Here is a 116,881-nt window from a genome sequence, read left to right on the forward strand (position 1 = left end):
TTCTTCGCTGGGGACGCCCTTGTGGGTCTCTGCCACTGGACCAGGGATGGCACCACCAGACTGAAGATGTACTGGTCCGAGGCAAAGCAGGAAAACAAGGCCTCTTCTCGGGAAGGACCGTCCTTGAATCTGAGCTCCTATCACTCTTGTCTCTTTGTGGTTAAATGTCCATTAGTTTATGAAATGGTGGTGGTGAAAATTGGGCTTTAAAAACATTTTCATTTGCCAATAAAAGATGGCGGCATTGTGTTAGTCCCCAAATAAAATTTGTCTGAAAATGGACGGGCCCGTTACAGTGAAGGTTTGGAGACAACAGGCCTACCTCCTGCCTAAAGCGTGGCACCCGGCAGAGTCTCTCCGTTCTTGGACCCTCTTCCCAGTGACCTTTCTTTATTCCCCACGGCCATGCCCTGGGCCTTAGAAACTTCCAGAACCTCAGCCTGTTGCTGCCAGACCCCAGTACTGGCATAGAGCCTTCACCTTCTCCTGTCCTTAGCTCCACACAGATGTGAGAGACACAGACCTCACCTCACTGGCACCCCTGTGCCCCCCCCCCCCGCCCCCCAAGTTCATTGGCTACCCCACCCCGGCTTCACTTCTTTCCTTTCATCACACCCATGACCTTCACCTTCCAGACCCCTGAAACCACCGGACAGTTTTCTCCACCCTCCCCTGGGCCTGGGCCCCTCTGATTTGTGGCTCAATCTCAGCCACACTGGCTGCTTGTTAGACCTTCAGTGCATCTTTTCCAGGGCCCCTCCCCCATCCCTTACAGGCTTAAATCAACTGAATGTGCAGATTAGGCTTTTGCACAGGTGGAGATGGCCAGCAGGTAGCAAAAGACGGGGGGAAGCAGGGGCCGGGTAGAGAATCAGGGTCAAAGGTGGAAAGCCATGGGTGTAGATGGAGTCCATCAGGAGGTGGGAGAGCAGGGGGCTGATGTAGAGCCCAGAAAAGCACCCATTGTCCCCAGTGCCCCCCTTCCTCCTGAGTTCCCTGTCTCAGGCAGTGGCTCCTTTAGTTGGTGGCCCATTGACTCAAAGCAGAGCCGGACATTCTGGGCTCCCCCACCTCCTTTGCCTTATTCCCCCAGCATCCAGTAGATCCTGGCTTCAGTTCCTGTCCCCCCTGAAATCTTCCCCACTGCCACTGGCCCTGCCACATTCCTGCAGGGCAGGGCCGTGCTTTACTCAAATGTGTGCCCCTGGTTGGGGATGCGAGCCAGGCATGTGCGGGTGCACCTTGAGGTTTGTTTTGTGCAGCTCGCCTGTGAGTGAGCTGGAGGGCTTGCTGAAGCACAGATTACTAGGACCTGCTCTGCAGCCTAAGATGTTGCAGTTCTGACCAGTCCTCAGGTGATGCTGATGTGGGTTCAGGAACCACACTTTGAGAACCAGTGGTTCAGTGCATCAATGTCTGGAGTGTTCAAGGTATGTCCTGATCCATCCGGAGGGAACCGGGTCCTTCGTCCTTCAGGGCCCCAAGAAGCAACTAGGATGAACCTAGATGCTTTGCTTTCAGTGGTGTCTCATTCCACTGGATTCCTACTACCTTTCCAGTCCGTTCTAACACTGCAGTTATCCTTACAGATGCCTGGTGAAAATCCCGCCATCCAGGACTGGTGCAGTTGATTTTTAGACTCAAGGACAAGTCTGATTTGCGCTGCATTTAATCATGTTTAGCTTCACCAGCTGCTCAGTCTTTTTAGATTGTTGTGCATCCCGGTGGTGTCTTTGGTTTGTGTTCATCCCTCTTTATATGTCTTTTCCCAGCCACGGGTAGAGGTGTTGAAGGAGACGAGGATGAGGGACTATCTTATGGTGCAGGATGCCCTCTGGGTAGACACTGACCAATCATCAGCCCCTTTGGATCCCAAGACTTCTCCTAAAATAACTAAGTCTCAGCCTTTTAATTTAGCAAGACGACCACCAATGCAACTTGGATTGAACACAAATAATGGCATGAACCAAATTGGCTGTGGCCCCGGTTCTCGCATGCTCTGGCTGGAGGTGGCCTACTGAAGAGTCTCCCGTATTTCTTCCACAGCAGGGGCTTCACGTTGGGGAATTGCGGGCGCACTCCTAACCACAAGCATTTAGAGGTGCCCAGAATAGTTCTTTGTGCAGAAACTTCCCAAGGACAATGACAGGTTCCATTATCTTGATAAGAGTTTCTTTTGGATACCATCCAGTTTCCTTGTTCCCATTCTTTGCTCACCAAACAAACTCTTGGTATATAATTTGGTCTTTCAAGCAGACTGGTTCTGGAGCCAAAGTATACTCCTATTGTAAATGAATGAATTGGCCCCTGGCTTACCAATTAGTGTCTGGTGAGTATAATTAGTGTAACTGGATTTATTAGAATCTGATCGCCCTGGGGCGAATTGAACTTGAAAAGGCTAACACTCCGTGATGCTGCCATCCTGTGTGTGGGTGCTCCCACTGCCCCCCAGGCTCCTTCCCCCTGCTTCCTTCACTTTGTCCTTGGACTTTTGCCCTCAGGGGTTCCCTGTTCAGGTATAAAACCCCCCCTGGAGAGGCAGTGCATTGGGCTTCACTAACCTGTGCCTCAGTGGGAAAGAGTTGGAAATAACTCTGGGGAAGATGGTGATCGTTGGTGAAGGAGAGATGGCTCCTGGGTGTCTAAGGGGAGGGAGAGGAAGGGAAAGACAGGTAGCAGAGAGGAACTGGGAAGCCACAGGTTTGATTTCCTTTTATTTTCCCATTTTGTTGTGAGCCGACTCTGGACAGCAGCTGCCTATGAGGCTTCCAGTTGTGTTGGTCTAGATCTCATGTTGTCCTTAAAAATATTCTCCCTTCACTCTTTTGGGGACAGGCCACTTAGTGTCTTTCATAGGACCTGTGTCAAAAAATTCTGCACCTGTCCCGAGGACCTCAGAGCTTGTTTTCTTTCTCTACCCATTCCTTTGAATGTTTCCGAATATCAAGATGTCCTTTGGTGGATAGCACTCAAACCCAAGACCCACCATTTGGTTGGAAATACAATCTCTTAGGGGTAGGTGGGGAGGGCTTTGGGGTTTAGTGGAAAAATACCGGGCCCTGGAGTCCCACTTTTGACTCAAGCTCTGGTCCTGCCATTTTCTGGCGGTGTGATTTGAGTAAGTTACCTAACCTCTCTGAGACTCAGATTCCTCTGAAGCAGTTACCGAGCTAGTATGATATTTTGGGCACCTCATTCAAAGTAGTTCTTCCTACCACTGATACTCTATGCTATCACCTTTTTCATTTCCTTCATAATTCTTATCACAATCTGAAATGCTTCTTTCTACTTATTCATTTCTTGTCTATTGTCTGTGTTGCTCTAGTTTATAAAGCCCATGAGGGCAGGGATTACGTCTCCCTGGCTTTGGACTTTAGCCCCATTACCTAGAGCAGTGCCTGGCACATCGTAAGTACTCAGGACATATTTGCTAAGTAAGCAGATGAATAAACAGTATTATCTTTTACATGTACTCAGTACCCAGTTAACGTAGAAGTCACTCTGTGTGAACAGTCCTGGTCTCCTTCTTTCGGATCTGCTCATGTCCATTCAGTCAATTCCATCTGCAAATATTTCTTGATATTTCTTGATACCTACTGTGTGCTAAGCATTGTTCTAGATTCTGGGGATATAGCAGACACGAATCCTTGCCTGGTAGAGCTTGTATTGTAGTGGGAGCAGATAGGCAAAACAGTAAAGACATAAAATATAAGGAGGCCAGATGGTGAGAAGCACTGTGGAGAATGGTGAGCCAGGAAGGGGTTAAGGAGGCCTAAATAGGGATGGTTAGGAAAGGCTGCAAGGGGGAAATATGTATCAGAAAAAATCTGAAGGATGGAAGGGAGTGAACTCACAGATTTGTGGGGGGAAATCTTCCAGGCAGAGAAAACAGCAAGTGCAAAGGCCCTGAGGCTGGACTATCACTGGAGTGTGCTGAGAGGAGAGGCTATGGGGGCTGGCTCTGTGGGGTTTATAAACCATCCCAGGGCTTGCAGCATTATTTTGAGAAAGATGAGAGTAAGATGATCAGACTTCTATTTTTCAAGAGTCATTAGAGTGTTTCTTTCTGGAAGATTCTGCAGTTGGATTGTGTCCTGATGGACAGCAAGCTGTATCAATCCTCCTACTCTCCATTCTTCTGATGGGAGGCAGTTTCTGTTGGAGCTGTCCTGGACACCGGCCTGGCTCTGTGTGTCACTTCCTCTCTCTGGATCACAGAGTCCCCAGCTCGAGGCCGCATGTTGGTGACCCTGGAAAACAGGAGCGAGGACTGCTTTTGATAACCCACCTTCAACAGCCAATGCCTGCTGAGCACCTGCTCTGCTTGAGGCACCGTGATTACAGAGGAGCAGCAGGAAACGCTGAGACAGCTTGCTCTTCAGATCATGGTGGGGCTGGATGGGGCGGGGGTCCCTTGTAGCCTGGTTGGGAAGACGGGCTTTCTGAGATCAAAGCTGACTGTATGCATCATACACATTGTGCACGAAGGGTTATTAGAATGGTAACAATGGCTAGCAGTTCTGCTGTGTTACTTAGCAAGGGCAAAATCAGATTTTGGAGGTCAGCCTGACACCCAAAGGTGAGCCGTGGTCACACACACTTCTGGGACCCAGTGGCCGGAAACAAACAGCAATATCTGAAGACGCCCACCCCTTCCCACCCAGGCTCCCCAGCCTTCTGCTTGCACCCTTAGCTCAGCGACCCTGGTCCGTCCCAGTCACAGGGCCCCTGGGCTCAGAGATCAGACACCCTGCAGAGGCGATGGGAACCTGTGTTGCCTCCAGCCCCCCAGAGGGGCAGGCAGGGCACTTGCCTGTGGGTGGAGCCAATCTTTGAAAGAAAGCGGGGCTTAGGCCACGTAAGCTGAGGGCAGTTGCCTGCCCTGGGGAATCTGCCTGGAACCCCAGCTCAGCATCGGGGCACTGCCTCTGGCAATGCCCGGAGCCTCACTGGGCCTCTAGTTCTCCGTTCTGTAAAAGGAAGGGTAGAGCTCCCTCAAGGGATTCCCAGCTCTGCCCCAGGCTGCCTGCAGGAGGAAAGGGTGGTGGTGGGGGTGGTAAGCTGGAGGACGGTGAGCACAGGAAGGAGGAGGAGCTGTCTGAACTGGCACGGACCCCTCCTCCTCCGTTTTACATTTGGGGGCTTCCCACGAATTTCAATTTAGGAAAGGTTTCTAGTGCTGAAAAAAAGTAAAAGCCATGAGCACGCCTCCAGGGTTCCAGTGAGGGCCATCCCTCTGGGACGGAGGTGGGGAGCTTGGTTCCACCTCCGGAGTCTGCAGGCAGGTGGCCATCAGTACGGTTTGCCTGGGGAAGGCCCTTCCCACGTGGGGCCTGCGTGCCGAGCCTCGGAGCTTTCATGAGCGGCTCTGTCCTGTTCTTCTTTTTTCAATTATTTATTTATTTAGAGAGCGAGCGAGGAAGGGACAGAGAGAGGGGGAGAGAGGATCCCAGGCAGGCTCCGCACTGATGTCACAGAGCCCGATGCATGAACTGGGCTCTACCCGTGAACTGTGAGATGATGAGCCAAAATCAAGAGTTGGCTTAACCCCCCGAGCCTGCCAGGCGCCCCTGTTCTGTTGTTCTTAATGGCAGCTCCGTAGCTCCAGCCTTCCATCCAGATGTGCTGTTCACGCAGGTGCTTCTAAGCCAGTGGGCAGGGGAAAGGGAGAGGGAGCAGTTCCCCCAGAACCCTCCTCTACACACAGGAAGGCCTCTCTGAACAGGGTCTTATAACCAACAAAGGGCCTTGGGACAAGGCGGGTTTCTGGTGATGAAGGACCTACCTGGTGGTGCCCTCAACCCCATTGTGTCCATCCTGCACGTTAGGGACGTCCACCTTCTTCCTGCTCCGCTGACATTAGCCATTTTCCCACCTGGGACACATCCCCAAGTGGCTTTGAAATGACAGGTAGGTCCCCTCCACTTCCCTCTCCCTGGAGTCTTCTAAAAAAAAAAAAAAAAAAAAGCACACATGCCCTTGTTTTTGTTTTTGTTTTTTTTTTGGCTCTTTACTACTGATCAAAGAGGAAGGAGAACAGAGTCACCAAAATAACGAAAATGGGGATACTGTGCCATTGGGAAAATCACACTAAGCTCTCAAGAAGGATGCTCCCGGTCTGGGCAGAGCTATCGACGAAGCTTGCTTCCCAGGCTCGTGGCAGGATACCCTCCTGCTTCCCTTCTCACACAGTCCAGAAAGTCATGCCTTGTTCTTCGCTGGGTCTTCCCACTGGTGGTCACTGGATGACCCTTGTTTATACTTCGGCACTACGTTTAGGTGTCCCCTTTTCCGAGAAACTGCCTCTGCCATCTGGTTTAGATGCATTTTCTGTACGTTCCCATCACAACTTGTATTAATACTTACTGCCCCCTGTTGTAATTGTCAGCATGTGCATCTGTCTCTACGACCAGGCAGTGTGCTTTGTGCGGTGAGGGAAGGATACATTTACCCTCTTTCTCCCTCACAGATAATTCTTACTCCGACCACCACTATTCTCTGCTGTGCTCAAGGCACACATCACTAAGCTGTAAGAGCTCCCCTGTTTTGATGATCCCAGACCTGGCTTCATGACCATCCTCGGCCCAGCCCACCAGGATCCAAACTAGCATAACCCCTGGCAGAGGAATCCGATGTGCTGTCTGGTCTTAGGCATCCCTAGGAGTTGTGTATCCTTGCCCTCTAGTCCCCTGAGACCTACCAATTCTTGGACCGACAGCAGGAGAATGAAAATCGATGAGGCTATCCTGCAGAAACGTGCCTACTTTCATCAAGGGGAGAAGTAGAACTTGGGAAGAGGTGTAGGATTAAAAACAAAATCCCCGTATCTTCTATCTGAATGAAGCGAAGTGTAGACGCCCAGCCTTGAATCCTGACTGGCGTGAGTTCATGGTATCCTTCCAGAATGACACAGCAGGAGACCACAGGTTATCGGCCCATGGCAAGGAAACCAAGGTGTCATCTGATAGCCTCGGTGTCTCAGCTGAGAAGCAGGGCACTGCTCCTCCAGGTCAGCATGACAGGCAAGTCCTGCAAATGCTTCTTACCAAGGGTTACCAACCACCAAGAGCACTTTGATCAAAATACAAGACAGGCAACCTTGGGGAGAGTGGGGGCGTTTACCAAAGTCTGGTGATAAAGACTGGGGGTCCCAAAGGGAAAAGCGATACCTACATGACAAAGCCAAGGAGAGGGACCGTTTGTAAGGTAGGAGGAGGTCAGGGGCAGGCTTTGTGGGCTTGCCAAGCTCCCAGAGTTACACAAAGTGAACATCCAGGGCCAAGAAATCAGAGCCTGTGAGATGGTCGGAGGGGGTTTGGTCTGAGGTTTGGTTTCTCAGCTCCCGTGCTATGGGATTAGTGTGAGAGCCAGAAGGTGGTGGAAGCTAGGTCGAGCCTATGAACTCTACGGACTCTATGAACTCACCCCTCGTACCTTCTACTTTCCAATCATGTTGTTCTCCAAAGCAAGGGGCCAACAAGGGCATGCACTGCCAGAACAAATCATCCCAAAGAGATGATTTCCCCTTGGCACCACGTTCTATGTTTGCCCAGCAGCCCACATCCTGCTATGCCCCACTCTTGGGGCTGACTTCCCCAAAGTTTATTCAAATTCTCCAAGATTAAACTTAAGCCTGTATTCAGAGAGCACCTGAGAGTCTTACAGGTTCACCTAAAAGGAAGTTGGGAATTGTATCACTGTCAGTGTGTCTGCAGTTGGAGAATGGCCAGATCGTTCACAGAGCAATCAATCTAACACACCTAAGTTGTTCCCACAGATTAACCATCAACTGTTAGCAAAAGTCCTCACTTCCTTTACACTGATTTATGGCAGCAATAGAAATATACCACCCTAGTGGGCACGCCTCCTTTCAGCTGGGAACCTATAAATGTCAAGGTATTTTTCTTCCAGTTGAGAAGAACCCAGCAAAATGGGGATCTCCACGGTCATCTTCCAAATATGTCTTTTACTGGGTCCAGTTCTACCTACAGGTATTATATCTAATTATTATATTCATTAATTTCGCTCCTGCAAATCCAAATCATAGCAAATTGTATCTACTTATTCCCTGGTGTTAGAATTTCCATCTCGAGGGGAGTTTTGAATCAAGGAGGAGGCAAGTCTTTGCTGATAATTGTCATTGCGCGTACTTATAAGGAATGGCTCTTTTTTTCCCCTCTTTTGTCTCTGGCTGAGAAATACAATAGTTGTACTTAGAAAAAGTCGATCATTATGTCAGTGTTTTCAGCGAGTAGCTCAACTAAGGAAATGATTGATTGGCCTTAGAAAAATCCTTGGTGTTACGGAAAAGTGTGTGTGTATTATTAAGAGGCCCTAAAATTTTGATCGTTGGTTGAGGACATGGTTTGTGTACTATAAAAACGGGCAGTAAGACTGCCCCTGAAAATGCTCATTACGTGACTTATTTCTGCAGGTATATCTGGCTTGGTAATATTTACAGGCCAAAGAGCTGAGCACAGACAAGATCATTAAGACTCGAAATTTTTGTCTGTCACTCACCGCTTTAGAAGCTCAACAACTCATGGATATCTTTGTGTTCTTAAGAGTGTCAGGTGGTCAAACGGACACAAAAGAGCCACAGGCAAATCAGTGTGACTGTGGAATCTCGGTGTCCATGTATGAGATAGTACGTGAACAGGCCGGTTAGCCAGTCTGCCTGTTAGCTATCTCTCCATCTCTCTCCCTTTTCCCATTGTCTCTGTCTCTCCCTCAGTTCCTCCCTTCCGTTTTCCCTTGCTTCCCTTTCCTCCTTCCTTCTCTCCCTCCCTCCCTTCGTCTCTTCCTTCCTTTTTCTCTTCTATCTCCCTCCCCCTTTCTTTGGTGTCACCTTTTTGCTCCACTCGTGAATTTCAGAAGACGGGGCCAAAGAACCCTAATTCCCAGAGAACTTCTAGAACTCTCACGCCTACCCCCAGGCTTTGTAGGGGAAGCTCCCAAGCTAGAGGTTCATTTGGGAAACGGCCTTCGTGAAAGCAGCACCCCCGTGATGAGGCCCTCGCCGCGCTGGTGATGGGGGGCGGGCCAGTTCTACGTCCACGGGGTACTGACTACATGGTGACCGAGGGCGCCCACCTTCTTTTCTTGTCAGGAGGACGTCAGTGGATACTGGCTCCGGGCAGTGGGTACTGGCTCTGGGCAGTCTGGGGGCTGGAAACTTCGTCTCCATCAAAATACTTGCAAATGAGGGGGGGGGTGTTGTTAGCTCTGGCTTTTAGCTAGAGGACATTAATCCCTGGACTTGGACTGGCTGAGCAGGGACACGAGATCCACGTCAGCCCCTGAGGGACAGGGTGCGAGTTCCCCCCACTGTTACCTGCAGAGGGGCTTACGGCCGCAGGGATCGCGGATTGCCGCAACTCGTGGTTTTACTAGCGGGTGTTATAGGCATGCGCATGCGCAAACGCGTGTGCGCGCACGCACGCGCGCCGGTGCTTGCTGTTTAGACGTGGGGGATGACCCTCTGCAACGTGCTCCCTCTGTACCAGGTGCTCGGGTGGAGAGTGTGCCTGTGTTTTCCGATCTAAACCTGCCAACAGCCCCACAGTTAAGCATCACCACTGCCGCACTGCAGACGAGGAAACTGAGGTTCAGAAAGGTTACGCGGTTTGGGCCGGGTCAGAAGTGGGTGAGCGGCTGGGCCGGGGTTTGAACCCTGGAGGCGGTCCGCTGGCATTCAGGGAGCCGTCTTGGCCCGACGACTCTTGCTGCTTCTCGAAAAGAGCCCAGGAGACAAACCTCGGCATTTGGCTCGGGGCTGGAGCCCCCGTGGGGGAGCTGGGTGCCCGCCGGCCATGGCAGCGGGCACCGTCCTCAGCTTTGGTCCTCGCACAAACTCCTGAGAAAAATTCAGTGCCCCCAGGTTTGTGCGGGGCTGGAGGGGCCGTGGAACCCCTGCCTCTCCTAGCCACGTCTTTGGCGCTGCCGTTTGCCAGCTCTGGGGCCTCTGCAAGCCTCCCTTTACTCGTTTGTGATATGCGACCGTGTTCCAACCTCCTAGGGTCACATCGACGGGAAGTCACCGCCCAGTGTCCGGCCCATAGAGGGCGCCTTGGAACTGCTCACTTTTAAGCCTCTAGGCGCTGTCCTAACGTTTTATCCAAACCTAACTACCTAAGGGCCAGTGGTGTCTTGGATTGGATCCTGGGAGAGAAAAAGCAAAAGCAAGTGACATCCAAATAAACCCTGGAGTTTAGTGAGTGAGAACGTACCAGCACTGATTTGGTAGTCAGGACGAATGCACCCCAGTAGTTTTGGGTAGCATCAGAGGAGTTGGGTCAGGGAGTGTGGGATCTCCGTATTAGCCCTGCAACTTTTTCTAGAACCCTACAGTTATTGCAAGAAAATTTTTTTTTAATTTTTTAAAATGTTTTTATTTATTTTTGAGACAGAGAGAGACAGAGCATGAGCGGGGGAGGGGCAGAGAGAGAGGGAGACCCAGAATCTGAAGCAGGCTCCAGGCTCCGAGCTGTCAGCACAGAGCCTGACGCGGGGCTCGAACTCACAGACGGTGAGATCATGACCTGAGCTGAAGTCGGATGCTTAACCGACTGAGCCACCCAGGCGCCCCTGCAAGAAAATTTTTAATGTAACTTCCTTTGGTCCCATTTCTTGAAGGCCAACGTTTTGCAAAACGAGGAAGTAATAACTGCTTACAAATGAATTCCAGCAGGTTGCTGAGCCTTGTGTGTACCCTTTCCACAGCTTTGCAAGGGTTTTAGCAATGACCGATGCCTGAAATGAGGAGAAAACGAATGAAGGGGTTTTCAGACATTGTGAGAAGGTGTTTAATGTGGGTGACATCTGGACAGGGGGCGGGGCGGGGGGGGGGGATGTGGGACATGGGGAGGCACTCCTGAATCACCATCCTGAACAGTTCTCCTTTCTTCAGAGCACGATTGTTGCACAAACTCACCAGTGAAAGTTATGTGACTCAGTCTGGTTGAGGTGCAGAATGTTCTGGAACAAGGAGAAAGTCCGTGGCCACACTCCAGTAATGCTGTTTCTCTGCCATGTTGACAACACTCATGCTGTTCCCTTTATCTGGTTACAGTCTTCTTCCCCCTCTCCTTGCCTTCACCTGGCTAAATCTAGCTGCTATTCTTATTTTACTTAAAAAAAATTTTTTTTTAATTTTTTAATGTTTATTTTTGAAAGAGAGAGACACACAGTGAGAGTAGGGGAGGGCCAGAGAGAGAGGGAGACACAGAATCAGAAGCAGGCTCCAGGCTCCGAGCTGTCAGCACAGAGCCTGACGCAGGGTTCGAACTCATGAACTGCAAGATCATGGCCTGAGCCGAAGTCAGACGCTCAACCGATTGAGCCACCCAGGTGCCCTGTGTTGAAAGTTTTTAATTCAAAATTCAGTTTACTCAGTAGATACAGGACTGTTCACATTTTCTCTTTCTTACGTCAGTTTTGGTAAATTACTTTTTCAAGTAATTTGTCCATTTCATCTCAATTTTATTTTATTTATTTATTTTTTAATGTTTATTCATTTTTGAGAGAGAGAGAGACAGAGCATGAGCAGGGAAGGGGAGAAAGAGAGGGAGACACAGAACTCAAAGCAAGCTCCAGGCTCTGAGCTGTCAGCACAGAGCCCAATGTGGGGCTCGAACTTGCAAACCTGAGATTGTGACCTGGGCTGAAGTCAGATGCTTAACCGACTGAGCACCCAGGCACCCCTAGCTGCTATTTTTAAATACCACAGACATACCTGTCCTGTCCAGGAATCTTTCCCTGACATATACTCTTAACACACACACACACACACACACACACACACACACACACACTCACAAACAGGCACATATACAGATACACAGAGTGTATCATCCCTATGGTTATCACTCTTATTTTTCCATGGCATCTTGCATCAAATTATCTGTGGATTTTTCTAGGGATCCTGCTATGCTGGGAGGCGCTGGAGGGCAGCGTCTTGCTCATTTAGGACCTGGCTCCACATCTTGCATTTCCAAGAGCCTGACCGAGTGCCTGGCTCATGCTGAACATAGTGATGCAGCCTGAATGCTCCAGTGCGGGGCCAGCTGGGCCAGAGCCATTGTGCCTGTGAGCCGTCCCCAAAGGCACGACTTCATGCCCGGTCCTGAGCAGGATTTCTGTTTCCTTGTATATAGTTTCTGGGACGCTAAATTAAAAATGGATGAAAAGACCTAAATGCGAGACGGGAAGCCATCAAAATCATAGAGGAGAACACAGGCAGCCACCTTTTTGATATCGGTCTTGGCATTTTCTTACGAGACACGTCCCCGGGCCAGAAGTGTGATAAGGAAACAACAGTATACGTTTGTTAAGATTTATGGGGTTTATTTCTTTTTATGTCTTATACATTCTTTCCTATGCAAAGGGTAAAAAGCAGGATGGATACAGAAATGTGGATGCCATCAGCCCGACTGATGTTTGAAGGTGTGAGAATGTGTGAACCAGTGAAAGTGTCGGCTGAAATTTAAATCTCACAAATAAGCAGAAAATATAATTTCTGGCAGACTATATATATATATATATATATATATATATATATATATATGGTGTTCTTTGAACAGTAGTGTTCAAGAATAAAATACTTTGCGGGGCGCCTGCGTGGTTCAGTCCGTTGAGCGTCTGACTCTTGATTTCAGCTCAGGCTGTGATCTTCGCGGTTCGTGAGTTGAAGCCCCACATCAGGCTCTGTGCTGAGAGCGCCGAGCCTTCTTGGGATTCTCTGTCTCCCTCTCTCAGCCCTTTTTACACCCCCCTCAAAAATACACAAATAAACATTCAAAGGAAAGAATAAAATACTTTGCAATTTCTGTAAGTTGAAATCGATGGTATAAGGCAAGGAAGGGGAGCTATTAGCTGTGACTTTGGTAAATGACTTAACATCTCTGAACCTCGGTTTCCTAATCTATAAAATGAGGACGTGTGTTTTGGAAATGGGAGCTTAGAGAAAAGTCATTTTTTTCTTGTCCAACCCCAGGGTTTCTCCACCTCGGCAGTACTTACATTTCAGATCAGGTTGAAGTGTTGTTGTGGGGCTCTGGCCTGTGTATTTTAAGACGTTTAATAGCGTTTAAGATGTTTAACAGCGTATCTGGTCTCTAACGAGTTTCTTATTTTTGTGTGTTTAAATATCTAGTTCTTTCATTCTGAAAATTATGTTGCTTTCTGGTGCGAAGTCAGTATTTTATTTTAGAATAAGGGTTTTTTTCCCCCCTATATATTTAATTCGTATAGCTATATTTTGAATATAGCTAATATAGCTAGTATTTTGAATATTTCAAAGCTAATTTTTTGAATGCCAGCTACATGACAGACACTGTTTTAAACACTTGGTGTATTTTTTTTTCTGGTTTTGTCTTCACAGTAGCCTAATGAAGTAGTTCGTGTAATTATCCTCATACAGATAAGGAGACGGAGAGTGAGGTTAATGATTGCTCACATTTAGAGGGCAAAGGAGCAGCAGCACTAGAATTTAAACCTACGTTCCTGTGTCCCCCAAGCTCCTGGGTGTACAGGTCCCACTCCCAGCACCCCCACTTTGCCCCATCAGGATCTTTCCTTTTCAAGAACTTAGTTTTAGGCTGTTAATGTTTCCTAATGAACTTCAGAACCCTTTTTTAAAAGAACCTCTCAAAGAAGAATCTTTGGATGGGAATGATAGTAAACCCAAATTGGTTTACAGTGAATGACACTTCTGTATTCAGTCCTTCCAGCCAGAAACCTAATTCGTCTATCTCTCCCTCTGCAGGAGACGGCCAAGAAGCTTTGCATAGAGTTTGTATTTTGTGTGTGTGTGTGTTTTTAAATGTTCACTTATTCTATTTTTGAGAGAGAGAGAGAGAGAGAGAGTATGTGTGTGTCAGTGGGGGAGGGGCAGAAAGAGAGGGAGACAGAATCCCAAGCAGGCTCCACAGCTGTCAGCCCAGAGCCCAACGTGGGACTCGAACCCATGAACCGTGAGATCGCGACCTGGGCCGAAACCAAGAGTTGGATGCTTAACCAACTGAGCCACCGAGGTGCCCCTAGAGTTTGTATTTTATTCTTATAAATACTGTTTTTTATTCTTATAAGACTGTTTCGAAGGAGCCCTTTAGTTAGTGTAGAAGTAGTGTCCCTACCTCCTCAGAGCCCATTTTGCCCCACGTCTTCCCCTCTGCCTGGCTCACATCTGTTTGTACTTCCTGGAATTGTGCCGGGGAATCACATATGATCTCCGCTAGACTCCTGGACATCCCTCAACTGGAGCCCTTAGTTTCCTGTTCACCAGTTGCTTACCTGGACGCCTCACCTGCTAGAGCAAATTTACAAAGGACAGTGGAGGCATCACGCAATGTCAATACATCCCCTGCCTGAGGGGTCCAGCGTCCCATAGGGGCTGCGTAAGTGGTTGTCTAAGGAAGTGTATCTCACCATACTGTTGAACTCGCTGTTACGTTTCCTTTACATATGCTGTTGCACAGTGGTTTTCCAATGTGTCGGAGTCACCTGGAGTGCTTAGTAAACACACATATTTGGGCACCACTTCCAGAGCTCCTGATGCGTAAGTCTGGGGGAGCCCTAAGAATTTGCATTTTTAACACATTCCGGGTGCTGGCTGCTGCTGCTGACTCGTGGCCCCTGCTTGAAGAACCGTTGCTCCAAAAGAACTTGTTCTTATGGAGCTGGAACAGGGAGTTTGTTGGTTACTCAAAAATGTTGTTTAAAATGGGGAACCGTAAGCTAGGATACATATTTTAAGTGTTTCGCTTTAACTTAAGACACATAAATACACTTTGACTCACCAATTTGCTGCCTTAGGACTTTCTCCCAGTAGGGATCTTCGGTGGTTCTCCAATGTCTTTCTTGCATAAACCAAACCAATTTTGCATATCTGAAATTTCTAGCCTTCGTTTCTCTAAAGGGAAGTGTGAAATGAAAGACACTTGCAAAGCGGTATGAACACAGACATTCTCATGTGGTTGTACGTCTTTCCTGTGGTTGTACGTCTTATATTCTTCAGTGTCTCTCTCGCCTGATTTCTTTTTAGTACCTTGATTTTATTTCCAAAGCCTTCAGCCTCATTTTTATAGAAAGCCATCGTTTTCTTTTTACCCACATTTCATCGATGTACTTAATATTTAATTGAATTTAATCCAAGGACGACTGGCATAATCAAGGTTGAGGTTCATACCTGCCTCTAGCTGATCATACAACTCAGCTGGTTAGGACGGAAGTTGCCAGGATGCTAGGAAACAGTGCACCAGCCCTAGTGATTGGTAGGTTTACAGGGAGGATGGAGGGCATCAGTTCACCTGGAGAGGGGGTTAAATAAAGGTCAGTGAAGGGGCGCCTGGGTGGGTCAGTCGGTTGAGCGGCCAATTTCAGCTCAGGTCATGATCTCGCGGTTTGTGAGTTCGAGCCCCGTGTCGGGCTCTGTGCTGACGGCTCGGAGCCTGGAGCCTGCTTCGGATTCTGTGTCTCCTTCTCTTTCTGCCCATCCCCTGCTTGTGCTTGGTCTCTCTCTGTCTCGCAAAAATAAATAAATGTAAAAAATAAAAAAAATTAAAAAAAAAAAGGTCAGTGAAGAGAATGTGTTTACTGCCACCTACAGGATGCCTTTCCACCAGAGTATTCAGATATTGCAAATAAAAATACAATGCACCTAGTTAAATTTGAACTTCAGATTTATAAAAAAATATTTTTGGTTTGTGTGTGTGTGTGTGTGTGTGCGTGTAAGTGTGTCCCATGCAAATTTATTTGGGACATACTTACACTAAAGAAGTACCCTTTGTTTATCTGAAATTCAAATAAAACTTTTTTTAAGACAATTTTTTAGTATAGTATGTCCCATACAGTATTTGGGATATACTTACATTACGAAATATGCTTGTTTATTTGAAATCCCAACTTAACTGGGACTCCTGTAATTTTTGTCTGGCAATCCTACTTCTGCTCCATATTTTCTTGACATTTGTTGCCTTTTTTCAAGTCTAGATGAAATATCTGCTCCTCTCTGGAATTTTCCTGCCCTCCTTCTAAGCCCATAAATCGTTCACTTTGAGATTCCCACCCTGTGCTCTGTTTTCCTCTCAAGGGTAAGACTGGATTACTGGCTACCGAGACTGGATGCTGAGTCGTCTCTAAGCTCCAGAGAATGGAGTCTTGTCCTCCGTGATGGAGTCCTCCCTTCTCCCCAACTTTCAGTGCAGTGCCTCATGGGCAGTGAGAGATCAGTCCGTGTTTGCTGAGTGAATTATTTAATGAGTGAGGCCCAGCTAACCCTCCAAAGTAAAGTGTGATGCCACCCCCTCCTCTACGTGAATTAGCAGGGAGGTGAGATTTAACGCTGGTTTTCAGAAGAGTTCTCATTTGGCCCTTTTTCTTTCTATTTTTCAGCAAGATCAGTGACAGAATCAACCATAGAAGCCACTTCTGAAGAGGCACAGACAGCAGGTGGTAACTGAACTCTGGGATTGGGTGGTTGTGGGGCCCAAAGCCACCCCAAGGACTCAGGAGGGCCTGCTATGGAGATTCTTGCTGGGTTTTAGATGTAGGGCAAGGAAGGGCCTCTTCTGATGGGGTCTACCAGGGCCCGGGCCTCTTCCTCGTAAGGTTCCACACTGACCAGAAGATAGGTCCTGAGTCTTCATGCTGGCCTCTGCCCAGTGACACCCCTTTCCTAAGATCTCTCCCCCTCAGGGTGTTCCCTGGGGGTTGCAGCCACTCAGAGAGGCAGCAGAGGCAGGTGTGGACAGGAGGATCTAACTAAGACTCTGGATATAATCAGTTATGATTTCTCTTCTTTTCTAGAATTTTTATCAAGTGTTGGGAAAACAGTGAATACCTCTGCCTTGGTTGATGCTTTAAATAGTAACTTCTTCTGCTGTTTCTTTATCTTCTTCTAGCCCTGTGTGTGCACAGGTGTGCCTGCCTGTGCAAAAGTGCAGACCTTATGATTTGGGTCACATAGTTCAATGTTAAATGTATAGACGCCAAGAGGCAAAACTGTGCCATGGGTAAGAGCAACTGGCCTGAGTACAAGTCCTGCCCCTTATTGCCTACCAGCCAGTTGGTCTTGGGTCACCTTCCAGAGCCTCTGTTTTTCCATGGGTTGTTTTGAGGACTAACCAGGATGATACATGGAAAGCTCTTGAATAGCATCTGAGCAACTGCGTGGTTTGGTCAGGGCTCAGCACAGGTTGTCCTGGACGATGTGTGCTGCTCAGGAAACAGATCCTACCTGTGGCACTGCCCCCACAACGCACATGACTGTGGCCATGGGGAAGACATGGGCCATCTGCTCAGGGGGGCCTCCAAGAGATAATGCATATTACATAGCTCAAGGCAGAATCATGATAGCAATGACCTCTCTTCCTCTCCAAACTGATTTGTCCATCAGGAAAGTGCAAACAATGGAGTGCTTTGACCAACTTATTTTACCGCTAAGTCAACTTCAGTTTACTTCTCTCTAAGAGGAGGGGATCCTACCATTATGGGTTGCCATGAGGGCCAAATGAGACAATGTGGGTGACGTACTTAAAGACAGTGAGTGTTGGAAATTGTAGAATTATCATCATTGTAATTCTTATTGTAATGGTGGCTGACATCCGTTGTGTGCCAACAACACGCCAGCCAGTCTGATACACATTCGATCTACGTCTCTTGTTTAATTCTCCCGATTAAATGAGAATTTAATCGAGCGTCAGTAAGTCTCAGTAAGTGACCACCTCTGTCATTTTATGAGAAAGGAAAGACATTTTCACCTCCCCACTGTCTTTGTCAACACAAAGCCACTTGACTGTTCTTTGGACCCAACAGTTGCCAATCTATGCTTTTAGTGATTTCAGCCGGTCAAGAACCGAGAAGCCAGAGCTCACCTTCTCAGCTCCTCATGCCCATTCGTACGAACCGGCCAGGCTACGTTCCCTCAAAGAAATAAGAAAAGGAATGGGTCCCACATTTGTACGAAATTAGGTACAAGCCTAATTTGCTTTTCTTCAGGGATGAAACGTTCATTTCTATTTTAATGAAATACAGAAATATCTGCAGCAGGAAGTATGCAGAAACAAGTGCCCACATTATTAAAGAGTGTTACAGTGAATTTATTCTGCAGATGTAAAAAGCCATTTTTTTTTAAGTCACCATGTTTCTTGGGACTAGCTTAGCATTTTGTTCTCCACGCACCAGAGACGCAAGAAGTCTTTATCAATTTGAATGAAGTTTCAAAGACAGATTACAGATCTGTTGCCGTTGATCCACATGCAGTGGCTATAACTCTACTTCGGAGTCAACCAGAAGAAAACCAATGGTTCATATGTGGATTTCTTGGTCAGGATCCCTGTAGATGAAACACACTCATGTCTGATTTTTCTTTTATTCCTTTGTAGTTTCCCAATCAGATCTTCTCACAACACCTGGTGAGTACTTTCAAAACAATGTCTGAATTTGGTTTAGAATTTAATTATTATCCTATACAGTTATTTACATCCTAAGCACAAACACTGCCTTTAGTGAATGGTATGAGGTCTACACAAAAGCATGATTTGTGTCCTTTGTAGAAATACAAAGACAATAGAAGCTTCTTTCAGTTATAGAATAAATGGACCAAGTAGTTATACTGTTATGTTCTTCTTCAATTTTATTTTGCCTTTGCCTCAAACTTTTATGTACATCAGAATCAATGAGGATATTTTTTGAATGCCAGTTCTTGGGATCTACCTTCCTTCCCTTCAGAGACCCTGATTTGGAGGGTCCGGTTTGAGGCTCAGGAATCTGAACTCTGATTCCTTCAGTTTCAGTTTGAAACTTCAGTTTCAAAGTAACTGAAAATGAAGATGGTCCGTAGACCGCACTTTGAGCAACATGCTGCATGGCCCAGTATTGAATTAAGTTTTTATGTTTGGAGTGTAATTCCAGAAGCATGACATTGCTAAGAATTTCCAAAGACAGTGGCAGAGATACGTATATATGTATTTTAAGTTCTATCTGTTTTTACTTATTTTTTTCTTAATGTCTGTATTTTGCTCAATGTCAAGTACATTTAAGTTGGTAACATTTTCCCAAGTGGTTCATGGCTGCATCATAAGTCTGACTGATTGATATCAAGGCTTTTCAACAAGTGCATTGCTAACATTGAGCGTTTACACCCCTTTCCAAATGACCTCAATATCTTTGCTACCTCATTTGGTGAGAACCAGTCCTGCCATGGACCCTTCTATGCAGGAGAGACTACAGTGTGGGCTCTCTGTGTGGTGTTTCAGGAGAATGTGTCTCCCGATCTCAGGGACTTATGGTCTAATGGCAAGATAGACAGTAATCATACAGTTACAAGTACAGCTGTGGGAAATTCTGGAGCAAGAGGTACATGGCGAGAGAGATGTGATCAGGCTATGAGAAAGAGACCAGCTCCAAGATAGTCACAGGTGAACTCAGGTCTGGAGCTAGTGCAGGAATTCACCAGACAGAGCACGAAGGAAGAGTGGTTTTCTGTTCTTCACTGCATTTGCTGTCAGGAATGTGAAGGAACAGGTACAGACTCAGATGGACGATAGCCACCCTGTTTCTGCCATTAGATACTCCCCTCCTCCATGCTTAGCCATCTAGCCAGGGTACTGCCCTGATGGGAGGTTATCTCTAGGTTCCATTTTCCAAACTGCCCTTGACACATTTTCCAAAGCTCTAACTAAAAAAAGAGAGAGAGAGAGAGAGAGAGAGAGAGAGAGAGAGAGAGAGAGAGACTTATAGTTAATAGAGTTTTTGAAGTGTTGCCTGCCATTGGTGGTAGAATACCATTTGTCTTTTGGAGCAAATGGGTTAAGAGCCACAGCTGGACTTGATTCTTGTTTGCCTTCTAAATTCTTGTCTAAATATGGATGGAGTTGGTGGAAGGCAAAGCCAGAGATGCGTTCATGAGCAAATCCCTGGGAAGCTCATCCTTCGATCATATCTTGAACTGACATATTAAAGATGAGCAATGTAGCACGATCTCTGCTTTGTGTCATCCTATCCCCCCTGTACCAACCCCTTAAGTTGGCCATTTTCTTGGAGATAGTGAGACTTAATGAAGAGGGCTTATACACAGCTTCCATCCACAACGTGCTTAACTCCACTGAGATAGACGCAGACTATACGGCAGAGTAGATGGTACCTGAGAGGATGAACTAATCTGGGGGCTTGTGACAGATGTAAGATGAAAGCCTTCTTAAAGATGAAAACCACAATAATTGAAAGCACTCTTATCCTGGAGTGGTGCTACACAAAAACAATATGGAAATTTAGTCAAGGCTGCTGGGTGACTTCATATTGAAAACCTCATTTTGTTGAGTTTATGGAAAGTAGGTTGGCGTGGACCACTTTCCTTGCAAGAACCACAAGGAGTGGGTTGGTAGCAGGCAGTGGCTGTGACAAAAGTCAGTGCAAGATGATAGCTGAAAGCCTTGACAATAGAGGTGGAGTCTGTATGTCCTTGGACTCATTTGTTCAATGTTTGTGACTCCGTGTCCTTGTCTATAAGTGGGGATACTGGGTTGGGGTAAAGATGAACTGAGATAGTACATATAAATAGTAAAACATGGTGTTGTTCTCAACTATGAAGATGTAATACTTCTTCAGTAAATGTGTTTAAGGTCCAGAGCACTTTCCAGAGGGCTATTGGAGTCACCACACAGTCCCCTTAGGCTTCCCTTCTAGAATAACTGGAGTGGTCTAGCCAGTAGATGTGGGCTGGTTTGATGACACCGGTTTGTTTTTATACTCAAGCTCTTCTTCAGGCCCTCTTCACCCCCACTAGAACAATAATGTATGCCGTGTTCAAATGTACACAATAATTACTCCAGAAGATTTGGGGCAATGGTTGAGTCTAGATGGAAAGGGACCAGCTCCCTTGGAAAGTGACTAGGTCTTTGGGGGGAATGTCTTTTGAGATCTCTTTGTAGCTTTTCCCGGTTGGTTCATTCTGATGGTTCAACTGTCTTGGACATGGTACCCAGCAGTAGAGACCAGACTATTTCTGTTCCTGGAAAACAAAGAAGTGGGAGCTGTTCTTTCCAAGTGATTTACCATCATTCCCAAAATGGCAGCTGACATCATCTACAGCTCTGTGGTTGCTTGCTGGAAGAAAGCAAGTGGGTCTCAGTACATTTGTGGAAAAGTGTCTGTTCAGACTGTGCACAAATAGCCCAGAGACAACCTTAGTGTTCTGTTTGGTGCTATGGCTGGATGTTGTCAGGACTCTGGATCTCAGAGCTTCTGAGTTGGATGTTTCTTGACTGCCGTGTGACTAAGCAAAGATACCTGGAACAAGAAAATAGGAATTGTGTGGTGTCATCTGTACTGTGTTTAAATGTCAGAGTTTTCAACAGAGGACTCTCTCAGGCATGTCTGTCATCATGTCCTTGAGTGTGGGAGCAGGGATGGCATGTCAGAAATGAGGTGGGGATGTTCTGGTGCAGACATTTCCTAGGTGTGTGGCCTCTGTTGAAAGAATGCTCTAGCTTCTTGTTTCCATTTTGGATTGCTTCTCCATCCTCAGGGGCGTGCAGCTACATGGCCTCACTGGCCCTGTTACTGGGTCATCAACAATATGAAACAGGGCAGCTGGAGAAGTCCAGTGTGGAACCCACATTCAAAGTGTTGAGACAAATGGGGTGGTTCTCTGGCATCCAGTCCCCTCCCTGTCCTGTTGGTTTTGCTAGAAAGAGATAAATCTCTGAACCCCTGAGTTCTGCTCCCAGCAGGACTCACATTTACAAAGAATCTGGAGAAGTTTGTCAAATGCCTTAACTTTCCCTGTACCAGGAATTTAAGAAAAAAGGGATCGTGAAAGAAAATTTATTAAAATTTATAATAAGAATTTAAACAGCAGATCTCCTGTATGAAGTAGATTTTGGCACATTAGCATTAGAAAAAGTAAAAGTGTTACCATCACATGTCCTTTTAGCAAAATGAGATGGTCCAAGTTCTCGCTGAGAAATATCACTGATGAAATCCTTTCCACTGAAGTGAGTGAGCGCACTATATTTTGTTTTTGTACTTAGAATTATATTACTGACTCTTTGATTCTCGCATTTGAGGAAGTTCCTCTAGGTTATCATAATTTGAAGGCTCAGAGTCTGAGATTTCAATTGTACAAGCAATTTCACCATTACTGTTAGCATCTACAGGACTGCTCTCTATCTCTTTATGTTCCTCTTCTGACTCATCTAGTTATTGTGAAACATCTTCCTTTGTCAATTTTCTTCTCTTTATCATTGATAACAAGTAATGAAACATTCTGAATTCTTAATTTAATTCAATGAAAGCCAAAAGCATCCTACAAAGACAGTGTCTCCAGTCTTTAAAAAAATACCCTCTTGAAAGCTACGGTGATATTTGGGTCACTGAGAAATGGTGACCCATTCCATTTGTCTTCTAGATAAAGCCTACCATTCCATTTTTTTCTTCTAGATAATGCCACCATTCTCTCTTTGTCTTTATTATAGAACTCTTTTTTAATGATAGTTAATAATTAATGAGTAATGATGAACCAATTTCTCACATGATGAAATAGCAAAATGTCTCAAGATATAGGAAAAAGGGGATCACTGAGAGCCCATAATGTATCTTGGACTTCTAAAAGGATCCAGTGAACCCATATAGTGACTATAAGAATGAGTTTTATTCTGTTTTCTTTTCTTTTATTAAAGTTTTTTTATAAGTTTATTTTTGAGAGAGAGAGAGAAAGAGCATGAGTGGGGAGGGGCAAAGACAGAGGGAGACACAGAACCGAAGCAGAATCCAAGCTGTCAGCACAGAGCCTGATGCGGGGCTCAAACTCACGAACTGTGAGATCATGACCTGAGCTGAAGTCGGATGCTTAACCGACTGAGCCACCAGGCGCCCCTATCCTATTTTCTTCTAATGAATAAATATTCTTTTTGTCCTTTGGAAGACCTCTAAAAACATAGAAAGGTCATGACCTATCAATCCTCACAAATAGAATGCGATTTGCTCAAAAAAAGAAACTCAAAAACTAAAATTAAGTCTGATGGCCCCTGAAGGTGTCCTTAGGGTTAATCTGAAGTCGAAGGGCATGGAGAGCTTTAGAGTGGCCTCACTGATGATAAAGATCCAGGGTTCTCTAGATGTCGGTTTTCTTCAAGATAGACTAGAAATTTCACAGGGTATGGATCAGAAGGAAGAGGTCATCTGCTGCCAGAATAAATACTTTTTTAGGGGGCCTCTGAGTGGCTATTCTGAGTGCTGACTCCACTCAAAGTTCAGACTGGAAGGAGGATTCAACTGGCATCCAGAATCCTAGAAACCCGTCTACGCTGCCTTTTCTTGTCTAGCCTTTCTTTCTGCGAACAGATTACGCTATAAACTGTAGCGTAAGTGGGCAGCGTAAAGAGGCATGTACTTCATTACATCTAAAATTATCAAACACTCCATATCCAGCCCACTTGTAATCTATTCTTGCAAAACCCCAAACACTGCAAGAACACTGTCGGCACAGAGACCCAAGAGTGAGCCACAGCGCCCCCTGGCATGGTTGTAAGGTAACGCTCAAGCCAATTTCTGTGACTGTACATCATTTATAAACAGCAGAACCTCTGTTTCAAGGTGAATTTTGTTTCTGTCTAGGTCTGTGGAACCCCTTGACTACAGACTATGGTAAGACATTTTTTCTTTACTTGTCTTCCTGGGGTTTTGCTCACTGGCTGAGCCAGCCAGTTCTGCTGCTGTTGCTGCTGCTGTTGGCTAGTTGAGGCTGAGTGCAGTCTTGGCCACAGGGCTAGCACCTGTCCTTTAGAACGCAGGGATGGAGAGGGAAGGATCAGTGGATGCTGAGACCCTAGGCGTGTCCCAGATCCGCACTCAGCCAGTCTCACCTGTCGTTCTCCTTCCTTCTCTGTGCTTCTCGCTCATTCGTTGCGTGAGATTAGCTTCAGCTTGGTGTCAGGAGAGATAGGTGAAAAAAAGCCAGTGCCTCTTCTTAGTGATAGTTATCTTGATGATAACTTACATCTCCGAAGCACTTTGTATGTACCTTGCACAAAATCAGTTTCATACACCAACTGAGTTAATGTATAAAAAAATCATTTAAAATATTGCTTGGCACGTAGTATGTGCTCAGCTAATGCACACAGTAAGTGCTATTATCATGAAATCTTTCCAACACTTTGAGGTAAGTAGTATTATTACCCCCAAGTTGCAGATGAGGAAACTGGGGCACAGATTGGTCACTTGTCAATAGTTATATGTCTAAGGCCACAGGGTGGGGAAGTGTCTGGGCAGAAATTTGAACCCAGAACAGGTGCCTGTTCTCTGTTCACTATTCTTACTAAGTCTATCCATCTTTCCTCAACCTCTGAGCATCTGTGCACACTTGCCACTGAATTTGATATGTCAGAGTCCTTGATGTGACCATTAGGACAGTGGATCCTACCATGGGGTTCTTGGCTCTGTTGAGACCAATCTCTGTCCTTTCAGAAGCTGCCCTGAGGGTCCAAATGTGGCCTTGGAGGGGCTGGAGGGGAGTTTTTTGGTGATTGACCACCAGTAAAGGGCATCTGAGGGTAGGGAGACTGAGAGATCTTCTGCAGGGACATTCACAGCAGTGAAGGGGCAGCAGGAAAGACTGAGGAGGCCTGGAATGCACCTCTAGAATACTCTAGAAACAGCCCGATTGGCATTTCCTCTCTCTTTCTCTGATTCCTTCCTTTATAAAGACCATAGCAACCACCTGCCCCCTTATCTTCCATCCCATCCCACCCTCTCTGGTCCCCCCCCCCCATAAATTTCTCATAACCACAAACCAACCATTGAAAAGCATACCTTAGACCCAGCTCCTGCTGTCACAGTGTTGGGCTGGATTCCTCAGACCCTGCTGCCTGTTTTCCTCCCATAGCACAGGTGGTTCAGCAGGATCATGTCAGGCAGAAGCAAGGTGCCCATGACGGTGGCACCCCGGCTCTGTCAGGAGGCTTGAAAGGTGACCTGAGGCCCACTCTTGGATGAATGCCATCCAAGACTTGACCCTGATCAAGTGGAGAATACAGTGAGGTGCTTTGAGCAGGAAAATGAGTTGAACATATTCACAATTTATGAAAATAAAACTTGGGACATTCCAGGGGGAAAGAGATCAATCCCATCAGCGGAGGAGGGGGCATAGAGTAAGCTCTCCATAAATGCTTATGGAATCCATCAATGGGATGGATTCAAGAGAGAGGGGCAGAGGGCAGGAAAGTCCACTGACAGGGCCCTGGAGTAGGCCAGGTTCAGGAGAAGGAAGATCTAGCAAAATGGCAGTGAGAACAAAAGGAAAGACAACCCTGTTGATACGTTGGATACAAGAGGTACAGAAGAGGAGGAATCCAATATAGCAACCAGATTTCCAACACCGCTCGTGTGGAGCATGGTGACTCCATGATTGAGGTAGACAAAAGAGACTGTGTTGGGTACCAGACAGCAGGGCCCGGCTATCCAGAAGGTCACTGGGAATATTGGTCTAGAGCTTGGCTGGGCTTGTAGGGGTTGATCAGCACTGGAGAGGTGGCTTTGGGGGTCCCTCCTCCTGGAAAGCTCTCAGAGCACATGAGCTCATTCAGGGGGAAGATAGCATGAGAAGAGGGCTAAGACAGTGTGTGGCAGAGCAGCAATATGTAAGGTGCTGGGAGAGGAGAAATGGGGGTGAAGGAGGTGGGGAAGTGGTCAGGAGGAGGAGGGGAACAGGGGGTACTGGTGAGTGAAAGCCAAGGGGGCAGAGAGAGGACGAGAGCTTTCCACTCTTTCAATGCAGGTTTGCCTCTGAGGCTGGTGAGCGGAGGTGACCGGTGTCAGGGCCGCGTGGAGGTCCTGTACCAAGGCTACTGGGGCACCGTGTGTGACGATGACTGGGACACCCAGGATGCAGATGTTGTCTGTCGGCAGCTCGGCTGTGGCCTTGCGGTGTTGGCCCCGGGCGGGGCCTACTTTGGTCAGGGCTCGGGGAACATTCTCTTGGGCTCCGTGTACTGCTCAGGATGGGAGCCCTACCTGTCGAGCTGCTCCCACAGCGGGTGGTACAACCATGAATGTGGCCACAGGGAAGACGCTGGAGTTGTGTGCTCAGGTAGAGCTGACCTCGCCTCGTGTGGTCGCCTGTGCCCCTTGGATGGCAGAGGCTCCTGCTGACCTCTACATCACGGTGCATGCCCACAGCACTTTGCAGTTTACCTGCTTTACTCGAAGCCATGTCTTATTCGATGTTAGAGGGCAGGTTCCTTTTCACTCAGAAAGGGTGAGATCCCAGGCTCAGAGAAGGCAAGTGACTTGCCTGGAGTCCTAAAGCTGGGAAGCGGTGCAGGTGGGTTTCAGTCACAGGCTCCTCCAGAGTTTGTCAATGCAACACCCAGTGGTATCGTTCTGATGATCCCTGGCCTGGGATGACCAAATGCCTTCCTATGTGGCCCTATCTCCTCCTTTTAAAGTCAGGAGAGAAGGACTAGGGACTTCTGGTCCTTAAAACTTAAATCTATACCAAAATCAAACACGGAAGTAACCAGTATATTCTCTTTACTGGGGATTAAATGACCAGCAAAAGATATTTACACTCACAGTGGAAGAGAGAACTTCTCCTTGGCTCAACCTAGCACACGCCAATGCTGAGTTTCTCCTTGTTCACACAATGCTGGTGGGTGTTCAAGCACCAAGTGGTCTTTTAATCCACAAAGAAACCCTGAGGATAACACTCAATGTGTCCCCCAAAGGGGGATTCCTAGATAAATTATCCATCTTTAGAGTGACCTCTGGCATTTGCTATGTGGACTGGTGTGTGCACATGCCCCCGTGCATGGGATGTGACCCAGATAATCCATCACTTGAGAATGCTTCCCCCAGAAAGTGTGGGCCTCCAAGCAGTCACTTTGGAGTGGTTTATTTCAGCATTTGGGGATGCATCTTTGAAAAAACTGCCTTTATTCTTAGTTGGGGCCACCTCCTCAGGAATATCTCAGTGATGGTAGATACGTGTCATTTAAGGGTGTGGGTAAGCTATAGAAATAGGCAGTTTGTATTGGAAATGCGACCTTGTAAATCAGGTGGGGCTGTTAGTCAACTGGGTTATTTTTTGGATGGAGACAGTGGAGGCGGAGGTGGGGGTTGGTGGTAGGGACAAAGAAGATCTCTGGTGGCATTCCAGCATTGAATAAGGGCTGATGAAATGACAGAGAGAGGAATTCTGTTTTGTAAGGAAGAAATGGAGCCTGTCAGCAGTGGGTGGGGTTTCCGGATCACTGCATACAGCCCTTATTTCAGAGCTAAGGAAACAGAAGTCCACCCCTTCTCAAATGAGAGCCAATACTGATTACCTCTTCCTTTCTCCACTCTAGCTTCTTTGTCTCCCACGGAGGCATCCCTGGCAACAGCTGCGGTAGAAGGTAACATTTGTTATATGGGATCACTATGGGCTCATTACCTCACTGTACTCACAGGGCCATCTCTGATCCAGAAGAGGTGCAAAAGGTGTAAGACATAGGGGTGCTCAGCAACAAAGAGGGAACCTCTGAACAAGGCCTCAGGCCTCAACGGGACCATGTCCCTGAGATTGGGGAGGGATTGACCTGCACAGGCACTTCCAAGGAGTTCCAAGGTGGAGCTTGGCGTCCTGTCTCCAGGAAGGCCCTGTTGCTCATGCTCAGGGCCTACCCCTGTGGTCCTCACCGCTGCACTGTGGTGCCTGGCCAGGCTGGGGTGCTGGGTCTCTGGCTACAGGGCCTGGAGAGGCAAGTGCAAACCTGTTGGGGTAGCATCCTTGCGTGCTTGTGCATTTTCCTGAGCCCATATCAGACCAACTTGGTTCCTTCTCAGTATAAAGTAACCATGGTCCTTCAGCTTATGGGCATCAGAGGTCCCATGCACCCCCCTGGGGGCACCTCCAATGAAACAGCTGGGAGGTAGTCAATACAGCTCGAGTTTCTGGCAACCTGGGCTTTGGGAAGGAAAGTCACTGCCATATCACATGGGAAATGTTGACCCTAGGAGAAAAGAAGGAGAGCCTTCACATGAAGGTCCCTGACTAGGAGTCAGCATGGATCAGCTGGGAATCTTAATGGTACACATGTCCGGCATTTCTGTTCCTCAGGCATTATGCTTTCCTGTCCCTAAAGGCCATGGGGTGAAGTCTGACTTTACCTCTTTCTTTTCCCTGTGATTAAGGACACAGATGTCACCAGAGCTGAGGAGGACACTGGCTTTGTTAAATTTAGCCATGTCTTCCCAAGATTCTTACTTGTAGCAGGTGTAAGAGGAGAACCTGCTTCTCTCTAGAGTGGTTTCCTCTGACTATGTATTAGGAGTAACAGCTGGGCCTGACAAGTTCTTTGGTACAACTGGTCCACCCAGGGGTGCAGGTGAGGAACTCAGGGGCTTAAATATCTGACTATGACACAAGACTGCATATAGGACTTACATAGACCTACTCTTGTCAGGACCTCCAGTGTGGGGTAGATGTGGGAGTCAACTTTCTCTAGATCCAAAAAGACCTCAGATAGAAGTCCAATAGGGAATTCAGAAACAAAATGAGTGCTTTAGTGAGAGTGGGTTAAGAGGAGTAATCAGGTCATCTCTTCTTCAGGTCCCAGCACCAGGTAGGATCTTGCTGGGGCCTTGGATGAACACCACAGTTCTTTGAAACAGTGTGAAAATGATAGGTTTAAAGCCATAATCTTACTTAATGGGTAAACATCAGAAGCATTTTCACTAGAGTAGAAAACAAGGCAAGATGGCCTTTGGGACCCCTGTCATTTAACACTGTGCAAGAGATACTAGCCAATGCAATTAGACAAGAGAAATCAGTTAGAAGCATAAGGATTAGAAAAGTTATTTTTACATCTGTCCCCTGGAGCCCTGCATAGGTCACATGTGGGATGGTCAGAATCAAGGTCAGTAGGTTAATGAAGAGAGATTTCTTCCAAAATAGTCTTTTAGAATGAGAGAGCTTGAGGCTAGACAGGTTTGTTCCCTTTTCTAAAGTCACATAGCAAGATGAGATCCAGGTCAGAAATGATGTTTCCTTAGCAGGTTCTATTTTACTTCCAGTTATTGATTCTCCTCAGAAGGGACCTAATTTTACATTTTATGTGTTTCCCCCCTCCTTCTATAATCTATCTATGCAGATAGCACTACAGAGGATACTGGGACTACTGGTGCAATAGGTAATGATTAATTTTATTTGGCTCCTTTTTGGTGGGTAATGATGCCAAATATATACATGGGTGTCACTCTTATTCAGGAAGAATTCTAGAACTGGGGTGAGAAAGAGTATTGTATGCATATAACACAAAGGAAGGTCCCTTGTGACCCAGGGCCCAGCTTGAGTTGGAGCTTCCTTCATTGTCCATCCCTTAATGGTACACATGTCCGGTGAGTAGAGGTGACTGGTGTCAGGGCCACGTGGAGGTCCTGTACTGAGGCTCTTGGGGCACTGTGTGTGATGATGACTGGGACACCAATGATGCCAATATGGTCTGTAGGCAGCTGGGCTGTGGCTGGGCCATGTCAGCCCCAGGAAATGCCCAGTCTGGTCAAGGCTCAAGGCCAATTGTCTTGGACAATGTGCACTGCTCGAGGCATGAGTCCTACCCGTGGAGCTGCCCCCACAATGGCTGAACTCACACAACTGTGGCCATGGGGAGGATGCCAGTGGGTGGGGAGGAATCAGTTGAAATATGGGATCTCTAGGAGCCTGGGTGCCTTGGGTCAGAGACCAGTGGAATCAGTCTCTAGACTACAGAGTTACCTGTTTCATCCCACAAATATGCACTGGTCCCAGCCATTCTAGCCCCAAAGACTTGACTATGGAGCCAGAAGGAGCATGTGAAAAATGTTTTCTAAGCCAACCTCAGAGCCCAAGATATGTATGAGAACTCACAAGACATCCTGGTGTCATCAGACGAGAATTCTCTTCAGCATGGGACAGTCATGGGTCGAGCTGTGTCCCTGTTTTGCTCAGACAAAAAACTTGTGGATAGTCTTTAAGCCCTCTCAAGGCTACAAACTAAGGTGCATTTACTTCCCCTTGAAGTTCTAGTGGCTTAGATTGGGGAGAGAAGTCACTGTCCTTTTAACCTTGAAGAATTCTAACTCATGATACTTTAAGAGACCAGCCTAGTTAAAACTCTCAGTGACCTTCACCTACTGTGAAGCACTATGAATATGATAGAGTCCTAAGACTTTGTCATTTGTGGCAACGTGTAAGAGAAATGTTATGCCTTCATTTAGGGACTGAATTTGGTTTGGTCCTGAGGCTGGTGAGTAGAGGTGACTGGTGTCAGGGCCACGTGGAGGTCCTGTACTGAGGCTCTTGGGGCACTGTGTGTGATGATGACTGGGACACCAATGATGCCAATATGGTCTGTAGGCAGCTGGGCTGTGGCTGGGCCATGTCAGCCCCAGGAAATGCCCAGTCTGGTCAAGGCTCAAGGCCAATTGTCTTGGACAATGTGCACTGCTCGAGGCATGAGTCCTACCCGTGGAGCTGCCCCCACAATGGCTGAACTCACACAACTGTGGCCATGGGGAGGATGCCAGTGTCATCTGTTCAGGTGGGAAACAAATATTCCTGGCTCTCTCTTGAAGTGGCCTTTGATGGGAACAAACACGCTGCATACTACAAGGCCCACATCCAACCCTCTCTGAGATATCCTGTGCCTCCTAAGGTTTCCTGGAGACAGCAGGCAACTGATGTACAATAAGAAAGAAAGGGTAGAGTATGTTCTCCTCCCCTATTAGGCCAACAGAGAAGGACCAATATGACTTTGCAACAACAATGGCATAGTGGGTGAAAGGAACCATCCACTATTCAGTGGACAGAAAAATTGAGCCATTATTCCTTCTCAGTGGAATTATTACTCAGTACACCACCAATTTCCCAGGACGATCTTTCTCAAGGCACACATCTTGTGTGTGGTTGGAAAATGAACCACCTTCACCCCTTTGTGGTCAAATTATGTTGGGTCATCAGTGAGGCAAACTCAGAGAACAGGATTGCGGTCCAAACTGTGCATTTGGGCAGGCAGTGAATAGCAGTTGGAAGTGGGGAAGGTGCAGGGAATGGCCGCTCAGTAGTACATAGAATGCTGAAGAACCACATATGACTAAGGGACCTGAGCTTCACCCCTGCAGAAAGCCGAAGAGACCTTGTAAAGATTGAGAGCATTGCACCTGGGCTGGTGGAATTGGAGTCTTCCTAGAATAACTGCCCAGACTCATTCTTGCTGTTCCCATGCTGAATGAACACAATGATTTGGCAGCCTGTTGCAGGCAGGGTGGTGGCATTCTGCTTGCTGGAAGGTCAGCCCTCAGACCTAGCGAGGCAGGCAATGGCAATGGGACATAGGGTGGGGCTCCCAGAGGATGGAGAGATTCATGGAGGGCCCTGGCTCTGTCTAACTGAGGGCACGTGAAGTCATCAGCTCTGTATGCATAGTCTCATAATCTTCCAGCTTGATCCAGTTGGGGCACCGGTCGCTTTGTGTCTAACCTCAAGTTTCTTTCTCACAGCTACTCACACCCAGTCCACAAGCCAGCCAGGTGAGTCCTTATGACCGTACTTGGAATGTTCCTTTTCTTCATCCCCCGCCCCGCCCCATGCCTCTTCTACCCATTCTGGGAGAACCACTGTTCTTCAGAGAACCTATGTACACGCTTTGTCCCCCACCCCCATCATAGAGTCCCCAACAGGTGGTTCTTAACCAGACCTGGGGTTCTAAAGTCCCATCTGTCTATCAATCCATGATGTTTCATCCAGTCCTTTCAGGCTGTCCCAGGAGACAGCTGCCTGAAGGTTCAGGGAACTGGCCCTGTGTTACATGAATTTCAGCTGTAAGGCAATCTTGGCTGATATGATGAGTGGGAGAGTGGACACGGATGACGATTAACCTCCTCTGAAGGGACAGCAGGCTGGATTCTCTTCATCACTCACTGCTTTCAGCAACCTCAGATTCATCAGGGTCACATGTCTATCCAAAGTGGCAGGGACAGTGCCCAGGGGATAGGAGTGTAATAACTGATGGCAAGTTTCGGGTACCAAGATACCTGACTGGTTTCAAGTCAACCCACCACGCTCCTGACGCTTTTTGCCCAAGCTTCAGAGTGTGGGAAACTGCTCAGACTACATGCCTCAGAGCAGGGAGGTGGCAAAGGCTTTGTAAGGGAGAAAAGAACATGCTAGGCTTAGAGACTGATGTGGACGGACCAGGCTGTGCTCTTGCATGGCCTTGATCCCAAGAGAGCTGGCTGAGCAGGAGGCTTGTGTATCACAAATAGAAGCAAGGTGGCAGGCTGCAATGTGCATTGTCAGCTGCCTGCCAAAAACTCTTTTAAAAGACTGCTTTCCATGAGGTCTAACTCTGGCCTTTCCCTTTGTCATCACTTCCAGGCACCTGGCTCCTCACCTCCATACCTGTAACACCAAATATAGGTAAATGACCCCCTTGACTCATTCTTCTTCTAGATAAAGTTTGGGTTTGGAAGTGACAGGAGGAGTCGCAGGGTGTGCCCTTCATTATTTTTGTCCCTGTGTGTGTGTGTTTGGTGGTAGAAAGAGGTGTCTCTCACACCCTAGGTCTGATCTTAGGGGGCTGGCCACCTGAATCAGGGGAATCATGGGATGAAGTTCAGTGAAGAGTCTCCAACAGGGGTTAATGTAATACTTAGAGCCCACACAAGTCCTGCTGTGACCTTGCTCATGGCTCCCACGCTATGGAGTGCGGCCTCAGGAAGAGGGGGGCAACACGACGGTACTGCTCCTTTCATGCCAAGTTGCCATCAAGTCCTGGGGCTTTTTCCAGAAAACGTCAGGGCTCCTCAGAAGCCAAAAAGCTGCCCAACAGAGCAGTGGTCTTGGCTTGCAACCAGTAGTTATGGGGCTCGATCCTGAGCAGGCCCAGTGGGGTTTGGGGTTATCTTCCTACTCACCTCGATTGAATCATAAGGTGCTTCCCTGCATCAGAATATCCTAAGGCCTAGGATGTGTAGGATGTTTCCACTGTTTCCCTGTGAGGAAGATTAAACTCTAGGCATGTTCAAAGGTGAATGATGCCCAGGGCACTTTGGCCATGAGCAAGCCCCTGAGTCTGGAATATGCCTTAAACCTACGACCAGAAGATAGACATGGACAGCGGGTTTTGTTCTTTGTCTTGCTAGGGAGCGAGGCAGGTTTGGCCCTGAGGCTGGTGAATGGAGGTGACCGGTGTCAGGGCCGCGTGGAGGTCCTGTCCCAAGGCTCCTGGGGCACCGTGTGTGACGACGACTGGGACACCAATGACGCCAACGTGGTGTGCAGGCAACTGGGCTGTGGCTGGGCCGTGTCGGCCCCGGGAAGTGCCCGCTTTGGTCAGGGCTCAGGGCCCATTGTCCTGGACAACGTGCGCTGCTCCGGGCATGAGTCCGACCTGTGGCGCTGCCCCCACAACGGCTGGAACTCGCACAACTGTGGCCATAGTGAGGACGCCAGTGTCATCTGTTCAGGTGAGCCTCTTGTCGTTGGGAGTTTCTCTTGCTGTTGGCTAGGGAAGAGAGACGTCATGTTCTGATCAGATCGTTGGAAGCTACCTATATACCATCCCCGTCTTCCTCACGTCTCCTCAACTCTCCTCCAGTGTCAGTGTCAGTGTCAGTGTCAGTGTCAGTGTCCGTTTTTGTCAGGCTGCCAGGTGTGGAGATGGTAAAGTAGGACACGTGCCAAACTGCCAGTCCCCGCGAAGCCGTTACTGGCCCTCCTGCAACATTGCAGGTGGCGGCGAGTGATCAGCCTGCTGAATGGGGGTCTCTCGCGGGGATCCCAGGGCTAGGATTGCAGACCAACCTGTATGTGTGTGGCTACGGCCGCGGCGGGTTTGGGGTCCTGAGCCCCTGACTGCATGTCCCCCGCTGGAGGGGTGATGCCCGGTCCGTGCGGCGGGTCTGTGGTGCGAGGGGCCAGCTGCTTCTGCGATGACTGCCAGACAAACCTTGTCATGAGCCCTGCTTAGGCCTGAAAGATCAGCCGTGGCATGTTGGCGGGAGCTGGACTCCTCGGTGTTGCTGCCATGGTGAGCAGCTGAAAGCTCAAGGCACACGTTTGGTTTGTGTGCCTTGGAGCCAATCACCTTGACATGGGAAATCATGTTCTTGGTGTGCCTGGCCCTTTGAAGAGGGTCGTCCTTCCAGGGTGTGGATGTCACGGGCCCTACCCTCCGTGGCTGGGGACCAGCGTCGATGGCATCTGACCCGCTCAGATCCTTCCCCCTTGCGTCCGGTTGGGGCAGCTCTGTGCGGTGTCTCACGTGCTCTTGTCTCTTCACAGCTGCCCAGTCCCAGCCCACGACCACACCAGGTGAGTTCTGCTGCCTCTTGCCTCCTGAGCATCTATCTCCTCTTGTAAGCCAGCCCTGGCCCCAAACTTTACATCCAAGGGGGACTCTGGAGCTTTTCTCTCTCCTGGGCCTTCCTTGGTCCCTCTCAGTTATGTAGACACTTCCAGTTGAGCCCACAACACACGGACTGTCCTTACTGGCTCAGTGAAATAAGAGTCCTCTGGGTACACCGTCCTCACTAAGACTTTAGATGACAGAGAAGGCTGTCTCGGGAACATTTCTGCTGGATTGCATTGCCTGGACCAAATGCTCCACGTGTTGGGAGAATAGAGACGTTTTCACGTCCTACTCCCCATGTGGAGCCTACGTGATGCGTTTCCCAACGACAGGGTCATGACGGCACGGCAGTTACCCTTGCACATGGCACCACCTTGTTGCCGTTGTGCTGGACATTCGACGGTGGGATTTTGGCTCTTGGCAGCCTCTCGGCAGAGACCCCTTTCTCCTCTATCCGGCAGAACTCCTCAGATATCACCACCATTGGTCCCACCTAATAGTCACTTGAGCCAACCTTGAGTGACTCCACCTCCTTTCTAATTCTACTTTTTGTTTCTGTCTCTCTCTCTCTGTCTCTCCAGATTGGTGGTATACAAGTCCTTCCTACGGTAAGCATCCTTGATTTCCTGCCGAAAGATTACCATCAACACCATAACCAAGTGGCGTGGGTGAAATTCCTAAATGTGGGTTCGGCTTCCGCCCTAACCAGCGTATTCAGTGTGGGGCGTTCTGTTTCCCCACAAGAATTATGATTTCCTGCCCCCTACCGGTTGTGGGATCTACTAGTCAGGATGCTTTTGTTCGCAATTGACCGGAACCCAGCTCCACCTGTCTTACGCCAGGAGAGCATATGACATATGCTAATGTCCATAATGAGGACATTAGTGGTGGGTGGGTCTAGCTTCAGGAACAACGGGATGTACAAGTCCCAGGACCGCCTGCTCACAGGGTTTGTCTTAGCACGATTTTCTCTTATGTGCTCGGGCTCACTATGGCTGTGCTTTGTGCACATGAGGGGCCGATGCCAGCGCCAGGTCCCCATGCCACCAGGAGAAGGACTCTGTTTGTCACCCATTCTGTGGCTGACATGTCCTGGGAGGCGTCTGATACCTGCTTGGGAAGAGATGAGTCACCGGAACCATGTGCATGGGCTCTGATTCCCGGGTCAGGGTCCCCATGGCCACCGTCTTATTCCTCCGGAGACAGGGACAAGATGTGATACTAGGGCCTCCTTGACCCTCATGGACAGGGGTCTCGGCCACTTGACTTCATAGGAGCGATGGTGTCTGTACCTACAACTCAGGGCAAGCGGTTTCTGACCCAAAGAAGCTCTTCCCTGTCAGAGCTTTGTTCTGTCCCAAGTGCTCTCTGCTGAATGCTGCCCACATTTGCCCGGTCCAGGCACAGAAGCTTGCCTCTCCCAGGGGTGTCAGGCCATGTCGCGCTCTACTCTGGAGCTGGCCTCCGGTTTCAGGTCCGGTTCTGTGCTGACAGTGCAGTGTCCGTGGGGCAACTGAGAGGGCCTGGATTGCCCCTGCAGCCTGGTAGCTCGTCTTCCGTAGGGACCGTAGGGGTGTCTGCTCCTGCTTCTTTCAGTCCTACAGTAGGACGGGGATGATGGTCTGTGTGACTCAGGACTGTAGCAAATGGCCAAACAGTGCTTGCTTTTCTGCTCTTTGGGTCTCTGGGCATAACCGCTACCCCACAATTCCCCAGCCTGAGGTCTAGAGTCTGGAGTTTTGAGGATAGTCAGAGCAGTGCCACCAGCACAGTATCTACTTCCAGAATTGTTCATGCCCCTGATGAAGATTCCATGCCGTTACCATTCACACCCAATCCCCTTTCTCTCCGGTCATCACCTGTCTGCCTTCTATCAATATGGATTTATTTACTCTGGCATTGTCGTATGAATGGATTCGGTGCATATGTGGCCCTTTGTGGCTGGCTCCTTTCAATGGCAGCCTCTCTCAAGGTTCACCATGATGGCACACGTACACAGTGGCCCCGTGAATCCCTAGCCTTTTTTTTTTGTTTAAACCATTCATCGGTTGAAGGCCATGTTGATTAATTGAATCTTTGACTCATTTGCATAGGCTTTCCGTGACTGCTGTGTACAATTTTGATATTGGAACAGCTGTTTACAGATCTCCTGGGTATATACCTGGGGTGGAATGTGTGGGTCCAGTGATGACGTTATGTTTCTCTCTTGTGGAAGCACTGAACTGTTTGCCACAGTAGCCACACCAACGTAGGGTGCCATTAGCTGTGTCTGGAAGTTGTGCTTTCTCTACATCCTCAACGACACGACTTCTTCTGTCCCTTTCGTTGTAGTCATCTGTCTGTGGATAGGATTTGCCTTTTCCTAACGGCTGCGGAAGCGGTCGTCTTCTCATGGGTTTGTCGCATGTGTCCATCTTGTTTGGAGACCAGAGCTCTCATTGAACGCATGCCTGGAAGAATGAGAACCAGCAATGGTCATGCCCCAGCCCAGCTCACAGGGTGCAAAGGGCTGGGTCCAGGTGAGCCCGGTCACTCATGAGCTGTGCTGTCGTGCTGAACCTGGCAAATGACCTTCCTGCCGGCAGACCTAATGCTGCCATGTTGTGTTTCTTTTCTGCCACCCACAGGTCCGGGCTGCTGTACGTGTGCACAGCTCAGAGTCAGTGATCGTTAGTCCTGCCCACTGGTATGATATTCAGAGGGCTCACGGACTGTTTCAGATTGAGTACAAGCTCGGGGCTTAAGAGCGACACGAGTCAGTGGTCAGCATAAAGGAACCTTCACAAGAACCCTCAGGCCCAGTAGTAGGGTGCGCGACATAGGACGGTCAGGGGAAGGTGGAGTCTGTAAGCACTAGGTCTAGGACAGTTTCTTGATGGTGGCTGGGTAGGAACTCTGGGCTTGATGTAGGTGCTTGGGTTGGTCATCGAGGTAGGGAGGCAGGCGGCTGGCTTTCACCCTTCGCCCCTGCTTCCCATGACCAGTCAGCAATCCCAATGCTGACATCGTGGGCCACCAAACTGTGCACATGCGTAAACCTCGTGACCCTCCGGGGTATCTGAATAGCCCCTCGATGATGAATAATGGTGAGCAAGCTTCAGAGAGTCCTGTGCTGGGCAACCTTAACCTGCATGCAGAAGTCATGGTCCCTGAAGTAAGTCTTGTCCACTGAGACCCTGGGGCTTTTCCTCCAGGGAGGAAGAGAAAGATAATTTTCGTGTCTCCTGCTAGGGAACGAAACAGGTTTGTCCCTGAGGCTGGTGAATGGAAGTGACCATTGTCAGGGCCGCGTGGAGGTCCTGTACCGAGGCTCCTGGGGCACCGTGTGTGACGACAGCTGGGACACCAATGACGCCGACGTGGTGTGCAGGCAGCTGAGCTGTGGCCGGGCCATGTCGGCCCCGGGAAGTGCCCGCTTTGGTGAGGGCTCAGGGCCCATTGTCCTGGACGACGTGCGCTGCTCCGGGCAAGAGTCCTACCTGTGGCGCTGCCCCCACAACGGCTGGAACTCGCACAACTGTCGCCATGGGGAGGACGCCAGTGTCATCTGCTCAGGTGAACTTCAAAACTCTCATGGCGATTACTGAGAACCGACACACTCCTTTCTCCAGGGTCCCCACCCGACCTCTCCTGGATATCTGTGTCTCTAGGTCTCCTGGGCGCAGCTGTCCCCTGAAGTGCCACAGAGGTGGACCGCAGGGGCGGCTGCCCTCTTTCTGTGGACAGAAATTGCTTGGGATTATCAGTGACACTGTGGGTGACAAGGTGCATTCACCTTTCAGTGGGCAGGCAAAATGACCCCCTGCTTGTCAGCTGGATCATCTGCTCAGTCCACACCTGATTTCCTAGGGGCCGTTTCTCAAGGCGCACCTTTTGGGAATGTGGTTGAAAGACGAGCCACCTTCACTCCTTTGTGGCCCTATGCTTCTGGGTCCTCCATGAAGCCAACCTAGGGAGCAGGATTGCAGTCTAGATTGCGCATCTGGGGCGACAGTGATAGTAGTGGAAAAGGGGATCGATGTGGGGAATGGCTGGTGAGTGGTACATGGAACACTGACGAGCCACCTAGGACCCCGGGGCCTGAGCTTGGCCCCCTGCAGAAAGCCTGTGAAACCTTGTCAAGGCTGAGCGCATAGCACCTGGGATGGGAGGCTTGGGATCTTCCTAGCATAACTGTTCAACCCATTCTAGCTGTTTCCACGTGGCGTGGATGCAGTGGTTCTGAGGGGGTTCGTGGGCCTGCTGGTGGCATTCCGACTGCCGGAAAGCCAGTCCTCAGGCCCAGCAAGGCAAGCAATGGCAGTGGGGCATAGGGTGGGGCTCCCAGAGGACTGAGAGATTCATGGAGGGCCCTTGCTGTGTCTGCCCAAGGACACGTGGAGTCATCTGCTTGTGAGATTAGGCTGATTTCTTCAACCTTTGATCCAGTTGGAGCACCTGTGTGCTTTTGTGTCTGCCTTGAGGGTTTTTCTATTACAGCTGTTCACCCCAATGTACGGTTCGCCCGGGTGAGTGTCAGGTGACCCCACTGGGAATGTCTCTTTTCATGGTTCCCGTCCTTCTTCTCAGCGCTCGGGGGAAGCACCGCTCCTGGTCGAAATTATGGGTATCCCGTGTTTCTGCTTGTCAGTTAGTCACGACAGTGGCTCTTAAAGAGACCTGGAGCTCTAAGAGGCCCGTCTGGCCATCGGCCCAGGAGGTTTCATGTAGTTGTTTCAGGCTGTCCCAGGAGACAGCTGCGTGCAGGTTCAGGGAACTGGCCTCTGTGTTTGGATTTCAGCTGTAATGCAACCTGGGCCGACACGTTGGGTGGAACAATGGACACGGATGACCACTGCCCTTCTCCTGAAGGGACCTCAGAGCATGCTGGATTCTCTCCATCGCTCGCTGTTTGGAACGCCCTCAGATTCATCCGTGTCCCGTGCATATGTCCAAAGCAGATGAACAGTGCCCTGGGGGTGAAAGTGTAACAAGTGATGGTGTGTTACAGGCACTAGGATATCTGACTCATTTCAGGTTGACCCAGCACCACTCAGACGTGCATACCTCAGGGTGGGTAGGATGCAAAGGCCCTGTGAGGGAGACAGTGACATGCCAGGTTTCGAGATGGATGTGGACGGACCAGGTGGTCCTCCCGCAGAGCCTTCATCCCAACAGGGCTGGCCGAGCAGCAGGCCTGTGCAGCAAGGTGACAATTGCAGGTGTCAGTGGTCAAGAGGCCCGCCACACACTCTTTTCGAAGACTCCTTCCCGAGATGTCTACCTCTCGCTCTTCCCTCTGTCACGATTTCTGGACACCCGGGCCCCCGGTCTACCCACCTATAAGACCAACAGGGAATAAATATTCCTATCCAAGTCCCTGGCTCACTCTCCTTCTACGTAAAGTTTGGTTATGGAAGTCACAGGAGGAGACTCGGGGTGTGTCTTTGCTCTCTTTGCCCCTCTGTGTGTGTTTGGTAGCAGGAAGAGGTGACTCTCAGATCCCAGGTCTGAAGGTGTGCGGATAGCCCCCTGACTCCAGTGGGATCGATGTTCAGTGCTGACCGTTCTGCAGGAGGTTAATGTAATGCTTGGAGATCTGTCCAATCTCCTGAGACCTCCCTCATGGCTCGCAGGCCGTGGAGCATATAGCCTTGGGAGGAAGGGGGCCCGTGTGCTAGTATTACACCTTTCTTGCCACGTTGCAAGCAGGTCCTGGGGCTCTGCCTGAACCCAGGCAGGACCCTACAGAAGCCAACAAGCTGCCCCACAGGGCAGCGGTCTCGGCCTGACAGCGATGGCTGGAAGATGCCCTCGTGAGCATGCCCAGCGTGGATGGGGGTTGTCTTCCTACTCACATGCATTGCGTCGTAGCGTCCTTTCCTGCATCGTGGCGTCCTTTGGACAGGTCTGTCTAGGTGTCTCAGCTCTTAGGGTGCGTGGGCTGAAGATTCCGCTCTTGGCATGTTCGAAGGGGAACGGTGCCCGGGGAAGACTGGCCGTGAGCAAGCTTTTGAGTCTGGACCAAGCCTTAAGCCTTTGGCCAGAAGATGGACATGGACAGTGGGTTTTGTTCTTTGTCTTTCTAGGGAACGAGGCAGGTTTGGCCCTGAGGCTGGTGAATGGAGGTGACCGGTGTCAGGGCCGCGTGGAGGTCCTGTTCCGAGGCTCCTGGGGCACCGTGTGTGACGACGACTGGGACATCAATGACGCCAACGTGGTGTGCAGGCAACTGGGCTGTGGCTGGGCCGTGTCGGCCCCGGGAAGTGCCCGCTTTGGTCAGGGCTCAGGGCCCATTGTCCTGGACAACGTGCGCTGCTCCGGGCAAGAGTCCTACCTGTGGCGCTGCCCCCACAACGGCTGGAACTCGCACAACTGTGGCCATAGTGAGGACGCCAGTGTCATCTGTTCAGGTGAGCCTCTTGTCGTTGGGAGTTTCTCTTGCTGTTGGCTAGGGAAGAGAGACGTCATGTTCTGATCAGATCGTTGGAAGCTACCTATATACCATCCCCGTCTTCCTCACGTCTCCTCAACTCTCCTCCAGTGTCAGTGTCAGTGTCAGTGTCAGTGTCAGTGTCAGTGTCAGTGTCCGTTTTTGTCAGGCTGCCAGGTGTGGAGATGGTAAAGTAGGACACGTGCCAAACTGCCAGTCCCCGCGAAGCCGTTACTGGCCCTCCTGCAACATTGCAGGTGGCGGCGAGTGATCAGCCTGCTGAATGGGGGTCTCTCGCGGGGATCCCAGGGCTAGGATTGCAGACCAACCTGTATGTGTGTGGCTACGGCCGCGGCGGGTTTGGGGTCCTGAGCCCCTGACTGCATGTCCCCCGCTGGAGGGGTGATGCCCGGTCCGTGCGGCGGGTCTGTGGTGCGAGGGGCCAGCTGCTTCTGCGATGACTGCCAGACAAACCTTGTCATGAGCCCTGCTTAGGCCTGAAAGATCAGCCGTGGCATGTTGGCGGGAGCTGGACTCCTCGGTGTTGCTGCCATGGTGAGCAGCTGAAAGCTCAAGGCACACGTTTGGTTTGTGTGCCTTGGAGCCAATCACCTTGACATGGGAAATCATGTTCTTGGTGTGCCTGGCCCTTTGAAGAGGGTCGTCCTTCCAGGGTGTGGATGTCACGGGCCCTACCCTCCGTGGCTGGGGACCAGCGTCGATGGCATCTGACCCGCTCAGATCCTTCCCCCTTGCGTCCGGTTGGGGCAGCTCTGTGCGGTGTCTCACGTGCTCTTGTCTCTTCACAGCTGCCCAGTCCCAGCCCACGACCACACCAGGTGAGTTCTGCTGCCTCTTGCCTCCTGAGCATCTATCTCCTCTTGTAAGCCAGCCCTGGCCCCAAACTTTACATCCAAGGGGGACTCTGGAGCTTTTCTCTCTCCTGGGCCTTCCTTGGTCCCTCTCAGTTATGTAGACACTTCCAGTTGAGCCCACAACACACGGACTGTCCTTACTGGCTCAGTGAAATAAGAGTCCTCTGGGTACACCGTCCTCACTAAGACTTTAGATGACAGAGAAGGCTGTCTCGGGAACATTTCTGCTGGATTGCATTGCCTGGACCAAATGCTCCACGTGTTGGGAGAATAGAGACGTTTTCACGTCCTACTCCCCATGTGGAGCCTACGTGATGCGTTTCCCAACGACAGGGTCATGACGGCACGGCAGTTACCCTTGCACATGGCACCACCTTGTTGCCGTTGTGCTGGACATTCGACGGTGGGATTTTGGCTCTTGGCAGCCTCTCGGCAGAGACCCCTTTCTCCTCTATCCGGCAGAACTCCTCAGATATCACCACCATTGGTCCCACCTAATAGTCACTTGAGCCAACCTTGAGTGACTCCACCTCCTTTCTAATTCTACTTTTTGTTTCTGTCTCTCTCTCTCTGTCTCTCCAGATTGGTGGTATACAAGTCCTTCCTACGGTAAGCATCCTTGATTTCCTGCCGAAAGATTACCATCAACACCATAACCAAGTGGCGTGGGTGAAATTCCTAAATGTGGGTTCGGCTTCCGCCCTAACCAGCGTATTCAGTGTGGGGCGTTCTGTTTCCCCACAAGAATTATGATTTCCTGCCCCCTACCGGTTGTGGGATCTACTAGTCAGGATGCTTTTGTTCGCAATTGACCGGAACCCAGCTCCACCTGTCTTACGCCAGGAGAGCATATGACATATGCTAATGTCCATAATGAGGACATTAGTGGTGGGTGGGTCTAGCTTCAGGAACAACGGGATGTACAAGTCCCAGGACCGCCTGCTCACAGGGTTTGTCTTAGCACGATTTTCTCTTATGTGCTCGGGCTCACTATGGCTGTGCTTTGTGCACATGAGGGGCCGATGCCAGCGCCAGGTCCCCATGCCACCAGGAGAAGGACTCTGTTTGTCACCCATTCTGTGGCTGACATGTCCTGGGAGGCGTCTGATACCTGCTTGGGAAGAGATGAGTCACCGGAACCATGTGCATGGGCTCTGATTCCCGGGTCAGGGTCCCCATGGCCACCGTCTTATTCCTCCGGAGACAGGGACAAGATGTGATACTAGGGCCTCCTTGACCCTCATGGACAGGGGTCTCGGCCACTTGACTTCATAGGAGCGATGGTGTCTGTACCTACAACTCAGGGCAAGCGGTTTCTGACCCAAAGAAGCTCTTCCCTGTCAGAGCTTTGTTCTGTCCCAAGTGCTCTCTGCTGAATGCTGCCCACATTTGCCCGGTCCAGGCACAGAAGCTTGCCTCTCCCAGGGGTGTCAGGCCATGTCGCGCTCTACTCTGGAGCTGGCCTCCGGTTTCAGGTCCGGTTCTGTGCTGACAGTGCAGTGTCCGTGGGGCAACTGAGAGGGCCTGGATTGCCCCTGCAGCCTGGTAGCTCGTCTTCCGTAGGGACCGTAGGGGTGTCTGCTCCTGCTTCTTTCAGTCCTACAGTAGGACGGGGATGATGGTCTGTGTGACTCAGGACTGTAGCAAATGGCCAAACAGTGCTTGCTTTTCTGCTCTTTGGGTCTCTGGGCATAACCGCTACCCCACAATTCCCCAGCCTGAGGTCTAGAGTCTGGAGTTTTGAGGATAGTCAGAGCAGTGCCACCAGCACAGTATCTACTTCCAGAATTGTTCATGCCCCTGATGAAGATTCCATGCCGTTACCATTCACACCCAATCCCCTTTCTCTCCGGTCATCACCTGTCTGCCTTCTATCAATATGGATTTATTTACTCTGGCATTGTCGTATGAATGGATTCGGTGCATATGTGGCCCTTTGTGGCTGGCTCCTTTCAATGGCAGCCTCTCTCAAGGTTCACCATGATGGCACACGTACACAGTGGCCCCGTGAATCCCTAGCCTTTTTTTTTTGTTTAAACCATTCATCGGTTGAAGGCCATGTTGATTAATTGAATCTTTGACTCATTTGCATAGGCTTTCCGTGACTGCTGTGTACAATTTTGATATTGGAACAGCTGTTTACAGATCTCCTGGGTATATACCTGGGGTGGAATGTGTGGGTCCAGTGATGACGTTATGTTTCTCTCTTGTGGAAGCACTGAACTGTTTGCCACAGTAGCCACACCAACGTAGGGTGCCATTAGCTGTGTCTGGAAGTTGTGCTTTCTCTACATCCTCAACGACACGACTTCTTCTGTCCCTTTCGTTGTAGTCATCTGTCTGTGGATAGGATTTGCCTTTTCCTAACGGCTGCGGAAGCGGTCGTCTTCTCATGGGTTTGTCGCATGTGTCCATCTTGTTTGGAGACCAGAGCTCTCATTGAACGCATGCCTGGAAGAATGAGAACCAGCAATGGTCATGCCCCAGCCCAGCTCACAGGGTGCAAAGGGCTGGGTCCAGGTGAGCCCGGTCACTCATGAGCTGTGCTGTCGTGCTGAACCTGGCAAATGACCTTCCTGCCGGCAGACCTAATGCTGCCATGTTGTGTTTCTTTTCTGCCACCCACAGGTCCGGGCTGCTGTACGTGTGCACAGCTCAGAGTCAGTGATCGTTAGTCCTGCCCACTGGTATGATATTCAGAGGGCTCACGGACTGTTTCAGATTGAGTACAAGCTCGGGGCTTAAGAGCGACACGAGTCAGTGGTCAGCATAAAGGAACCTTCACAAGAACCCTCAGGCCCAGTAGTAGGGTGCGCGACATAGGACGGTCAGGGGAAGGTGGAGTCTGTAAGCACTAGGTCTAGGACAGTTTCTTGATGGTGGCTGGGTAGGAACTCTGGGCTTGATGTAGGTGCTTGGGTTGGTCATCGAGGTAGGGAGGCAGGCGGCTGGCTTTCACCCTTCGCCCCTGCTTCCCATGACCAGTCAGCAATCCCAATGCTGACATCGTGGGCCACCAAACTGTGCACATGCGTAAACCTCGTGACCCTCCGGGGTATCTGAATAGCCCCTCGATGATGAATAATGGTGAGCAAGCTTCAGAGAGTCCTGTGCTGGGCAACCTTAACCTGCATGCAGAAGTCATGGTCCCTGAAGTAAGTCTTGTCCACTGAGACCCTGGGGCTTTTCCTCCAGGGAGGAAGAGAAAGATAATTTTCGTGTCTCCTGCTAGGGAACGAAACAGGTTTGTCCCTGAGGCTGGTGAATGGAAGTGACCATTGTCAGGGCCGCGTGGAGGTCCTGTACCGAGGCTCCTGGGGCACCGTGTGTGACGACAGCTGGGACACCAATGACGCCGACGTGGTGTGCAGGCAGCTGAGCTGTGGCCGGGCCATGTCGGCCCCGGGAAGTGCCCGCTTTGGTGAGGGCTCAGGGCCCATTGTCCTGGACGACGTGCGCTGCTCCGGGCAAGAGTCCTACCTGTGGCGCTGCCCCCACAACGGCTGGAACTCGCACAACTGTCGCCATGGGGAGGACGCCAGTGTCATCTGCTCAGGTGAACTTCAAAACTCTCATGGCGATTACTGAGAACCGACACACTCCTTTCTCCAGGGTCCCCACCCGACCTCTCCTGGATATCTGTGTCTCTAGGTCTCCTGGGCGCAGCTGTCCCCTGAAGTGCCACAGAGGTGGACCGCAGGGGCGGCTGCCCTCTTTCTGTGGACAGAAATTGCTTGGGATTATCAGTGACACTGTGGGTGACAAGGTGCATTCACCTTTCAGTGGGCAGGCAAAATGACCCCCTGCTTGTCAGCTGGATCATCTGCTCAGTCCACACCTGATTTCCTAGGGGCCGTTTCTCAAGGCGCACCTTTTGGGAATGTGGTTGAAAGACGAGCCACCTTCACTCCTTTGTGGCCCTATGCTTCTGGGTCCTCCATGAAGCCAACCTAGGGAGCAGGATTGCAGTCTAGATTGCGCATCTGGGGCGACAGTGATAGTAGTGGAAAAGGGGATCGATGTGGGGAATGGCTGGTGAGTGGTACATGGAACACTGACGAGCCACCTAGGACCCCGGGGCCTGAGCTTGGCCCCCTGCAGAAAGCCTGTGAAACCTTGTCAAGGCTGAGCGCATAGCACCTGGGATGGGAGGCTTGGGATCTTCCTAGCATAACTGTTCAACCCATTCTAGCTGTTTCCACGTGGCGTGGATGCAGTGGTTCTGAGGGGGTTCGTGGGCCTGCTGGTGGCATTCCGACTGCCGGAAAGCCAGTCCTCAGGCCCAGCAAGGCAAGCAATGGCAGTGGGGCATAGGGTGGGGCTCCCAGAGGACTGAGAGATTCATGGAGGGCCCTTGCTGTGTCTGCCCAAGGACACGTGGAGTCATCTGCTTGTGAGATTAGGCTGATTTCTTCAACCTTTGATCCAGTTGGAGCACCTGTGTGCTTTTGTGTCTGCCTTGAGGGTTTTTCTATTACAGCTGTTCACCCCAATGTACGGTTCGCCCGGGTGAGTGTCAGGTGACCCCACTGGGAATGTCTCTTTTCATGGTTCCCGTCCTTCTTCTCAGCGCTCGGGGGAAGCACCGCTCCTGGTCGAAATTATGGGTATCCCGTGTTTCTGCTTGTCAGTTAGTCACGACAGTGGCTCTTAAAGAGACCTGGAGCTCTAAGAGGCCCGTCTGGCCATCGGCCCAGGAGGTTTCATGTAGTTGTTTCAGGCTGTCCCAGGAGACAGCTGCGTGCAGGTTCAGGGAACTGGCCTCTGTGTTTGGATTTCAGCTGTAATGCAACCTGGGCCGACACGTTGGGTGGAACAATGGACACGGATGACCACTGCCCTTCTCCTGAAGGGACCTCAGAGCATGCTGGATTCTCTCCATCGCTCGCTGTTTGGAACGCCCTCAGATTCATCCGTGTCCCGTGCATATGTCCAAAGCAGATGAACAGTGCCCTGGGGGTGAAAGTGTAACAAGTGATGGTGTGTTACAGGCACTAGGATATCTGACTCATTTCAGGTTGACCCAGCACCACTCAGACGTGCATACCTCAGGGTGGGTAGGATGCAAAGGCCCTGTGAGGGAGACAGTGACATGCCAGGTTTCGAGATGGATGTGGACGGACCAGGTGGTCCTCCCGCAGAGCCTTCATCCCAACAGGGCTGGCCGAGCAGCAGGCCTGTGCAGCAAGGTGACAATTGCAGGTGTCAGTGGTCAAGAGGCCCGCCACACACTCTTTTCGAAGACTCCTTCCCGAGATGTCTACCTCTCGCTCTTCCCTCTGTCACGATTTCTGGACACCCGGGCCCCCGGTCTACCCACCTATAAGACCAACAGGGAATAAATATTCCTATCCAAGTCCCTGGCTCACTCTCCTTCTACGTAAAGTTTGGTTATGGAAGTCACAGGAGGAGACTCGGGGTGTGTCTTTGCTCTCTTTGCCCCTCTGTGTGTGTTTGGTAGCAGGAAGAGGTGACTCTCAGATCCCAGGTCTGAAGGTGTGCGGATAGCCCCCTGACTCCAGTGGGATCGATGTTCAGTGCTGACCGTTCTGCAGGAGGTTAATGTAATGCTTGGAGATCTGTCCAATCTCCTGAGACCTCCCTCATGGCTCGCAGGCCGTGGAGCATATAGCCTTGGGAGGAAGGGGGCCCGTGTGCTAGTATTACACCTTTCTTGCCACGTTGCAAGCAGGTCCTGGGGCTCTGCCTGAACCCAGGCAGGACCCTACAGAAGCCAACAAGCTGCCCCACAGGGCAGCGGTCTCGGCCTGACAGCGATGGCTGGAAGATGCCCTCGTGAGCATGCCCAGCGTGGATGGGGGTTGTCTTCCTACTCACATGCATTGCGTCGTAGCGTCCTTTCCTGCATCGTGGCGTCCTTTGGACAGGTCTGTCTAGGTGTCTCAGCTCTTAGGGTGCGTGGGCTGAAGATTCCGCTCTTGGCATGTTCGAAGGGGAACGGTGCCCGGGGAAGACTGGCCGTGAGCAAGCTTTTGAGTCTGGACCAAGCCTTAAGCCTTTGGCCAGAAGATGGACATGGACAGTGGGTTTTGTTCTTTGTCTTTCTAGGGAACGAGGCAGGTTTGGCCCTGAGGCTGGTGAATGGAGGTGACCGGTGTCAGGGCCGCGTGGAGGTCCTGTTCCGAGGCTCCTGGGGCACCGTGTGTGACGACGACTGGGACATCAATGACGCCAACGTGGTGTGCAGGCAACTGGGCTGTGGCTGGGCCGTGTCGGCCCCGGGAAGTGCCCGCTTTGGTCAGGGCTCAGGGCCCATTGTCCTGGACAACGTGCGCTGCTCCGGGCAAGAGTCCTACCTGTGGCGCTGCCCCCACAACGGCTGGAACTCGCACAACTGTGGCCATAGTGAGGACGCCAGTGTCATCTGTTCAGGTGAGCCTCTTGTCGTTGGGAGTTTCTCTTGCTGTTGGCTAGGGAAGAGAGACGTCATGTTCTGATCAGATCGTTGGAAGCTACCTATATACCATCCCCGTCTTCCTCACGTCTCCTCAACTCTCCTCCAGTGTCAGTGTCAGTGTCAGTGTCCGTTTTTGTCAGGCTGCCAGGTGTGGAGATGGTAAAGTAGGACACGTGCCAAACTGCCAGTCCCCGCGAAGCCGTTACTGGCCCTCCTGCAACATTGCAGGTGGCGGCGAGTGATCAGCCTGCTGAATGGGGGTCTCTCGCGGGGATCCCAGGGCTAGGATTGCAGACCAACCTGTATGTGTGTGGCTACGGCCGCGGCGGGTTTGGGGTCCTGAGCCCCTGACTGCATGTCCCCCGCTGGAGGGGTGATGCCCGGTCCGTGCGGCGGGTCTGTGGTGCGAGGGGCCAGCTGCTTCTGCGATGACTGCCAGACAAACCTTGTCATGAGCCCTGCTTAGGCCTGAAAGATCAGCCGTGGCATGTTGGCGGGAGCTGGACTCCTCGGTGTTGCTGCCATGGTGAGCAGCTGAAAGCTCAAGGCACACGTTTGGTTTGTGTGCCTTGGAGCCAATCACCTTGACATGGGAAATCATGTTCTTGGTGTGCCTGGCCCTTTGAAGAGGGTCGTCCTTCCAGGGTGTGGATGTCACGGGCCCTACCCTCCGTGGCTGGGGACCAGCGTCGATGGCATCTGACCCGCTCAGATCCTTCCCCCTTGCGTCCGGTTGGGGCAGCTCTGTGCGGTGTCTCACGTGCTCTTGTCTCTTCACAGCTGCCCAGTCCCAGCCCACGACCACACCAGGTGAGTTCTGCTGCCTCTTGCCTCCTGAGCATCTATCTCCTCTTGTAAGCCAGCCCTGGCCCCAAACTTTACATCCAAGGGGGACTCTGGAGCTTTTCTCTCTCCTGGGCCTTCCTTGGTCCCTCTCAGTTATGTAGACACTTCCAGTTGAGCCCACAACACACGGACTGTCCTTACTGGCTCAGTGAAATAAGAGTCCTCTGGGTACACCGTCCTCACTAAGACTTTAGATGACAGAGAAGGCTGTCTCGGGAACATTTCTGCTGGATTGCATTGCCTGGACCAAATGCTCCACGTGTTGGGAGAATAGAGACGTTTTCACGTCCTACTCCCCATGTGGAGCCTACGTGATGCGTTTCCCAACGACAGGGTCATGACGGCACGGCAGTTACCCTTGCACATGGCACCACCTTGTTGCCGTTGTGCTGGACATTCGACGGTGGGATTTTGGCTCTTGGCAGCCTCTCGGCAGAGACCCCTTTCTCCTCTATCCGGCAGAACTCCTCAGATATCACCACCATTGGTCCCACCTAATAGTCACTTGAGCCAACCTTGAGTGACTCCACCTCCTTTCTAATTCTACTTTTTGTTTCTGTCTCTCTCTCTCTGTCTCTCCAGATTGGTGGTATACAAGTCCTTCCTACGGTAAGCATCCTTGATTTCCTGCCGAAAGATTACCATCAACACCATAACCAAGTGGCGTGGGTGAAATTCCTAAATGTGGGTTCGGCTTCCGCCCTAACCAGCGTATTCAGTGTGGGGCGTTCTGTTTCCCCACAAGAATTATGATTTCCTGCCCCCTACCGGTTGTGGGATCTACTAGTCAGGATGCTTTTGTTCGCAATTGACCGGAACCCAGCTCCACCTGTCTTACGCCAGGAGAGCATATGACATATGCTAATGTCCATAATGAGGACATTAGTGGTGGGTGGGTCTAGCTTCAGGAACAACGGGATGTACAAGTCCCAGGACCGCCTGCTCACAGGGTTTGTCTTAGCACGATTTTCTCTTATGTGCTCGGGCTCACTATGGCTGTGCTTTGTGCACATGAGGGGCCGATGCCAGCGCCAGGTCCCCATGCCACCAGGAGAAGGACTCTGTTTGTCACCCATTCTGTGGCTGACATGTCCTGGGAGGCGTCTGATACCTGCTTGGGAAGAGATGAGTCACCGGAACCATGTGCATGGGCTCTGATTCCCGGGTCAGGGTCCCCATGGCCACCGTCTTATTCCTCCGGAGACAGGGACAAGATGTGATACTAGGGCCTCCTTGACCCTCATGGACAGGGGTCTCGGCCACTTGACTTCATAGGAGCGATGGTGTCTGTACCTACAACTCAGGGCAAGCGGTTTCTGACCCAAAGAAGCTCTTCCCTGTCAGAGCTTTGTTCTGTCCCAAGTGCTCTCTGCTGAATGCTGCCCACATTTGCCCGGTCCAGGCACAGAAGCTTGCCTCTCCCAGGGGTGTCAGGCCATGTCGCGCTCTACTCTGGAGCTGGCCTCCGGTTTCAGGTCCGGTTCTGTGCTGACAGTGCAGTGTCCGTGGGGCAACTGAGAGGGCCTGGATTGCCCCTGCAGCCTGGTAGCTCGTCTTCCGTAGGGACCGTAGGGGTGTCTGCTCCTGCTTCTTTCAGTCCTACAGTAGGACGGGGATGATGGTCTGTGTGACTCAGGACTGTAGCAAATGGCCAAACAGTGCTTGCTTTTCTGCTCTTTGGGTCTCTGGGCATAACCGCTACCCCACAATTCCCCAGCCTGAGGTCTAGAGTCTGGAGTTTTGAGGATAGTCAGAGCAGTGCCACCAGCACAGTATCTACTTCCAGAATTGTTCATGCCCCTGATGAAGATTCCATGCCGTTACCATTCACACCCAATCCCCTTTCTCTCCGGTCATCACCTGTCTGCCTTCTATCAATATGGATTTATTTACTCTGGCATTGTCGTATGAATGGATTCGGTGCATATGTGGCCCTTTGTGGCTGGCTCCTTTCAATGGCAGCCTCTCTCAAGGTTCACCATGATGGCACACGTACACAGTGGCCCCGTGAATCCCTAGCCTTTTTTTTTTGTTTAAACCATTCATCGGTTGAAGGCCATGTTGATTAATTGAATCTTTGACTCATTTGCATAGGCTTTCCGTGACTGCTGTGTACAATTTTGATATTGGAACAGCTGTTTACAGATCTCCTGGGTATATACCTGGGGTGGAATGTGTGGGTCCAGTGATGACGTTATGTTTCTCTCTTGTGGAAGCACTGAACTGTTTGCCACAGTAGCCACACCAACGTAGGGTGCCATTAGCTGTGTCTGGAAGTTGTGCTTTCTCTACATCCTCAACGACACGACTTCTTCTGTCCCTTTCGTTGTAGTCATCTGTCTGTGGATAGGATTTGCCTTTTCCTAACGGCTGCGGAAGCGGTCGTCTTCTCATGGGTTTGTCGCATGTGTCCATCTTGTTTGGAGACCAGAGCTCTCATTGAACGCATGCCTGGAAGAATGAGAACCAGCAATGGTCATGCCCCAGCCCAGCTCACAGGGTGCAAAGGGCTGGGTCCAGGTGAGCCCGGTCACTCATGAGCTGTGCTGTCGTGCTGAACCTGGCAAATGACCTTCCTGCCGGCAGACCTAATGCTGCCATGTTGTGTTTCTTTTCTGCCACCCACAGGTCCGGGCTGCTGTACGTGTGCACAGCTCAGAGTCAGTGATCGTTAGTCCTGCCCACTGGTATGATATTCAGAGGGCTCACGGACTGTTTCAGATTGAGTACAAGCTCGGGGCTTAAGAGCGACACGAGTCAGTGGTCAGCATAAAGGAACCTTCACAAGAACCCTCAGGCCCAGTAGTAGGGTGCGCGACATAGGACGGTCAGGGGAAGGTGGAGTCTGTAAGCACTAGGTCTAGGACAGTTTCTTGATGGTGGCTGGGTAGGAACTCTGGGCTTGATGTAGGTGCTTGGGTTGGTCATCGAGGTAGGGAGGCAGGCGGCTGGCTTTCACCCTTCGCCCCTGCTTCCCATGACCAGTCAGCAATCCCAATGCTGACATCGTGGGCCACCAAACTGTGCACATGCGTAAACCTCGTGACCCTCCGGGGTATCTGAATAGCCCCTCGATGATGAATAATGGTGAGCAAGCTTCAGAGAGTCCTGTGCTGGGCAACCTTAACCTGCATGCAGAAGTCATGGTCCCTGAAGTAAGTCTTGTCCACTGAGACCCTGGGGCTTTTCCTCCAGGGAGGAAGAGAAAGATAATTTTCGTGTCTCCTGCTAGGGAACGAAACAGGTTTGTCCCTGAGGCTGGTGAATGGAAGTGACCATTGTCAGGGCCGCGTGGAGGTCCTGTACCGAGGCTCCTGGGGCACCGTGTGTGACGACAGCTGGGACACCAATGACGCCGACGTGGTGTGCAGGCAGCTGAGCTGTGGCCGGGCCATGTCGGCCCCGGGAAGTGCCCGCTTTGGTGAGGGCTCAGGGCCCATTGTCCTGGACGACGTGCGCTGCTCCGGGCAAGAGTCCTACCTGTGGCGCTGCCCCCACAACGGCTGGAACTCGCACAACTGTCGCCATGGGGAGGACGCCAGTGTCATCTGCTCAGGTGAACTTCAAAACTCTCATGGCGATTACTGAGAACCGACACACTCCTTTCTCCAGGGTCCCCACCCGACCTCTCCTGGATATCTGTGTCTCTAGGTCTCCTGGGCGCAGCTGTCCCCTGAAGTGCCACAGAGGTGGACCGCAGGGGCGGCTGCCCTCTTTCTGTGGACAGAAATTGCTTGGGATTATCAGTGACACTGTGGGTGACAAGGTGCATTCACCTTTCAGTGGGCAGGCAAAATGACCCCCTGCTTGTCAGCTGGATCATCTGCTCAGTCCACACCTGATTTCCTAGGGGCCGTTTCTCAAGGCGCACCTTTTGGGAATGTGGTTGAAAGACGAGCCACCTTCACTCCTTTGTGGCCCTATGCTTCTGGGTCCTCCATGAAGCCAACCTAGGGAGCAGGATTGCAGTCTAGATTGCGCATCTGGGGCGACAGTGATAGTAGTGGAAAAGGGGATCGATGTGGGGAATGGCTGGTGAGTGGTACATGGAACACTGACGAGCCACCTAGGACCCCGGGGCCTGAGCTTGGCCCCCTGCAGAAAGCCTGTGAAACCTTGTCAAGGCTGAGCGCATAGCACCTGGGATGGGAGGCTTGGGATCTTCCTAGCATAACTGTTCAACCCATTCTAGCTGTTTCCACGTGGCGTGGATGCAGTGGTTCTGAGGGGGTTCGTGGGCCTGCTGGTGGCATTCCGACTGCCGGAAAGCCAGTCCTCAGGCCCAGCAAGGCAAGCAATGGCAGTGGGGCATAGGGTGGGGCTCCCAGAGGACTGAGAGATTCATGGAGGGCCCTTGCTGTGTCTGCCCAAGGACACGTGGAGTCATCTGCTTGTGAGATTAGGCTGATTTCTTCAACCTTTGATCCAGTTGGAGCACCTGTGTGCTTTTGTGTCTGCCTTGAGGGTTTTTCTATTACAGCTGTTCACCCCAATGTACGGTTCGCCCGGGTGAGTGTCAGGTGACCCCACTGGGAATGTCTCTTTTCATGGTTCCCGTCCTTCTTCTCAGCGCTCGGGGGAAGCACCGCTCCTGGTCGAAATTATGGGTATCCCGTGTTTCTGCTTGTCAGTTAGTCACGACAGTGGCTCTTAAAGAGACCTGGAGCTCTAAGAGGCCCGTCTGGCCATCGGCCCAGGAGGTTTCATGTAGTTGTTTCAGGCTGTCCCAGGAGACAGCTGCGTGCAGGTTCAGGGAACTGGCCTCTGTGTTTGGATTTCAGCTGTAATGCAACCTGGGCCGACACGTTGGGTGGAACAATGGACACGGATGACCACTGCCCTTCTCCTGAAGGGACCTCAGAGCATGCTGGATTCTCTCCATCGCTCGCTGTTTGGAACGCCCTCAGATTCATCCGTGTCCCGTGCATATGTCCAAAGCAGATGAACAGTGCCCTGGGGGTGAAAGTGTAACAAGTGATGGTGTGTTACAGGCACTAGGATATCTGACTCATTTCAGGTTGACCCAGCACCACTCAGACGTGCATACCTCAGGGTGGGTAGGATGCAAAGGCCCTGTGAGGGAGACAGTGACATGCCAGGTTTCGAGATGGATGTGGACGGACCAGGTGGTCCTCCCGCAGAGCCTTCATCCCAACAGGGCTGGCCGAGCAGCAGGCCTGTGCAGCAAGGTGACAATTGCAGGTGTCAGTGGTCAAGAGGCCCGCCACACACTCTTTTCGAAGACTCCTTCCCGAGATGTCTACCTCTCGCTCTTCCCTCTGTCACGATTTCTGGACACCCGGGCCCCCGGTCTACCCACCTATAAGACCAACAGGGAATAAATATTCCTATCCAAGTCCCTGGCTCACTCTCCTTCTACGTAAAGTTTGGTTATGGAAGTCACAGGAGGAGACTCGGGGTGTGTCTTTGCTCTCTTTGCCCCTCTGTGTGTGTTTGGTAGCAGGAAGAGGTGACTCTCAGATCCCAGGTCTGAAGGTGTGCGGATAGCCCCCTGACTCCAGTGGGATCGATGTTCAGTGCTGACCGTTCTGCAGGAGGTTAATGTAATGCTTGGAGATCTGTCCAATCTCCTGAGACCTCCCTCATGGCTCGCAGGCCGTGGAGCATATAGCCTTGGGAGGAAGGGGGCCCGTGTGCTAGTATTACACCTTTCTTGCCACGTTGCAAGCAGGTCCTGGGGCTCTGCCTGAACCCAGGCAGGACCCTACAGAAGCCAACAAGCTGCCCCACAGGGCAGCGGTCTCGGCCTGACAGCGATGGCTGGAAGATGCCCTCGTGAGCATGCCCAGCGTGGATGGGGGTTGTCTTCCTACTCACATGCATTGCGTCGTAGCGTCCTTTCCTGCATCGTGGCGTCCTTTGGACAGGTCTGTCTAGGTGTCTCAGCTCTTAGGGTGCGTGGGCTGAAGATTCCGCTCTTGGCATGTTCGAAGGGGAACGGTGCCCGGGGAAGACTGGCCGTGAGCAAGCTTTTGAGTCTGGACCAAGCCTTAAGCCTTTGGCCAGAAGATGGACATGGACAGTGGGTTTTGTTCTTTGTCTTTCTAGGGAACGAGGCAGGTTTGGCCCTGAGGCTGGTGAATGGAGGTGACCGGTGTCAGGGCCGCGTGGAGGTCCTGTTCCGAGGCTCCTGGGGCACCGTGTGTGACGACGACTGGGACATCAATGACGCCAACGTGGTGTGCAGGCAACTGGGCTGTGGCTGGGCCGTGTCGGCCCCGGGAAGTGCCCGCTTTGGTCAGGGCTCAGGGCCCATTGTCCTGGACAACGTGCGCTGCTCCGGGCAAGAGTCCTACCTGTGGCGCTGCCCCCACAACGGCTGGAACTCGCACAACTGTGGCCATAGTGAGGACGCCAGTGTCATCTGTTCAGGTGAGCCTCTTGTCGTTGGGAGTTTCTCTTGCTGTTGGCTAGGGAAGAGAGACGTCATGTTCTGATCAGATCGTTGGAAGCTACCTATATACCATCCCCGTCTTCCTCACGTCTCCTCAACTCTCCTCCAGTGTCAGTGTCAGTGTCAGTGTCAGTGTCAGTGTCAGTGTCCGTTTTTGTCAGGCTGCCAGGTGTGGAGATGGTAAAGTAGGACACGTGCCAAACTGCCAGTCCCCGCGAAGCCGTTACTGGCCCTCCTGCAACATTGCAGGTGGCGGCGAGTGATCAGCCTGCTGAATGGGGGTCTCTCGCGGGGATCCCAGGGCTAGGATTGCAGACCAACCTGTATGTGTGTGGCTACGGCCGCGGCGGGTTTGGGGTCCTGAGCCCCTGACTGCATGTCCCCCGCTGGAGGGGTGATGCCCGGTCCGTGCGGCGGGTCTGTGGTGCGAGGGGCCAGCTGCTTCTGCGATGACTGCCAGACAAACCTTGTCATGAGCCCTGCTTAGGCCTGAAAGATCAGCCGTGGCATGTTGGCGGGAGCTGGACTCCTCGGTGTTGCTGCCATGGTGAGCAGCTGAAAGCTCAAGGCACACGTTTGGTTTGTGTGCCTTGGAGCCAATCACCTTGACATGGGAAATCATGTTCTTGGTGTGCCTGGCCCTTTGAAGAGGGTCGTCCTTCCAGGGTGTGGATGTCACGGGCCCTACCCTCCGTGGCTGGGGACCAGCGTCGATGGCATCTGACCCGCTCAGATCCTTCCCCCTTGCGTCCGGTTGGGGCAGCTCTGTGCGGTGTCTCACGTGCTCTTGTCTCTTCACAGCTGCCCAGTCCCAGCCCACGACCACACCAGGTGAGTTCTGCTGCCTCTTGCCTCCTGAGCATCTATCTCCTCTTGTAAGCCAGCCCTGGCCCCAAACTTTACATCCAAGGGGGACTCTGGAGCTTTTCTCTCTCCTGGGCCTTCCTTGGTCCCTCTCAGTTATGTAGACACTTCCAGTTGAGCCCACAACACACGGACTGTCCTTACTGGCTCAGTGAAATAAGAGTCCTCTGGGTACACCGTCCTCACTAAGACTTTAGATGACAGAGAAGGCTGTCTCGGGAACATTTCTGCTGGATTGCATTGCCTGGACCAAATGCTCCACGTGTTGGGAGAATAGAGACGTTTTCACGTCCTACTCCCCATGTGGAGCCTACGTGATGCGTTTCCCAACGACAGGGTCATGACGGCACGGCAGTTACCCTTGCACATGGCACCACCTTGTTGCCGTTGTGCTGGACATTCGACGGTGGGATTTTGGCTCTTGGCAGCCTCTCGGCAGAGACCCCTTTCTCCTCTATCCGGCAGAACTCCTCAGATATCACCACCATTGGTCCCACCTAATAGTCACTTGAGCCAACCTTGAGTGACTCCACCTCCTTTCTAATTCTACTTTTTGTTTCTGTCTCTCTCTCTCTGTCTCTCCAGATTGGTGGTATACAAGTCCTTCCTACGGTAAGCATCCTTGATTTCCTGCCGAAAGATTACCATCAACACCATAACCAAGTGGCGTGGGTGAAATTCCTAAATGTGGGTTCGGCTTCCGCCCTAACCAGCGTATTCAGTGTGGGGCGTTCTGTTTCCCCACAAGAATTATGATTTCCTGCCCCCTACCGGTTGTGGGATCTACTAGTCAGGATGCTTTTGTTCGCAATTGACCGGAACCCAGCTCCACCTGTCTTACGCCAGGAGAGCATATGACATATGCTAATGTCCATAATGAGGACATTAGTGGTGGGTGGGTCTAGCTTCAGGAACAACGGGATGTACAAGTCCCAGGACCGCCTGCTCACAGGGTTTGTCTTAGCACGATTTTCTCTTATGTGCTCGGGCTCACTATGGCTGTGCTTTGTGCACATGAGGGGCCGATGCCAGCGCCAGGTCCCCATGCCACCAGGAGAAGGACTCTGTTTGTCACCCATTCTGTGGCTGACATGTCCTGGGAGGCGTCTGATACCTGCTTGGGAAGAGATGAGTCACCGGAACCATGTGCATGGGCTCTGATTCCCGGGTCAGGGTCCCCATGGCCACCGTCTTATTCCTCCGGAGACAGGGACAAGATGTGATACTAGGGCCTCCTTGACCCTCATGGACAGGGGTCTCGGCCACTTGACTTCATAGGAGCGATGGTGTCTGTACCTACAACTCAGGGCAAGCGGTTTCTGACCCAAAGAAGCTCTTCCCTGTCAGAGCTTTGTTCTGTCCCAAGTGCTCTCTGCTGAATGCTGCCCACATTTGCCCGGTCCAGGCACAGAAGCTTGCCTCTCCCAGGGGTGTCAGGCCATGTCGCGCTCTACTCTGGAGCTGGCCTCCGGTTTCAGGTCCGGTTCTGTGCTGACAGTGCAGTGTCCGTGGGGCAACTGAGAGGGCCTGGATTGCCCCTGCAGCCTGGTAGCTCGTCTTCCGTAGGGACCGTAGGGGTGTCTGCTCCTGCTTCTTTCAGTCCTACAGTAGGACGGGGATGATGGTCTGTGTGACTCAGGACTGTAGCAAATGGCCAAACAGTGCTTGCTTTTCTGCTCTTTGGGTCTCTGGGCATAACCGCTACCCCACAATTCCCCAGCCTGAGGTCTAGAGTCTGGAGTTTTGAGGATAGTCAGAGCAGTGCCACCAGCACAGTATCTACTTCCAGAATTGTTCATGCCCCTGATGAAGATTCCATGCCGTTACCATTCACACCCAATCCCCTTTCTCTCCGGTCATCACCTGTCTGCCTTCTATCAATATGGATTTATTTACTCTGGCATTGTCGTATGAATGGATTCGGTGCATATGTGGCCCTTTGTGGCTGGCTCCTTTCAATGGCAGCCTCTCTCAAGGTTCACCATGATGGCACACGTACACAGTGGCCCCGTGAATCCCTAGCCTTTTTTTTTTGTTTAAACCATTCATCGGTTGAAGGCCATGTTGATTAATTGAATCTTTGACTCATTTGCATAGGCTTTCCGTGACTGCTGTGTACAATTTTGATATTGGAACAGCTGTTTACAGATCTCCTGGGTATATACCTGGGGTGGAATGTGTGGGTCCAGTGATGACGTTATGTTTCTCTCTTGTGGAAGCACTGAACTGTTTGCCACAGTAGCCACACCAACGTAGGGTGCCATTAGCTGTGTCTGGAAGTTGTGCTTTCTCTACATCCTCAACGACACGACTTCTTCTGTCCCTTTCGTTGTAGTCATCTGTCTGTGGATAGGATTTGCCTTTTCCTAACGGCTGCGGAAGCGGTCGTCTTCTCATGGGTTTGTCGCATGTGTCCATCTTGTTTGGAGACCAGAGCTCTCATTGAACGCATGCCTGGAAGAATGAGAACCAGCAATGGTCATGCCCCAGCCCAGCTCACAGGGTGCAAAGGGCTGGGTCCAGGTGAGCCCGGTCACTCATGAGCTGTGCTGTCGTGCTGAACCTGGCAAATGACCTTCCTGCCGGCAGACCTAATGCTGCCATGTTGTGTTTCTTTTCTGCCACCCACAGGTCCGGGCTGCTGTACGTGTGCACAGCTCAGAGTCAGTGATCGTTAGTCCTGCCCACTGGTATGATATTCAGAGGGCTCACGGACTGTTTCAGATTGAGTACAAGCTCGGGGCTTAAGAGCGACACGAGTCAGTGGTCAGCATAAAGGAACCTTCACAAGAACCCTCAGGCCCAGTAGTAGGGTGCGCGACATAGGACGGTCAGGGGAAGGTGGAGTCTGTAAGCACTAGGTCTAGGACAGTTTCTTGATGGTGGCTGGGTAGGAACTCTGGGCTTGATGTAGGTGCTTGGGTTGGTCATCGAGGTAGGGAGGCAGGCGGCTGGCTTTCACCCTTCGCCCCTGCTTCCCATGACCAGTCAGCAATCCCAATGCTGACATCGTGGGCCACCAAACTGTGCACATGCGTAAACCTCGTGACCCTCCGGGGTATCTGAATAGCCCCTCGATGATGAATAATGGTGAGCAAGCTTCAGAGAGTCCTGTGCTGGGCAACCTTAACCTGCATGCAGAAGTCATGGTCCCTGAAGTAAGTCTTGTCCACTGAGACCCTGGGGCTTTTCCTCCAGGGAGGAAGAGAAAGATAATTTTCGTGTCTCCTGCTAGGGAACGAAACAGGTTTGTCCCTGAGGCTGGTGAATGGAAGTGACCATTGTCAGGGCCGCGTGGAGGTCCTGTACCGAGGCTCCTGGGGCACCGTGTGTGACGACAGCTGGGACACCAATGACGCCGACGTGGTGTGCAGGCAGCTGAGCTGTGGCCGGGCCATGTCGGCCCCGGGAAGTGCCCGCTTTGGTGAGGGCTCAGGGCCCATTGTCCTGGACGACGTGCGCTGCTCCGGGCAAGAGTCCTACCTGTGGCGCTGCCCCCACAACGGCTGGAACTCGCACAACTGTCGCCATGGGGAGGACGCCAGTGTCATCTGCTCAGGTGAACTTCAAAACTCTCATGGCGATTACTGAGAACCGACACACTCCTTTCTCCAGGGTCCCCACCCGACCTCTCCTGGATATCTGTGTCTCTAGGTCTCCTGGGCGCAGCTGTCCCCTGAAGTGCCACAGAGGTGGACCGCAGGGGCGGCTGCCCTCTTTCTGTGGACAGAAATTGCTTGGGATTATCAGTGACACTGTGGGTGACAAGGTGCATTCACCTTTCAGTGGGCAGGCAAAATGACCCCCTGCTTGTCAGCTGGATCATCTGCTCAGTCCACACCTGATTTCCTAGGGGCCGTTTCTCAAGGCGCACCTTTTGGGAATGTGGTTGAAAGACGAGCCACCTTCACTCCTTTGTGGCCCTATGCTTCTGGGTCCTCCATGAAGCCAACCTAGGGAGCAGGATTGCAGTCTAGATTGCGCATCTGGGGCGACAGTGATAGTAGTGGAAAAGGGGATCGATGTGGGGAATGGCTGGTGAGTGGTACATGGAACACTGACGAGCCACCTAGGACCCCGGGGCCTGAGCTTGGCCCCCTGCAGAAAGCCTGTGAAACCTTGTCAAGGCTGAGCGCATAGCACCTGGGATGGGAGGCTTGGGATCTTCCTAGCATAACTGTTCAACCCATTCTAGCTGTTTCCACGTGGCGTGGATGCAGTGGTTCTGAGGGGGTTCGTGGGCCTGCTGGTGGCATTCCGACTGCCGGAAAGCCAGTCCTCAGGCCCAGCAAGGCAAGCAATGGCAGTGGGGCATAGGGTGGGGCTCCCAGAGGACTGAGAGATTCATGGAGGGCCCTTGCTGTGTCTGCCCAAGGACACGTGGAGTCATCTGCTTGTGAGATTAGGCTGATTTCTTCAACCTTTGATCCAGTTGGAGCACCTGTGTGCTTTTGTGTCTGCCTTGAGGGTTTTTCTATTACAGCTGTTCACCCCAATGTACGGTTCGCCCGGGTGAGTGTCAGGTGACCCCACTGGGAATGTCTCTTTTCATGGTTCCCGTCCTTCTTCTCAGCGCTCGGGGGAAGCACCGCTCCTGGTCGAAATTATGGGTATCCCGTGTTTCTGCTTGTCAGTTAGTCACGACAGTGGCTCTTAAAGAGACCTGGAGCTCTAAGAGGCCCGTCTGGCCATCGGCCCAGGAGGTTTCATGTAGTTGTTTCAGGCTGTCCCAGGAGACAGCTGCGTGCAGGTTCAGGGAACTGGCCTCTGTGTTTGGATTTCAGCTGTAATGCAACCTGGGCCGACACGTTGGGTGGAACAATGGACACGGATGACCACTGCCCTTCTCCTGAAGGGACCTCAGAGCATGCTGGATTCTCTCCATCGCTCGCTGTTTGGAACGCCCTCAGATTCATCCGTGTCCCGTGCATATGTCCAAAGCAGATGAACAGTGCCCTGGGGGTGAAAGTGTAACAAGTGATGGTGTGTTACAGGCACTAGGATATCTGACTCATTTCAGGTTGACCCAGCACCACTCAGACGTGCATACCTCAGGGTGGGTAGGATGCAAAGGCCCTGTGAGGGAGACAGTGACATGCCAGGTTTCGAGATGGATGTGGACGGACCAGGTGGTCCTCCCGCAGAGCCTTCATCCCAACAGGGCTGGCCGAGCAGCAGGCCTGTGCAGCAAGGTGACAATTGCAGGTGTCAGTGGTCAAGAGGCCCGCCACACACTCTTTTCGAAGACTCCTTCCCGAGATGTCTACCTCTCGCTCTTCCCTCTGTCACGATTTCTGGACACCCGGGCCCCCGGTCTACCCACCTATAAGACCAACAGGGAATAAATATTCCTATCCAAGTCCCTGGCTCACTCTCCTTCTACGTAAAGTTTGGTTATGGAAGTCACAGGAGGAGACTCGGGGTGTGTCTTTGCTCTCTTTGCCCCTCTGTGTGTGTTTGGTAGCAGGAAGAGGTGACTCTCAGATCCCAGGTCTGAAGGTATGCGGATAGCCCCCTGACTCCAGTGGGATCGATGTTCAGTGCTGACCGTTCTGCAGGAGGTTAATGTAATGCTTGGAGATCTGTCCAATCTCCTGAGACCTCCCTCATGGCTCGCAGGCCGTGGAGCATATAGCCTTGGGAGGAAGGGGGCCCGTGTGCTAGTATTACACCTTTCTTGCCACGTTGCAAGCAGGTCCTGGGGCTCTGCCTGAACCCAGGCAGGACCCTACAGAAGCCAACAAGCTGCCCCACAGGGCAGCGGTCTCGGCCTGACAGCGATGGCTGGAAGATGCCCTCGTGAGCATGCCCAGCGTGGATGGGGGTTGTCTTCCTACTCACATGCATTGCGTCGTAGCGTCCTTTCCTGCATCGTGGCGTCCTTTGGACAGGTCTGTCTAGGTGTCTCAGCTCTTAGGGTGCGTGGGCTGAAGATTCCGCTCTTGGCATGTTCGAAGGGGAACGGTGCCCGGGGAAGACTGGCCGTGAGCAAGCTTTTGAGTCTGGACCAAGCCTTAAGCCTTTGGCCAGAAGATGGACATGGACAGTGGGTTTTGTTCTTTGTCTTTCTAGGGAACGAGGCAGGTTTGGCCCTGAGGCTGGTGAATGGAGGTGACCGGTGTCAGGGCCGCGTGGAGGTCCTGTTCCGAGGCTCCTGGGGCACCGTGTGTGACGACGACTGGGACATCAATGACGCCAACGTGGTGTGCAGGCAACTGGGCTGTGGCTGGGCCGTGTCGGCCCCGGGAAGTGCCCGCTTTGGTCAGGGCTCAGGGCCCATTGTCCTGGACAACGTGCGCTGCTCCGGGCAAGAGTCCTACCTGTGGCGCTGCCCCCACAACGGCTGGAACTCGCACAACTGTGGCCATAGTGAGGACGCCAGTGTCATCTGTTCAGGTGAGCCTCTTGTCGTTGGGAGTTTCTCTTGCTGTTGGCTAGGGAAGAGAGACGTCATGTTCTGATCAGATCGTTGGAAGCTACCTATATACCATCCCCGTCTTCCTCACGTCTCCTCAACTCTCCTCCAGTGTCAGTGTCAGTGTCAGTGTCCGTTTTTGTCAGGCTGCCAGGTGTGGAGATGGTAAAGTAGGACACGTGCCAAACTGCCAGTCCCCGCGAAGCCGTTACTGGCCCTCCTGCAACATTGCAGGTGGCGGCGAGTGATCAGCCTGCTGAATGGGGGTCTCTCGCGGGGATCCCAGGGCTAGGATTGCAGACCAACCTGTATGTGTGTGGCTACGGCCGCGGCGGGTTTGGGGTCCTGAGCCCCTGACTGCATGTCCCCCGCTGGAGGGGTGATGCCCGGTCCGTGCGGCGGGTCTGTGGTGCGAGGGGCCAGCTGCTTCTGCGATGACTGCCAGACAAACCTTGTCATGAGCCCTGCTTAGGCCTGAAAGATCAGCCGTGGCATGTTGGCGGGAGCTGGACTCCTCGGTGTTGCTGCCATGGTGAGCAGCTGAAAGCTCAAGGCACACGTTTGGTTTGTGTGCCTTGGAGCCAATCACCTTGACATGGGAAATCATGTTCTTGGTGTGCCTGGCCCTTTGAAGAGGGTCGTCCTTCCAGGGTGTGGATGTCACGGGCCCTACCCTCCGTGGCTGGGGACCAGCGTCGATGGCATCTGACCCGCTCAGATCCTTCCCCCTTGCGTCCGGTTGGGGCAGCTCTGTGCGGTGTCTCACGTGCTCTTGTCTCTTCACAGCTGCCCAGTCCCAGCCCACGACCACACCAGGTGAGTTCTGCTGCCTCTTGCCTCCTGAGCATCTATCTCCTCTTGTAAGCCAGCCCTGGCCCCAAACTTTACATCCAAGGGGGACTCTGGAGCTTTTCTCTCTCCTGGGCCTTCCTTGGTCCCTCTCAGTTATGTAGACACTTCCAGTTGAGCCCACAACACACGGACTGTCCTTACTGGCTCAGTGAAATAAGAGTCCTCTGGGTACACCGTCCTCACTAAGACTTTAGATGACAGAGAAGGCTGTCTCGGGAACATTTCTGCTGGATTGCATTGCCTGGACCAAATGCTCCACGTGTTGGGAGAATAGAGACGTTTTCACGTCCTACTCCCCATGTGGAGCCTACGTGATGCGTTTCCCAACGACAGGGTCATGACGGCACGGCAGTTACCCTTGCACATGGCACCACCTTGTTGCCGTTGTGCTGGACATTCGACGGTGGGATTTTGGCTCTTGGCAGCCTCTCGGCAGAGACCCCTTTCTCCTCTATCCGGCAGAACTCCTCAGATATCACCACCATTGGTCCCACCTAATAGTCACTTGAGCCAACCTTGAGTGACTCCACCTCCTTTCTAATTCTACTTTTTGTTTCTGTCTCTCTCTCTCTGTCTCTCCAGATTGGTGGTATACAAGTCCTTCCTACGGTAAGCATCCTTGATTTCCTGCCGAAAGATTACCATCAACACCATAACCAAGTGGCGTGGGTGAAATTCCTAAATGTGGGTTCGGCTTCCGCCCTAACCAGCGTATTCAGTGTGGGGCGTTCTGTTTCCCCACAAGAATTATGATTTCCTGCCCCCTACCGGTTGTGGGATCTACTAGTCAGGATGCTTTTGTTCGCAATTGACCGGAACCCAGCTCCACCTGTCTTACGCCAGGAGAGCATATGACATATGCTAATGTCCATAATGAGGACATTAGTGGTGGGTGGGTCTAGCTTCAGGAACAACGGGATGTACAAGTCCCAGGACCGCCTGCTCACAGGGTTTGTCTTAGCACGATTTTCTCTTATGTGCTCGGGCTCACTATGGCTGTGCTTTGTGCACATGAGGGGCCGATGCCAGCGCCAGGTCCCCATGCCACCAGGAGAAGGACTCTGTTTGTCACCCATTCTGTGGCTGACATGTCCTGGGAGGCGTCTGATACCTGCTTGGGAAGAGATGAGTCACCGGAACCATGTGCATGGGCTCTGATTCCCGGGTCAGGGTCCCCATGGCCACCGTCTTATTCCTCCGGAGACAGGGACAAGATGTGATACTAGGGCCTCCTTGACCCTCATGGACAGGGGTCTCGGCCACTTGACTTCATAGGAGCGATGGTGTCTGTACCTACAACTCAGGGCAAGCGGTTTCTGACCCAAAGAAGCTCTTCCCTGTCAGAGCTTTGTTCTGTCCCAAGTGCTCTCTGCTGAATGCTGCCCACATTTGCCCGGTCCAGGCACAGAAGCTTGCCTCTCCCAGGGGTGTCAGGCCATGTCGCGCTCTACTCTGGAGCTGGCCTCCGGTTTCAGGTCCGGTTCTGTGCTGACAGTGCAGTGTCCGTGGGGCAACTGAGAGGGCCTGGATTGCCCCTGCAGCCTGGTAGCTCGTCTTCCGTAGGGACCGTAGGGGTGTCTGCTCCTGCTTCTTTCAGTCCTACAGTAGGACGGGGATGATGGTCTGTGTGACTCAGGACTGTAGCAAATGGCCAAACAGTGCTTGCTTTTCTGCTCTTTGGGTCTCTGGGCATAACCGCTACCCCACAATTCCCCAGCCTGAGGTCTAGAGTCTGGAGTTTTGAGGATAGTCAGAGCAGTGCCACCAGCACAGTATCTACTTGAATGCTAAATACTATTTGTCATTCTCTGCTAAATAGTAATAGCTAATACTGTTGGGTGCTCCTTATGCGCCAGGAAATGCTCTGAGAGTTTTCACATATTGTCTCATTTAATCCTCCTACGAATCTGATGAGACAGATGTTATGATCACTCCCAGTTTTCAGATAAGGAAGCTGAGACAGAGAGGTTACGTGACTTGCTCAAGATCATGGAGCTGATAACGGCAGACTCAAGCTTCAAGCCCAGGCCTTCTGTGGCAGAAACCTGACTTTCGACCCCACTTTACACTGCTTCTTGTCAACTGGCATGAGACCCTAGGGAATAAGTTCCTTTACACAGCACTCTGCACGGGCCAACACTCCCACACAGCCAGCGTTATCCCTGTAATCCCCTGAACAATGACAATCATCACTTTGTTGCTTTCTTGGCATTTTTGCTTCAAGGTGACTCATGCTCTCTCTGAAGCTTGGGTCACCTCTGGACAGAGAGTCACTTTTCTAGGCCCTCTGGGGGAGGTAGATCCTCAGATCAAGGTCCCTAATGTGAGGCAGCCCAGGACCAGGCCCAAGAGAGGAAAAACTGAGTCATGTTCTAAGGTCAGAGGACTCGTACCCAAAAGACAATTGCTTGTTGTAACACATCTGAAACCTGCCATGTTGGTGTGTCCCTCTCTCTCCTCTATAGGACCCTCTTCAAATTGTGGTGGCTTCTTATTCAATGCCAGCGGGACATTTTTCAGCCCATCTTACCCTGGATACTACCCCAACAATGCTGACTGTGTCTGGGAAATAGAAGTGAACCCCGGCTATCGCATAAATCTGGGATTCAACAGTCTGCAGTGAGTAACAGCCGGGTCATCTGGCGAAGGATGGTCCTCCACGGTTTGGGCTGTGTGCGGGGCTGAGATGATTTACACTCTCAGATGCCATGGACCACATTTCACATTGCTCTGATCCTACCATGAAGTGTCCGGCAACATTGGGAATTCCTTTAATCTGATTGAGGAACAGCTCAAAGAATATTTTAGATTCAGTAATGTTGCCCGTGAAAGTCCAAACTATCTGTAAAATACAGGAGCGATAGAGATTTCGATGTTGACACGAATCCACTTTTTCATACAGGCTGGAGGTGAGCAGCAATTGCAATTTCGATTATGTCGAAATCTCTGATGGACCGCTGAACAGCAGTAACTTGCTGGGGAAAATTTGTAATGGCACCAGGCAAATATTCACCTCTTCTTACAACCGAATGACTGTTCGATTTCGAAGTGACATCAGTATCCAAAGCACCGGCTTTTCTGCTTGGTATAACTCCTTTCCTCAAGGTGCGTTCACACTAAACCCGATCGACCTGACCTTGGAGGCTCAGTGTGTTTATGTGGACCCTGCTTCTGGGTATCGTGGTTCCCACATGAAACCAAACATCCCTCCTCCTTGTCTCACAGTTGACTGGTAAACGAAGGCTAAGAGATGTAGGGAATGGGGGACACAGCCTGGTCTTGGGTTTGCCACGAAATTCCCTGGAGACCTGGTGACTGACCTTACTGTGAACCAACATATTCCCATCTGGAGGGTGAGGGGGTCTGAGCCCCTTCCAGCTTGATCTTGGAGACGTCTGTACCCTGATCAGCCGCCTGGCGACTTTAGAAGTGAGAAAGGCCCATGGGTTATTTGGCCTGTGAGGTCTGTTGTGGGAGTGGCCATCATTTCTTATGCCGTGTGTCTTTCAGATGCCAGCCTGAGATTAGTCAGTTCAAATTCCTCCTACGGTGCCTGTGCCGGGCGTGTGGAAATTTACCACAATGGCATATGGGGGACGGTTTGTGATGACTCCTGGGACATTCAGGATGCCCAAGTGGTCTGCAGACAGCTGCGGTGTGGATATGCAGTGTCAGCCCTGGGAAATGCCCATTTTGGGCCCGGCTCTGGTCCCATCACCCTGGACGATGTGGTGTGCTCCGGGACAGAATCTACTCTCTGGCAGTGCCGGAACCGAGGCTGGTTCTCCCATGACTGTGCCCACCGGGAAGATGCCGGAGTCATTTGCTCAGGTACCACATGACGTCATTCATGGAAGGCCCCTTTCACCTCTGACCTGCTACAGAGTGACAGCTAAGGGCCGGTGGCTGATGGTATTTGTGGCCCAGTTCTGGAAGTGGAGGCAGACTGGAGCTTGTCAGCTTATGCCCTTGGCCTTCCCACTCCAGGAGACCATGCAGGGGCCACTGTGTCTCCGGTGGGTTTCTGGGCCCCAGAGCCATCGCGCTGAACACACAGCTGGCGTGCAGTGTGTTCTCACCCTTCTATCTGCCCTGTGACCTTTAGCAATGAGGTCATGTCTGTAGGCCTCAGTCTCCTTGTGTATGGAGAGGAGATGGTCACAATAAGCCTGCTTCCAAGGGCGATTAGAGAACTAAGTGGCTCATGCGCGTGAACCCTTAGAACGGTTCCAGACAAGTAGGAAATGAGGAATGAGTGATGGTGTGACTTTGGCTGTGGCAGTGACGACCCCCAGGTAACGATGGGGCTGGGGGAGCAGCTGGGGAGATGTGTGCAGGCCTCCCCCTGCTAACACAGGCCTCCACAGCACAATGAGCTCACTGAAGAGGTCAGACTGTGTCACTTGGGTGTGCCCTCCCGCATTCTGGCCCCTCCTCCAGACACACTTCAGTGACTGATGCTTTTTTTCTATCCCTTTACAGGAAGCTACCCAACAACACAGGGTAAGTACCCGTGATTCCTGCCCGCTGCCTGGCTGGCCCTCTCCACTGCTGGCGCAAGATGTCCCACTCTGTTTCACAAGAGTTGTCCCCAAGGCCTTCCCCAGCACTGGGGGCAACCCTGCAACTAATGTCCCTACCTGAGGAGGGCTGGGCCTCTCTCTCGGCTCCCTTTGTTCATCAGTAGCCTGGCCAGCCTGGCCAGCTCTCTGGTCAGTCCCTAGGAGAGGCCAGCCACCCGTGTAGGTCCTGCCTATCCTTAGGACACCAGACCCTGCTCAGTGCAGGCCAGGGGGTCCTGTTTCATCACTGAACTCCATGCAGGGCCAGTAGAAGCTCCTGATTGCCCGGAGAACTGAGCTCCTGATTGCTTCGGAGCTCCTGATTGCTCCAGAGCTGTGGCCAAAATTGCTCTAAGCATTTCCAACACACCCCTGGCTCCCGAGATCTTTCCCCTCTGTCCCCACCCCTCCCCTCCTCACCACCTGCTTCCCGCAGCAGTGACCCCTCAGCCTCCCTGCCTTCCTTCTTCACACAGCAGCTGGGCATCCTTGTGAAATGCAGGTGTTGGTCCCAGCCTCCACACCCTTGCACCCTTCATGTGACTCCCCAGGGCCATCTGGCCACAGATCCCCACTGCTTGGGAGAGTCTCTAGAGCTCTCCATGATCCACTTCCTTTGTCTGTTTCATTTCCTCCCCACCCCCTCCTCGCTCCGTCCACACTGATGTTCCCTAAATGTGCAACGTACTCTCAGACCTGGGTCCCTTTGCACATTCTGTTCCCTCTGCCTGGAATGCCCCTGTACTTTTTTGCCTGATTCCATCCCCCCAACCCCGACCCCCCCTCACCCCCAGCAAATTACCTGCCTTCTTTCCTCTGCTTAGTCTGGGTCAGGAGCCAATGCTCTGGGCTCCCACCATGTCCTGGGCTTACCCTGATCACAGCCCCATCCTGCTATGCTGGGATTTGCTCCTTCCCATCCATCCCTCTGGGCTGTGAGCTCCCTGAGGGCAAGTATCCAGCATTTGGCTTTGAACCCAGGGTCAGCACATTTCCTCACAGCACAAGCGAGGACAACAACTGTGTCCACGATGCCAGGAAACTGATTGTTATCTTTTCTCTTTATCAACAGCCCCTGTTTACAACGTCACCTACCCGAACAGTAAGTTCTGGGCTCTCTGAGAAATCCCTTTCTTCTTCCCCAGTGACGGTGCCACCAGGTGGGGTGGCGGGGGTTAGGGGAGCCTCTCTGGACAGTCTGGGTCTAGGACGCCTCCTGCTGGGTTTCTGTGTAGGGAGTTGTTTAAAAATTTCCCCCAGGTGACTGTGCCATGGGCTCTGGGGCTCCTCAACATTTTTGTTTCATCCCGGCAGCAAATTACTCCTGTGGAGGCTTCCTGTCCCAACCATCAGGGCACTTCTCCAGCCCGTTCTATCCTGGGAACTATCCAAACAATGCCAAATGCTTGTGGGACATCGAGGTCCGAAACAACTACCGTGTGACTGTTGTCTTCAGAGATGTCCAGTAAGTGTGTGGGGCTGCCTCACGGATATTTCAGAACAGAGCAAATGGCACCTAGCCCTTCAGGAATGATGTTTGCCCGCTTGACATGTTCTCTTATGGGTTCAATTTGTTTATCAAGCACAGAGGCAGCCCGTGGAGGTGCAGCCAGGACAAGAGCCTTGGTTTAAAGTCCCAAGTCTGTCACTAATTTGCTACGTGACCACAGGAAGTCACCTAATTTTCCTGAACCTGAGTCAAAGCAAGAGAATAAAATACCTGCTTCCCTCTCCTCTCTGGCTACTGGGAAGGTCACACGAGAGAAATATGTGAAAATACTTGGAAAATATTATCCAATAGGAGGGATGATTGCTGGAGTAATAGTAACACAGAGAATCTTATTAACCACCCTGGTTGTGGTTTTTTTGTTTGTTTGTTTTGTTTTGTTTTTTTTTAAACAATTTTCTCTCCACTCCTTCCTTTTTTGGGATGAGTTCTTGGGGTCAAGCAGAGGTGGAGAAGTCACTACTGCAGAGGTTAGTTTATCTGTTCCTCATTCAATGAAGAGTGGGAATCACTGTTTTAAGCAGAAGAGACAACATCAAAGCCGCATTAATATAATATTGGTCCAAGGAAGGGAGTGACCATGCAGAGGTATTTTAGAGTCCAGGAAGGAGGGTACCATTATTTTTTCTGTAACAGCCATTCTTGAACAGAATGGTTTTCTCTCTTGCTTTTTGGTTGCGGTGCCCTTGCGACTCTCTGCCTTGGAAATTCATTTGGAGTCTTGTAAAAGATATAATATTATTTTAATTTCCTCATCATTATAATTCAATTTGGATTTCGGAGATTGTACTTAAAGCCCATTCAATCCTCTGGAGGAAGGTTGACCACCTAACCTTCAGAGAGGTATTTGACTTGCCCAATATTTATTAGTTCAGTTACCTATTTCTATCACTATGAATTCATGAATATTTATATTATTCTATGGGAAACCAGGGTCTGTTTGATTGAAGGAACAGTCTAAGGCAGGCTGTGATCCCTTCCTTTCATGGTGCAAAGGGGTGTCAGGAGAGGGGCTGTAGATTCATATGTGTGACCCCAAAAGGCAGGACTAAGATCCATGGAGGTCACCGGAAGGTGAATGTCACTGTATTATCTTCAGCTATTATTTTCAGAAAGTCGCCATTTCTGACACCAAGGTGTGGCCCCCGTCACTGAAGTCTGACCCCCTGCATTAAATCCTGGCTGAAATCGAAGCCCAAACTCTGTGTTCTGTCCCTGCAGGCTTGAAGGAGGCTGTAACTACGACTATGTCGAAGTGTTTGACGGCCCCTCCCACAGCTCCCCTCTGATCGCCCGCGTTTGTGATGGAGCCAGGGGCTCCTTCACTTCATCATCGAACTTCATGTCCATTCGCTTCGCCAGCGATCGCAGCATCACAAAGAGGGGCTTCCAGGTCGACTACTATTCCCGTCCTTCCAATGACAGCACCCGTAAGTCCCCTCGTGAGAGCTCGTTGTCAAGGGCACCTCTGAGGGGCTTCTGCTGCCCAACCCTTCTGTGGTTGTGAAGTAAGAAACTAGGGCAACCTTGTCAGGCCACCGAGGCTTATCTGGTGCTGGGAGGGGCCAAGAGCAGTGGTCTTGGACTCTGGCTGCCCAGAAATGAGGTCAAGGGCCAGAACTGGCCGCTGGGCAGTGTGGTGGCCTTACTGTGGTCATCAGAGGCTAAATGTGAGGTCACACTTTCAGCACATGGTGAGATGTCTGCACCAGGGGACACAGGTGACCTTGGGGCCACTGAGACTGTGTCCTGAGACAGCACGTTTGGCTGTGATCTAAAGATGGACTGAACCATTCACTCAGCTGCTTCCAGCTAATGGCCACAATTTGAGCTGTTAAATGGACTGATTTACAGATTGGCTTAGGGACTGGGCAAGGTGATATCCAAGCTCTTTCTTGCAGTCAGGATTTTAAGCGTTGACTTGTTCCATAGCGAAAGGACTTTATTTTACAATTTCCCAACCCTTCAACTGGAGCATTACTTTATGGGTAAATGGCAGGTTGGCAAAACATTTTACCCATTTCGTGTCCTGCCTCCATTTCTCCATCAGGGGAATCCTAAGTTCCTGTGCCCTCAAAGGGGCCTTGTGAGAATGACGCTGACCCGAGCCAGGGGGCAGGTGGGGGGTTGGGCTGAAGCCTGTTCCGATGTGGACTGTCTTCATCCGCCATCTTGGCCTCTGCGCCTTTCTATGGGAGGGGTGCCTGGCGGGCTTGCTGGGGTGCTGACTGCCGCTGTTGTTTTCCCTTGGCCACCAGAGCTGCTTTGTCTGCCAGATCACATGCAAGCCAGCGTGAGCAGGAGCTACCTCCAATCCTTGGGCTACTCTGCCCGGGACCTTTTCATTCCCAGCTGGAATGAAAGCTACCGGTGTCAGCCCCAGATAACGGCCAGCCAGGTGACATTCACAATTCCATACTCAGGCTGTGGCACCATCAAGCAGGTAAGCCTAAGGCTTTCTACTCTCTCTCCTACTGAGTGATCTTTCTTAAAGTGATGTATGCTGTGTTTCTTGAATTCATGATGCTACAGTCAGTGTAATCAGGGTGAAGATTTCAATCTGTCCCTTGGTGCTATGATGTAGCTACAGCCACTTCCAAATGTAAGGATGAGGAAGGAGGCTGCCTTCCGCACCCAGTTTTCCCCACCCTGTCGGGCATAGAGGGTGCAGGGCAGGCTGCCACTCACATCAGCAGTGACCGCAGCGCCTCCCAGGGGCAGCTCCAGGTTTTACAGGGCCTGAAGCTTATGGAGTTTGGGATTAGGGTTGGTGAGGTGGGGGAGGGGGGGGTGCCTCATTAAAGAGAACAATGCGACCTTTTATAAATCTCATAAAAATATATGGCTATGCCAACACACCGCTAGGCCTTAGACAAAACCATGCATGTGGGAAGCCCTGAGGCTTAAGTTTCATTAGCTTCACAGAAAATCAGCCTCTGCAGCTACCATTTGCTGAGCTGTCACCATCTAGGGTGACCGACCGTCTTGGCTTGCCTGGGACTTTGCAGATTTCAGCATGGCAGAGTCCCATATCCCACAAAACTCCTCGATCCTGAGCGAACTGGACGGTTGCTCATCCTACCGGGGACCAGACACTGGGATTAGCTGGTGTCACGCCCCCAAATCCCCGTCAAGTGTTCTCTCATTATCAACCCACTTTAAAAATAGGGAGGTTGGGCTTCGAGGGGTCAAGCAGGTTGCCCAACACCACTTGGCCAAGAAACAGGAGGGCAAATGCCAGACTCTGGGAATCCCAAAAGCCTTCCCCGGAGTGAAAGAAGCCAGCCACACAGGAGTACTTACTCTTCGATCCCCTGTGTGTAAAATTCAGACACGGAGAACAAGTGAGTGATGGCAAGCCAACCTGGTCGGAGGGGATTGCCAGCAAAAGGGCAGGAAGGAGCTGTTTTGGTTCGTGGAAGTGTTCTGTCTCTTGTGGTAGTGCTGATTGTCAAACCTCGCTGAGTGGCATCCTTACAATGGTGGCATTTAATTTTATGTAAACTCACTTTAAATTATCTATTCTAAGTTCTGAACGTTTGGCTGACACCTAAGTAATCATTTCAAGATTTCGTCTTCAGGGAACAGGCGCAGTGCAAATGTTTTTACGTGGCTTAGGACTGCAGTAAACACACAACATGAAATGCTCGAACATATACAATGTGTGCAGCACACACACACGTTCAGAGGGTGTCAACTCACCAAAGACGTACTGAGCATTTGCCGTGACCCAGCACTGGGTCAGGTGCCAGGAAGATGCTGTTCATTACCTGGCAAGGTCATTCCTGATCCTTTGACACGTAAGAAACAACGGGAGACGAAGGGGATGGTCATTTAGCCAAACAGATTGGTCTGTCGGCCATGAGTGGGCGCCTAGGCCTGAGGGTCTAAATTGCCACTGTGGCCATTTCCTCAGTCCCTACAGACACTGGCTCCTTTTCCTCAGTCCCTATAGACACCAGCTCTCCTTCTGAGATGAACCGAGCGGGTCAGGGAGACCTACACGCAGAGAAGGGAGCGTATCACTCACACCATGCAAACGTTTTAGTCGACCTGGCTTTTTTATATTTTGCCCTATAATTTAATTCTGTTGGATTCTGGTGTGCCATGAGTTTAGTCAGTGGGAGTCAGTGCACCAAAGGTGATTATCCCTCCTGGTTCCAAACGTGCAGCCTGGAGACTCTGACATCTGGGTCACCTCATCGATGTTCCTTCGTCTCCATTAGGAGCCACCAAAGCAACGTGCCGGTGCTGGTTCTCCTAACTTGGCTGGTGGTGGGCAACACATGCTACGTTGTCCTTCCTCCATTTATTTAAATGGCTGCGTCCCCTACCGGGCTGAGGGCCTCAGGGCAGAGCCAACGTCTTATTCGTCTTTGCAGCTCCCAGTGGTGCCCAACCCTTTATAATCATATTATTAACCACTAATCTGTATGCCAGCAACTGAACTAAGTTCTACATGACTTCCGAAGTTCTCGGGGCAACTTTTATTCCCATGTAATCGTGAGGAAGCACAGGCTTGCAGAGGTTAAGCCACTTGCCTGAGGCCACCTGGTCATGAACTGCAGAGCCAGGATTCAAAGGCTGGACGGCACGCAGCGTCTGACAAGTGTTGGCTCGTGTGTCTGAATAGGTGAGGTCCCCCCACCACAGGGGAGGTACACCAAGTGGAATCCCGAGTCTGAGACTTCATGAGAATAGCAGTTGACTTATGTGCAAGACTCCCCGTTACATAGTGAGTTCCTTCCAGACTGAGCAGACATCTGATAATGAATTGTAATATAAAATCAGAACTGCTTTTTATGATCAACAAATAAATCTTCACGCCACATTCATTGCTTGGAGTGGATTCAGAATTTAGCTTGACCGCAGAAGTCAGGGACAAATGTGAATTCTAAGAAAACTTTGGTTTCAGTATCTGGAGTGACATTGAAGGCACCTCAGCTGGTCTCTGAAGGAGTAACCACGTGACATCTATATGGTTGCCTTTGACAACCACTTTCACTCAAACATAAAGCAATTCTTTTTTCTTTAATTCGTTTTAGAAAATATAGTGTATTTTCCATGCATGGATGGTGGGCATAGAAGAGATAAGGTCTCCCAACCCCACCAGAAGGATGCCTTCCCCAGACCTGAGTCCAGAAGGTTCTGGTACTCCCCTGCTGTCTGGGGCTGCAGAGACCTCCCCAGCCACCCAGTGGAGAAAAGGAAAAGGAGGGGAAGGAAGGGTCATAGGGCTGGCAAAAACATTATAATTACTTGTTAAAATGTTCTCTTTCCACGTGTTTTTCTGGAAGGGACAAATTCAGTTGAGTTCTGCAACTGCAGGCATGAAGTGAAAGCCTTTCGAACAACTCTGTTTTTAATTTTGGGGAGAGAGAGAGCGAGTGAGCACAAGTGGTGGAGGGGCAGAGAGAGAGCGAGAGACAGAATCCCAAGCAGGCTCCCCACTGCCAGCACAGAACCTGATGTGGGTCTCGAACTCACAAACCCTGAGATCATGACCTGAGCCAGTCAGGAGTCAGGAGTCGGGCACTTAACCAACTGAGCCACCAGCTGGCCCCCAGCACACTCTGTTCTGAAGAACAGTGGTGTTTAGGTGTACATACAGGTGCTGGCTGCAGCAGAGAACTTGTCTAGACTCCCAAATAGTCAGGAACTGGGTTTTGTTCTGGACAGGGCACACAACGAAATGTGACGACATGGCAAACTGCTTTTTTTTTTTTTTTTTTTTTAAGAGTAATTTAGCTTCACATTTTAGGACACCACCGTGGTGTTATTTTCGTTCTTGTTCTTGCAAAAGCACCAGTTGCTTGTGAAAATTCATACTTGGCTAGCAAAAAGAAGTTTGCTTCTGGCCATCGTAACACTGGGAGGGGGAGTGTTACCCCTGCCTCTGCCTGGCAACCAGTGGCTTGGGCTCACCTCGCTTGGGGCCAGGTGATCATGACCATGAAGCTGCCAGAGGGCCGCATTTATCTGCGTCTTTTTGGCCATCTGGGCCCCATTTTTCATTCATGACAGTACTTTTGCTGAGCCCTGTCCCCTGTGCCTTTCATTCATTCCACGGTTTTTATTGATGCTAATAGAACTGTTGACACCATGCCAAGTCCTGATGACATCATTTTTTCCTTGAGATGCTCACAGACCATGGAGTGCAAGGCTCTCATCCCCAGAAGGTCACTCTTAGGCACATCGAACAGCATGAGAGATCAACATTCCTATGAATTTGCTGTAAAAGGCACAGTAGGAAGCGGTCCCGTGGTAGAGGGAGTGGAAAAGCAGAGTGTGACGGGAAGGACGCCAGCACTGTTGCAGCCCATTCAATTGCCCACCTGAGCCTCTGGGGAAGCCCCCACCCCTGAGGTCGCTTCCCGTCCCGGCAGCCTCAGACACCAAGCTGCAATAGCTACTGAGCCATCCGAACAGCACAGTGACAACTGATCCCACCAGCCTCTCCCCCAAATACGTCAAATACATAGCCACCTCCCTTGGTTTATCCCAGCCATGGTGAGAAGGAGGCAAAGCCAGCACAGAGGGCCCTGAGCCACGGAGTCCGGGCAGCTTAGTTGTGCAGCACGGCAAGGGGTCATCCAGACACGCCCGTCTTCCCAAGAGGAGCGGCTCCCAGGAAACCCTAACACCTGGCCCACACTGTGGTCCCCATCACATGGTAGAGGAAGGGAGTTGTGTGAAAGGAAGGAGTCCTGCTGGTGTAGCAGCATGCCCAGCCCAGGTCGTGGGAGCCATGGTAGCAGCCGCGTGCCTTCTCTGTGTGGTCCTGGGAGGGTTTTGAAGTCTGGCTGAGTCACTTTCCCCTCGTTGTCACCCAAATCAGCAATGAGCTTCCCTTAGCAGGTGACAGTTGCCTGACTTTGCTCTCCTGCCTTCCTCTCCCAGGCCAATAACGATACCATCATCTATTCCAACTTCCTCGAAGCAGCTGCTTCAAATGCCATCATCAAGAGGCATAAGGACTTCCGCATTCATATCAGCTGCAGGATGCTCCAGAACACCTGGATTGACACCATGTACATTGCTAATGACACCGTCGACGTCAAGGAAGTGCAGTATAGCAGTTTCAACGTGAACCTTTCCTTTTATACATCATCTTCATTTTTGTATCCTGTGACCAGCAGTCCGTACTATGTGGACCTGAACCAGAACTTGTACCTTCAAGCTGAGATCCTCCATTCTGATGCCTCCTTGGTCTTGTTTGTGGATACCTGTGTGGCGTCCCCATATTCCAATGACTTTACATCTTTGACTTACGATCTTATCCGGAGCGGGTAAGGAGTGTCTTCATGGAGTGAATGTTAGCCTTCACCTGACAATTCAAACCCAAGTAGCCCAAAGTCCCAAGGAATGCAGATTTGGGTTCTAGTGGTTCCAACGTAACCATTCAGGTTGTCATTCCTGGTTCACATATAGGGAGACAGATTTGTGGAGATGGTGGAGAAGTGAATGAGTCACCAGCAGTCACCAAGCAGGTTAGCTGTAACTGGGATCTGACCCAGGTGACCAAACTCCATAAGAAGACATATGTGTGGTGGGGAAAGCCTTGGTTCTGCAGCAGATAGAGGTTGAGATGCCCGCTCTGCTGTGGACCAGCTGCGTTGCTGTGGGGGGGCAAGGGCCTCTATCCTGAGCCAGTCTCCCCACCCATCAGATGCTCATAGTGATGCCCACATCATAGGCTGTTGGGAGGATGAGATGGGAGGGAGTAGATGCGGCCCTGGGCAAAGAGCAGGCACAGAAGGTGGTCCACAAGGAAGGTTGTGGGTGAGTAGCAGGGGTCAGCAAGGGTCCCTTAACCTAGAAGCTGAGAATGGTAGTTCCAACCAAGCCAGTTGGTGGCCAGTGGTGGCCAGACTGCGGTTACTGGTACCCAGGTTGCACTTCTCTACTACAGTCCTGCTTCCCTGGATTATTTATTTATTTTTGAGAGAGAGAGAGAGAGAGAGAGAGAGAGACAGCATGAGTAGGGGAGGGTAGGAGAGACAGGGAGTCACAGAATATGAAGCAGGTTCCAAGCTCCGAGCTGCCAGCACAGAGCCCAACACGGGGCTTGAACCCACAAACCACGAGATCATGACCTAAACCAAAGTTGGACGCTCAACCGACTGAGCCACCCAGGCGCCCCTTGGCACCTCAGTAACAATCACATAGAAGCACAATTTAGAGGTTGTGCTGATAGGCTAAGGGGCTCTGTTATGAATCAGGGTTGGGAGGTTAAATCTTACACCTCCCTGAGATACTAAAAACAGCATCTCTTTCCAGGCAGTTTGAGTATGTGTCAATTTGGTAAATAGGTGTTAAGGCCTGTCTCGTTCCATCTATGCAGTTGGTTCCGTTCACGGCACCCCCCCCACCCCCACCCCCTTGGCAGCAAAGATGGGAGAGAAGCTTACCCAAATTCTCTTTCTACAAATAGTAACACGGTGACATTGGAATTTATGTCAAACGATTGAGATTAACACAAATGAGTAATTTGGCTCTTCTCTGCTAAAAGATTCTTTTTGGCCAAATTCTGGCATATATGTATATAAGATAATGCAGTGTCCTCAGGAAAGGGGGATGTGCATGTGGGGGTAAATGTGGGCCCAGCTGTCCCTGGAGTACATCTGGCCATCAACCAGATCACCCACCTGGGGACCCTTCAGAGTAATCTGGAGCTTTAAACACACCCATGCCCAGGCCCCACCTGCACATTCTCTTTATTTGGTCTGTGGTGGGGCTTGGGGATCCATATTTTTCAGATTTCCCCCAGTGATTCTGAAGTGCAGCCTGGGTTCTGGAGCTCTGGCCTACACAGACCGCCATGACTAGTGTGGTTTTTTTGGGGAATGCAATCATTTCCCGGCAGCCCCTGAGCTACCCTGACCTCATTTACAACTGTCCTACTTCCTGACGAGGCTCTGGGTACTTTCCCTCTCACCTTTGCGGCTAAAGTGACCCCTGTGGGAAAAAAGAACATGGTATTTGAGAGAATGTGTGTTGAAAGTGGAGGAAGGAACTTCTGGAAGGCAGAAGGAAGACAGCGAGCAGACCCCAGGTCACATTTCACAGGCAGAGTCAGGGCCGCCCTAGGGACAGCTCCCGTCCACCACAAGAAATCTCCGCCTAAAACCCCATGGGCCAGTTTCTTTGCTCTCCTCTTCGCTACGTCATGCCAAATCCTACCGTAGGAGACACTCACGGGTTAGGCAAGCTCCTTCCTCAGCTCGGGGTGGAGCTGGGAGATACTCCTCATCCATATCTTAGTACAGTTTCTTTCAGGGGATTCTGGTCATGTTCCTTCTAACACAGTGGAGATGAGGCGACTGAGGGAAGAAGGAGGTGGTTGATATTGGAGTAGGGGACGCCGAGGGTAGTCAGGCTCGTGTGGAAAGTACAGCCACCTGGGCCAGGTCAGCAGACACAGCCCCGGAGAGAGGCCGGCACCAGAGACACTGGAGAGTAGCCGAGTGTCATCTTGCCTGGCCCTGAGACCAGGAAAGGAAAGGGGATGCCATCTTCTTGCCTGCCCGCCCTCTCTCTGGGCCCCGCGACCTCCCCGAATCACCTGGATTGCCAGGGCCGCTGAGCACGTGGTCACTGGGCACCCGTTGTGCAATCCGGGGCCTGCTTGTCCGTGCGGCAACCCCGGGCTGATTTCCCGCTTTAAGATGCCGCTGAGGTACCAGAACTAGGATTTCCCTGGAGGCTGCCAGGCCATGTGTGGACCACGCGTACTGAGGGCAGGAAGGTGCAGCCGGGAACGCGGGCCTAGAGGAGGCCGTGGGGTTCCACGCCCGGCCCCGGGCGTGTCCTGAGAAAGGCAGCGCACCCAGGGCTGACAGGCGGCTTTTCCCCTCTTCCAGGTGTGCCAAGGACAGAACCTACCAATCTTACTCTCCGCCCTCGCCTCGCATTGCCCGCTTCAAATTCAGTTCTTTCTACTTCCTGAAGCGCTTCCCCTCCGTGTACCTGCGGTGTAAAATGGTGGTGTGCCGGGCGGACGACTACTTCTCCCGCTGCCGCAGAGGCTGCATCGTGAGGTCCAAGAGGGACGTGGGCTCCTACCAGGAGAAGGTGGACGTCGTCCTGGGACCCATCCAGCTGCAGGCCCCGCAGGCTGTGAAGAGGAGCCTGGCCAGGTGGCCGCCCTCCCGCCCCTAGGCCTGCGGCCCGCGGGGACCCGGGATGATTCTGTCGGTGTCGTGGTCCACCTCAAATCGGGCGCCCACCGTGTGCCAGGCCCGCCGTGCCACACCGGGTGATGCGGAGTTCGCTAGATCTGCTTCCCGCCTTCCTCCATGGGCTCCTGGTCTACGGGGGACCGTGTGTAGTGCTTGGGCAAGAGAGTTCTCCCCTGTGACACCGATACCTTTGTCCTCTGGGATCTGAACTCCCAGAACCTCATACTCCTCATCTCTAACACAAAAATGTTAATACTTCCCTTTTAGGACTGTTGAGGAGCTACAATAAAATAATGTTAGTTAAACTGCCTTGGCCTTAAACCTGGTTTAAGTCCTTGGGGGTGATGAATGGTGGCTTTTGTTACTATGGTCATTGTCACCAATATCAACAACACAACATTAATGATAACGTTATGACGCATGACAGTAATAACAACAGGGGCCCGTGTCCCCGGGCACGGCGGAATCAGGGTCTAGGCCGTGGGGATGCAGGCAGGATCGGTTTATTCACGCTGCTCACAAGGCTGATGTCTCCTCGGGGGTCGGCCATCCCACTTTCCTCCTCTTCTAGAACAGGGATCGCATTTCCTGCTCTGCTGTTTTGTCGGCGGTGTGGATGACGACATATCACCAGACTGATTCCCAGGTTTTCTGGTCCAGGCTGAGACAGGTCAACAGCTGTGGTAGCACCGGTGACAGGGACAGGTGTGGGGTAGCGGTAGTCATCACAAACCCTCCTCTGGGTTATTGGGTTCCACCCCACGTGGCATCTTTGGCGGCTCTGTCTCCTCGTGTCCTGTGTCCTGGTGCGCCCGTGTCCAGCTGATTCTAGGCTCTTACCTCACATAAGCACTCATTCCGTGACCATTCATCGAAGGACTCTTATGTGCCAGGAGACAAACAGAAAGAGATCAAAGTCCTGCCCCCTGCCCCCTGTCCCTGTGGAGCTTACATTCCATGGGAAGGGGATGCTATTCAGAGATAAGTTGAGTGCATGGTACTTCCAGTGGGGTGGGAGCTATGGAGAGGACACAGGACAGGGTGACTGGTGACGGGGGGCCAACAGGGACACCGCAGGCACTGCCATCTCCGCTGGAGTCTTCCTGGCTGTGGCAGTCTTCACCCTAGGGCCTCATGGCACCCTCATGGCCAGTGGTTGGCCCTGGAGCCCTAGGATGTGAAACCAGGAGGACTTATGTGGTGCTCAAACATTGGCCCCACCAGCTCTAGAACCCATGTGAGAAAGGAAGAAAAGGGACCCCAGAGTTTGGCACCCAGCAGCACCCCAACTCTGTTTGCCTTGTCACGGGCACAAGGTGAAGGGCAAGTGCAGACAGGTAGTGGCCAGTTTTCCTGGAAACACAGGCTTGATGCTGGGACAAAATGTCAGGCAAGCAGGTGCCAATATCTTCAAATCCTGAAGGCAGCTCTGAGCCAACAGAGAACAATAAAAGCAGGAGAACTCTTTCTAGATGGAATCTCTCTCTCTCTCTCTTTTTTTACTTATCATTAGCTAGGTTCTTTGGATGTGGTATACTTCTTAGCCTTTACTTATGATAGAAAAGCTGAATCAAGATCTTTTTTCAAAGCAAGTGTTGGTTTGTTCAGTATTCCTAGTGGCTCACCTAAGCACTGGATCCTTTAGAATTCAGGAAACAGATAGGGTGGGCTGTCAAAAGGAATGACAAAGGCCACAGGCTCTGCCTTGTGGCTCCCACAATTCTAAGGAATAGATAAGGTGTCTTCCTTTGTCCTTGACATGTTTTGGTTCTGCCCAAAGGCAGAAATTCAGGGTAAAGTCTCGAGAAAGATCAGAATGCTAATGCAGCATCACATTTAGTGCCTGAGACTTAAAAGTAAAACAGTTGCTTCAATTTTCCAGGGATCTGCATCTTCTAGCTTTTGACCGGACATCCAGTACAGTGAGTGGGGCAGAAGGTGCGGGAGGGGAGAGAGATTAGGGAAGAGAGCAAACTCCTCAGGGCCCCTAGATTTCTGGGACCTGTTTGCATTGTGATCTCCAAGGAAAAAATTGATTGACAGGTGGCCCTAGGATGTCAGAAGAAACAAAAGGATGGGATGCTTTCCAAGAAGGCAGTAAATTTGACAGAAACTGGGAGAGCAACCATACCCTGGGCACCTCGATCAGGCTTAGTAAGAGTGGGAGCCTTCGCATATTGCCTTGGCAAGGCCAATGTTTGTCTTTCTGAGCCAGGCCGAGGACCCTGGCCCTGAGAGGGGACTGCTAGGGGGACCCTAACTCCAAGCATGTGACTTGAGCAGGGTGAGACCCACAAGGGCAGCGGCTGTAGGCAAACATTCAGGACGAGGGTAGGAGAATTCCAAGAGTTGTGGCCACAGCCACCCGTGGATTCGGGCTGACGGAGAGGTGGGAAGCAGCCGCAGGGAGAAATCTTCAGTTCCCATGGGATGCAGGTGACCCTCCCCCCCCCCCCCCCCCCACCTTCCCTCTCCATGAGCTCTGCCAGGGGGCATCAGAGCATCACATCAGAGGAGCAAAGCAACAAGCGGGACATCTAAGAACTGCTGAAAGGATCAGAGCCTGGGAAGCAGCACAGATCATTCATTCATTCCGTGGGACACCAGCCCCAAGCCAGGCTCTATGCTTGGCCCTGGAGATACAGACAGGGGTTAGAAATGGTCCTTTGTAAAGCGGAAACATGCTACACCAGACCCCTCTTGGATTCTTCTCTCTCCCTGGGAATATCCCCTCCCACTCAGGAACGAGCCATCCTTCCTGGATGCCATGTCCAGACTTACTCCTGGCCATGGGCTCTTAGCAGCCATCAAGGGAAGAGGAAATGGCCCTTTCCTCAGCACAAGGTTGGGCTCTGTATATTTCAGCGAAGTCGTGTGGATGTGGCTAGTGGGGAGCAAGTCTCCTCTGGAGCTGGGGCTCTGGCCGTGTAGAGCTGGGGCAGAGAGAGCAGCACAGGAGAACCCCTGCATCTCCAGTGAGGAGCATATAGGACGTGAGCAGAGCCAAATTTTGTGGCAGCTATATAGGTGGGTAGGTGACAGCTTAACAGATACCAGTGAACGGCTAATGTGGACAGAGGAATGTGGGAACAAGAGACAGGTCGAGGGACAGAGAGGCAGAAGGTATGGCTGTTGGTGACGGGGACATCGAGCCAGACCCCAGGCTCTGGACAGAGGCCGTAGGAGAGACCAGAGCCCTCCAGCCAGTCTGTTGGGCAGTCAGGCACCCCGTGTCTGCGCCACCGCTGGGACAGAGTGGAAATGACATGAGCTACTGTGTTTTCCGGCAACCCAGACTGGTTTCGGGCAGGGTGCTCACTCCAGGCTGAACATGAGGATTATTCCCGGGTGCTCAAGCTTCTACTGCCAACATGCACCCAGACCCGTTAGGTCAGAATTCCGCGGGGTGGGCCTGACGTTGGTGGTTTCAAATATCCAGGGAGTTCCTAACCAGTAACATCGAGAAGAACTGCGTAGACATCCTTAAGTGCCTCTGAAGGGGCCAGCTGGGGCCCTGCTGCTGAGGAGGTAGAAAGGTCCTCGGTGTCCACATGGGGAGAATCTGGAGGCTGAGCCTAAAGCCTTGCCCTAACTACTCCCAGATGCCTTTTGACTAGATACCTACTCAATTTGTTCTTTTTTTATTTAAAAAAAAATTTTTTTTAACGCTTATTTTTGAGACAGAGCATGAACGGGGGAGGGTCACAGAGAGAGGGAGACACAGAATCTGAAACAGGATCCAGGCTCTGAGCTGTCGGCACAGAGACCGACATGGGGCTCGAACCCACGGACCGTGAGATCACGACCTGAGCCGAAGTCGGACGCTTAACCGACCGAGCCACCCAGGCGCCCCGCTACTCGATTTGTTCTTAAGAGAACATCTGAAACGGCGTTTTCCAGAAGTACCTCATGTTGCCTCAGCCTATCCGCTTAATAAAAAACCTATGTGGAGATGTTAGTTCTGCATCTCTCACCGGCGCTGACTTTGGACGTGGAGTGAAACGCAATCCCCCCGACAGCTGTGCGGGTCAGCTATCCTGGCAGGGAGGGACACCACGGCTCAGAGAGGTGACAGCACAGAATCCAGGCAAGACAGGGCCAGGGCTTTCCAGATTGGCTGCCGAGCCCCGTCCCCAGACTAGTAGTCGCGGGTGCTCCTCCTTCTTGTGTCCTCAGCCCCAGGGGGACAGGCCTCGAAAGGGTTTGCATCTTCTGCAAAGATGCAAAGGGCTGTGGGGTGGACCCAGGATCTTTAAGGAAACAGGTGCAGCCTGAGGGGTTTTCAGAGGTTACAAACAACCGCAGCCCAGCTGGGTGCGGTGCGATGTCACCGTGTGCCAGGGGGTATCACTCCTCCGGGCTCCCTCACCTTCAGGACTGGCTCAGAGCCCACTCCCTGCCCCTCAGCTGCACCCGCAGCAGAAGGACTGGCACCCACACTCCGCCCCAGTGACCAGAACAGCAAGGCAAGCTCCCCTGTCCTGAGTTGTCTCCTCCCCCATCTGCACACACAGCCCGCCTGCCAGCCCCTCCCAGACAGCAGCCTCTCCTGGCTCACACTCCTGCCATGCCTCCTGGGAACACCAGAGGGCGACACAGCTGTGCCCTGGGCCTTCTGCTTCTAGGGAACTTGTTACTTTGTTCCCTTTGGGTGCCTGTGATGGTCCCTCCCAGGAGGCTGTTCCGCAGTGTTTTGCTCTGATAAAGAGCCCCAGTAAAGAGCGGCCTCTGCCTCCTCTCCCCACCTTTATGAAAACGGAGTCCTTCTGTGATCTCAGCAACAGCGGGGTTGATATTTCCCATTTCACCCTGATTCTCATGGCGGAGTGGGGAGGCTGCCCAGCGGCTCCCTGGATACTGCTCCCCAGACCTGTTCCTGGTTCAAGGACCCCTGGAATGAGCAGCACAGATTCTGCCCCAGGTGGGGACGCGTTTCCAGACGGGTGTGATCAGGGGAGCTTCCACGTGAGCCCCGCGGGGACGGCCTCAGCTCAGAGCCGCTGCAGGGGCCATGGATGGACGTGATTTTCCCGTTGATTACTCCGATGGCTGGGACACAGGGTACCAAGTCACAGGTAGCCTTGCTACGTGCCAACTGGGAGGAGGTGGTCAGCTCAGGGCAGCCGGCAGCTGTGGTGTGATGCATTTTCAGAAATCGCACGAGTCTGCGATTCATCACAGCCCGTAGGAAAAACTAAGTTGTAAGAACTGAATACACGAATTCATTCAGTTGCATTCACAGCAAAGGTGATGAATGCTCAAACTCATCATTTCGCTGTTACTTAGCTCCATTCTGTTATAATCTCTCCCTCAGGGTGTATCTATGATTGTATCTGGTGGATATTGTTTGTCCGGGGGGGGGTGGGGGGTGACAGCACATCCTTTCCCAACTGCGTGCTCAGTGATGTGACGCTGGTGGGAGATATTGGCCACAGTGGCAGATGAGACACCACAAAAATCCTGCCACGACACTCAGGACCACACCCGTTGCCAGTCATGAAATATTTCCCAACCTACCATGCCCACATTCACCAGGAATGGGCCTCGGGGAGCTTGAAAGCCATCCAGGGGTCTCCATGAGTTGAGATTCCTTCTTTGGCATTACATCTTAGAAAAAGAAAATGCACTTCGGTAGGTTTGGCATCGGAAGTTATCTGGGTGAAGAGAGTCCTGGCAGCTTGAGAAGGCGCCGGTGAAAGCAGGGCCCACATGAAGCCCAGGTGGGGTGATGGTGGTGGGCCCGGGCCTGCTCTGGGTCCCTGAGAGGGGGAAGGAGCCCAAGTAGTGGTTGGGGCAGGTCAGGGACAGGGAGGCAGGAGGTAGGGGCTACGGCTCAGAAGGCAGGCGCCACACGTCTTGTCTCCCTGCCCGAGCCCAGCACCCCAGACCCTCTCCTGCCCTGCTTTGCCAAGGGGAAGTCTGAAGCCTCTCAGCCCCAGCTTGGGGTCTCTAGCCTGAGGCCACCTCCAGGTGACAGCTCCACGTCTCCAGGAGTCTACGTTTTTGTGTGGCCGGAAGAGGGTACCGTCCACGCTCTGAAATGAGGACCAGCGTGCCTGACAGATCACAAACACACATTTGTGCCCCAGAGGCCAAAGCCCCAACAGTGAATGAAAGCGTCCTGTGGGGCCTCCGCGTCCCCGCACAACAGTGGTGCTCAGCCCTGGGCTGCTGCTCAGAAGGAACAGGAGACAATTGGGACAATTGGGACAATTGAGACAATTGGGGCAATTCCCAAAACAAGCTAAGAAAAAGTTTAACAAGAAATGTGAATTAAGAAGTGAGAAATAAGTCAAAATATGTAAGTAACCATAATAAAAGTCAGTGGGTTATATTAATCTGTTAAGAAAAAGATTATCGTATAAGCTGTTAGGAGCATGAACTGATACAGAGACTTGGAAACTGGTGTGGCAGGGTCTGTACAAATGAAATAAATATTCCCACAAAAATGACTCCAGCCCATTGGCCCAATGACCTGCTTTCTTCTGGTCACACAAAGATATGGGTTAGAATATTTATAGCGGCACTTTTTTCCAGGCTGCTGGACCTACACAAGTCCCAATGCAGAGAAAAAGGGGGAAAACCTGGGGCTACATCCACATAGCGAAATGCTAGGCACCAATGAGAGTAAACGGTGTATGGCGACCCAAAAGGCAACCGGTGAACCTCAGAAACGTAACAGTGGGTGAAAGAAGCCAGACATAGAGGAGTATGCACTGACGCATCCTGTGGAGGTCAAGTACAAACCAGGGAAGCCTACTCTGTTCCCCTTAGGAGAGCGGAGTGGGTGCAGGGACGGCAAGTGGTCATGACAGGAATTCTTGAATGCTGAAAACAACCTGTACGCTGAAGACAGTTACACATTTATATGTACTTATGCATGTAAGTTGTACTGCAGTAAATGGTCGAATGCATGATTTACTGTGTAAACAAAGACATGCAAACGTGGAAATAACTGCTGAAAATAGCAACCCATCCCTTCCCAAAATGTGCTGAATTTGAAATAATTCTGTGAATAATATATTTATTATACAATAATATATTGCTCTTATTTAATTGAATATTTAATCCATAATTTATAATTAAATAATTTAAATACAGTGAATTTATTTACAGTAACAATTTAAACAAATACTTTTAATTAGTTAATAATTAAAATTAAATAACTTTACTTTTAAATTTTTATAAAAATAATTTCAATAAATTTATGTATTTATATAAAATTTATAGTTTAAGTAATTGAATACAGTAAATTAAATCAGGATGGGATTCACCCAGGTTCCTGGCCGTTTCCATTGTCCCCTCCTCCTCTAGCTAAGGCTGAAGGGAGGCATTTTGCTGAAGGAGAGTGTCTGGGAGAGTGTCACCCATGGGGCTTCTATGAAGGCAACAAGCAGATTGCTCCCAATCTCTAAATTGAGCGGGAGAGCAGAGAGAGACCCAGGAGAAAGGGGCCTATGGACCACGGTTACCTGCACTGAGTAGCAAGGCCCACGAGAAGGCGCTGAACAGCTCCGTCTGAGCGGTCCCAACGCCAACCTCAGGAGTAAGGGTGGCTTTGAAGGCCTGTGGTTATGTAGACACGGTTCCCCAAATCTGATCCCCTGCCCTCCTCTGCTGCATTGGCCAGAAGTGTCTCAGGAGCCCAGAGTGTGTCAGGATTTGCTGTGTTCTATGGGGCTAAGTAAGTGTGGGGATCTGCTCATCATCCCTTGTCCCCCTCAGCCAGGTTCAGGTCCTTTCTGGCCTAGACTGAGAAGTGATGGACAGATCTCCTCCCCTGCCCTCCCCCTATCGTCCTGGATGAGACTCACAAGGTGGCCACAGCCCAGCACGACCTCCTGATGGGAAAGCCATCCTGCTTAGGGCTAACGTGGAACATCTTTCCCTCTGTTGAGTTACGTGAGCCTCAGAACATCTGGCAGGCCCTGTGTTCTGGACAGGTAAGGAACCGAGACCAAGAGATTTGCCCAAAGTCAGATCGTGAAAAATGCAGAACCAGAGGAGGACTGACCTCTGAAGTATCCATTCTCACTAAGAGCCCTGTATTTGTCCCTTGGGGCAAAACCACCTAAATAGTCACCTGGCAGGTCCAGGTGTCAATCAGAGCAGCTGTGGGGCGGATCAGCCTCTGGGGACATGTGGCCACATGGATGACAGTGTATACTTCTCTTCATTTGGCATATATCCATAATACAGAAACACACACGGCTAGTCCCAGGCAGCGTCACAGCCACAGGAACACAGCATAGCCCTTATTGAAGACGGTCTGACAGACTCTCGATGTGACACAAGAGGTACCAGGTGGCCCAGCATCGCCACCAGGTTTATATCTCCGGAAATGAAAACACGTCCGCACAGAAACTTGATGATGAATGTTCATGGAGGCAATATTCCTAAGAGGCAAAAAGTGGAAACAACAGTAATGTCCATCCGCCAAAGAGTGGAGAACAAACTGTGTCTATCCAGGCAACGAGAGTCACGTTCAGCATAAAACGTCCTCACCCCTGCAAGTCCCGTGTTCCCCGAAAGCAAAGTGCTTGCCCCTCAGAGGTTCTTGGAAGCACAAGACTAGGCTGTCCTCTGTTCCAGCTCCCAAGCTGAGCAGACCTGCCCCAGGTCTTCACTTTTGGAGATCCAAGCAGTTTGGGGAAGGTTTTACAAAACACCTTTCCAGGCCGTCCTGACAAAATGTCCCCTTCAGCCTCCAGGGGCCCTGAGGTGTATATGCGTATCTGCATGCGTATCTACAGTTACGTGCTTCACCCAAAACTCCAAAATCCAGGCAGAACTGTCGGAAAATACAACCCAATAAATATCAAGAGTAATCATGGGGATATATGTGAATATGAGAGTTGATAAAACACTCATCCTGAAGGTTTGCATAAAATAACTCTGAAAGACTTAGGTAATATCCAGCTCTATCGACTGGGCTTTCAAAAGTCAAATCAAGAAAATTGTGCTGCCGATCAAATCCATGACTGCGTATCACTCTCTTCAGCTATAATTTCATGATCAAGTGGCAACCGACCACCTCAGTACTATCTGAGTAATAGGTACTGATGTATCCATACACATTATGGAATATTGTGTTACTGGTTTGGAAGTTTGGTAATAGATTTACCCTGCCAACACTTGGGGTTTCTTTTCTCAATCTGACGTCAAATTCGATGTTTATCCAGGATGATAGAAATAGCTCTATAGCCTTCATTTTAACTGCTGTAAGTGTTTCATTCCACAAAACACCTAAAATCAATTCATTTATACACTTTCCTGTTAGTGAACTTTTATATTGTCATTGATCATTTGTGAATGGTAGAAGGGAACACGCTAGTTTCTTCACCTCTATATGAACATCCACTTGTCCCTCTGCCACTGGTCCAGCTGTCTCTCCTTGTGCCAATAACATGATAGGCTAATGGCCACAGTTGTAGAACTGTCCTTAATGAGCAGCAGGTGCATTTTCTCTTCGCTATGTGTGATTTCTCTTCCTTCTCAAAATTGTTGTGGCTATTCTTTTTTTTTAATTTTAATGTTTTTGTTTTGTTTTGTTTTTTTAATTTTTTTTTTCAACATTTTAAATTTATTTTTGGGACAGAGAGAGACAGAGCATGAACGGGGGAGGGGCAGAGAGAGAGGGAGACACAGAATCGGAAACAGGCTCCGGGCTCCGAGCCATCAGCCCAGAGCCTGACGCGGGGCTCGAACTCACGGACCGCAAGATCGTGACCTGGCTGAAGTCGGACGCTTAACCGACTGCGCCACCCAGGCGCCCCTAATGTTTATTATTTTTGAGAGACAGAGAGAGAGAGAGAGAGAGAATGAGCAGGGGAGGAGCAGAGAGGGAGACACAGAATCTGAAGCAGGCTCCAGGCTCAGAGCTGTCAGCACAGAGCCCGACGCGGGGCTCGAATCCACGAACCATGAGATCATGACCTAAGCCGAAGTCAGACGCTCAACCAACTGAGCCACCCAGGTGCCCTGTGGCTATTCTTGACCCATTGTGCTTCCATACTTGCTTTGGCTTATCTTGTCAAACTCCAGGAAATTTGATATTTTTGGAAGCGCATGAAATCAGTAGGTTTCTGAAAGAAGTTGACAATTTTATAATATCAAAGGTTTTGAACCATTAACATCTATGTCTCTCCATTTCACATTTTCTCTTAGGTCTTTCGATACTTCCTTCCATAGAAACCAGATACACATAGTATTACAATAAGAAGTGTTATCTTTTTCGTACATGGACCCAACAACCTTAATCTTAATATTCCTCTAATTTTTTAATATTATGACACAGCCATTCTGTACATTTCTCATGCTCATCAAGTTCGATGGGTCTCAATCACTTTTCTCTCTGTCCCCCATCCCCTCTGGCAACCACCGCTTTGTTTTCTGTGGTTGAAAGTCTGATTTTTCCTGTTTGTGTACGATTTAATGTAGATGAATTAGATTTTCCATTTTTACTATACTGGCTGAAAACAATAAGTTCTTCTTTGTCAATATTTAAAGTCCCCTCGTCTTTTTCCTGTGGGGAAGTGAGCCACAGTAACTAGAGCCCCCATCACAATGTTGACTAAACGTCATGACAAACACGTACCACTCTTAATTTTAATGGAATTGCTTCCAAAGTCTCACCCCAAAATTCAATATTTGCCAGAGGTTTTTTCTAGTTGTATTTTGTGACGTTCAGCTCTTTCCCTTTAATGACTAGTCTCTAAAAGATTTTTTGTCATCATTCATAACTATTGAATTCCGTTCAATTTTCTTTATAACTGATTGAAATGTTAATAGGAATTTAGTGTTAATTCTGTTACCATGAGAAATGACATGAATAGATGTTCTGATTTGAAATATCTTTGCATCCTTAAGATAAATCTTTGTTTTTAAGACTTTCCACACTACTAATTTTAATTTCTGAAATTCTCTCCTATTTGGTTTTATTTTACCTTATGTTTGCATCCACGTTCATAAATTAGATTTCCTAACATTTCCTCCCCTGTACTGCCCTTGCCCTTTGCTTCTATCAGAATACAAGTATATCAGATTGTTCTAAACTTGTAAAATGAGTTGGATAGCCTTTTGGTTTCCTCTAAGATAGTTTGAATACGATGAACATGATTCAACACAGTGATGTTTCCTTGTAACACTGTCTGGAACTATGGTCTTTTGGAGCAGAAAACTTTTGCTGATGAATTCCATTGTGGTAAGGCAATCAAGAAGTATGTACTGAATCAAGGAATTGATGCACGGATGAAAAAATTATCATTAAGGGAATCTGTGGCATTATTCGTGCCTCCTTAAGACTCATTTCTGAAAGCAGTTTTAGGTTCACAGCAAAACTGAGAGGAAAGGACAGAGATGTCCCATATCCCCCCTGCCTCCCACCTACGCATCAGCACACCCCCTTTATCGTCAGGACCGACCAGAGAGCTCCATCTGTTACAAATGGTGAATCTACGTTGAAACACTGTGATCGGTTGAAGTCCACGTTCACAGTAGCACTCACTCTGGGTGTGTACATTCTGTGGGTTTGGGCAAAAGCACCATGACATTTATCCATCCCTGGAAAATCATACAGAGTGTTTTCCTTGCCCAGAAAGTCCTCCATGCTTTGTGTATTCATCCCTCACCCCCGCCCCTGGCAGCCCCTGATCTTTTACTGTCTCCATCATTTTGCCCTTTCTAGAAAATCACACAGTGACTGAGAACAAACTGAGGGTTGAAGGGGGGTGGGAGGGAGGGGAGGGTGGGTGATGGGTATTGAGGAGGGCACGTTTTGGGATGAGCACTGGGTGTTGTATGGAAACCAATTTGACAATAAACTTCATATATTGAAAATAAATGAATAAATAAATAAATAAAATAGAAATTAAAAAAAGAAAAGAAAATCACACAGTGAAATTGCACAGTCTGTATCCTTTTCAGATTGGCTTCTTTCACTTAGCAATTTGCATTTAGCTTTTTCCCCCATGTCTTTTCATGGCTTGATAGCTCATTTCTGAATAACATTCACTGAATGTTGAATAACATTCCACTGCCTGGAAGGAAATTCCATTATCCAAAGTCCCTTTACTCATTCACCTGCCCGGGACATCTTGGTTCCTTCTGAGTTTTGGCAATTATGAATATAGCTACTGTACCATCCAGGTGAACATATGTATGAGCAAAAGTTTTCAACTTCCTTGGGTGTCTATTGATTATATTACCATGGCTTTCCCTGAAACATCCATAATTCAGAAATCAGGTCCACACATTTTTAGGAGCTACAATGGACGTTTTGGAACTGATGCTTACACAACCTTCATCAAAAACCAAGCCTGTTACTTGGCTTACTGGGTGAGTAAGAAAGGTTACTTCTTGGTAGGATATTGGGGGACCGTGAAAAGAGAAGAATTCACCCAAATCCATGGGTACGGCAGGTGAAGTCTAATGACCAATCCTTGGCTTGGCTTGGTTTTCCCTTTCATGCTCTGAGTTTTCGCTTTGCAGTTATGTGGTTAGGTAGGCAACTGATGGTAGTGATTGTGTCTTCTTTATTATTGCTGTTTTGATTATTTTAGTATCTATATAATTGATTTGTATATTAAATAGCATATTATTTTGTATCATTATTTCAAATTCATCACATTTTGGAAGGGATGGGTTGCTATTTTCAGCAGTTATTTCCAACCCTCCGTGTTTTTGTTTTAGGTTGATGTCACGGAAAGTAGAAGGTAGCTAGATTTTTACAAGTTCCTACCCATGCGTTTGACCATTTACTACAGTACAACTTACGGGCATGAGTACATATAAATGTGTAACTATCTGAAGTGTACAGCCTGTTTTCAGCATTTAAGAATTCCTATATTCATAAATGGGGAGTCCCTTTACCCTGCCCCTCCCCCAAAGGGAACAGAGTAGACTTCCCTGGTTTGTACTTGACCTCCACGGGATGCGTCAGTGCATACTCCTCTATGTCTGGCTTCTTTCACCCACTGTTACGTTTCTGAGGTTCACCGGTTGCCTTTTGGGTCGCCATACACCGTTTACTCTCATTGGTGCCTAGCATTTCGCTATGTGGATGTAGCCCCAGGTTTTCCCCCTTTTTCTCTGCATTGGGACTTGTGTAGGTCCAGCAGCCTGGAAAAAAGTGCCGCTATAAATATTCTAACCCATATCTTTGTGTGACCAGAAGAAAGCAGGTCATTGGGCCAATGGGCTGGAGTCATTTTTGTGGGAATATTTATTTCATTTGTACAGACCCTGCCACACCAGTTTCCAAGTCTCTGTATCAGTTCATGCTCCTAACAGCTTATACGATAATCTTTTTCTTAACAGATTAATATAACCCACTGACTTTTATTATGGTTACTTACATATTTTGACTTATTTCTCACTTCTTAATTCACATTTCTTGTTAAACTTTTTCTTAGCTTGTTTTGGGAATTGCCCCAATTGTCTCAATTGTCCCAATTGTCCCAATTGTCTCCTGTTCCTTCTGAGCAGCAGCCCAGGGCTGAGCACCACTGTTGTGCGGGGACGCGGAGGCCCCACAGGACGCTTTCATTCACTGTTGGGGCTTTGGCCTCTGGGGCACAAATGTGTGTTTGTGATCTGTCAGGCACGCTGGTCCTCATTTCAGAGCGTGGACGGTACCCTCTTCCGGCCACACAAAAACGTAGACTCCTGGAGACGTGGAGCTGTCACCTGGAGGTGGCCTCAGGCTAGAGACCCCAAGCTGGGGCTGAGAGGCTTCAGACTTCCCCTTGGCAAAGCAGGGCAGGAGAGGGTCTGGGGTGCTGGGCTCGGGCAGGGAGACAAGACGTGTGGCGCCTGCCTTCTGAGCCGTAGCCCCCACCTCCTGCCTCCCTGTCCCTGACCTGCCCCAACCACTACTTGGGCTCCTTCCCCCTCTCAGGGACCCAGAGCAGGCCCGGGCCCACCACCATCACCCCACCTGGGCTTCATGTGGGCCCTGCTTTCACCGGCGCCTTCTCAAGCTGCCAGGACTCTCTTCACCCAGATAACTTCCGATGCCAAACCTACCGAAGTGCATTTTCTTTTTCTAAGATGTAATGCCAAAGAAGGAATCTCAACTCATGGAGACCCCTGGATGGCTTTCAAGCTCCCCGAGGCCCATTCCTGGTGAATGTGGGCACGGTAGGTTGGGAAATATTTCATGACTGGCAACGGGTGTGGTCCTGAGTGTCGTGGCAGGATTTTTGTGGTGTCTCATCTGCCACTGTGGCCAATATCTCCCACCAGCGTCACATCACTGAGCACGCAGTTGGGAAAGGATGTGCTGTCACCCCCCACCCCCCCCCGGACAAACAATATCCACCAGATACAATCATAGATACACCCTGAGGGAGAGATTATAACAGAATGGAGCTAAGTAACAGCGAAATGATGAGTTTGAGCATTCATCACCTTTGCTGTGAATGCAACTGAATGAATTCGTGTATTCAGTTCTTACAACTTAGTTTTTCCTACGGGCTGTGATGAATCGCAGACTCGTGCGATTTCTGAAAATGCATCACACCACAGCTGCCGGCTGCCCTGAGCTGACCACCTCCTCCCAGTTGGCACGTAGCAAGGCTACCTGTGACTTGGTACCCTGTGTCCCAGCCATCGGAGTAATCAACGGGAAAATCACGTCCATCCATGGCCCCTGCAGCGGCTCTGAGCTGAGGCCGTCCCCGCGGGGCTCACGTGGAAGCTCCCCTGATCACACCCGTCTGGAAACGCGTCCCCACCTGGGGCAGAATCTGTGCTGCTCATTCCAGGGGTCCTTGAACCAGGAACAGGTCTGGGGAGCAGTATCCAGGGAGCCGCTGGGCAGCCTCCCCACTCCGCCATGAGAATCAGGGTGAAATGGGAAATATCAACCCCGCTGTTGCTGAGATCACAGAAGGACTCCGTTTTCATAAAGGTGGGGAGAGGAGGCAGAGGCCGCTCTTTACTGGGGCTCTTTATCAGAGCAAAACACTGCGGAACAGCCTCCTGGGAGGGACCATCACAGGCACCCAAAGGGAACAAAGTAACAAGTTCCCTAGAAGCAGAAGGCCCAGGGCACAGCTGTGTCGCCCTCTGGTGTTCCCAGGAGGCATGGCAGGAGTGTGAGCCAGGAGAGGCTGCTGTCTGGGAGGGGCTGGCAGGCGGGCTGTGTGTGCAGATGGGGGAGGAGACAACTCAGGACAGGGGAGCTTGCCTTGCTGTTCTGGTCACTGGGGCGGAGTGTGGGTGCCAGTCCTTCTGCTGCGGGTGCAGCTGAGGGGCAGGGAGTGGGCTCTGAGCCAGTCCTGAAGGTGAGGGAGCCCGGAGGAGTGATACCCCCTGGCACACGGTGACATCGCACCGCACCCAGCTGGGCTGTAGATGGGTGTGGGCACCACAACAATCTAGGAAAGCGATGAAATATCATATCCCATCCCTCTCAAACTGTGCTGAAATTGGTTATGTCCAGATACCACAAAATAAAACTAAAAAGTCTTCAATAATCTTTATCTTTTTTTTGAAATTTTTTATGTATTCTTATTTTTTTATATGAAATTTATTGTCAAATTGGTTTCCATACAACACCCAGGGCTCATCCCAACAGGTGCCCTCCTCAACGTCCATCACCCACCCTCCCCTCCCTCCCACCCCCCATCAACCCTCAGTTTATTCAAAATTTTTAAGAGTCTCTTGTAGTTTGGCTCTCTTCCTCTCTAACTTTTTTTTTTCTTTCCCTCCCCCTTGGTCTTCTATTAAGTTTCTCAGGATCCACATAAGAGTGAAAACATATGGTATCTGTCTTTCTCTGCATGACTTATTTCACTTAGCATAACGCTCTCCAGTTCCATCCATGTTGCTATAAAAGGCCATATTTCATTCTTTCTCATTGCCACATAGTATTCCATTGTATATATAAAACACATCTTCTTTATCCATTCATCAGTTGATGGACATTTAGGCTCTTTCCATAATTTGGCTATTTTTGAGAGTGCTGCTCTAAACATTGGGGTACAAGTGCCCCTATGCATCAGCACTCCTGTATCCCTTGGGCCAATTCCTAGAAGTGCTATTGCTGGGTCATAGGGTAGATCTATTTTTAATTTTCTGAGGAACCTCCACACTGTTTTCCAGAGTGGCTGCACCAGTCTGCCTTCCCACCAACAGTACAAAAGGGTTCTCATTTCTTCACATCCTTTCCAGCATCTATAGTCTCCTGATTTGTTCATTTTAGCCACTCTGACTGGCATAAGGTCTTATCTCAGTGTGGTTTTGATTTGTATTTCCCTGATGAGGAGTGACATTGAGTATCTTTTCATGTGTCTGTCTATCTGGATGTCTTCTTTAGAGAAGTGTCTATTCATGTCTTCTAACCATTTCTTCACTGGATTATTTGTTTCTCGGGTGTGGAGTTTGGTGAGTTCTTTATAGATTTTGGATACTAACCCTTTACCTGATATGTTGTTTGCAAATATCTTCTCACATTCCATCGGTTGCCTTTTAGTTTTGCTTTGCAGTGCAGAAGCTTTTTATCTTCATGAGGTCCCAATAGTTCATTTTTGCTTTTAATTCCCTTGCCTTTGGAGATGTGTCAAGTAAGAAATTGCTGCGGCTGAGGTCAGAGAGGTCTTTTCCTGCTTTCTCCTCTAGGGTTTTGATGGTTTCCTGCCTCACATTCAGGTCCTTTATCCATTTTGAGTTTGTTTTTGTGAATGGTGTAAGAAAGTGGTCTCGTTTTATTCTTCTGCATGTTGCTGTCCGGTTCTCCCAGCACCATTTGTTAAAGAGACTGTCTTTGTTCCATTGGATATTCTTTCCTGCTTTGTCAAAGCCTCTACTACAAAGCTGTAATCATCAAGACAGCATGGTTTTGGCACAAAAACAGACACATAGACCAATGGAATAGAGTAGAGACTCCAGAATTGGACGCACAAAAGTATGGCCAACTGATCTTTGTCAATAATCTTTATCTTATTTAAAGTTTCTTAGGGGCGCCTGGGTGGCTCAGTTTACCGTCTGACTTTGGCTCAGGTCATGATCTTGCAGTTTGTGAGTTTGGGCCCCGCATCAGGCTTTCTGCTGTCAGCACAGAGCCCACTTCAGATCCTCTGTCTCCCTCTGTCTCTACCCCTCCCACCTTCTCAAAAATAAACACTAGCAAAGAATAAAGTATCTTACAGAAGGTGAAAGGCTCTTCAATTTATTTTATCACCTTGCAATAATACCATTATCATTTCATGTGAGTGACGGGCTAGAACAGTGCAGGCAGGAAACTGTGCAATCTGATTTTGAGCATAGATGCCACCGTGAGAGAAAACAAAATAGAATGGGATAGATTTTTAGGAAATTGAATCTAGCAGCATAAAAAAAATAGTCAACAAAAATAGGATTTATTCAAGGGTGCAAAGATAACTCAAAATCAGAAGACCTATTAAGGGGAACAGAATATCACCATCACAAAATATGCCTCTTTGGTATAAGGATTATTTGGAACTGATTACTTTTGAGAAAGCGCAAATGCAGGAGAAGCTGTGAAACGGGGGTTACCCGTCTGTAAGGGTACCATATTCGTAAAGGAAATTTCTGTTAGAAAGTGTACCTGTACCAGGAAGGGAGCTGCATCCAGAGATCACCTTCATGTTTCACCTGAGAGACTTACCTGCATCACAAGTTAACCTTTGTTTCTTATATTTTTCTTCCTGTCACTTCCCCTTAAACCGTGACCCCCCCTTCTCTAGAAGCCCCAAACTCCCAGCCCTTTTTTTTTTCTCAAGATAGTATGTAAGTCTCAATCATCTGGCTGTCTTTCAAGTTTCATACCTTTGGGGGGCTCTATAAGTACATACATAATCAAAATTTCCCCCCGCGTTAATCTGTCCTATGTCAATTTAATTCTTGGAACAACCATACAGCCCAGAAGGGAAAAAAGGGATACCCTCCCTCCCGCACACTATGGGCACAGCCAACCAGGACGCAGGGGCAACGTGGACAACATGTTTGTCCCGCTTTTTTTCCTTCAGCTACTGGAGGAATCAGGTTCTAAGGTTATAATGTTTACCTTTGGATGGTTATGAACCCAGTACTCATTAGGATGAAAATAAAATCGGTCAACATCTTCTCCCCCCAGAGTATAAGCCCTTCAATGCCACCATGGTTTTGAAACCCGAAATGCTTTATAAATCATGAAAAGGTTTCTGTGTGTTTCAGGTTTCAATGGAAAACATTCCCCTCTAAGCAGAAAAGAATGTCCTCTACACTCTTTTTCCAAATGACCGGGACACCCCTGACATGGGAGAATGAGTTGAGTCGTCAGAAGCTGTGATTGAACGCATTTCAAGACAACGGCCGGCCTTAGATGTTAAAAGCTATCCGCCTTGCCAGAAAGAGCGTTTGCCAAATGGGGAGTGAGGAGTCTAACTGGCAGGGAGTGAACATCCAGTGATGCTTGGGGGTACTTTTGTGGACTTTACATCGTCTGTGCTTACTCACTCAGGTGGCAATTACCACAGAATACAACAGAAAAAGAGACGTGCAAGCGGGTAATTAATCTATATAGGAATTTAGATAATGTCCCTGAAAATGAAGTTTTCCGAATGTTCTGGATTTGTTTCATATAAAGAATTCTGAGTGTGTACCAAAGATGAGTGATAATTGTTCAGAGAGTGAGGTTCTTTTTTTTCAGGGTGGATGTGAAATTGTAGCCGGAAGTAGCAATATATGGGCCATTGTTCTAGTGAGGGTCACAGTTTCCATGATGCAATTTTTCAAAGTCTAGCCAATAAAGTTCAAGGTTACATAAGTCAGTAAGAATCTTTTTTTATGTAAACCTTGAGGATGGGTGTTTTCCGAGCGTTATATTTAGTATACTTCCCTCTTGGTATTCTTGGTATTTATCAGGTTCTATGCCCTGACTGCCTTTGGAAATGGACAAAACACTAAGGGAAAGTGACCGTCATGCATGTGGTAAGCAGGGAAACTTCTCCAACCTTCTTAGGATACCTGTGTGGTCCAAAAATTAAACTGACAAAGACAGGCTAATAGGAGAAAAGGAGTCAAATTTTGCTAAGTTGTTACATGTACACGGGAACCTTCCCAAGAGAACAAAGACCCGAAGTTACCAGAAGTTACCAGAGCAGGAACTTTTTACACTTTTTAGACAAACAGTAGATTTGTGAAGATCTGACAAGACAAAGGGGTTTGTGGTGGGAGGGGAGTAGTAAATGGTGAAGAAGTAACTAGGAAGATAAGGATGATCTTAATGTGTTTCGTTTGTATAGATACCTTGGCCCCAAGTTTCTTACCTCTGGTGATAAGGATACTTCCTTCCTTCTGGCACAGGGGAGGTCCCTTTCACATGGGAGTTTTATGACCAGTTTCAGAGAGGAAGGGCAAGGAAAAACATCATCAGGTGTTCTGGGTGAACTTCCTGAGTGGCCCACACAGCAACAGATGTAAAAATTGTCTAAACATGAGCCACGGTGGCATTTCTCTGAAGTTTATATCAAGTTGTCCTGCTGTAACTGGAGTGTCTTCAGGAAAAGAGCAGTTTTCGTGCTGAATGATTCCACGTCAGGAGGGTGGGAGAATAATTGGAAACATTAATTTGGGGAGTTGTAGCCAGATATCAGAAGAGGCTAAAAGGATTCAGGGTTGAGTCCAGTTTACAGGTAGATAACAAAACCTCAAAGCCAATGAACAAGGCTGAATCTACCACCCATATGGGTGTGCTATAGTTTTCTAGTAAGATACAATCATCCCTCTCGTGTTACCCCATGTCTCTCAGAGATAATCAAAACAAGGTTTGCAATATAAGTCTAGTCTCATTGAATATGGGCTGATTACTTATGTAAATGCAGCAAGAATAGTGGGGACCGTATAAGTTCTTTTTAATCTGCTTTGCTAGAACTTTTCATGAAATTAGATTTTTTTAATGCCTCCCAAGGCTAAGAAGCTAAGCCAAGGACTCATGATCATTTGCATATGATACCTATAGATTTGGATCAGTTCCACTCTTCTTGAGGTCCCCAAGATATCCTGGGTTTCCTGGGCCTCCCAGGAAGTGACCTTCCTTAGTCAGATGGCCAGGCTTCCAGGAACACTGTAAGCAAGGTACCAGCCCAGTTTTTTTTTTTTTAAAGGGGCTTTTTTGGCTCTGTAAAGTCAACCTTAGTTTTTAAAGTTGTCTGGTCACATCTGATTCATGTCAAAAACGGCATTCCGTCAATCCTTGGTAACATACCAATGTTTCAAATTGTGTCCTGTTATAAGGAGATAAATCGGGTTCATATTGAACTTCTGCAAATAACTATATTGCCATGAAAATAAGAATACTCAGTAAGAATTCCCAAATTCTGGAGGGAAAAAAAGTAATTGTTTCATTTTCGTTCACAAAGGTAGACTTTACCAAATTGCTACAAGTCATAAAGAACTTAAGAGAAAAACATGTCTTCTTAAATCTGGAAAATCAAAACATTAAGAAACTAGTGATATTTTTTTAAGGTTTATTTATTTTTGAGAGAGGGAGAGAGAGAGAGTGAGCAGGGGAGGGGCAGAGAGAGAGGGAGACACAGAATCCGAAGCAGGCTCCACGCTGACAGCAGTGAGCCCAACGCAGGGCTCGAACTCATGAACTGTGAGATCATGACCTGAGTCAAGTCGGACGCTCAACTGGCTGAACCACCCAGGTAGCCCAAAACTAGTGATGTTTTAAAGCAAAAGTCATAATCACCCTCAGGAGTTTATTCAGCCCCATGCAATTAATTCTTGTTGATTTTGGTCTTTTGTTAGTGGTTTTATGAACCCAGGTTTTTCACTAGAATTCTGGAATTTCTCACCCAGATCAGTGGTATGATCTTAAAGTTATCAGAAACCTCCCCTTGTCATGCTCCTTCCATGAATCTTTTGGAAAATGGAGCTTTTTTGCAAAAGCACCAGAGTAAAAGAATAATGGTCTGTAAAACACAAAAGCCTCAAAAATGGCCATGGTTAAAGATCCGATGAGAGTTCATCACAATGCAACAGACAAGGAGATTTCATTATTTCTGTGACACAGAACATTTTAAGTTAACAACTAGAATTAATGACTGATAACATTGTGCTAGGACAGATTCAAGGGATGTCATACAGTTTCTAGAAAACTTATATTAACAATTTGTACCCATCCCAATATAACCCAAAGGGGTCAGACATCACTTCTTATCAGACAATGTTTCCATGTAATTTAACATGTCAAATAAGCCTAATTACTTTCATATCTTTCTTTTTATAAGGAGAGAGAACAAATGCTTTGGAGTTTTTCCAGGAGCCCTCTAGAAAAGTCCAAGTTAGTTCAAGGTCAAAAAGACTTCCCCGGCAAGGAACAAGGAAATCGGCTTCGTTCATCAGATATTCTGCTTTTGGGGGACACTGTGCTGAAAGATCGTTATAACTATCTTTTTCTACTTCCTCCTCACCAGCGGGTGTTGGGGTGGGGAAGCTTAGGGTGGACGACTTCATCTTGTTGATGAAGCCCAGATATATGAAGCACTTGGTGACCTTTGTCTCTGTGGAGGTGATGTTTAGGCTGAGACAAGGAATAGTGTAGGGAGCAAGATGGAGTCACTCATGTCAAGCAGTGATGTAAAGAGCCAAAGAGCAATAACTGAGAAGAGGTATCGCTAAAACCAGAGTGTACTCGAGGTACAAGAACTGATAATCAGCAAGGCCAAGAGAGCCGGAAAGAACCCGGAACTAATGATCAGTAGAACCAGAAGAGGTCTCTGAAGGATGAAGCTTTTCAAAGGCAAGGCTTTTAGGGACACCCGGGTGGCTCAGTCAGGTAAGCATCCGACTCTTGATTCCGGCTCAGGTCATGATCTTCTGGATCGTGGCTCCGAGCCCCGCTCCGGGCTCCGTGCTGACAACGCAGAGCCTGCTTGGGATTCTCTCTCTCTCTCCTTCTCTGTCTGCCCCTCACCTGCTCGTGCATGCTCTCTCTCAAAATGAATGAACATAATGAATTATTATTGTTAATTAATAATTAATTAATTTTAAAAAGGGAGGACTTTGGCAGGAAACTGTCAGACTCCCCAGACCTCGACTCCACGTCTGACCGCATAAGAAGGGCAACTGCCCCCGAGGTTTCTGCCCGACTGCTGTCTGAACACTGGGATCTTCCACTGCTTGAACATAAGAAGCAGAGAATGCCAAGGGCTGGCCAGGACCAGACTAAGTCCACAGACCAACGGCGTGCTCACGGACACGTTACCTTCCTCCCTTGTTGTTTATGGCCTGATGTATGACTTGTTTTGTCTCGTGTGACGTGTACGAAGCCCAGTTAAATGCCTCGCGGAACGTCATTGAGGTTGGAATGTTAACAACCTTGCTTTATGACTGAATAAAGCTGACATCGTGAAAAGACACAGCTGGTGTGTGCACCTTGCTCACGTGATTTCGACACCCTGAATCATGAGCCACAGCATCTACCTACACAATGCTTCAAGTGAAGTAGGTTAAGTTGGCCCCTGTGACCAGCAGAGTTATCCTGGAAACTGGGAGAGAGAGAAGCCCCCTTCCTGCCCATGGCTCAGCCTCTGCGGAGAGGGCAGCAGGGGTTCTGAAGGAGCTGACGTGAGAACCCCATGCCCAACCCCAGAAGAGGGAGTCAGAGAGAAATCTGGCCTTGTCCCAGGAACGTGCGGGCCATGGGCGCAGGTTCGGCATCTTTCCAACTGTGCGCAGATTGCTGAGGACAGAGTGTAATTCACTGAAAGACCTTTCTGTGCTTCAGATGCAGATATGAAATGAGTGTGTTCTGTTTCTCAGGTGCCAAACGTGCTGCCCCGGGTGCTGCCTCCTGGATCTGCCACCTCGGGGGCACAGGCAGGGCCTTAATGGGAGCAGCAAGAGCTGACCTCAGGGACCCTGGACCCACCTGCAGACATGCCCAGAGGACTGTGCACACGGCATCCGTGCATGCCCCGTGTCTGCACTTGGCTTGAGAAGGAAGGTGGAAGTCCCCTGGCTAGATTCAAGAGCAGGGCGGCCAGGAGCAGGTGGGCTTTACCTTCATAGGTAGGAGCTGCTCCCCTAAGCAAGAAGTGGGAAGCATGGAACTGACCTCTAGACTTTCTGGCTGGGCAACCTTCTCCTTGAGTAGCATTCTTTTCCCCATCTGGGCTATAGCTTGGTTCCAGCTCCAGGGACTCAGTGGTGGAGTGATTGCAGTCATGGTCCCGGCCATACCTGCTTCCCTGTGCTCGTGCCCTTTGCAGTATGACCCTCCTCCTCTTCCTATCCAGAGATGAAGTCCACTTGCCCACCCTCGTATCTGGCTGTGGCCAACAGAATGTGACAAAGGGACGGTGTGCCAGTTCTGAGTCTTGGCTTTCAGGGGCTTTGCAAACATCCACTTACTCTCCTGGATCCTGCAGTGGCCCTGTGAACGGGCCTGGGCCAGCCTGCTGCGGCAAGGAAGTATGTGGCCCAGTCACTCCCAGCTGATAGCTGTCAACCCTCAGGAGAGTCATCTAACTGACCCGTGGTTGACTGTGGACACATGAGGAACCCAACTGAGCCCAGCCTAAATTGCTGACCCACAGGATTTCAAGCTACATTAACGATTGCTGTTTTAAGCCACTGGATTTGAGGGTGATTTGTTTCACAGGAGTGGGCAACTGACATAGGACCCCTGGAAATAAGGCAAAGCGGAGGGGCCTGCATGCTGGAAAGGCCTGGGCTGTGGGATGATGGTGCCAGCTGAGGGCCAAGAGCGAAGAGATGCCTGAAACCAGGAAGCCTCTGCTGTTAGGTGTTACCCTGAGAAACCTGGAGACCCCAGGACCCTGGGGGCAGAGCTGCAGGAGTGAAAAGGACCAGGGTCTTTGGTTACTATGGCAATAAGTAAGACTTTAATACTAAAGAGCTTTGTGCGCGTACCCTTTCCAGATGCTGTCTTCCCCCAGGAGGCTGGCCTTTGTCATATCAGCGGGGTAGACCCCCCGGGAAATAAAATCCTGACTCATCAGCATTAGGTCACCAGGGAACTCAGCTAAGCGGAAAAGATTTCGGTTGGTTAGGCCAGTGATGGACCGTTCCGCTTTCTTGGTGGGGAAGAACGGTTTCTGATCATTTGGATGGCGTGTGAGACATTGTCTCGGTTCTTCTGACTTGAAGATGACGTTCATTTTTATTTCTTGTCTGCTTGTGGCTTCGTTCTCTGCCTCGCCTCTCTCCTCTTGCTTGGCAGAGTCGTAGAAAGCCACAACCTCGCTGTCCTCGTCTTCCCTGGTCTTGTCTTTTGCCGTTGGGCCCAGGCCCCCTCCAGACAGAAATGAAGAGCCCCTGAGCCTCTCGATGTAGGGCAACAGCTGCTTATTCCGTAGGGCTCGAGCAAGCTGCATCCGTTCTACGTGCCTGACGACAGTGAGCTTCTCGCGCTGGGGCATTCTGAACTCCTCTGGGGGCACGATCACCTTGGCCGTCCATAGTTTTTCCAGGGGCCTGCAGGCGGCACAGGGACGGGGATGCTGTGTTCCGAACTCCAGCGCCCGCTTGTAGTCCGGAGACAGTGACTGGAGCTCCTTGAGCATTTCCCACTCCTCCGCTTGCTTGTGGGTCAGAAATCTCCTTGCCGCCGCGGTGTGGACACCACCCAGCCGCTGACAACGTGAAGGGGACTGTCAAAAATCTCAACGGGGCAGCAGCAGGGGGTGCCCCCAGAAAGAATCTCCTGGTGGCCCCTGTCCCCACCTGCCGCTGAGTGTCTGGGTCCCTCTGCGGTGGGAGCTTTGGGGTCGGACAGGCCGGAGTTCAAATCCTGACTCTCCTTACCTACAAGCCAGCAGCCCTCACAGTGCTATTCCTAATCAGAACTTTGAAACAAGATAGTATTTGCAGTGCAAGTGTGGGAAGCCTCGAGCGGACTCGAGGCTGCTGGGAACCTTGTATGTCCGTTGCTGGTGGGTTTTGAACCTCTGGCTCCACCCCTCCCAGCCTGGCTGCCTGGCTCCAGCGGGGCCTCCCTGCGAATCAGCTTCAGGACACTTACTAGGATCTCTTTTTCCAAGGGGGAGTATTTTCCGAGGGCGATGCGTGGATCTGATTTGTAGGATTTGGTCCATATCCTGAAAGGCAAAGAGTCAGGTGTAGGAGAACCCCCTTCCTGGGGTTCGCTACTTTTAGTTTTGGGGTGGGAAGCGTCACAAAGGGCGGCCCTGCCTTAGACAGGTCACGGTGACCGGGGTGGGGTCCTCCCCTTGGCTCGTTCTGGGAGGGGTGGGAAGGACAGGACCCGAAGCCCAGGCTCCGCTCACCCCAACGGCGAAGTAGGACTCAGACCCCGCTGACAGCACAGGGGGGCTTTATCCCAAAAGGAATCGCTTGTGTTATACATTCTGACTGGCGCTCCACTCATCCTCCACCTGCCCTCTGCAGCCTTCCTTTCTTGGGGCCTCTGTTTCCCAGTCTTCTGGAAGCCATTCTCCCATTCCCTGATCATACTCTGGCAATACACGAGGATGGGAGGTGTCAATGCCTGGAGTTTCTTTCTAGGACAGTTTAGCGGGAACCCAAGAGATAGTTACGAACTCTTCCTGCATCATAACTGGCCTACTTGGGGCCTATTGTGAGGTCTGAGTTTAGGTATCAGGTGATGCCCTGGGGTGAAATGGACACACACGACCATGTGCCTGGAGGGGTGGAATCCAGGGGACCAGAGTGGGCAGAGCACGTGGCGGGGGGACATTCTAACCACGTCGCTGCTGCTTACAAGCCCACAAAGACTGCTCAGTGCCTTCAGGGTGAAGACTCAGCCTCTCTCAGGTCCTTGCTTGCCTCTGCAATCTTAATTCCTCAAGCTCCATCAAAGCGCTCGATCCGTGGCTCTTGGAATGAGCTTCTCAGCTACTGTTCATGCCCCCCCGCCCCCGCCGCCCCTCTCCCCCATATCTCAGACAGCTCTCTCCTCCCTTGGCAACTTGCTTTCAGGGCCTGGCTCACCTGTGCCTCCCCTGAAGATTTCCTTGCGGGATAAATCACTCCTTTGTCCGCGTTCTCACAGTCCCAGTGCCATGCTCCAGCACGTTATCACAAATTGACTTGGTTGTCCACTAAGCCTGTCTCTCCCTCTGCTCAAAAGGAAGTCCCAGAGGCATCTTATTCGTGTGTTGCTGTTGTTTAGCACGGGGCCTCATGTAGAGCAGACGCTCGGCTTGCCGACTCAGTAAGAAATCCTCTTGGGTCAAAAGCGTTCCTGGTGAGAATGCACATTAGCACAACCCCTACTAAAGGTAATTTGCCACATAAACGTTCCGAATGCGTTTACCCTTTGACCCAGCAGTATGTGTATATAATAAAATATGCTCAAGGTTAGTCAACACAGCCTGCTTGGGACAACAAACCTAATGACAAACTCAGGGGTACCTGCGTGGCTCAGTCGGTTAAGCGTCCGACTTTGGCTCAGATCATGACCTTGCGGTCCATGAGTTCGAGCTCCGAGTCGGGGCTCTGTGTTGACAGCTCAGAGCCGGAAGCTTGCTTCAGATTCTGTGCTCTGTCCCTCCCCTGCTCATGCTCTGTCTCTCTCTCTCTCTCTCTCAAAAATAAATATTTTTAAAAATTAAAAAAAAACGTAATGACAAACTCAAATGTCCATTAATAAGGATCGGTTAGAGTTATGGCCAACCATACACTGGAATACTACGCAAGAGTAATAAAGATCAAGGAAGGAAGGTCTGTATTTATATGGAAATGTCTCCAAGAAATATGGTTAAATGCAAAAAGCAACGTGCGAAAGTATGTAAGTTGTAGACTGCCTTTTAAGTTGGAAAGGAAAAAAAAAATAAGCATGTGCATTCAAATTTGCATGAAGAAAATCTAGATTAATACACACAAAAAATTAATAAAAGTGGTTACCTGAGGTGGGTATCCGGCAGATGAGGAAGTAGTGAAATGAGCCTTTTCATTGTGCACATTATTCTGTCTTGAATTCAGAACCACGTGAGTGCATTACCCATTGAAAAAATGGAAAACAGAAGCTCACGGAAGAGTATCGTTGGTCCCTGACAAGCATCAGTCCTAAAACTTGCCTTCGCCTCCGCCAGGAAATTCGGAGTGGGGAGGTTTAGAACGTGGGCTGGTGCTCATACCCATGGGCGCCATCTAAGATACAGTGATGCTCCTCCTGTTCGCACAGGCAAGTTCAGTTACCTGGAGCTGCTCCAGACCCAGGAACCAGCAACGAGCGCCTCTTGGCAGTAATGCAAACACCTCCTGCAGCGCATTCAGTGGCTCAACCATTTGCTCCACACTAGCCGCGGATGAACAGTGGCTTTGCACAAGCCACACGACAACCTGACACCTTATACGCACTCAACAAATATTTGCGAAACCACCAATGCGTGATGCATGCTGGAATATTACGTAGCTGTCAAAAAGCAAGTCTTTGACAGAACTTCCAATAACGTACTTCTGATGCAATGTGAGCTTTAAAAAAAAGCATAGGGGCGCCTGGGTGGCTCAGTCGGTTGAGCGGCCGACTTCGGCTCAGGTCGTGATCTCACGGTCTGTGAGTTTGAGTCCCGCATTGGGCTCTGTGCTGACGGCTCAGAGCCTGGAGCCTGCTTCCGATTCTGTGTCTCCCTCTCTCTCTGCCCCTTCCCTGCTTATGGTCTGTCTCTGTCTCAAAATAAATAAAAACATTAAGAAAAAAAATTAAAAAAAAAAAGCATAATACAAAATTTACATAGAATAGGATATGGCTACTGTAAATGCACAAATAAACAAGAGGGGAAAGGACTAGCAGGAAATACGCAGAGACATCAGCAGGGGTTACTCTGGGCTGTGGGCTGATGGGGGATACGCTAGGTCTGCCCATGTACCAGCAGCCTGGTCGGACAGGAAAGGGTACCATGGCCAGGATCCAGCTTCTCCAGACATCAGGACCCTGCCACTCTGCCTGGGAGGGTGTCACCATGGCAACAGGTCTTGACACTGGGACACTGATTCTTCCTGCACTCAGTTCCACTAACTGGCTTTTAGCCCACTTCCTTCTCCCCACCCCCTCTCTCATTGCCATTCCCAAGCTTTGCTTTGCTTTTCTTTTCTTTTCTTTTCTTTTCTTTTCTTTTCTTTTCTTTTCTTTTCTTTTCTCTTTTGAAGATATTTCTCCATACTCTGGTTTCTCTTCAGATCGCATAAATCTTTCGCCTTTTACTAAAGATTTCCGTGAAGATATTTCTCCATGATCAGTTTTACATTAGGTTGCATTCCTGTTACCTTGATACCTGCTTTTGTGCTTGCTTTTTTGGTTTTATTAATTGTTTTTTAACATTTATTCATTTTTGAGAGGCAGAGTATGAGCAGGGGAAGGGCAGAGAGAGAAGGAGACACAGAATCGGAAGCAGGCTCCAGGCTCCAAGCTGTCGGCACAGAGCCCGACGTGGGGCCCGAACTCACTAATTGCGAGATCGTGACCTGAGCTGAAGTCAGACACTCAACCAACTGAGCCACCCAGGCACCCCTGCGCTTGTTTTTATTCAGTCATCAACCTCATATGCTGGCTTGTTTTCCATGTTTCCTTTTCCATTGCCTGTCATTTTAATTCTCTATCTTTTACTCTCATGTTTATTTTATGTCTTTGCCCCATAGCCTGTGCCTTTTACATACATCTCATCTATTTTTACCTACTGTATTAGTCAGGGTTGTACAGAGAGAGAGAGATTTTAAGGAATTGGCTTACGGGATTAGGGAGGCCGGAAAGTCCAAAATCTGCAGAGTGGGCTGACAGGCTGGAGACTCAGGGAAGAGCACTTAATGCAGCTCAGACATGCTGGCAGGATTTCCTCTTGCTTGGGTAGGTCAGTCTTTCTTCTAGTCATAGCTTCAACTGATTAGATGAGGCCCACCCATGTCATAAAGGGCAGTTTGCTTTACCCAAAATCCACTGATTTAAATGTTAATCTCATCCAGAAAACATCCTCACAGAAACATCCAGAATAATGGATCAGACCAAAATACAGCTGGGCCCAGCCAAGTTGACGCATAAAATTAACCATCAAACCTACTTACATTTACCAGGTTTTTAAAGATGAGATTTGGGGGGCGCCTGGGTGGCTCAGTCCGTTAAGCGTCCGACTTCAGCTCAGGTCACGATCTCGCGGTCTGTGAGTTCGAGCCCCGCGTCGGGCTCTGGGCTGATGGCTCAGAGCCTGGAGCCTGCTTCCGATTCTGTGTCTCCCTCTCTCTCTGCCCCTCCCCCGTTCATGCTCTGTCTCTCTCTGTCTTAAAAATAAATAAACGTTAAAAAAAAAAAAAAAAGATGAGATTTGGGCGCCTGGGTGGCTCAGTCGGTTAAGCGCCCAAATTCGGCTCAGGTCATGATCTCGCAGTTTGTGAGTTCGAGCCCCGTGTCGGGCTCTGTGCTGACAGCCTGCTTCAGATTCTGTGTCTCCTTCTCTCTCTCTCTGCCCCTCCCCCACTGTGTTCTGTCTCTCAAAAATAAATAAGCACTAATAACAGATGAGTTTGAGTGGTTTTTAGAGCGTTTTAATAGCAGGTTTTCCATTATTATACATAATTATACCCATTTTTGAACTGTGTGGTAAAAGACTCATACAGTATATATTCCCTTGTGTCTTCTCTTTTCCCTCAGCATTATGTTTTTCAGACTCTTTTACTGATATGTTTGACGTTAGCTCATTTTCGTTGTTTAGCGTGATTTTGTTACGATTTATCAAGCCGCCTTCTGCTTCTGATTTGGGGAGCAATCTCATACATGCCTCTTTGGGTTATGAGCATGCTTTTCTGTTGGGTGCAAATCTAGGGGTGCAAGGTGCTGGGTCCTGGGGTATGTGTAGCTTCCATTTCCTGGAAAATTCTCAGCTCCATTCCAAAGTTTCCACCATCATAGACTCCCAACAATAATCCCCCCTTGTCAACACCGGTGGGTATGCTGTGGTATCTCACAGTGGCTTTAATTTGCATTTTTCCAGGTGCAAATGATGCCGAACACCTTTTCTATTGGCCATCGAGCTTACCCTTTGTGACATGTCTGTTCAAGTCTTTTGGCCATTTTTTCTAACAAGCTTTTGTTTTCTTGTTGGTATGTGGGACTTGGTTATGTATTCTTGACGCAAGCCCTACGTTGGTTCAATATGTGGCAAGCACCTGTTTCTACTGTTGACTTGGCCTTCTCCTTTTTTTTTTTTTTTAAGTATTTATTTATTGAGAGAGAGAGAGAGAGAGAGGGAGAGGGAGAGGGAGAGGGAGAGGGAGGGAGCTCCAGCAGGCTCCACACTACACAGTGCACAGCCTGAACCCACACACCGTGAGATCTTGACCTGAGCCAAAATCAAGAGTCAGACGCTTAACTCACTGAGCCACCCAGGCACCCTGGCCCTCTCCTTTCTCAAAGGTATTACTTGTGCTAGCTGCACTCCAACTTATCAGTCTTTCCCTGGTTGGTTAGTGCTTTCCATGCCTTGTTTAAGAAATCATTTCCTACCGCAGGGGGAAATGATGCTCGCCTAGATTATGTGGCTTATATGTTCATAATCACATTCTCCTGTATTCTCTAAACCTCAGGGCTTTTTCTTTTAACTTTCTTCCTACTCTCAGTTTTTTAGCTATAATGCTCAATTATTTCCCACCTTTTTTTCTTTAAGTATATTTTCCAGCCGAATTTTACATAGCTACCAAGAAGTCCATGCCTGTGTACGCACTGAGCGCCCTCTCAAGAAACACACACAAAAACCTAGAGGACTTTCCTCCTCCTCCCCACATCCTTGCCAGTAGTCACCATGTGGGCTTTGGCTCCCTCTGATGGATCTTGTCACCCATTGCAAGGTGGCTTTCCAAAGACCTTCAGCCATCTCCTCTCTCCAGCGCTAAGATTTTCTATGTAGATAGCCAGCCCCCTCATTTATGGGAATGGTGCTCCTTTTTAACAATGCATAGGATACAGTCTTTATATAAGCTGAATGCTTTAAAATCATGGTTTCCCGATGAGCTCTAGGCAGATCAGAGCCCTGGGAAGTTCTTCTCTAACGTCAATGTGCAAGTAAATCTCCTGGATATTTTGCTAAAATGCAGTCTTATTTGGTAGATCTGGGGAGGGACTCAAAAATCTGCACACACCCTCCCCCAACGAGTTCCCAGGTGACGCCAATGCTGCTGGTTTAAAGAGACACAAAGTAGTGACTCAACGTGGACCACTCAACATGAGGTGCTACTCAAAGTGTGGTCCGGGGACCGGCAGCCATGCTATCACCTGGGAGCGTGTTAGAAATGCAGAATTTCAGGCTCTGCTCCAGATTTATTGAATCCCAGTCTGGATTTCAGCAAGTTCCCCCGGTGATTCACATGCACGGTTAAGTGAAAAAGGAAGCTGGTTGGCACCTGTGAGGAATCAGATGCTGTACAACCTCCACGCTGTCACTGGTGGGGTTCACCCAGAGGGCTTGTGGCCAGGACTCACACTGCTACACACCCCCCTGCTTCTAAAATCCAGTCCCCCGCTTCTCCAGTCTCCTTCTGGCATAAGGACTGGGGAGACGGTGGCTCAAGCAGAAATGTTACAAACAGTTTCTTAGGAATGGAGTCAGCTGTGGCCCTTTTGGAGAATTTTTGGGAAGTCCACCCAGAATGGTGGAGCCGAAGGGGAAGGGGAAGACTGTTTCACCTTTGGACCTTTGGGAAATGGTTGGACCTCTGGAAACATGTCAGAAGCAGAGTTGCTGGGGCGCCTGGGTGGCTCAGTTGGTTAAGTGGCCAACTTCGGCTCAGGTCATGATCTCACAGTTTGTGGGTCTGAGCCCCACAGAGGGCTCTGTGGTGACAACTCAGAACCTGGAGCCTTCTTCAGATTCCGTGTCTCCCTCTCTCTCTGCCTCTTCCCCACTTATGCTCTGTCTCTCAAAAATGAATAAACATTAAAAAAATAAAAAAAATAAAAAGAAGCAGAGTTGCTGATTCTTTGTCTGGAGGGCAATAGATTATTATCAGTAGAAGTTAAAGTCCCACACATGCACCCCACGTTTATAGCAGCACTATTGACAATAGCCAAAGTATGGAAAGAGCCCAAATGTCCATCGATGGATGAGTGGATAAAGAAGATGTGGTATATATATATAATGGAGTATTACTCGGCAATCAAAAAGAATGAAATCTTGCCATTTGCAGCTATGTGGATGGAACTGGAGGGTATTATGCTAAGTGAAATTAGTCAGTCAGAGAAAGACAAAAATCATAGGACTTCACTCATATGAGGACTTTAAGAAACAAGACAGATGAACATAAGGGAAAGGAAACAAAAATAATATAAAAACAGGGAGGGGGACAAAACAGAAGAGACTCATAAATATGGAGAACAAACAGAGGGTTACTGGAGGGAGTGTGGGAGGGGGGGTGGGCTAAATGGGTAAGGGAAATTAAGGAATCTACTCCTGAAATCACTGTTGCACTATATGCTAATTCCGATGTCAATTTTAAAAAATAAAAAATTAAATTAAATACCAAAAAAAAGTTAAAGTCCCAGAAGGGTGTTTTAATCCATCTTGAGAATCTAGGCTAAGGTGACGGGGTTTTTTGTTGTTGTTTTTAGTTTTCTCCACCAGAATTTCTGCTGAGTTCTTTGCAGACTCACCTAGGAGGATTCCCCATCTTTGATAGAATCTGTCCCATTGGAGGACAAGAGGATCAAACTGACACCAGGGTCCAAGAAGGGGGACCAGTGCTAACCCTTTAATAGAGACCATTGTCCACACCACATTCTGGTTCTGAAAAGAGAGCTTGAGAATCCCCCTGTGGTTCCCTGTGTTGCTATTAATATTCACCACAGGGCATGAGAAATTGTTTTCTGAAGTGTAGGAAAGCCTGGGTTCTTGGCTCTGGAGAGGTCACATGGCAAGCATTCATCTTCAAGGAAATCTCAAGGGATGTTTATGCTAAGAACAAACAAATAGACTCCCAAAAAGATGGCTCTACAAGACAGAGATTTCTCTTTAAGAATGTGGCCAGTTGAGGTCATAGAGGTAAAGACCCTAATGCGTTGGTTAACTGTTCTGATGGGTTTTGATAAAATGTTCACGATAAAGATGTGCTCGAGTATAGTGGTCAAGAGTATGGTTGTGGGTATGCTAGAAATTTTAATAACTGGCTCCAGGGTGGGGGCGGTGGGGAGTTCCCAGATTTAACAAATAAAAATACGGGAAACCCATTAAATGTAAATTTCAGATATGTTCCACCTACTTATACGAGAATTATTGGTTTTCAATTGAAAACTCAAATTTAACTAGGTGTCCTGTATATTATCTGGCAACCTTATCTCTGGGGAAAAAAATAAAAGCCTCGATATGAAGCATTTACCAATTTCCTTGGTGTTAAAACACCCACCATGGCTGATTTCAAGCTGCCAATGTGAAGTCACTGAATATGGAATTGAGAAGAGATCCCCAGATTTTGGTGCTCATTCTCATTATGTCTGTCAGGTTTCTGCCCTGGAAAGTAACTATTTTACCCAGGTTACTCTTTGGCAGGACATCGCTTTGTGCAACATGCACGTAAAAGAGTCAATGCTCCTCCTTCCTTGAAGGGGAGCTGAGAGCACTGTGGGTTTGTAGGAGCAGAGCGGGTGTGGGGATGTGGTGGGGGAAAGGCCAGAAAAAGAGACAGCTACAATGGGAAGAGCCTGTTAGGCCACACTGAAAAGTTGGCACTTTTCCCTCAGAAGAGTGAGACATGCATCACAACTTTCTCTGAAGGAGGTGGCTTACTCACCTGTTAATTTTGTTGTTTTTTTTTTTTAAGTAGGCTCTACGCCCAGTGTGGGGCTTGAACTCACAACCCGGAGATCAATAGTCACATGCTCTGTTGACTGAGCCAGCCAGGCACCCCAAAACAGTTTAATTTTTTAAAAACAACTTTATTGAGGTAAACTTTACTTACTATGGGGGCACCTGGGTGGCTCAGTCGGTTGGGCGTCCGACTTTGGCTCAGATCATGATCTCCCAGTCTGTGAGTTTGAGCCCCGCATCGGGCCCTGTGCTGACAGCTCAGAGCCTGGAGCCTGCTTTGGATTCTGTGTTTCCCTCTCTCTCTCTGCCCCTCACCTGCTCATGCTCTGTCTCTCAAAAGTGAATAAACATTAACAATTTTTTTCTAAACTTTACTTACTATGAAATTCACCTGTTTTCGATATCATATTTCAATGATTTGTAGTAACTTTACTGAGTTGTGTGCAACTCTCTCTACAATTCAGTTTTGGAATGTTTCTAACACCCTAAAAAGATCCCTTGTGCCCATTTACAGTTAATCTCCTGGCAAGTACCAGGAGACTCTAGTCAACGAGTCTCCTTTCTGTCTCTATAGATTTGCCTTCAAATATTCTTATTTTAAATCAGCTCCTTCCTTTCTAGCTTTAAATGACCCTCTCTTCCTTGGCACTCTGCTGTGGAGTGAGTGGGCATTTTGTTGTTCCTTTGTCACAGCAGAGGCACCACTGGGTCCATGCTCATGAACCCTGCCCTCTTCTTATGAAGCCAGAAGCTTGCAGTTTCCTGAGCTTGTAGCTGGGATAATGGCTGGGCTCTCTTGGCTTAATGGCTTCCCCAAAGAGTAGAGCTGGAGATCTGCTTAATTTTCCATAGGCTAACACAGAAATGACTTTGCAGTTCCGAGATTCTATCAGATTATAGAGGGAGGGTGTTAACTGTGGTTTCCCTTATCTCTAAATAACAACTTCCTGTGTTAGTCTGGCATGAAAATGGCGCCAGGCAAACCCAACCGTGATTCTGCTGGGCCCACTACAACCAGACAAGGCAGGAGACAGGGGATGGGCAAATTTCCCATATTCAGAATGTTCCTTCCAGCCTGTCGGTCCCTGTGACATCTGAACACAAACAAAACAGGAGAAAAGACCCTTCCCCCTGAAGCCATCTCAAGTTAAGATAGAAGGGTTGTGGTGTCACTTGCCCTCCCCTGATGGGGAGGATTAGGCAGGGTTTGGATTCCATTCTTGTCTCGTTGTGCCCCGTGCCCCCCTGACCTCTGATTCAGCTCTGTCCCCTATCTGGGCTGCTACAAGCCCCATCTGAGAAGTAAACCACCAAAAAGAATGTGGGAGGTAGAGAACTGGCCATCTCTGGGAGGCACACCCGGAAGCTTCAGTGGACAAGAGAAGCAGGTTGAAGGAATTTTCCAAGCAGCATACGTCTCTGCTTGGCTGCCGAGGGATATGCCAGGGAGGGCTGGTCACACACATGCCCCTCCTACAGTGGAACAAAGGCAGGACTGAGATTTGCCAACAGGAGAAAGAAAGTAAAATCTGCCATTGTGCCATGAAAATTTCCTTCAAAGAGACATTTGAAAATTGGTTTTGACTTAAGAGAAGGGCAAGGGTCCAGCAGGCCTGGGATATTAGACGATGAAGGTGGGACAAACTATCAGCTCCTCTCAATGCAAACATCACTACCGGCCTTTCCTGGCAGGACTTTGTCCTGTGTTCTTTGTCCCTGTGGCTCAAGATGGTGGGTGGTATCTAAAACTAGGTCTGTCGTGTAGACAAAACTCGGATAGCATCTTTCAAGACGGCACACAAAAAAATGTGACACAGCAGAGAAATGGCAAATAGAAACAGGCATTTAAAAAGTATACACGCCCATGGGGCGCCAGTAGGTTAAGCTCCGGAATTCGGCTCAGGTCATGATCTCACAGTTCGAGGGTTCGAGCCCCGCGTCAGGGTCTGTGCTGACAGCTCAGAGCCTGCTTCAGATTCTGTGTCTCCCTCTCTCTCTGCCCCACCCCTGCTCACGCTCTCTCTTTCAAAAATAAATAAACATTAAAAAAATTTTTTAAAGTATACACTCACCCATCAGGCACATAATTTATGTGAATTCAGATTTTGACACTCAGTGAAAAGAGATAAAAACAACAGTCATTTAAATGGCACAAGGGGTGCCTGGGTGGCTCAGTCGGTTAAGCGTCTGACTTCAGCTCAGGTCATGATCTCACAGTTCATGAGCTGGAGCCCCGTATCCAGCTCTCCACTGACCATGCAGAGCCTGCTTCGGATCCTCTCTCCCCCTCTGTCTCTGCACACCCCCCTGCAAAATAAATAAACATTAAATTAAGAAATAATAATAAATGCACAAAAATTCCACCTGGGTCTGTGATCCACTTCAAGTTAATTTTGGATGTGGTGGGTAAGGGTTGAGCTATTTTTGTTATTTGCACTTTGGTGTTCAGTTGTTTTAACACCAGGTTTTGAATTACCTTGGTGCCTTTGCCAAAATTCCGATGGCTGTGTGTGCAAGAATCTATTTGGGGACTTTATTCCATTGATCTATACGTCTTGTTTACATCCATCTCGCACGGCCGTGACTATTTAGCTCTAAATAAAGTCTTTTTCAGAAATGTTTTGGCTATTCTAGGCCCTTTGCTTTTCTGTATTCACTTTAAAATCAAATTGTCAATTTTACAAAAGGCCTGCAGGAATTTTCTTGATGTATTGCATTGAAAGTATAGATCACTTTAAGGAAGAATTGATACCTTAATAATACTGAGGTGTCAAACTGGTGAGCATGGTGTATCTCTCCATTTTAGACCTTTAATTTCTTTCAGCAGCGTTTTACGGTTTGTCATGTGTAGTTCTTGTACGTGTTATGTTAAACTTACCATTATGAATTTTATGGGCTCTCAATGCTATTTTTTTTTTAATTTTTTTAACCTTTATTTATTTTTGAGACAGAGAGAGACAGAGCATGAATGGGGGAGGGGCAGAGAGAGAGGGAGACACAGAATCAGAAGCAGGCTCCAGGCTCCGAGCCATCAGCCCAGAGCCCAACACGGGGCTCAAACCCACGGACCTCGAGATCGTGACCTGAGCTGAAGTCGGACGCTTAACCGACTGAGCCACCCAGGCGCCCCTCTCAATGCTATTTTAAATGGTAACTGTTTTTCATTTTCCAATTACTATTGCTAGTAAATATATATACAATTGACTTTTTTAAATTTCCCTTATTTCTTGGGGCGCCCAGGTGGCTCAGGTGGTTGAGTGTCTGATTCTTGACTTTGCCTCAGGTCATGACCCCAGGGTGGTGGGATCGAGCCCCGTGCTGGGCTCTGTGCTGAGCATGAAGCCTGCTTGGGATTCTCAGTCTCTCTCTCTCACTCTCTCTCCTTCTGCCCCTCTCCCTTTTTTCACTCTCTTTCTCTAAATCT

The 116,881-nt window shown here is 49.9% G+C and overlaps 2 protein-coding genes, 1 long non-coding RNA gene and 1 other non-coding gene across 11 annotated transcripts; 2 read left to right on the forward strand and 2 right to left on the reverse strand.

Moving 5' to 3' along the window:
* Positions 1-2,706: 2,706 nt before the first annotated feature.
* On the reverse strand, positions 2,707-9,565 carry LOC131493499 (uncharacterized). The gene is made up of 3 exons (XR_009252711.1): positions 9,335-9,565; positions 5,786-5,945; positions 2,707-4,250 (listed from the first exon to the last, which is right to left on the reverse strand). It is a non-coding gene; the product is annotated as an uncharacterized LOC131493499 (long non-coding RNA).
* On the forward strand, positions 7,876-64,144 carry DMBT1 (deleted in malignant brain tumors 1). 8 transcript variants are annotated; one of them, XM_058698002.1, is made up of 28 exons: positions 7,876-7,991; positions 16,393-16,449; positions 18,384-18,413; positions 23,617-23,646; positions 25,775-26,086; positions 27,345-27,392; positions 29,130-29,168; positions 31,516-31,545; positions 32,393-32,434; positions 33,160-33,483; positions 34,301-34,330; positions 34,949-34,975; positions 37,599-37,922; positions 40,436-40,759; positions 41,589-41,618; positions 42,237-42,263; positions 44,887-45,210; positions 47,724-48,047; positions 48,853-48,882; positions 49,501-49,527; positions 52,151-52,474; positions 54,988-55,311; positions 56,135-56,164; positions 56,783-56,809; positions 59,433-59,756; positions 62,270-62,593; positions 63,399-63,428; positions 64,047-64,144. In XM_058698002.1, exons 1-28 carry the CDS (start codon positions 7,931-7,933, stop codon positions 64,085-64,087), a joined length of 3,864 nt encoding a protein of 1,287 aa, XP_058553985.1. In that variant the 5' UTR covers positions 7,876-7,930; the 3' UTR covers positions 64,088-64,144. The 8 variants fall into 8 exon arrangements, with proteins under 8 accessions (XP_058553985.1, XP_058553989.1, XP_058553991.1 ...); XM_058698006.1 differs by lacking the exon at positions 59,433-59,756; XM_058698008.1 differs by lacking the exon at positions 52,151-52,474.
* Positions 64,145-103,547: 39,403 nt separating this feature from the next.
* C13H10orf120 (chromosome 13 C10orf120 homolog) lies at positions 103,548-105,241 on the reverse strand. The gene is made up of 3 exons (XM_058698012.1): positions 104,980-105,241; positions 104,715-104,790; positions 103,548-104,325 (listed from the first exon to the last, which is right to left on the reverse strand). Exons 1-3 carry the CDS (start codon positions 105,162-105,164, stop codon positions 103,582-103,584), a joined length of 1,005 nt encoding a protein of 334 aa, XP_058553995.1. The 5' UTR covers positions 105,165-105,241; the 3' UTR covers positions 103,548-103,581.
* A 2,593-nt stretch (positions 105,242-107,834) lies between these two features.
* On the forward strand, positions 107,835-107,948 carry LOC131494204 (U5 spliceosomal RNA). Its single transcript, XR_009253251.1, has one exon. It is a non-coding gene; the product is annotated as a U5 spliceosomal RNA (small nuclear RNA).
* The last annotated feature ends 8,933 nt before the right edge of the window (positions 107,949-116,881 follow it).

The sequence above is a fragment of the Neofelis nebulosa genome, chromosome 13 (assembly GCF_028018385.1).
Source record: "Neofelis nebulosa isolate mNeoNeb1 chromosome 13, mNeoNeb1.pri, whole genome shotgun sequence".
In the NCBI taxonomy this organism is placed as follows: Eukaryota; Metazoa; Chordata; class Mammalia; order Carnivora; family Felidae; genus Neofelis; species Neofelis nebulosa.

Coding starts and splice junctions, on each gene's coding strand:
- DMBT1 (XM_058698002.1), top strand. CDS start 7,931: ATGGGGATCTCCACGGTCATCTTCCAAATATGTCTTTTACTGGGTCCA. Junction 7,992..16,392: donor GGGTCCAGTTCTACCTACAG/GTATTATATCTA, acceptor TCTATTTTTCAG/CAAGATCAGTGACAGAATCA. Junction 37,923..40,435: donor CGCCAGTGTCATCTGCTCAG/GTGAACTTCAAA, acceptor TTGTCTTTCTAG/GGAACGAGGCAGGTTTGGCC.
- C13H10orf120 (XM_058698012.1), bottom strand. CDS start 105,164: ATGATCAGGGAATGGGAGAATGGCTTCCAGAAGACTGGGAAACAGAGG. Junction 104,791..104,979: donor AGTCCTACTTCGCCGTTGGG/GTGAGCGGAGCC, acceptor TTTGCCTTTCAG/GATATGGACCAAATCCTACA. Junction 104,326..104,714: donor CCTTGGAAAAAGAGATCCTA/GTAAGTGTCCTG, acceptor TCACGTTGTCAG/CGGCTGGGTGGTGTCCACAC.